At 39.8% G+C, this 104,895-nt stretch overlaps 4 protein-coding genes, 1 non-coding gene and 1 pseudogene across 5 annotated transcripts; 4 read left to right on the top strand and 2 right to left on the bottom strand.

Moving 5' to 3' along the window:
* Window positions 1-49,810: 49,810 nt before the first annotated feature.
* On the bottom strand, window positions 49,811-51,027 carry LOC144293424 (olfactory receptor 10V1-like). The gene has a single exon (XM_077864508.1). It carries the CDS (start codon window positions 51,025-51,027, stop codon window positions 50,089-50,091), a length of 939 nt encoding a protein of 312 aa, XP_077720634.1. The 3' UTR covers window positions 49,811-50,088.
* Window positions 51,028-59,994: 8,967 nt separating this feature from the next.
* Window positions 59,995-68,956, top strand: LOC144293423 (uncharacterized). The gene is made up of 3 exons (XM_077864507.1): window positions 59,995-60,105; window positions 61,608-61,864; window positions 68,110-68,956. The coding sequence occupies exons 1-3, from the start codon at window positions 60,006-60,008 to the stop codon at window positions 68,263-68,265; spliced, it is 513 nt and encodes a 170-aa protein (XP_077720633.1). The 5' UTR covers window positions 59,995-60,005; the 3' UTR covers window positions 68,266-68,956.
* On the bottom strand, window positions 65,022-66,455 carry LOC144293422 (olfactory receptor 10V1-like). The gene has a single exon (XM_077864506.1). It carries the CDS (start codon window positions 66,427-66,429, stop codon window positions 65,401-65,403), a length of 1,029 nt encoding a protein of 342 aa, XP_077720632.1. The 5' UTR covers window positions 66,430-66,455; the 3' UTR covers window positions 65,022-65,400.
* Window positions 68,957-78,739: 9,783 nt separating the features above from the next.
* LOC144293532 (U4 spliceosomal RNA) lies at window positions 78,740-78,809 on the top strand (annotated as a pseudogene).
* Window positions 78,810-84,603: 5,794 nt separating this feature from the next.
* On the top strand, window positions 84,604-85,597 carry LOC144293420 (olfactory receptor 10V1). The gene has a single exon (XM_077864505.1). It carries the CDS (start codon window positions 84,604-84,606, stop codon window positions 85,531-85,533), a length of 930 nt encoding a protein of 309 aa, XP_077720631.1. The 3' UTR covers window positions 85,534-85,597.
* Window positions 85,598-90,079: 4,482 nt separating this feature from the next.
* Window positions 90,080-90,182, top strand: LOC144293546 (U6 spliceosomal RNA). The gene has a single exon (XR_013360755.1). It is a non-coding gene; the product is annotated as a U6 spliceosomal RNA (small nuclear RNA).
* Window positions 90,183-104,895: the final 14,713 nt, after the last annotated feature.

The following is a 104,895-nucleotide window of genomic DNA, read 5'->3' as shown; positions in this document are numbered from 1 at the left end:
AGATGAGCAATATGAACAGTTTTAAATATTTTTAGGGATTTCATGAGAACCCTTATTAGGCCTTTGGGCAGATCTTTGAAGAGCAATACTGCTTAGGAGCCAGCAGAGGGAGAGCAGAACATTGTTTTGCCAATTTTTACCAAGTTCCTCATAGTTTTACCTTTTGCTCATTCTTTTTTGCACATATTTGATATATTCCTTGGTGGTGATAAGAAAAATACCACCTTTTCCTACTCTTGGGGGAGGGTATAGAATGCCTCTATCAATGAATTAGGGTTTTATTTAACTTACTGTTCAACAGGCTATCAAATGAGCTGGGTTTACAAAGTCCTTAAGCATATTAGGAATTTATTCGTGTGGCTTTCACATACTTTTCTTCATAATATTGGGTAACTTAAATGATTTTATTTATTTATTTTAAAGATTTTATTTATTAGAGAAAAAGCATGAGGCAGGGAGAGGGAGAAACAGCCTCCCTCTGAGCAGGGAGCTGATACAGTGCTCAGTCCCAGGACCCTGAAATCATGACCTGAGCTGAAGACAGCCTATTAACTGACTGAGCCATCCAGGCGCCCTTAAGTGATTTTAAATGTATGTAATCAAATATATAGGTTGTCTTTTAATAATTACTTCTAAGAGAAACTAACAATAACAAGATTCGGAATTCTCTAATTAGTCACTTCATTTTGCTCTGTAAGAGGATGAATGTAAACTGAATCCAGAGAAAATTCGAAATGATGACTTTTTATATCTAGAGTTTCATTTTATTTATTTATTTATTTATTTATTTATTTATTTATTTATTTATTTAAATATTTTATTTATTTATGAGAGACACAGAGAGAGAAGCAGACTCCCTGTGGGAAGCCTGATGTGGGATTTGCTCCCAGGACCCTGGGATCATGACCTGAGCCAAAGGCAGATGCTCAACCACTGAGCCACCCAGGCGCCCCTATATCTAGAGTTTTAGAAATAAAGTCCACATATCGGTAGAAGTAATCATCTACTCATTTTTCTGGAAATCTACTGTAAATTTACACTTTCATTATTGCTTTGTTTTTGTATCTTCAGAGTTTGGTATAAAACTGAATGTGATAATACTCGTTCTTATAGAGTTCATGAGAGATTGATACAGAAACATATCATTGAAAAATTTAATAGTATTAGACTGTACTGAGTGCATGGAATGTAAGCTAAGGGGATGTGGAGTGATTCCTGGAGGAGGGCCACCTGAGCTAAGTCATAAAAGATCAGTAGGACTGTATTCTATTCAATGTATTTTTTAATCTTCCCTCCCGTATCTACATGGTTATGTTGAAAGCAGCCATTCATTGAACTATTACACTGTATTCCTAGGCTAAAAAATTTTGGTTCACAAGTGGACACTGGAAACATGCTGGGCCAGTTGGTGTCTCTGCATAGGATTTTTCAACAGAAAACCCAGTGAAATTGGAAAATCATCAACTGTTTTGTTTTCTGCCTTTTAGAGGAAAACAACCATAATAACCTTGACATTACATTGACACACAGAGGTTGAGGCATACACAGCTCTGGAGAGAATGCATCCTCCCAGCATTCAAGCCTCTGGTTCTCTTGTTGCCACAGTATATGTGCAGCTACTTCCCTGTTCTGTTTCATGAGAAACTTTTTTCTTATACTAGTGTGAGTTGACTTTCTTTCCTTTGCAGCCACAAGAATTCTAGCTGGTATAAAGAGTTACCAAGGCAAAGAGGGAGAGTGAAGGACATTTTGGGGGCTGCAGGAGCAAAGACATAGAAACATTAAAAAGCATATGACCTGTATAAAGAAATATAAATAGTTCAGTATTGTTAAAACATATAATGAAAGAGAGAGTGCTAGCAGAAGAAGTGGGTAATCTGCCGTTTTAAGGAATTTAACTTTACCCTAAAGGCAATGAAGAGCCACAGAGTAGTTTGCACAATGACATAGTCAGCTCTGTGGTTTAGATGGCTTACTCTGCCAGGAGTTTCTTCAACATTTCTCTTCTCTCTGGGCGTATCAGGTGCTGTTCTCTCACGTAGGACCCTGCAGGAAGGGGATGGGACATGGAAAAATGTATTATGTCTGTAAGCAGAGCAAATCCTAGGGTTATGACTTTTTATTTAATTACTTTGTAATAGTCTGTCTTCCTCTCCATTCTGAAAGTACCACTAGAGCAGGGGCTATGTCTACTTTGTTCATCATGAATTCCCAAATTAATTAAATGAGGTAATTTCCATCTTAGTACCTGGAACACATGATTATACAATAAAATTTGCTAAGCCAATAAATGAGTGAGTAAATAAATAGTGATGATATAGAGAAAATAAGTTCATGATATATTTTGGAAATAGGGCTTGGTGAGTTTGGTAAAACTAGCTATATGTATTGAGCACTTATACATTAAGTGGGATGCTGAGGGTTTTGCATGTGTTACCTTTTTTTTTTAATTTTTATTTATTTTATGATAGTCACAGAGAGAGAGAGAGAGAGAGAGAGAGAGGCAGAGACACAGGCAGAGGGAGAAGCAGGCTCCATGCACCGGGAGCCCCATGTGGGACTCGATCCCGTCTCCAGGATCGCGCCCTGGGCCAAAGGCAGGCGCCAAATCGCTGCGCCACCCAGGGATCCCTGCATGTGTTACCTTATTTAATCTTCACAACAATTCTCTGTGCAATATGGATCACACTTTCCTCCATTTTACAGATGGAGGAAAAAAAGAACCCTAGAGTCCGAGAACAAGGCTGAACCATATGAAATTGCCATCTAATAACTTGCCAGTATAGGTAATCCTTTATAAGCAGAGACCTGTTTGGTACTAATCTCTAAATCAATCACCCTGCTATATACTATTCACAGATGGGATGACCACAAGACAATGTCCAGCTGCAAGTTAATGTCTGAGTTTTAAAAGTCTATTGCTGAAGATTGGGATTCGTGGTTCATTAAGTTTCAATTAAATAAAGATATTACATGATGTCTAACAAGGAAAGTATGCTGTTTAAGATGAGTACTGGATAGAGGCCAGCATTCTCTTGGGAAATACTACATAGGAGACACAGAAGTGACTAACAAAGACTAGAGAACCCTGAGAGTATGGTCGCTATGGGAGAAAAAGGAAATAGGGAAATTTAGTAAGAAGGAAATAGGAAGGAGGGAACAATCTACACTGTCATTTGCAGCAGAGAGTTCCTGTGAAATATATACTGAAAACTATCCATTGAGTTTGACAGCCAGGAGTTTATTGTTGCTCAAAAGAAACAATAAAATGATTGGGTAGAAGCCAGACTACATGTGGTTGAAAAATGATTGGAAAGTACATCCAAGAAGAATAAATAATACTTTCAAATGTTTACGGTGAGAAGAAAGAGGTCAGACATTAGTTAGATGAAGACTCTGAGAAAAAAGAGACTTTTTTATTTTCAGGAAGAGACAATTGATGTTTACCAGCTTTGGGAAAGAAGCCAGTGGAGGGGTTGAAGGTATCCAGGAAAGGATACTGGAGAAAAGGACTGACAAAGAAGGGAGGGAATTAGATAAAGCTTACAGATGGAGGAGTTCATCTCCAGGAATTGGAACATTGAACTTCTGAGCTTAAAAGAAAGAAAGTGGAAATATATGTGAATGTGTGAATGGAAGCAGAATTTTGAGAGACATCATGCTTGATGGGCTTGATTCTCTTGATTTAACAGAAAGCCTTGAGTAGGAGCTTTAGAAGAAAGTATGGGATAGTCATTATTCAATCTGGGATTTCAGACTGACTGAATATGAGTAAAGGATTGAAACTAAATGAGAGGTCAGCCAAGGTGAGAGATCATTTTTGATAAGGGTAACAATTAGTATGGTTTTGAGGTATTCTTCTCAGTCTAAAGCTTTCTAGTTGACTCAGGAGTAAAGACAGACCATCACGTTGATCCACTGTTAAAATTTTACTGTGTCAATTGCAGTTGAAGGACATTTGTACAAATGAATCAAGGATGCTGATGTAACACCACTTTAAAGGATATTACTTCAGAAATTTGGACTAAAATGTAAAGAGATAGCTATTAGATTTTTTAAAAAATGAAATGTGATACTAACCATATTCAGATTTTCAAAAGAAATAACCAAACATTAGTTTCATGGCTATTAATAAGAAAAGAAGAAACCCTCACTTACAAATATAAAAGGATCAAAATAAACTGGTGAGTATTAGGGAAGATATTTCTTAGGAGAATGCTGCTTCTCTGCTCCCTTATATTCAGAGTGGATGGCTGCATGATGCTTTGCACCAGAAACCTACATGGGTGAGAGAGCTCTCAAAGATTATTTAGAGAGCTTAATAAAGCAAATAATGAACTAATGCTTGACTCCGACCTTGAAAATCTAGAAGACATAAGAAAGCAGGAGAAACTGATAAGCTACTTTGGTGGTAGAGTGCTTACCATTCTATTCATCACTGTACTAGAGATTGTAACCAGTGCAATAAAGGAAGAAAATAAAAAGACATACAGATTGGAAAGAAAGAGGTAAAACTTTATTTTCAGACAATGTGTTTACCCATGTAGGAAATCCTACAGATTCTATAAAATCACTACAAAAATTAATGAGTTAAGCAAAGGCTCAAAAGATCAATATAGAAAGTTAATTATAGGGATCCCTGGGTGGCGCAGCGGTTTGGCGCCTGCCTTTGGCCCAGGGCGCGATCCTGGAGACCCGGGATCAAATCCCACATCGGGCTCCCGGCGCATGGAGCCTGCTTCTTCCTCTGCCTGTGTCTCTGCCTCTCTCTCTCTCTCTGTAACTATCATAAATAAATAAAAATTTAAAAAATAATAATAATAATAAAAAATAGAAAGTTAATTATATTTTTATACACTAGGAAAGAAATACTGGGAACCCCAAACAAAACAATATAATAAAGCCTAGCTATCAATGCACACTATAATGAGGTTCTCTTTCTTCCTTAGAAAATTTATTTAAAAATATAGATAAGATTGGAAATTTTGCATAAGTTAATGAAGTTTCTGGATCTGAGGTGACACAAGAGCAAGCTGACCTGAACAAATTCAGGAGTAGAGACAGAGAGAGGAGAAAGCATGCTGTAGAAATTATGCTGGTACTTCTGGGAGCCTAGTGGGCTGAGTCAAAGCAAATATTGAGTTATTTATTCCTAATAACCAAAAAGAAATTGTGGATTTTTAAAAGCCCCAAACTTATTTGTAAGATGATGTCACTTCAAGAAAATGAAGGGGTTCAAGAAAAGGAAAGTTAAAGCTAGAGCAATAAACTTACCACCTGATCCTCTGATATCTTGGGGGAGGGGAGCTGTTGACTGAATTATAGTACCTAGGACCTAAAGCCAAAGATTCCCTAGGGACAGAAGAAAAGGCTTTGGCTGCTGTGAGACAGAAAGTTAGAACTGAGGTCCCTGCATAAAAGCAGGACCTTGGAATGCTCTCTTTCAGTGAACAGGGAATTGGGAACAACTAAACACTAAAGCTAAAAACTAATAAGAATTTCCTTGATAAATCAAAGCTCCAAGGTTTTTCCATATACAGAGGTGAAGTCTCATTTGACATTCTCCTTGGATTTTATTATGAATGCTCATCTTTCACACCAGTGAAATCCTAGGATGTCCAGTAGCAGTAAACCTCTTTGTTGCAATACTTCCAAGAGTCCAGAGCAATAAGAGACTCTCAAAAAAAGAGTGACTAAAAGTTATAAATCATGGAAGAAAATAATTCACCATGAGAGAATAATTAGACATGGTGGAGGAGAAAATTAGATCTTTAAGGAAATATAACAATTTGCGGGATACTATACAGGAACTATGCTTCACAGTATTCAATTAACGAAAGGAGGAGTAAAAATCAAAAGTAAAGAATAGGATATTTGTATAAGAATATGTGAATTTGAAAAATAATTGACAACTCTAAGAAATGAAATTATTGAAATTAAAATTTTGATGGGAGGGTTAAATGATAGGTCATGGTAAAAATGAGAATTATTGAACTGGAAGAAAGAGTTGAGAAAACCAAAATGCAGCAAAGATAAATAAAATGAAAACTAGGGAAAACAAGGTTAAGACATAGAGGATAAACTTATGGGGTAAGCATATGTTTAACATAATGAGAGTTTTAGAGGAAAAGGAAGAAGAGTGGAGAGGAGAGGCAGTATTTAAAGAACTTCCTATAACTGAAAGTGTGATAGTTGTAAAGAGCATATTGTAATTTTTTTCTGTCTGACGATCTTTTTCTATTAAAGTATAAATTCTTTTTGTAATTAACATTACTGAACTATTTGGGTATATACTGACTATTCCACTCTGTTTGGCTCATTTGTTCTATGTTGCTTTTTTTCCTCCTTTGCTCAATTAATCAAATATTTTTATTACCATTCTTTTTAGCAGCATTAGAATTATGCAGTCTATGAGGGGTTAAGGTTGCACTGTTCAATAGAGTAGTCATTAGGAACCTATGGCTATTTAAATTTAAATGTGAATGTAAATTAGTGGCAATAAGATTTTAAAGCTTCAGTTTTTCAGGTCAGGTACCCAATAGCTGTATGTGCGCAGTATCGAACATAAAACGTTCTATGCAGTATCTTAGAACCTTAGAACACATAGAACATTTCCATCATTGCAGAAAGTTCTATTGGATAGCACTGATCTAGATAAATCCAAAGGTCTGTTTATATCATTTGATTTTTCTATTTGTGTCTTGGTATGTCTTGTCATATTTCATCAAATAAGTCCTCTTGGGAATCCCTGGGTGGCTTAGAGGTTTAGCGCCTGCCTTCAGCCCAGGCTGTGATCCTGGAGACCCGGGATCGAGTCCCACGTCAGGCTCCCTGCATGGAGCCTGCTTCTCCCACTGCCTGTGTCTCTGCCTCTCCCTCTCTCTGTGTCTCTCATGAATAAATAAATAAAATCTTAAAAACAGCAACAACAAACTGGAATTATTTAAAAAAAAAAAATCCTCTTGTGAAGTGCCTGGCTGGCTCAGTCATAGCGCATGCGACCCAGTCTCAGGGTGGTTAAGTTGAAGCCCCATGTTGGGTGTGGAGCCTAACACAAAAAAATTTTAAAACAAAAATGAGTTCTACTGTATATAAATATTTGGAGAGGTTCAAGACGCTTTTATCTCCCCTCAGAAAGGGTTCACTCTCTTCTCTATTAGGAATCTAGGGTGTTGGTCAGGTCATCTTAATTTGATCAACAACTGAGTTGTCATGAATCATCTGTGTTGTAATTTTTATTAAGATTAATATACAACTGGTTTGTCACCACTCTTGGGGATATAGTCCTCCAAGGATTTTAACTGAGGGGCTGGGGTGTTCATGAGGACCCCTCATTTTCCTGGGTTGTGTACTCTTAATTTTGTCTCTCTGGCAGTGTCAGACAATTGAAAACACCATACTTTCAAGTGGCATTCTACTTAGGTTCTAAGCCTTTTGCCTTATGTATCTTAAAAATTTTGACTGTGACTCAGGCTTGCCTTCTGCCTCCCCCCGTTCTTGCTATGGTGGTGACCCTGGACTCTGTTTTTGTCTTTTCTGTCCTATGAGATTACTAAAAACTCTTTCAGCTACTTTGCCTCTTAGCAACTACACCCTGACCAGATTCTTAACCTTTTGCCCAGAGCTAAGAATTTGGAACTTCCCCAGGAGAAACTTACTCATCCCTCTCTGCATCACCTTTCTTTAGGATCTTGGCCCCTTAAGTCCAGGTTGCCTCAGCAGTTTTTAAGGCTTTCAGATAATTTTTAAAACCTTTTTTTTCTTCTAGTTTTTCTTCATCTGAACATTCATTGGTTTGCTACAAGCTAGGCTACTATAGCTGGAAATAGAATTCCTTCCACTTCACTTACAGTTGATTCTGGTGCAAGCTTTACTAGTATTGATAGGAGAGTCACTTTATTATTACCATTATTTCCATATAGTTATATCTCTTTCTATGGTATCAAAATGACTGCTACTATGCTTGTATCTGTAAGCCCTTAATGAAATATTGGGGATGTAGTAGAAAAACTCATATGATTTAATGAGGATTTAGTTTTTTGGCAAGCTTCTGAGAGGTATAATAACAAGTGCCGTTTATCAATCACCTATCAAATACCTTGTGTGTTAGATATATATTTCTTCTAATTATTAATAACAATTCTGCAACATATATATTATTGTTACAACTTTCCTGATGAGAGAACCAGGACTCAGAATGGTTAAATAACTTCCCCTTGGAAAATCCGGATCTGCCTTTAAAGTCCTCAACATCATTTCCTACTTATTCTTGAGAATGTAGCATAAGCCTAGGAAGACTCTGTTCTTCACACCCCCTCACACTTAGTTGCAGTCACTTGCTATAATTCAATCCAGCCTTGCTAGGTGATATCCCAAAGATATAAAAATAGAAATAGTGACAATAAGTCATGCTTATTGTACTGAGAGGCTCCAAAATCATTTTTAATGAGCTAAACCTACAAGGATTAGTAACAGTCTAATAGCTATCAGCATGTTCTCTGCTTTAGACAAAGTTTAGTTGGCTGGACATGGATGGGAAAATCATAGAGGACTCTTTATTTAAATAAATTAGCAATGCCATGACATTTATTATCTCATTGTAGCTATTTTAAGCTGGGAGTACCATGCAGAGCCAAGTAGAAGATGCTGGGTGTTAACTTTTGTTTTACCTGCTGGTTTTGGAAGATGGTTCTATGACCCTGAAAATAGGACCTGAAAACTCTTCTCCTCATCCTTGCTATATGCAGATTCCAGACTACCCACCACTGGTCTTCTTACTCCCTAGCCTCCTTCTACAGTCTCTTATTAATCTTATTCTTTGTTTTGTTCTAATCTGAAATAGAATGATTGGAAATTAAATTACAGTTGTGGGTACCCTGTAGTTCTGAAGTCAGGTGTTAGCAAAGTGATAGCTGAGGAATGATTCTAATTTATTGGGAACCAGATGGTTTATTTCATATTATAACTCTTCAAACACTTGGAAATGGGAATCTAGATATTACAAAAAAGAAACTGATCTTACGAATGGTTATTATAAATATATTCATAGTTCAGAGAATACTGTAAAACATTTCTTTTTTTAATGATTTTATTAATTTATTCATGAGAGACATGTAGAAAGAGGCAGAGATATAGGCAGAAGGAGAAGCAGGCTCCTTGCAGGGAACCCAATGCAGGACTCAATCCCGGGACCTGGGGATCACACCATGAGCCAAAGGCAGATGCTCAACCACTGAGCCACCCAGGCATCCCTGTAAAACATTTCTTTACTATTGCCTTTGGGTCCCCTTTCAGTCCAAACAGAATACTCATCATATAAGCACCAAGAAATATCTTCTTTTTCAGTATCTTGACCTCTGTCCTTTCATTGCTTCTGTCCTCTCCCTTCTCCTTCACTCTCTGCTGTATTTTGGTAAATTTTACTGCCCCGGGGAAACCTATTTCAGACTCCATATTTGAATAGCAATGGTGAAACTTTATTTCCTTAACCACCTATAAGGCAAAAGAAAGATTTTTTTTGAATCATAAGTCAGTCCTAGAACATTAACATTGCTGCATTTTTATGAGAGCAGGTCATCCTCTGTGCATTAGAAATGAGAATGGAAAGTGCTGGGGTAAAGGTCACAGAGGCCCCTCCCTTCCAGGGCTATTAATAGAGTAGGCATGGCATGGCAAAATGGGAGAAGATTTTAAGAAATGAACAAAGATGGATTGCTGTATAACTCTTAAGGAAACCACACATCCATGTATTGTGTTTATTAATTGTGTACTCTGTATCAGGCATTAGGTTAGGGGGGAAAAGAGGTATGTATTTGATAAATAAAATATAAGCAGTCCCTGCCTTGCTTAATGTACAACCTCATTGGGAAGATAGAGAGCAAACATGTTAAAACAAACAATGAGAAATGCAATGAAGAAAAAGTAGAAGATATGGTTATAGGAAATACGTGCAGTGTGAGTGTGTGCATTCACTGGCTGGATACAAAAATAGAAGATGTCAGCACATGGAGGACATTTAAAGCTGTAGGAATCTATGAGATCAACAAGGGAAGGAGGGTGCAGAGATGAGAAAGACTCTTAGACTACACCCTGGTAGATTTACTTTTTTAGGGAGGTGGGGATCAAAATGAGGCTACATCTGATTTCATCTACTAAGATTGCTTCAAAGTTCATTATCAGGCATTTTATTTCACAGATTTCCTCCCCTCACTTGACTTTTACAAGAACCCTGGGGACTAAGAAGGTCCTTAAAGGCCAACACAACAGACTGTTGAAGGTTAATTGCTCCAGTGTGTGCTTCGTTTCCACTGCGCCATGTTTAACCAGAGAGACTCCCAGGAGTGTAGTGCTTCTTACTTAATCAGAACCTTCTATATAGCCCTTTCACTACACAGGCGTTTTAGACAGGTCAATCCTGACACCTATGGCAAATTTGCAACCCTAGAGAATCAACAGCTATCAGCCTGCCAGATAACACTCCTTAAAACCTATTCTGCACTCCTTTCCAAAGTGGTTTCATTTTCAAAATGGACAACATGCACATGAGAAAATGCTCTGCATCACTTGTCATCAGGGAAATACAAATCAAAACCACAATAAGATACCACCTCACACCAGTGAGAATGGGGAAAATTAACAAGACAGGAAACCACAAATGTTGGAGAGGATGTGGAGAAAGGGGAACACTCTTGCACTGTTGGTGGGAATGTGAACTGGTGCAGCCACTCTGGAAAACTGTGTGGAGGATCCTCAAAGAGTTAAAAATAGACCTGCCCTACGACCCAGCAATTGCGCTGTTGGGGATTTACCCCAAAGATACAAATGCAATGAAACGCCGGGACACCTGTACCCCGATGTTTCTAGCAGCAATGGCCACAATAGCCAAACTGTGGAAGGAGCCTCGGTGTCCATCGAAAGATGAATGGATAAAGAAGCTGTGGTCTATGTATACAATGGAATATTCCTCAGCCATTAGAAATGACAAATACCCACCATTTGCTTCGACGTGGATGGAACTGGAGGGTATTATGCTGAGTGAAGTAAGTCAATCGGAGAAGGACAAACATTATATGTTCTCATTCATTTGGGGAATATAAATAATAGTGAAAGGGAATATAAGGGAAGGGAGAAGAAATGTGTGGGAAATATCGGAAAGGGAGACAGAACATAAAGACTCCTAACTCTGGGAAATGAACTAGGGGTGGTGGAAGGGGAGGAGGGCAGGGGGTGGGGGTGAATGGGTGATGGGCACTGAGGGGGGCACTTGACGGGATGAGCACTGGGTGTTATTCTATATGTTGGCAAATTGAACACCAATAAAAAATAAATTTATTATTTAAAAAATAAAAATAAAAGTGGGGCAAAGATTTGTTAAAAAAAAAAAAAAAGATTAAAAAAATGGATCCAGACCTTTGAAGCATAAAGCCCTTTCTAGGGGCTAACTTCTTGGTAGGGGATTCCTGCCTGGCAACTCCTCCTTCAGGCTCTGTCACACAATATGATTGTTTATTCTAACTTAGATCTGGCCCAGGCCTGAGAAATCAAGACCTGATCTCCCTAGGTGGTGGAGATGACATTCTCCCTTTCTTCCTTATGAGTGTAGCTGTAGAATAGTCAGAAACAAAACAAAATTATTATTTCAATAGATTATTCTGCTGCTTTATATGATAGAATGCATTTTAAATAAGTTTAAGTTCAAAATACACAATTCATTGCGGGTTGGAATAGGAACTGGTGCAGTATTTCTGGACATTAAATTAATAGTATGACTGTACCCTCAGAACCAGCAATCTCACTCTGGGTACATATCACCCAGAATGTGTATCTAAGGATATTCATCATCATGGTCATTCAGAGGCTGCCGAGGTGGTCATCATTAAAGAAAGGAATGAGTAAAAGTGTGAGATTTTCTATTTACATGATAGTGTCATCTGCAACTAACAACTATATATTTCTTTTCTTGCAGTTATTTTCTTGTCTAATTGTACTGGCTAGATCATTTGTTATAATGTTGTATAGAAGGTGATTTAGTTTTCTCCTCATTTTAGTGGCAGGATGTTTATTTATTTTCTATTAAGAATTACATAACAGTAGGGTTTTGTTTTGGTTTGGTTTGGGGTTTTTTTTTTTGTAAATGTTCTTTATCAGGATGTGTTTCTATTTCTAACTACTGGGAGCTTTATTTTAATAAAGATTTTAAAATTTTCATTTATTTGACAGAAAGAGTGCAAGTGCAAACAAAGGGAACAGCAGAGGGAGAGAGAGAAGCAGACTCCCCACTGAGCAGGGAGCCTGAAGCAGGGGTTCAATTCCAAGACCCTGGGATCATGACCTGAGCCAAAGGTAGATACTTAACCGACTGAGCCACCTAAGCACCCTTCTGGGAATTTTTACTATGAATGGATGTTAGTTTTTGTTCCATTCATTTAATGCATTTATTCAGATGATATGACTATTCTCTTTAATTATGTTATTGTGGTGAATTATACTGACTGATTTTTTTCTATTTTATTTATTTATTTATTTTGTTCTTTCTGGTGATTTTATTTTATTTTTTTTAAATAATAAATTTATTTTTTATTGGTGTTCAATTTGCCAACATACAGAATAACACCCAGTGCTCATCCCATCAAGTGCCCCCCTCAGTGCCCGTCACCCATTCACCCCCACCTCCCGTCCTCCTCCCCTTCCACCACCTCTAGTTCGTTTCCCAGAGTTAGGAGTCTGACTGATTTTAAAATGTTACACCAAACTTTCCATTCCTGGGGTAAACCTCAACTTAGCTATAGTAATTCTTTTTAGGTAGGTTATTCTTTTCCTGCATTGATGTTTTCAATTTGTTATATTTTGTTAATAACTTTTGCATCTGTATTTTTGAGAGTTATTGGTCTATACTTTTCTTCTTGTTAGAATGTCTAGAAGGTTTTGGTTTTAGGGTTATATTGGCCTCATGAGATCACTTGGGAAATGTTCCGTCTTTTTCTGTTTCCTAGGAGAGTATGTGAAAGATTGGTGTTGTATCTTTCTTAAATGTTTGATGGAGTTCTCCATTTGAATGAAGCAAATAATGGACCACCATTTTTTTTTGTAGGAATATTTCTAATTACTTTGGAAATTTTATTAATTGTTATGTCTATTTCAGATTTCCTTTCTCTGTTGGTTTTGGAATTTGTTGCCTTTCAAGGAACTTATTCATGTTATCTAAGGGTGTATAAAACAATGTTGATGCTGAAGAAGACTGTTTATTTTTCTGGGATGAAAAGCTAAAACACGTCCTACAGTAATTCAGTTGGAAGGCCATTAAGGGCAGCTAAGAAAAATAGACTAAGGTGTGGATTTTCTGGTGTCTCTATTGAATATCTCAGGTCTTTATGAAGTTTGTACTGTGACTGGTCATAATTTAGATGTTCTCAGTAGATAGCTTATGGCAAGCTGATATTTGCTCTTTTTGTTGTAGTTGCTTTTTGACCAGCTGTGTGATATCTTAGAATCAGCCAAGACTTGAGATCCTGACATATTTTATCTGCTTAGTTCTGTTCCCTTTTCTCTGGTTCTCTGCCTCACAATTTCAGCTGCTCAGACTCTAAAACTCTGGTTTCTGTCTCCCAGTTCTGTAGATTAGCCTTCTCTGCATGGCTTACACCTTCCTGCTTTGTAGTCTGGACAGTTCCTTTGGACAGAAATTGGGGAATAAATGTAAGAGATCACAGTCCTGAACTACCTGTTGTCTAAAGTCTGAAAACTGTTTTTTCATAAATTTCATCTAATTTTCCATGTTTTTATGGCGAGATGTCTAGTTTAGCATCAGTTATTCCATCAATACCAGAAGAGGATAGCCATTCTTTCCCAGAAGTCTATAGCCATCTGTCCTAGGCCAGAATTAGTTAGATTTTCATATTTGTTCCCAAACCAATCAGTTGCAAGGAGTATGCAGTTACCATCTTTGATGCAATCTAATGAGAGTCCACTTGTGGAGTTGAGGATGGCAAACATTTTTAAGAGCACATTTGAAAGAAAGTGCATATCAAAGAGATAAGAGGGAACTTTTCTGAATGTGTTCAATGTTCTATATCTTGATGATAGTGCTAGTTACACAACTTTTATACCTTTAAAACTCTTTCAATTATAAACTTAAAATTGGTGAATTTTATAGTAAATTGACCTCAGTTGAGCCAATTAAAAAATTATTGCTGCCTGCTTTTGCTGCAATTTATAGAAAACTATATTTTTAAAAGTACAAATATCAACAGAAAAAAAGAGCCTGAGCCCCAGTCTTTCAGCTTCCCAGGGAACATTATGCAACATAATGTTTTAACTATAGAATCACTAGCAGCCAAAGAGAAACAGAATATCTTTCTAGGCCAGAAGCCTTAAGAACTTCTTTTCTTGTGTTTTTTTCTCTTGTTGGTTTGTTTTTTTGTTTTTTGTTTTTTGTTTTGTTTTGTTTTGTTTTGTTTTGTTTCATTTTTTCCTGGTTAGTGTCATCTCTCAAGTAGCCAGGTTCTTTCTCTCTCAAACCCCACTTGAGGAGAAAGTGCTTTCCTCTCTTTAATGGAATGACCTCTTTTTCCTTATAGGATCCCATCCTCCTTAGCCTCCCTTAATAGCCTGCAGACTAAAACAATGCAATGTCTCAGTTTATCTTCCAAGAGAAATAATCGTTTCCTTGGTATCAGAAGTATCTTATCCTTATTTTATTTGGGGCCATTGGTAAAGGAAGCCATTATAGCTTTGAATTTGCTGCCCTTTAGCAGACACTAATGTTTGTCTATAGAGCATCTATTCTTCTTTCTTCAACTTAGTACACTCTGAATCTGTCCCAGTATCCACTAACAATCTCATGCTGCCTGTGAGACTGAGGGGCAACTGACTTCATCTTCTTTCCATATAGTATGAGCTCAATAACTCTTTGTTGAATGAATTGCATTTGTTAAACTTTATGTTAACTTCTTTTTTTTTAAGATTTTTAAAAATTTATTCATTCATGAGAGACAGAGAGAGAGAGAGAGAGAGAGAGACAAAGACACAGGCAGAGGGAGAAGCAGGCTCCATGCAGGGAGCCCAATGTGGGACTTGATCCTGGGACTCCAGGATCATGCCCCGGGGCCAAAGGCAGGCACTAAACCACTGAGCCACCCAGGCTGCCCACTTTATGTTAACTTGTCATTTGATCCAGTTTCCCCTACTAGACTTAGACTTATTTCCTTTATTAGGTAGCGTTGGTATAGTGTCTAAGGCCTGAAGGCAGGGCCTCTGAAAATATAAAAGACCTTTTTTTTTTTTTTTAAAAAAAAAAAAAAGGGATTTTGTACTAGTCAGCATTGGTTATATTGTGCATCAGTAACAATTATTTTCCAAGTCTTAGTGTATTAATGCACAAGACTTTATTTCTAGCTTATGTTACGTGTTCATTGCTGGTTAAGGATGAGAGAAAGGTCATTCTGGGCTACACAAAGTTCTTCAAAAACCCAGGCTGATAGCACTGTATCATATAGAATACATAGCCTGTCTGATTGCCAAGGTAGAACAAGAGAAAGTTTGAACTCAGAACAAGCTTTTCTCTGCCTTGTCATTCACCTTTCATTTGGGCAGTACTAATTAATCACATGGCTTTGCTCAACTGTAGGGACTGAGAGTACAGCTTTCCATTTGCCCAGAGGCAAGGAGGGCCAAATATTGGTGAATATTATTATTATGTCTACCCAAAATTCCAGAATGTGAAAATAAAACTGAAAAATCCAAATTTAGAAATGCAAATTAATAAATCCAAAATTAAAAAATAAAATCAAAATTAAGAAAAAATTAAATGTTGACTTTATTATTAAGTTTGGTATTCATAAACATTTCATTGCATTTGAAAAGTCTGTTTCTTAATTTCAAAGTCCTCAATAAGCATAATTGCTATAAAACCATAATGATTTATGAGTTACACGTCCTATTTGTGTTCAATAATATCAAACACAAATTTGTAAGACTACTTTCATAACTTTTACTAATACACTTAAAAATGATATGATGTGTGATATGGACTTCCAAATTAAGAAATCCCAAGAAAGTCTTTTAATGAACCGTATCAGGCAACAAATTCCATGAGGGCATGGTCTTTCTTGCTTGTCATTTTATCCCTGGGGTTCTAGCATAATCCCTGAAATAGTGGAGGAACTTGTAAATACTTGTTAAACTACTGAACAAATAGAATAATTAAGTCCTCACTTTTTAAAAAGATTATATTTATTTATTCATGAGAGACACACAGAGAGAGGCAGAGACACAGGCGGAGGGAGAAGCAGGCTCCAGGTGGGAAGCCAGATGCAGAACTCGATCCCAGGATCCCAGGACCACCACCTGATCTAACGGCTGATGGTCAACCATTGAGCCACCCAGGCACCCCAAGTCTTCACTTTCAAGGCAAGTATAATCTTTGTTTAAAAAAAAACTGACAAGTAAAAAATTTCAATACATTTTTGTAAATGTTGTTGATCAGAATCCCAGTAGGAAAAAGTTGGAATGCACAAAAATTGAATAATTTTGGGAAAATGTAATGAAGATGTGGGCAGATCTGAAAGGAAAGAGGAAGAAGCATTTTCTAGAAAGAGGGCCACTTACAGCAAAGGTGACTTTAGGTCAAGAGACTCAGCTAGCCTACAGGGACTGTTTCAAATAGAGAAAGTTGGGATCCCTGGGTGGCTCAGCGGTTGAGCACCTGCCTTCAGTTCAGGGCATGATCCTGGAGTCCCGGGATCGAGTCCCACATCAGGCTCCCTGCATCGAGCCTGCTTCTCCCTCTGCCTATGTCTCTGCCTCTTTCTCTCTCTCTCTCTGTCTCATGAATAAATAAATAAAATCTTAAAAAAAAAAAAAACAAATAGAGAAAGTAAGATGGGAAACTATGCCAAGCTGGGGATCCCTGGGTGGCTCAGCGGTTTAGCGCCTGTCTTTGGCCCAGGGTGTGATCCTGGAGACCCGGGATTGAGTCCCACGTCGGGTTCCCTGCATGGAGCCTGTTTCTCCCTCTGCCTCGGTCTCTGTCTCTGTCTGTGTGTGTGTGTGTGTGTGTGTGTCTCATGAATAAATAAATAAAATCTTTAAAAAAAAAAAGAAAAAAGTATGCAGGCAGAGTAAATAGTATTTAACAAGGCAGGGAAGTGTGAAAAGGCCTAATATGTTAAAGCAATGGTAAGAAGTGCAGCATGTCAGGAGTAGGTAGGACAGGAAGATTCTGGAGTGGAGGTTAATGAAGCTAGAGAAGCAGATAGGAGTCATACTGTGAAGGATCTATAGAAATGTGATATTCCCTTGTTGGCATGCCCCACTAACTGATTAGGAAAACAAACCCTCCAGAACATTCCTGAAAATTATAAACTTCTCCCTAGTGAAAACAGAAATATAACCACAGGGGCTGATGCCAGAGAGGCTTTACAGGTTAGTTTTTGCCTTTGCCTTCAAAATATAATCAGAAATATTTTTTTTTCAGCCCAGTTTCAAAAATTCCCTTCATATAAGTTGAGAGATTAAGCCAAGAACATATCAGAACATGGCCCCTGCTTTGTGATGGCCAGAGAATATGTGAAAGGAGTGTAGGTGATGAGGGATCTGGCCAGAGAAGAAAGCAGAGGAGGAGGAGGAGAAGGAATTCTGAGACCTAGATCTTGAGTCCCCAGACCCAACATTACAGACCCAGAGCCACAGTTTCTCACACGATCCACCTGTTACAAGAGTTGCCTTGGTATGAGGTGCTCTGGCTTGGTTTAAGGCTTTGACTCAGCTACATTTTGTCAGGATGTGCTTCCCAGAAATTGCTGCTGATTCGCTATGGCCTCCATTCCAGCCAGGTGCAGACAATTGTGAGTTCCACCAGCGGGTGCAAGAAGCAGCAGTAGAGAGTTTAAGAGTTTGCTTCACAGGATCCATCCAAAGGCCAGGAAGCAGAGCGCAGACACCCTAGATGTGAGTGGGGGATGGGAGGGTAGCTGTGTAGGTGAGCTTACTCACAGTTTCTCCTTTTAGTGCCTGCAGACTTTAGCTCCTGACCTTTAGTCTTTCATTCCTGGGCTGTCCACACGCCCACATATCTCTTTCAGGGCCATTTTAGTTCTCCTACATTCCTGTCCGTCTGCTTCATGGCTGATTTCCAGCCTGTTTTACTCTTCAGCTCTGGGTGTGATTACCACTTGGAAGTCTTAGGTTCAACTAAACTACCATAGGCCAGACCTAAAATAAGCTTCATTGGTCAAGGAAAATAAGATGCCAGTAAAGCAGTCAAATATCTCCAATATGACCTGTATAGTCATCCAGGAACCAGTCTTATTTACATCCCCACCCACGTTTTAGCTCAGGTCTGAGGAAGGGAGGTTTAACTGGGTAAGTTCAATATCCACGCTGGCTTAGAAGCCTTGTGTTCCACATATGACTTGGTATCTCATGTTACAGTCTCAGGAATGGGAACATGTTCCTTTTAGGGGTATGCCTACTTATAAGAGTTAACCCTTTCACAGACATCCAAAGCTATAGATTCCAAATAGGAGTTTATAGTTCATATACATAACTTTCATTCCCGATGCTACTTACCAATCAGGAGTTGTTTTTTTATACTACAAACATAGTTGCTTAGTATACTGCACAGCTATTCTTACACCTTTATGAGATTTCAAGGGAACAGTGGGAAAACGTTAACCCAAGGTCAGGTTTGTAGAAAAGAGAAAGGGTATTATTTCACTGAGAAGATATCATTTGAGCAAAGACTTGAAGAAGAGAGAGTTAGCCATGTGGTTGTCTGGTGAAAAGTTCTCCAGGCAGAGGTACAAAATACGCAAGTTGGAGGTGTGTCTGGAATGAGTGAGGAATCTCAGTGATGTTAGTGTATCTAGAATAGGGTGAATGAGGATAAAGGTAGTAGGAACTAGCTAGAGGTGAATAATGGGGGATGAGTGTTAATGCTTCTTAGGATGTGTCAGGACTCTGAAAATTTCTCTGACTAAAATAGGGAGATGTAGGGGAGTTTTGAAAAGAAGAGTGATGGGATGCCTGGGTGGCTTCAGTGGTTGAACATCTGCCTTTGGCTCAGGTCCTGATCCTGGGGCCCTGAGATCGAGTCTCACATCAGGCTCCCTGTGGGGAGCCTGCTTCTCCCTCTGCCTGTGTCTCTGCCTCTCTCTGTGTGTCTCTCATGAATAAATAAATAAAATCTTTTAAAAATTTTTAAAAAGAACATTCATTTTGGGAGTGCCTGGGTGGCTCAGTTGGTCAAGCATCTGACTCTTGATTTTGACTCAGGTCGTGAGACTGAGCCCTGTGTTGGACTCCATGCCTAGTGTGGAGTCTGCTTGGGATTCTCTCTCTCCTTCTCCTTCTGCTCCTCTTCCCACTCATGCCTTTCATGTTTCTAAAGTAAATAAATAAAATCTTTTTTTTTTTTTTTTAAAGAAAGTTCATTCTGGCCATTGTCTTGGGAACAGACTGTAGGAAAGGATGAAAGTGTTGTGTCTTGGGAGGCTGCTACAGTAATTCAGTATGGACAGTAATTTGGGCTCCTGTAGTAGTAGCAGTTGAAATGAAGGATGCTAATTACATTGTTGATATAGACAGAGTGTGCAGTTCCATGTTTAGGTTTGCATTTTCTATAATATACAACTTATTAAGGTTATTCAAATATCTATATAAATGAATATAGAACATAAAGAGCTACAGCCAGGTTTGCTGAGGAATTTGAATATGATCAGTAAATGTTCAGTCTTGGAGAATGAAGCAAGCAAACAAGAAAAAGAAAGGAGGGAAAGAAAGGAGGAAGGGAGGGAGGGAGGGAGAGAAGGAGGGAAGGAAGGAAGGAAGGAAGGAAGGAAGGAAGGAAGGAAGGAAGGAAGGAAGGAAAGGAAAGGAAGAGGGATCCCTGGGTGGCTCAACAGTTTAGCGCCGCCTTCAGCCCAGGGCGTGATCCTGGAGTCCAGGATCGAGTCCCACATCGGGCTCCCTGCATGGAGCCTGCTTCTCTCTCTGCCTGTGTCTCTGCCTCTCTCTCTCTCTCTGTGTGTGTGTGTGTGTGTATGCGTGTCTCATGAATAAATAAATAAAATCTTAAAAAAAAAAAGAAAAGGAAGAAAAGACCTATATTGTCCAGACTGAAGTATGAATATCTTTGGAGGCTGCATTGCAGTATGAGAGGCCAATGCTAGTGTTTCTAACTGTATGGGAAATTCATTATCCTTCTGTTTTGTAAATTATCAGGCATTTACCTTCCCTCTCATCTTTACTCAAGTGCCACATTATTGGCCACCCCCTTCTTTGCTACCATCTTTAAAACTGAAAACTACTTTCTCTTGACTCCTCATCCCCAATACCACTTCCCTACTTTATTTTTCTCAGTAGCATGATCACTTTTTGATATATAATGTATTTACTTATTTATTTATCATCTGTTTCCCCACTAGAATGTTAAGTTCCTTTATGGGCAAGTCTGTTTTGTTCACTCTTATTTCCAGTGCTTGACAAATACTAGGCACACATATATTTTTTTAAATGAATAAATGGTATACTTAATACAAACCAGTTTGATTTCAACTAACCCGTGTATTCTTTTCTCCTGATGTACTGTTGTTTTGGTTGTTTGCTTTTGATGTCAGCCTGTTTTTTGCCCCCATGCATGTCTTCTCAATTAGGGAAAATTGCAAACACATCAAAGTAAAGAAAATGGTATTAAGCCCCAAATAGCCATCACCTATCTTTGATGATTATCAACTTAAAATATTTATCATTTCCCCATCCTTATCATCACCCTGGTCCACAAATTATTTTCAAGCAAATCCAAGGCGTATCATTTTAGTATATCTTTTTAAGAAATCAGGACTCTTAAGATATATAGTTACAATACTATTATCATACTGTAAAAGAGTGAGTTACAACTCAAGAATGTCAGCATGGGAGGGAAAAAAAAGGGAGTATTTCATAATGTTAGCAAATACCTAGTCACTATTTGAGGTTTCTCAGTTGGCTCACATTTATTTTAAGTTTGTTCACATCAAAACTTAAGGATCTCTATATTGCAATTTGGTGGATGCATCATTTATCTATTACTTCTGTAATGCTTTATAACAAAACCCACCATACTTATGAGGTAAAAACAAATAAGAAGTTATTGCTAATTGTTTAAAAAATGCAACTGAGCAAATGTAAAGATCTAATTGGATTTATTTGATCCATGAATCAAGCAGCATCTCATGTAGCAAAGAAAAGATCTGACTGTACAAAATGGAAGGTTTTTTTTATAGGTAGAAGGAGAGTGGACCAAGGAAATTAGAAAAGTGGATTGTTTCTTTTTTAAAAAAGATTTATTTATTTATTTATTTATTTATTTATTTATTTATTTATTCATGAGAGACACATACACAGAGAGAGAGAGAGAGAGGCAGAGACACAGGCAGAGACACAGGCTCCATGCAGGAAGCCTGACAGGGGCCTCAACTCTGCGTCTCCAGGATCTCCAGGATCACGCCCTGGGGGGAAGGCAGGCACTCAACAGCTGAGCCACCCAGGGATCCCCCAAATTGGATTATTTCAGATCTGATTACTTTCCCTTAGGGGAAGGTGGAGGAATATTATCATGCATATTACCTCATTAGTTCTGATTAAGAAATTCTAAACTGGGGCACCTGGGTGGCTCAGTGGTTGAGCATCTGCCTTTGGCTCAGGTCATGATCCTGGGGTCCTGAGATCAAGTCCCACATCAGGCTCCCCATGGGGAGCTTGCTTCTCCTTCTGCCTACGTCACTGCCTCTCTCTCTGTCTCTCATGAATAAATAAAATCTGGAAGGAAAGAAGGAAGGAAGGAAGGAAGGAAGGAAGGAAGGAAGGAAGGAAGGAAGGAAGGAAAAGAGAAAGACAGAAAGAGAAATTAATTCATTCCAAACTGATTGGTTTAAAATTCCACTACTGGGGGAGACTGAAATTGCAGTTAAGTCAGGTATTAAGTCTTGATGGGGCTTAGCAAAAGTGACTCCATTTTGGGTCTGTTTCTTTTTAACACAATGTGTCAAAAAAATAACACAATGTGTCTAGGTCAGTTTAGCAACTCTGTTGATCTTGTCTGGGCTCATTTGCATATCTGGATTTGGCTGGCTGTTGGCTATATGGACAGAATAGGCCCTACCTGGGGTGATATGGATTGATTTGGCCCTAATCCATATACCTGTCACCATCCAGTAAGCTATCCGTGGCATGTTCTCAGAGCAATGACAAAGGAGTGAGACAAACAGTAGCGTGCAAGTCTCTTGAAGTTTGGGCTTAGGTATGTCATATTATCACTTCTATCTCATTCTTTGGCCAAAGCAAGTAGCATTCCAAGTCACAATGTCAGATTGGACAGCACTACAAAGTTAAGTTGCATAGGGTGGGGTGAAGAAGGGAACAATTTTTTCTTAGTCTATTGCAGTGGATTTATCAGGTAAGTTTCTTTTAATCTATTGGTTCCCCCTCCAATGTTATTTTCCTTGTTGTAATTCATATGTTAAAGAAAATGCCATTTTCATTACTTTCTTTTTCGCTCCACTCAGACTTCAGAGGCTTACTGTTCACTCTTGCTATCATATCAGGCCACTCTCTCAGCCTAAGCATAACTCATACAACTGCCTCTATGCAGAGATATTTCTGGACGATAGTCCTTAGATTTCAGTGGAATTTTTTTATTAAGGAAATTCTGTGGGCAAACTCATAGCTATATGATTATATTTTCAGATATCTTAATTAAAGGGGGGTATGTGTTACCAGTTTCCTTATTAACAAAAACAAAAAATCCCATCTGTGTTCCTTTTTTCCTCATGGTCAGCTGAAATAGGAACTGGAACATGCAGTCACATGTGTGACTAGATGGAGGTTTCTTAGCCTTATCCTGCTAAGTGGATGATTTATGGAATTCCAAATAACTGACATAATATCTTAATGTTAAATAACATTGTTTATTTTTAAAGATATGATAAAATATATTTTAAGAAATTGCTCATAATGCTATGACATAAAAATGAAGTTTGACCTGCTTACAGTAAGCCTAGATTTTCATCCTTCCTTCCAGAAAAAAAGTTATGCAGTTACCAGCATATAGAAATTTTTCTATTTTTTATTCACAAAGGGACCATGCTTTATAAGTTATTCTGCACTTGCTTTTGTAACTCAACAATATGGCTTAGCAATTTTCCATTGTCGGCTAATATAGATCTCCATTCTTGTGTTATGGGCTGCATTGTATTTCATAGTCTGGGTAGGTCATATTTTATTTAGTAAGAACTATAATTCTAAAACATGTGTTTCCATTTTCAACTACAGTAAACACTTTATACATTCATCTTGGTTGACTTTTGCAAGCGTGGCTGTAGATAAATTCCAATGGCTCACTAGATCAAAGAGTACGTATACTTTAAATTTTACGCTGTCAAATGGTCTGTAAAATGTTACACTTCTGGGCAGCCGGGGTGGCTCAGTGATTTAGCGCCACCTTCAGCCCAGGGTGTGATCCTGGAGACCTCGGTTCGAGTCCCACGTTGGGCTCCCTGCATGGAGCCTGCTTCTCCTCTGCCTGTGTCTCTGCCTCTCTCTCTCTCTCTCTGTCTCTCAGGAATAAATAAATTAAATCTTAAAAAAAAAAAGAAAAGAAAAGAAAATGTTACACTTCTACCAACAGTGTCAGTGTTGGTCATGGTTAAATTTAAAAAATTTTTGCTCATCTTATGGGTGGAAATAATATCTTGTTTTGGTTTGCATTTCTTGAATTTAAAAATTAAAAATATATGTTCATATCCTTTGCTTATTTTTATTTTATTATTTTATTTATTATTATTTTATTAGATTGTGTCTTAATCTTGATTCATATAACTACTATGTTAAAGAAATTATTCCTTTCACATATGTATCATAAGTATTTCCCCCAGTCTTGAGTATTATTATTATTTTTATTTTTTTAGTATTATTTTTTAGTGAATAATTTTTTGGTGTAGTTGTATAACTTCTAAATTGTATCTTGCTTAGAAAGACCTTTTCCAGTCTAAGACTTTGAATACATTTATTAATTCTTTCTTCTAGAACACTCAGGAGTTTATTTATATTTATTTATATTTTTTATTTGAATTCCAGTATAGTTAACATTAGTTTTAGGTGCATAATATAATCTTGATTACATCAAGATAAGTGTGCTCTTTATCCCCTTCACCTATGTCACCCATCCTCCCCACCAACCCCGTCTCTGGTAACCATCTGTTTTCTATTGTTAAGAGTCTGGTTTTTTGGTTTGTATCTTTTTGTTTATTTTCCTGTTTTGTTTTTAAATTCCACGTATAAGCGAAACCATGGTGTTTGTCTTTCTCCGGCTTCTCTTAGCATTATACTCACTAGATCTATCCATGTTGTTGCAAATGGCAAGACACCAACACTTGTTGTTTCTTGTGTTTTTGGTTTTTGCTTTTCTGACAGATGTGAGATAATATCTCAGTGCAGTTTTGATTGCATTCCCCTGATGATGACTGATGTTCAGCATTTTTTTCATGTATCTTTGATCAACTGAAGGTCTTTGAAGAAATGTCTGTGTTTTCTCCCCATCTTTTAGTTGGGTCCCTTGTTTATTTGGTGTGGAGTTGTACCAGTTCTTTATATAGTTTGGATACTAACCCTTTATCAGATGTCATTTGCAGATATCCTGTTCAGTAGATTGTCTTTTATTTTGTTGGTTGTTTCCTTTGCTGTATAGAAGCTTTCCATTTTGAAAAAGCTGTACTTTGGAAGACCTGTACTCTGAAAACTATAAAACATTGATAACGGGTGCCTGGGTGATTCAGTTGGTTAAACATCTGACTCGATTTCAGCTCAGATCATGATCTCAAGATTGTGAGATTGAGCTCTGTGTTGGGCTCCATGCTGGTCACAGAGCCTGCTAGAGATTCTCTTTCTCTCTTTCTCTCTTTCCCTCTGCCCCTCCCCTTACTTGTCCTCTTTGTCTAAATAAATGAATAAAATCTTAAAAATAAAAAACCAACATTGGGATCCCTGGGTGGCTTAGTGGTCAAGTGTCTTTCTTTGGCTCAGGGCATGATCTCGGGGTCCTGGGATCAAGTTTTGCATCAAGCTCTCTTCAGGCAGCCTGCTTTTCCTTATGCCCCAAGTCTCGGCCTCTCTCTCTCTCTCTCGTAAATAAATAAAATCTTTTAAAAAGAAAAACAACATTAATGAAAGAAACTGAAGATGGTACAAACACATGGAAAGATATTCCATGATCGGGGATTGGAATAACAAATATTATTAAAATATCTGTACTACCTGAAGCAATCTATAGATTTAGTCATGCAACCCCTGTCAAAATACCAACATCAGTTTTTACAGAACTAGAACGAATAATCCTAAAATTTGTATGGAACTGCAAAAGACCCTGAATAGCCAAAGCAATATTGAAAAAGAAAGACAAAGCTGGAAGTATTATAATTCCAGACTTAAGTTCTATTACAAAGCTGTAGTAATCTAAACAGTATAGGACCAGCACAAAAATAAACACATAGATCAACAGAGTAGAATAGGGAGCCCAGAAATAAAACCACAATTATATGGTCAATTGATCTTTGACAGAGCAGGGAAAAATATGCAATTGGAAAAAGACCGTCTCTTCAACAAATGGTGTTGGGAAAACTGGACGGCTCTATGCAAAAGAATGAAACTAACTACTTTCTTACCCCATAAATAAAAATAAGCTCAAAATGGATTAAGTACCTAAATGTGAGACTTGAAACCATAAAAATCTTAGAAGAGAGCACCCACAGTAATTTCTCTGACATCTGCCATACCAACATTTTCCAAGATATATCTCCACAGGCAAGGGGAACCAAAGCAATAATAAACTATTGAGACCACATGGATTTTTTTTAAGTGTTTAAATCTTAGATCTTTCTGGAAATTATTTAGTTGCTACAAATTATGTAGGGATCTGGCTTTATTTTCTTAATTGGTTATCTGGTTGCCTCAACATGATTTATTGAATAATCTGTTCTTTTTTACCATTTATTCGAAATACTCATTTATCAAATGGATTTACATCCAATTTTGTAGTCTCTCTTCCATTCTCTTGATGTTCATGCTTTTTCTTCAGTCATGAACTAATTTAGCTTTTTACTGTGTCTAATTATCATGGTGAGCTTATCCTTTCTCATTTTCTTTTTCAGAATATTTCTGGCTTTTGGTATATGTGCCTTTTTCCAGTTGAACTTTAATTCATGTACACAGAGAGGAGTCTAAAGAAATCTTTTCTTGTCCTCACTTGTGTTTTTTTACACATGAACATAACAACTATATATGTGTGTATTTCAACTGGGTTCTAGATCATTGAGAATATAATGGATTTGTATACTTAGAAAGACAAGTGATGGAAATTGGACAATTCGTTTTCCATATACATGCCTCAAATAAGAAATCGCAAAATCCTCCATGTAGAATTCTGGAAGCTTGGATGTTTGTGTGTAGGTTGTCAAAACCTTGTGATTCTTGTTTCTACAGTGATAAAACCTACCAATAAATATGAATAATAAGGAATATAGTAAAAATATTTGAGAATAGTCTCTGATTTACTGACTGGGCATTTTCCTGCCTTCTTTCCCAACTCTCAAAGTACACTTGGTGTAATCAAGTGTCATTTTAAATTTTGTATGTTTTTTTTTTTTGACATTTTCCCAACCTTTTTTGGACTCTTTCTGTGTTGGCACTAAACTTAGAACAATCTTCTTGGGAATCTGATGCCCTTTCAGTTCACTTCCTTCATCTTATATATTGACAACCATTAGTTAAACCCTAAAATCCTATCTCTCCCCATGGATTTTATACTAGATTTGATTTCTTTTCTTATTTGTACTTCCCTTGATAGAGGAAATAACAGCTAGCATGTTGCCCTAAATGTTTATACCTCACCCCCTTTTTAAATATAAGTTGATATTTCAGCAGCTGGCTGCTCAGCCCAGGGAGATTTCAGAATCAATCAACATTTTTTGGAATTTTATTAGAACTCTTAATCTTAGTAATGCTCTAAGGTATATATCATTATTCCCATTAAGCAGAAGAGTAGATAAGCTAAAATAAGCTGAAGGGTAAGGAAAACAATAGTTATATTTATTGTGAACATATGGCTAAGAGTTGTTGGGCTTTAGTCCATGAGGGCTGTGATCGGGTTTGTTTTATTGACCAGTCCATCCACAGCATCTAGCATGCTGCCTGGGACATAATGCCTACTAAGTATTATTTGTTGAAAGCTCGAGTGAACATTCATTCTGCAAGGCTGGATAAAAATGGCTGGTGAATAGGGTGGTGTTCTCCCTGTGTTGATGAGTGTATATGCGGTGTATCCCTCTCTGTTTGTATACCTGTAAAAGAAAAATCTTTAATAAGACTGGATTACTTTGATCTGTTTTTATCAAACCCATCTATCCTCAGTGACTTTTGGAAACTCCAGCAGAAATTTTCCAACAGTTTTCACCTTTACAGTTTTTAATCCTTCTATGTTAAGGCTAGGGAATATACACATCAGGGCAGTACATAGAAAACTATGCTTATTCTTGAAGCAAGGTATCTGGAATGTATTTTCCATTGTCAAATGTTGTTACTCTAACTTCTTTAACATTAGAAACATTATTCTTTTGAAGACAATGTTTGGATTAAATTTTAGATCCATCCCCACAGGTAATGTTTCCATGGGAGAAAAATGTGTTTCACATCTTAAAACTTGAACTTATATTTTTGGGATAAACTCAGTCTGGTTGTCATTTGGCATTTAATGATGTTTGTGTTATCTACAACACTTCTTTCCATTAGCAGAATTAATCAGAGTTGATTACACCTCCTCCACAAAGCAACTCTGGTTTTCAGTGTTTCCATTTTCATCGCTTCATATGACAGAGCTCATGATTAATCACTCACTTTAAATATTTTGAACAACAGGAGTGCTGTCTTTCTCAACCCTGGAAAGCCTGGGGAAGGCTACCATCACTTATAGCACCCATGAAGGGGTACGTCACAATGGCCTCAGGGTCTCCTACATTCAGGAGTAATTGTTCACAGAAATATATTTTAAAATTCAAGAGCAGTTGTATGCCTTTTCTTCTAAATTGCTGAGTGATTTAATGTCTTTTTAATGTGAGAACCTATTTACATTGTCCTGAAATGTTTCAGCTTTTAAACCAATCACAAAATTGTACAAGGCTCCATTTACTCCCAGATTTCAAGTGCTATAGTAACAGTGAAGGAAAAATCATACTCATTTCTCAAACATTGTTGGCTGTTTCTGTGCTACTAATGCAAAGGTTTGGTTTTTAATTTGTTGGTTTCTTCAAAGCACAAATCATATTATCGGTTTTAAATGATGATAGATGCTATTATTTTAGGTATGTAAAAAACAAAACAAGATTGTGGTGTGAAAATTCAATTTTAAATTGCTTGATTAATTTATTTTAGTAGCATATAGCAAAGACTATTATTTATTATGCTGGAATAAGCCAATTTACTGTAAATCAGTCTAACAAATGAAATGCCTGGAGGTACTTTATAAATTGCAGTACTGTTTTTGTTGTAGTGAATATAAATGAATCAAATGCAAATTCCTGAGACAGTTTGAAAATGTTTCTAGCAACATATGTATATAAATCATTAACCCAACTTCCATAGTTGATGATATTCACCTAAGATTCTATTTCTTTATATCTTCTCAATTCTGACAGATATCAAATTGCCAGCCCATTTTAAATTATAGATGTCCTTTTATTTGGTTAGTAAGGAAGTTTCTCCATGGTTCTTTCTCACTGGCCATGCTATAGAGTGAATATTTGTGACCCTCAAACCTGATCACCAATATGATGGTATTTGGGGTGGAGTCTTTGGAAAGTGATTAGGTCAAGTGGGCAAAGCCATCATGAATGGATTAGTGTTTTGATAAAAGAGACTCCAGAGAAACCCTTCCCTCCCCTTTCACCATGAGAAGACAGCAAAAAAGACTGTTATCAATGAAATAGGAAGGGGCTTTCACCAGGAAAAAAGAAAAAAAGGTACTGGCGCCTTGATCTTAGACTTGATAGCCCCCAGAATTGTGAGAAATAAATTTCTGTGGTTTATAAGCCACTCAGGCTATGGTATTCTTTTATAGCAGCCCGAACTAAGACACGCCAGAAAATTGCTTAAATGAGAGGATGGTGGGGGATTCCTGGGTGGCGCAGCGGTTTGGCGCCTGCCTTTGGCCTAGGGCGCGATCCTGGAGACCCAGGATCGATTCCCACGTCGGGCTCCCGGTGCATGGAGCCTGCTTCTCTCTGCCTGTGTCTCTGCCTCTCTTTCTCTCTCTGTGACTATCATAAATAAATAAAAATTTTAAAAAAATATATTAAAAAAATGAGAGGATGGTGAAGCTTTCCTAAAAATCTAAGTGTACAGTGGATTATTATGCAGCCAATGCAACATGAATTAATATAGGGGGCTTTCCATAGATTCCACTGAGGGATAAAACCAAGATATAGAGAAGAGGATTGTTGTGTGTATATATATGGGTATGTCCTATGTGTGTATACTTATATATCTCCATATTTAGAGAGAGAGAGATAGCTATAGATGCAAACATATTGGTTGTTTTTTTTTTAATTTTATTTATTTATTCATGAGAGATACAGAGAGAGAGAGAGGCAGAGACACAGGCAGAGAGAGGAGCAGGCTCCATGCAGGAAGCCCGATGTGGGACCCGATCCTATGACTCAAGGACCATGCCCCTGGGCCGAAGGCAGGCACCAAACCGCTGAGCCATCCAGGGATCCCAACATATTGGTTGTTAACATGGGTTTCCCAGGCAGTGATATAAGAGGGAATTGAACAAATTTAAAAGAAAGTAAATACTCAGGTAGCCCTGGTGGCTCAGTGGTTTAGTGCCATCTTCAGCCCGGTGTGTGATCCTGGAGACTCAGGATCGAGTCCCACATCAGGCTCCTTCCATGGAACCTGCTTCTCCCTCTGCCTGTGTCTCTGCCTCTCTCTTTGTGTCTCTCATGAATAAATAAATAAAATCTTAAAAAAAAAAAAAAAGTAAATACTCACCTAAAATGCAGGTATTGTGTTTATTAAAATGGGCATGTTCCTACCGGTTGGTTTTGGTTTTCAGAGGGGTTAGCTTGTCTTCATTTACAGACTGGTAAGTATCCTAGGCTTCTCTATACTTACATAACTTAAATATTGAAGATTACATAAGGAAAACTGGAAATCTGCCTGAGTTGTTTAAAAATGAAATAAAATTTTTGTGACATAACATAATCAACCACCTTTAATTATTGGTAAGCAAAAGCCCTAAGGTGGATGAGTAGTCATTACAATGCTTTATCTCTCCATTAGTAAACAAGCCATTATTTAGTGCCCAATAATGAGCCACATAGAAGTAAGACAGGGCAAACTTCAAGGAATCTAGAGTATAGCTGGGGAGTCCAACGAGCAATTAATTTGAAATGTTTGCCCAGTAGAAAAGGGAAAGAAGAGAAGACTTTCCAGGCAGAGATAACAGTATATCCAAAGCCCCAGATTTGAGAATGAGCATGGCATTGCAGAAGCCGTGGAAGGAATGTGCTTAAGCAATGTAGGGGAGGAAAGCTAGTTGGGAAGAGAAGGGTTGGGAAATATCAGGAGACAAAACTAAGGTGAATTTGGATGAGATTGTGTAGTAGCTTAATGGGCATGCTATGAAGAGCTCAGGTGCCCTACCACAAGTAACGAGGGGCTCTAGAAAGTATTAGTGTGGAAGTGACATAATTAAATTTATATTTTTATAAAAGAAACGCTAGCAGCGAGTCAGAAGATATACTTGAGAAGTAAGAGATTTGAGGCAGTGAAACCATTTAGGAAACTTTTGGGAGACAAATGGGAGAAAATAAGGGTAGACAGAAGAGGAAGGAGATATTGCAGGGGATAAAATAAAGGTAGAATTAATAGCATATAGTGATTATTTTGAAAGGTTGGCCAAGAAAGTCAGGAATTAAATATGCCTCCAAAATTTCTGCGAATAAAATCAGTGTAATAACTAATTCACCCTCATCAATTTGATGAGAAGGGGAAGAGCTTATATTAGAATATGCTTATAAAAGACCCTCTAGTAAACACAAAATTAATTTTTACTGTGTTTATTATGTATCAGGGTAATCATATTACATGCACTATTTCTTCACCAATATTCATTAAATAAATGTATATTGAGTGCCAAGCCAAATACGTGCCTGATAATGTTTTAGATATAATATTTATTTACTATAAAATTATTATTTTCATTTTATAAATGAGGAAACTGCAACTTGGACATGTTAAGGAACCTGGCCATGATATCAGCTAATACGTGGTAGAGTCAGAACTAGAGTCAGGTTTGTTCAACTCTCAAATATACCTTTCAAAATTGTGCTATGTTGCCTTTTTGACATTATGTGGACTTAGGCTTAGTATTTTCCAGCAAAACAAGATATACAACCTATCTGGTTGCACATTTATTCCAGTATCTCTAAGTAACATGGTTTCATTCCAAGCTATTGATTTTTCTCTTTGAAAAACAAGAATATAATATAATCCTTTCCTCTCTTTGTCCCACTAACCACATATGACCTTTTTATCTCTCATACTCTCAATGCAGTGATGATCTAATTTTGGCTTAATATACTCACTATTCTTATGTTAAAACTGTATTCCCTAATCACAGCTGAGCTTTGTATAGACATAACATTACCTTTCCTTTACTATGCAATTTTAATATTTGTCCCTTTTTTATTTGCTTGATTTTTTAAAAATGGGGTATCTTTTTTTAATCGATTTTATTTATTTATTCATGAGAGACACACACACAGAGAGAGAGAGAGGCAGAGACACAGGCAGAGGGAGAAGCAGGCTCTGTGCAGGGAGCCTGACGTAGGAATCGATCCCAGGACTCCAGGATAATGCCCTGGGCCAAAGGCAGGCACTAAACCGCTGCGCCACCCAGTGATCCCCTATATGCTTAATTTTTAATGTACCTATTATTAATCTAGTCTCAGACTCTTGACAGCTGTCTAGAATGCCTCTGAATACATTTATTCACATTAAGATTTCTGTTTTGTCTTCCTGAAGAAGTCTCTCTTACACTGTTCCTAAATGTACCTGTCTGAATTGACTCCTTCTCTGCATGGTGTATGTTTAATCACTTTCTTGGGACCTTCTTTCACGATCATCGTGAGATGCCCTTTTCTTCTTCTTTCTGTTTTGTAGGCTGTTTCTGATTTTTCTTGTCTTTCCTATTTAATTCTTGGAGAAAGTAATTAAAAATATTTTTTTCATGTTTGAAAATATATTTTTTCTTTTATTATTAAATGGTAATTCGGCTTGGTAATGAAGTCTAGGTTGAAAATAGTGTTCCTTCAGAATTTTAAAAGGATTCACTATTGTCAACTAGCTTATAGTATTAAGGTTAAGCCACTTTGAATCCCATTTTTCCTTTCTGGTAGATTGCGAGATATATTCTCTTTGTCCCCAGTGATTGAAAATTGCCTGATAGTTTTTGTTTTGTTTTGGTCAGGATTGGGATGATTCTTCCTCCACATAGTCTCTCTCTTTTGTTCCTTCCTTTCCCTTTTATTCCCAACCTCCTACATCTCTAGTTTTAAAAGTGTGGTGTAAGAAATATATTTGGTCTTTTTCCTGGTTTCGGGCACAAAGCTCGTCAAACCTTTGGAATTTCCTAAGTGATGGAGTGTCATTGATTGTTCATAAAGAGCCCCTTGTAGGCACATCTGAGCTTTAATGAGGTGACTTAGGATGGTGCCCCTAGTCAGTATCACGATGGGTTCATTGGTCACCAGAAAGACCAAAGTAATTAGAAGGTTGGACCTCTCAGCCCCACCAACTAACCTCTAGAGCCGAAGGTCAAGGAAGGCTACAGATTAAACGCTATAAAACCTTTTGAACAATAAGATTTGATGAGCTTCGAGGTTGGTGAACTAATCCATGTACTGGGAGGGTGGTACACCCCAGTTCCATGGAGATAGAAAATTCTTGCTCTAGGGACTCCTCTGGACTTCACCCTATGTACTTCTTTGTCTGGCTTTTCATCTATATCCTTTATCCTTGTGCTCGCTTGTTAAGAAGCTGGTAAACATTAGCAAACGTTTGATTTCTCTGAGCAGATTTTGCAAACTAATTGAATCTAAGGAGGGAGCTGTGGGAGTCTCTGATTTATAGCCAGTGGGTCAGAAGCATAGGTGATGACTTATGCTTGGAGTCTTAAGTAGACAGGGGAGCAGTCTTCTAGAAGTGAGTCCTTAATCTGGAGGATCTGATGTTATCTCCAGGTATATAGTGTCAAAACTGAGTTAAATTGTGCAACACCCAGTCAGCATTTCCTGAGAATTGGAGAATTGCTGGATGATGTTAGGAAAAAACACCCATTGGAAGAAGCTTTCCTTTTTTTTTTTTTGGAAGAAGCTTTCCTTACATGTGTGTTGTTCTGTGGCTTTCAGCTTAGATTTAAGAGGAAACTAAAAAGCTAATTGAAAAATATGAAAACATGAGTATGGCTTGTCGACTGTGCTCCTTTGCAGGTTGCTCTGAGTAGACGTTTTGCATGGAGAAATTGATGTGTTTATCTTCCAGGGCTGGTGAGCTTCTTCAGAGAAGAGTCTTTAGTCCCCTTCCTGGAGGGTGAAGGCTGGCTGACAGCATCATGTGAGCCCAGTGGGGTAGAGATCTCTATTTTTAATTATGTGTCCCTTGAGGTCAGCTGTTCTCAGTGACTTCAGCCCAAAAGGGAGGTCCCTCTATGTTATTTTTTTTTAACCTCTACCTTCTATTCTTTAAAGACAAAAACTCCAATCTTTTGTTGGAATAGAGCATTGCTAGTTTCCTGACTATTCACAGGGGGTTGGGGATTTGAGAACTACAAGACTTTCAGATAATTTCCCCTTTTTTTCTTTTTTCTTTATTTTTTTTGAGAGAGAGAGCTTCTGCATATGCATGAGGGAGGGGCAGGGGGAGAGAGAAAATCTATGGCCAGTGCTGAGCCAGAAGTGGGGCTGGATCTCACAATCCTGAGATCATGACCTGAGCTGAAATCAAGAGTCCCAGGTTTAACTAACTTAGCCATCCAGGCACAAAATTTAATTTTTAAAGCTCTTATTCCTTTACCCACATTTTCAGAGATATCCGATACTGACAATTTTTGAATCTTTTATCACCAGCTGAGGATTGTTTTCTTATGTCTGCTAAGACATTTCTTTCTTTTCCTTTTGTTTATATTGTCTCAAAATTTGTCTTTGTTTCATCTCATGTTATCCATGTTTTTGTGGATTTGCATTTTTAAAAAAATCCCTTTACTATTTTAGTGGATTTTTGATAGGTAGTGGAATTTGGTATGTATATTCAGTATTCCAACTTTGCTCAGAAGTCAAAAAGTCATGATGTTGTGCTTCTGATTTATTTTATTTATTTATTTATTTATTTATTTATTTATTTATTTATTTATTTAATTTAGTATTGGAGTTCAATTTGCCAACATATAGCATAACACCCAGTGCTCATCGTATCAAGTGCCCCCCTCAGTGCCCGTCACCCAGTCACCCCCACCCCCTGCCCACCTCCCTTTCCACCACCCCTTGTTCATTTCCCAGAGTTAGGAGTCTCATGTTCTGTCTCCCTCTCTGATATTTCCCACTCATTTTTTCTTCTTTCCCCTTTATTCCCTTTCACTATATTTTATATTCCCCAAATGAATGAGACCATATAATGTTTGTCCTTCTCTGATTGAGTTATTTCACTCAGCATAATACCCTCCAGTTTCATCCACGTCGAAGCAAATGGTGGGTATTTGTCATTTCTTTCTTTCTTTCTTTCTTTTTTTTTTTTGTATTTGTCATTTCTAATGGCTGAGTCATATCCCATTGTATACATAGACCACAGCTTCTTTATCCATTCATCTTTCGATGGACACCGAGGCTCCTTCCACAGTTTGGCTGTTGTGGACATTGCTGCTATAAACATCGGGGTACAGGTGTCCCGGCGTTTCACTGCATCTGTATCTTTGGGGTAAATCCCCAGCAGTGCAATTGCTGGGTCATAGGGCAGGTCTATTTTTAACTCTTTGAGGAACCTCCACACAGTTTTCCAGAGTGGCTGCACTAGTTCACATTCCCACCAACAGTGCCAGAGGGTTCCCCTTTCTCCACATCCTCTCCAACATTTGTGGTTTCCTGTCTTGTTCATTTTCCCCATTCTCATTGGTGTGAGGTGGTATCTTATGGTGGTTTTGATTTGTATTTTCCTGATGGCAAGTGATGCGGAGCATTTTCTCACATGCTTGTTGGCCATGTCTATGTCTTCCTCTGTGAGATTTCTGTTTATGTCTTTTGCCCATTTCATGATTGGATCCAGATTTCAGGTTGTACCACAAAGCTGTGGTCATCAAGACAGTGTGGTACTGGCACAAAAACAGACACATAGATCAATGGAACAGAATAGAGACTCCAGAAGTGGAGTCTCAACTTTATGGTCAACTAATATTTGGCAAAGGAGGAAAGACTATGCACTGGAAAAAAAGACAGTCTCTTCAGTAAATGGTGCTTAGAAAATTGGACATCCACATGCAGAAGAATGAAACTGGACCATTCTCTTACACCATACACAAAGATAAACTCAAAATGGATGAAAGATCTAAATGTGAGACAAGATTCCATCAAAATCCTAGAGGAGAACACAGGCAACATCCTTTTTGAACTTGGCCACAGTAACTTCTTGCAAGATAAGTCCATGCAAGTTATTGAAGGCAAAAGAAACAAAAGCAAAAATGAACTATTGGGACTTCATCAAGATAAGAATCTTCTGCACAGCAAAAGAAACAGTCAACAAAACTAAAAGACAACCTACAGAATGGGACAAGATATTTGCAAATGACGTATCAGATAAAGGACTAGAATCCAAGATCTATAAAAAAACTTATTTTATTTATTAAAACCAGTTTCTGGGATGCCTGGGTGGCTCAGCGGTTGGGCGTGTCTGCCTTTGGCTCAGAGTGTGATCCTGGAGTACCAAGACTCAGTCCCCATGGAGCCTGCTTCTCCCTCGGCCTATGTCTCTGCCTCTCTCTTTCTGTGTGTCTCATAAAGAAATACATAAAATCTTTTAAAAAAAGAAAAAAAAAAACCAGTTTCCCTTGTGGCATCCTTTATGGAGATGAAGAACAACTAGCCAAAATACTCTTACCAAATGAACTGGAACAGCCACGTTTTGTTGTTGTCTGCTTTGGGTTTTTTTGTTTGTTTGTTTGTTTGGTTGGTTGGTTGGTTGGTTGGTTGGTTGGTTGGTTGGTTTTATCTCTGTCATCAACTGGCTTTGTGATTTGAGTCAAATTCCTTAAATTCTGCTCCTTAGTCTACTCTAAAAGAGAAACAAGACCCCGCATTCACAGGTTATTTCGAAAATAACAGGAGATAATCTGGCAGGGTTTGTGAAAGGGTTTTAATGTGTTCCATTTGTGCAAACTAATCTACATGTGAAGACATCTTAGTGTTTTTTATAATATTAACAATGTCAGTTCATAAACCCTTTTCCCCCATGGATTCTTTTTTGTTTTGTGTTATATGGCATGATTATTTTTGTTGCTTTTCCCTGAAACTTCTCTCCCATTTCTGAGAGCAGCCAGTTGCTCTACTCTATGCCAAGAGGAGAGAAATGATTATATTCCACTCTTTTATGTCAAACTTCTGCCAATACCTTCCATGGCATTTCTTCACTAAGACAGGAACAATGAAGGAATGCATTCATCTTCATCTTCATCTTCATCTTCAGTTCATTATATCTTCTTTGTTTCTACTGCCTTTGAGTATTCCATCTGGTTACTCTAGATGAGGGATTTTTCCCTTGTGCCATCACCAAAGTTGCAGATTAAATGACAGTAACTGTGAGCAACTTATCCCACTGGCAAACTGTGGAATATACTGCTCCGCTAGCTGAGGAAAAAGTTCTGACAAAAAAGGGCCTGGATTCAGTGACCTAAGCCAAAAATAGTTACAGGCAGGAAAAAAAAAAATCATTTGTGATTCCCCGCTGGTAGCAAAGAACTCCAAAATAGCTGCTCTTCACCTGAACTTTCTCTGAAAGATTAATCGTCTCATGATTGTATAGCATCAGTTCCTGAAATTCATGTGCTAGAGATACAATTCTGTACACCTTTTGTAAGAATTTCTTTTGAGGCTGTTGATGGTTGGAAGCTCTACTTTTTGTAGCATAAAAAGAAAATGAGATGGCCTTTGACGTCTGTACTTGATGGAGAAGTTGGGACCAGCGGAGCCCTCTACATTTAAATAACTAGAAAACTGGACAAAATTGTATGGAATAACATTTTTTAAAAACACTGGATAATAACCACCCCAGAACTCTGATCCCTGAGAAGGGAAACAAGGTGAGTCCTAAAATCACTTGGTTTCCTGCCAGAGGAACAGGGATGGGAATCCCAGGATGAGCAGAATGATCTCTCCAATTTCAGGAGACAGAGATCACAGGGTGGAGAAGAGAGGAGATAGCTGAAATTTGCAGGACAGAGTACAGGAGAGGAGAAAGCTATGCAGAGAAAGAGTTCCAGAAATCTGCATATGAGTCCGTTGGGTCTGATGCTGAATACAAATCCAGAGATTTATAGGTAGAAACCAGTGAGGCCAGGAAAAGATCATTGGGCAGTTATTAGTTGAGAATTCCCATAGTTCACAGAGGGCTGGGAGATGTTAAAATTCTGACCAGCTAGAGTAGAGAGGACCTAGGACATTTCCATAGAAACCTCAGAAAGGGGATCCCTGGGTGGCGCAGCGGTTTAGCGCCTGCCTTTGGCCCAGGGCGCAATCCTGGAGACCCGGGATCGAATCCCACGTCGGGCTCCTGGTGCATGGAGCCTGCTTCTCCCTCTGCCTGTGTCTCAGCCTCTCTCTCTCTCACTGTGTGCCTATCATAAATAAAAATTAAAAAAAAAAAACTAAAAAAAAAGAAACCTCAGAAAGGTCGTAGTATAGAAGTATGGCAAAACCAGCCCTGACATAAGCTAGACTTTTCATAACAAAGCTGAAAAAGAAATTTTGAAAAGATTAATGTTATTGTAAGTAAATTAACTGTCTGGCATAACAATATCCAACACTATTTAAACACTGAAACAAATCTAGTGTTCAGGAACATAAAATTAACAATGACCAACATCCAGTAAGAGGTACTAAAGCAGTAAAGAACTTTAAGACAGCTTTTATGGAAACATGAAAATAAGAAAATCATAAACTGTAAAAAAAGAACCAAATGGAACTTCTGGAGCAGAGTAATGCAACACCTAAATACATTTGCTGGATGAGATTAATAGATTAGATACTGTAAAATAAAAACATCAGTGAACTTTAGTATATATAAAATCATGTTGGTTCAACCTGAAACTCAGAGGAAAAAAAGGCTGAAAAAAATTAACAGAGCTTCAGTAATCTGTGGAAAATATCAATTTATTTGGAGTCCCAGAAAAGATTAGAGCTCAAGAAAATACTAGAAGAAATAGTGGCTGGAAAATACTCAAACTTGATGAAAATTATAAAGACCTAGTCCCAAGAAGTTCAGTGAACCCCAAGTAGGTTAGACTCAAAACTGTATGGAGGTTGTCCACCCAGAAAGAATTCACTGAAAATTTAAGCAAACAGGCATTTATTTAGGCAATTAGAGTAGCAATTTGGGAGACACAGATTCAGGTAGAAACCTGACTGTGTTCTAAGGAAGACAATGAGGGGGCAGACAAAAAGATAAAAGTTTGAGAATATAGTTCTTTTTTAGTGCCTTCATGCAAGACAGGGATTAAAACTAGGTTAACTGGGACTGGTTGGGTTAACATGCAAATGATAGATTAAATTTGTTAAACTGCATTGACTTCTGTGGAAATGAAGAATGCCAGTGATTCAGGAGTCATGGTGAGGAGAAAATTAAGTCCAGGCCAAGGATTTGTGGCTGGCAAAAGGTTCACATTTCCTCCTATGAGGACACGCATAAATTTCTCCTTCCTTGTGGCCTCCCAGCACTATTTTAAAAGAGACTGTCTTAGCTAAACTTGCTTGCTCCATTTCAAAATCTCCTTTTCAAGGGACATCATAATCAAATTGCTAAAATTAAGGTTCACTTAGGTAGGGAAAGACTTTCACCAGTCGGTTCAGTTTGGGGTACTAGATGTGTCATCTGTGAGTCCATGGACAGGAGGGGCTTGCTATTAGGGTCTCTACTTAAGTGAGGCCACTGCCTGTGTTTTGAGGTGGGTGGGTGAGGGGCTGAGCTGCTGGCTGGGCTCTGTAGTTGGTTGAGCTGCTGGCTGGGTTCCACACTCAAGCAGATCACTAGGTGGGCTCCCTATCTGGGCAGGTGTAGGCTGAGCTCCGTGGATGAATGACAGGTGTAGGCTGAGCTCCATGGCTGAATGGAGCTGTAGAATTCCTCCCCATAGGCCATGTCTTCCTTCCACCCCTGCAGGCCACTCCCTGGGTGGTTTCCCCACTTTGGTAAAGGCTTCTGCACCCCCTGGTGGTCACAAATGGAAAAAGGTAAGTCAGACAACATCCCCCACCTTCCCCTTAACAAGTTTGTTAGCATAATATGCTGAGTGAAATAAGTCAATCAGAAAAGGACAAACATTGTATGGTTTCATTCATTTGGGGAACATAAAAATTAGTGAAATGGAATAAAGGGAAAGGAGAGAAAATGAGTGAAAATGTTAGTGAGGGTGACAAAACATGAGAGACACCTAACTCTGGGAAATGAACAAGGAGTAGTGGAAGGGGAGGTGGACAGGGGGTTGGGGTGACTGGGTGACGGGCACTGATATATATATATATATCAAATCATTATGCTGTACACCTTAAACTAATACCAGGTCATATGTTAATTATGACAATAAAACTAGGAAATCAAAAAGAAATTTTATTTTCTATGAGACGTTTCCATGAAGAAAAAATATAATAATATTATATAATAATAATAATATAATAATATTAGTATAATAATCTTTTGGTTAGCCTTATGGAGCCTAGCAGAAATGACTGTATGATTTCTCTTAAACTTTTTAAATATTGAAAATACTGTACAGAGCCCTCTTAAGTGCAGCTGGGGTCCAGGAACCCAAGAGGGGCCTCATCGGCAGACCTCTTTGATTACAGCATTCTATGCGAAGGGAGTTACAGACTTCAGGCCTTCTTTAAAACTCTTGTTAGGCATGAACCCTATTTTGTGCAGTTTCTGTTAGCATATTAATATTTGCTCTTCCCTGACAGGCAGAAGTATGGCTTCCACCTGCTAGATTTGTACAAGGAACTGGACAAAGTCAAGTTAACTGGACCTGGGCAGGGGGAGTCCAGGGGATGGTGAAAAAGACTGACATTGAGCCCAAGGGGACTCCTGGGTCTCCACATAGGTGGACAGGAACTTCAGGTTCCAGGCTCGGTAGGAGCCCCTTTTCTCTGATGTAGTTTTATTTTCCTGCCCCACAGTGGAACTTGGTTTCCCATCCACACCGTCTTGATGCGGCAGTTTCCCCATTAAACGAACGTCATCCAGGTCAAGCATGCATTTTGGCTCTGTATAAATCAGCCAACACTCTGGTTGGCAAATAAACCAGAGAGGATCCTGGCATTTGGGGCTCTACTTCCCTCTCTCCTGTCCCTGTGACCCTACTTCTTTCCCCATTGGAGAAAAGGATGGAGCCTTACCCCATCTGGCCCCAGCTGCGGAACAGGTGAGACCACTTTCTGGCTGGTGCCCCCTGAGGCATGGTGTTGAGTAGAAAGAGGTAAGGGGAACTAGAGAATTTAAGAAGTTCCTTTCTGTTCCCCAGAGCAACTCGTCCCCACCGCAGAGGGATGGATGGTAAACCTACTGACTGTGGTCTTCTCCCCCTGTCGTTTGAACCCGTTACCTACTGCCGCATAGCACGCTGCCCTTGAGCTAGGCCTGGGCGGCCTTGAGCTGTGCCCTAGCTGACACAGCAGACCTTTATTATCCTCTGGCCTCTGTGATTCTGGAATCCCCCAAGCAGCTGAGCTGGGTGCCTCTGTCTCAGGATCTCTCAGAGACTGCCGAGAAGGTGTTGGCTGGGGAGACCTTCTCATCCCAGGGCTTGACTAGGGAGGATGTGCTTCCCGGGTCCCTGCGTGGTTGGCAGGATTCGCTTCCTCGAGGGCTGTTGGCCGGAGGCTTCCTCAGTTCCTTTGCCCTGTAGGCGTCTCCACAGGGCAGCTCACAACACGGCAGCTGGTTTCCATCAGAGCAGGAAGGTGAGAGGGACAGAGGGAGAGACTGATGGAAGCCAAGGTGTATTTCAGGGGTTGTTTTATTTATTTGAAAGGTGGGGGGAGGGAGCATGAGCGAGGATGGAGAGTGGGGCCAGAAGGAGAGGGAGAAGCAGGCTCCCCACTGAGCAGGGAGCCCAATGCAGGGCTCATGCCAGGACCCTGAGACCATGACCTGAGCCGAAGGCAGACACGTCACCAACTGAGCCCCCCAGGAGCCCCTACCAAGGTGTACTTGTGACCTAATCTCAGCTGTGACATCACTTTTGCTGTATTCCGTTCACTAGAAGCTACTCACTGGGTGCAGCCCACCCTCACGTTAAGGGGATTCCACAGGATAACGAAGCCAAGGAGCCATCTCTTTGCGGCCTAGTACATAGTTCAAACCTCCAAATTAAGGCCAGAGTCAGGGCTGTTCACCTTCATATCTGTCCTGGACAACTCTTGATATATTCTCCAGGCCTCAAAGTAAATGTTTCACCCTCCAGGGTTGACTTAAGTGTCCCTCAAACATGCACCTGTGACCCCTGGGCTTCCTCAAAGCCCCCACCACACTACGAATTGCCTGGCCACTGGTCTGCCTCACACACCTCCTGTAAACTCTGTGGGGGACAGCAGCCTTGTCTCTTCACTGGTGTGGACCGAGACGCAGGCATAGGGCCAAAGATGTAGTAGGCACTCAGTTCGTGTTTACCAAATTTAAGAAATGAATCTTCTCATAATGTGGCTCCATTCTGTCTTTCTTCTGATTGAAGCTCCTCAGTGGCTTCTCATCACAAAGAGTAGGGAATCTATAGTCTTCTCAGGATGGCATGCAGACCCTTGCCCCACCTGGCCCTGGCCCCTTGCACTGTCACTCCACGACACACATGACCCCATCATCAGCCTCACCGAACACCCACCTCTCCTGAGTCAGATGTGCCCAGGGTCTCCCACCCACCTCTGTCTGATAGACCTTTCCTCCATTTCGTTGACTGGCAGATTTCTGCTCCTCCTTCTAGACCAAATCCTCCGGTCCACTCAGGCGGCCTCTTGGCCCCTCTGCCTGCCTCTCGCCCAGAGAACTTGTTCAGACCTCTTTTTAAGGCTCACCCTTGCTTACCCACCTGCCTCCCTGGCTAGACCATGAACTGCTTAAGAGCAACAAACCCATATAATTCACCTTCCAGGGCTACTGTGAAGTAAGTGGAATGCAAATATTTGGAGAATAAACCAAAGAATGGTTGGCTACTAACACACATGCATGTACATAGGCTCCCTGGGGAAAAAAAGAAAATCTTTCCTAAATTTTGTGTCTTATATTCCACATGTAAGTGAGATCATATGATAATTGTCTTTCTCTGATTGACTTATTTCACTTAGCATCATACCCTCTAGTTACATCCATGTCACTGCAAATGGCAAGATTTCATATTTTTGATGACTGGGTAATACTCCATTGTGTCTATATACCACATCTTCTTTATCCATTCCTTTGTTGATGGACGTCTGGGCTCTCTCCATAGTCTGGCTATTGTGGACATTGCTGCTATAAACATTGGGGTGCAGGTGCCCCCTTCAGATCAATACATCTGTATCTTTGCGGTAAATACCCAGTAGTGCAATTGCTGGGTCATAGGGCAGCTCGAATTTCAACTTTTTGAGGAACCACCACACTGTTTTCCAAAGTGGCTGCACCAGCTTGCATTCCCACCAATAGTGTAAGACGGTTCCCCTCTCTCTGCATCCTCACCCACATCTGTCATTTCCTGACTTGTTAATTTTAGTCATTCTAACTGGCATGAGGTGGCATCTCATTGTGGTTTTGATTTGTATTTCCCTGATGCTGAGTGATGTGGAGCATTTTCTCATGTGTCTGTTGGCCATGTGTAGGTCTTCTTTGGAGACAATGTTCATGTCTTCTGCCCATTTCTTGACTGAATTGTTTGTTCTTTAGGTGTTGAGTTTGATCACTTCTTTGTACATCTTGGATACTAGTCCTTTTTCTGATACGTCATTTGCAAATATCTTCTCCCACTCTGTAGGTTGTCTTTTGGTTTTGTCGACTGTTTCCTTTGCTGTGCAAATGCTTTTTATCTTAATGAAGTCTCAATAATTCATTTTTGCCCTTATTTCCCTTCCCTTTGGAGGCGTGTCTAGCAAGAAGTTGCTGCAGCCAAGGTCAAAGAGGTTGCTACCTATGTTCTCCTTTAGGATTTTGATGGTTTCCTGTCTCACATTTAGGTCTTTATCCATTTTGAGTTTATTCTTCTGTATGGCATGAGGAAATAGTCCAGTTTCTACATGTGGCTGTCCAATTTTCCCAGCACTATTTGTTGAAGAGTGTCTTTTTTTCTACTGAATATTCTTTCTTGCTTTGTCAAAGAGTAGTTGGCCATGAAGTTGAGGATCCATTTCTGGGTTCTCTTTTCTGTTCCATTGATCAGTATGTCTGTTTTTGTGCCAGTATCATGCTGTCTTGATGATTGCAACTCTGTAATAGAGCTCGAAGTCCAGAATTGTGATGCCACCAGTTTTGATTATCTTTTTCAACAATCCTTTGGCTATTTGGGGTCTTTTCTGTTTCCAAACAAATTTTAGGATTATTTGTTCCAACTCTGTGAAATAAGTTGATGGTATTTTGATAGGGATTGCACTGAATGTATACATTGCTCTAGGTAGCATTGACATTTTTTTTTTTTTAGCATTGACATTTTAACAATATTTGTTCTTCCAGTCCATGAGCATGAAATGCTTTTCCATCTCTTTGTGTTTTCCTCAATTTCTTTCATGAGTGTTCTATAGTTTTCTGAGTACAGATCTTTTGCCTCTTTGGTTAGGTTTACTCCTAGGTATCTTACGGTTTTCGATGCAATTGTAAATGAGATTAACTCCTTAATTTCTGTTTCTTCTGCCTCTTAGTTTGTGTATAGAAATGCCACTGATTTCTATGCATTGATTTTATGTCCTGCCACTTTGTTGAATTGCTGTATGAGTTCTAGCAATTTTGGGATCGAGTCTTTTGGGTTTTCCATGTAGAGTATCATTTCATCAGCAAAGGGTGAGAGTTTGGCTTCTTTGCCAATTTGGATGCCTTTTATTTCTTTTTGTTGTCCAATTGCTGAGGCTAGGACTTCTAGTTCTACATTGAATAGCAGTACTGATAGTGGACATCCCTGCCATGATCCTGACCTTTGGGGAAAAGCTCTGTTTTTCCCCATTGAGAATGATATTTGCTGTGGCCTTTTCTTATATGGCTTTTATGATATTGAGGTATGTTCCCTCTATCCCTACACTGTGAAGGGTTTTAATCAAGAAAGGATGCTGTACTATGTCAAATGTTTTTTCTGCATCTAATGAGAGGATCATATGGTTCTAGTCCTTTCTTTTATTAATGTAGCATATCACATCGATTGATTTGCAGATGTTGAATCACCCTTGCAGCCCAGAAATAAATCCCACTTGGTCATGGCAAAAAAATCCTTTCAGTGTACTTTTGGATCCTATTGGCTAGTATTTTGGTGAGAATATTCGCACCCATGTTCACTGGGGATATTGGTCTGTAATTCTCCTTTCTGGTGGGGTCTTTGTCTGATTTGGGGATCAAGGTAATGAGGCCAGGAAAGAGTTTGGAAGTTTTCCTTCCATTTCTGTTTTTTGAAACAGCTTCAAAAGAATAGATGTGGAATCTTTAAATGTTTGGTAGAATTCCCTTGGGGAGTCATCTGGCCCTGGACTCTGGTTTGTTGGAAGAGTTTTGATGACTGTTTCAATTTCATTGCTGGTAATGGGTCTGTTCAGATTTTCTGTTTTTTCCTATTTCACTTTTAGTAGTTTATACATCTCTAGAGATGCACCTATTTCTTCCATATTGCCTAATTTGTTGGCATATCTTTGCTTATAATATATTTATTATATACATATAATATATTTGCTTATAATTGTCTGTATTTCTTTGGTGTTGGTTGTGATCTCTACTCTTTCATTCATGATTTTATTTATTTGCATTCTTTCTCTTTTCTTTTTTGATAAAGTCTGGCCAGGGGTTTATAATCTTATTTAATTCTTTCAAAGAATCAGCTATTAGTTTTGTTGATCTGTTCTACCATTCTTTTGGTTTCTATTTTATTCATTTTTGTTCTAATCTTTATTATTTCTCTTCTCCTCTGGGTTTAGGCTTTATTTGTTGTTCTTTCTTCAGCTCCTTTAGGTGTAAAATTAGCAGGAGCCCAACATGGGGTTTGAACTCATGACCCAAGAAATAAGCCCATATATCTATGGTCAACTGGTATTTATTTATTTACTTATTTATTCATTCATTCATTCATTCATTCACTCATTCATTCATTCATTCATTCATTCATTCATTCTTTTGCAGTAGGCTCCTGGCCCAGCATGGACCCCATTCCAGGACTTAACTCACAACCCTGAGATCAAGACCAAGGCTGAGGGATGCCTGGGTGGCTCAGCTGTTAAGCATATGCCTTCAGCTCAGGGCATGATCCTGGAGTCCCGGGATCGAGTCCCACGTCAGTCTCCCTGCATGGAGCCTGCTTTTCCTTCTGCCTATGTCTCTGCCTCTCTCTCTCTCTCTCTGTGTCTATCATGAATAAATAAATAAGATTTTTAAAAAAGACCTGAGCTGAGATTAAGAGTCAGATGCTTGAGAAACTGAATCACCCAGGCACCCAGGCATCATTTACAAAGAGGTCTTCTATCATGTTGTTCAGATGTTTTCCTAGCATGACTTCCATATGCCATATGCCTTTGATTTGACAGTATAATTTGAACCTTATAAATTTGTTTTTATGTTTATATAAACTCAATCCCTGGACCTTAAAGCACAAAGTGCTACTCTGAGGAGCCTGGTTAAAGAAGCCTCACCCAGAGGAGGCTGCAGTTACTTTGAGCTGCAGGAGACATGTTTGTTTCTTAGAAAACCTTTGAAACACCTGTCATGAGTAACAGATAAACATAGTAGAGCATAGGTGAAAAGCAATTAAATAACTATGGCTTAAAAATGTTTATAACTGGGATGCCTGGGTGGCTAAGGAGTTGAGCATCTGCCTTTGGCTCAGGGTGTGATCCTGGGCCTGGGATCGAGTCCCACATTGGGCTCCCTGCGAGAAGCCTGCTTCTCCTTCTGTCTCTCTGCCTCTCTCTGTGTGTCTCTCATGAATAAATAAATAAATAAATAAATAAATAAATAAATAAATAAATAAAATATTTTTAAAAATAAAATATTTATAACTAAAAAGATAAGCTATCTTGTATATATCTCCATTTAGATTTTTTTAAAAGTAGTTTCCACACCCAACATTGAGCTTGAACACACAACCCTGTGATCAAGAGTTGCATGCTCTACCAACTGAGCCAATGCAGGCACCCCTCCATTTTATATTAAACTAACCATGCTGAATCTTTTCTTGTACTCTTACAGTTTTTCTGTGCTCCCCCCAAGATGTCACAATAATTTGAGGAAATAGAGTAGATATTATTGCTCCAATTTTATTATGAAATTTACAGAAAAATCAAGGGATCTCCACAAGCTCTCATAGAACAGTGATAGGCTTGCTGGGAGAGGTAGTAGTTTTGTTCCCCAGGCTTTGAAACCACACCATCCACGTCAAATCCCATGTTCTGCTTGTCCTGGCTGCGTGAACTTGAACACATTACTTAAATTCCCTGTGTCTCAGTTTGCTTATCTGTAAGCAGGGGTAACAACAGCACCTGTCTGATGGGTTTTTGTGATGATAAATGGACAATAATTAATTCCCTTATGCAATCACTTAAGAAGAAACCTACTAAGCCATGATAACTACAATTGTTTTTCTCAAGGAACATAGGGAATTGAAAAGCGCCTGGAATATCTCAATCACTAGTGAAACCGCCCTCTTGGTAGTCAGTCAGCCTCAGCAGGTTCAATGGGGTAAGGAATAGAAGAGTTTCGTGGTGACAATTCTGAAAACATGAGAGAAATGCATCCCTCTTCCTAGAGTGTGACCTCACATTTGCACATTACAGGCACCAGGTGAACCTGCAGGAAACCACTGGTTGGAGTTTGATCGGCACAATATTCTTCACACTTGTTTGATCATATAAAATTTATTTCTCCCAAACACCAATTATTCACCAAGACTTGTGTCCTGCAGATAACACTAACTTAGTGCAATATTGCGATAGAACACAGGAGGGGCAGCAAAGAACCAAGGTGGATTGTTTCTGGTTGTTTTTCAAAGGAAGACAGGAACATTTCAGTTCCATGTAATATGAATTCTGGTCATGGTTTCTGCTTTCTAAGTCTGTGATACATTTTCAGAAAAAAAGAGAAAAGGAAAATAAATGTCGCAGACATTTTATGATTTTCCAGATAAGGAAACAGAGGCACAAAAAGCTCATTGTTTATTCTTATGCCCTTTCAATTCTCTCCTTTAGAAATGCCTTTCCTGGGCACCTGGATGGCTCAGTTGGTTAAGAGTCATGAGAAGAAATGCCCTTCCTGCTCCTGTTTGCACACAGAGAGACCTGGACACCTGCATGCTGCAGCTCAAATGCCACGTCCCCCATCAAACTTGCCTTAATTCCTTTCGCTGTCCCTCCTCCAGAAGTTCATAGCTTTGCATCACTTGCCCTTGGGCTATCACAATTTGTGTTCTTAGACTGCTCGGCCATCCTGACTTCAATTTGTGTTCTTAAACACTACCCAGACTTAACTTCCTCCAAGGCAGGAGCTGCCTCTTATCTTTCCACTTCTTGTTCCACCTACCACAAGTGGGTACATAGCACATAGCAGAGTTCAATAAAAAGTTGTTTACTGTCTTCTTAAACTTATTGAATGAATAAATTACTCATAATTTAAAAAAAAATTTTTTTTTCAGTAGGCTTCATACCCAACTTTGGGCTTGAACTCACAACCCTGAGATTAAGAGGTATACACTTCACCAAATGAGCCAGGCAAGCACTCCAATAAGTCACTAATCAATGCGTAGAGGAATAAATGAGCTTCCCCCACCCTACAAAAAGACAGGAAACTATCTATATTCTGATGTCATTACCCTGAGACAGTGATCACCCTAAAATGATTATCCTTTTGCTCACAGCCACATTAGGGTCCTTTCTCCCCATTGTGTCCAGGCGGTGTCTATCTTCACAGAACTAGTTTTGCTCAACCTGAATCCAGATTTGAACCAGCGTTATCCCTCCCCTACCCAAAGAGGCTCAATTAAAAAAACAATCTTTCCATATTGTGTATTCTTAGTATCTTCATCCATCTGGGCTACTATAACTGAGTGAAGTAAGTCAGTCGGAGAAGGACAAACATTATATGTTCTCATTCATTTGGGGAATATAAATAATAGTGAAAGGGAAAATAAGGGAAGGGAGAAGAAATGTGTGGGAAATATCAGAAAGGGAGACAGAACGTAAAGACTGCTAACTCTGGGAAACGAACTAGGGGTGGTGGAAGGGGAGGAGGGCGGGGGGTGGGAGTGAATGGGTGACGGGCACTGGGTGTTATTCTGTATGTTAGTAAATTGAACACCAATTAAAAAAAAAAAAACACAAAAACAAAAAAACAAAGTACCATAGACTGAGTGGCTTTATAAACAACAGAAATTGAGACACTTGGGTGGCTTAGTTGGTTAAGCATCTGCCTTTGGCTCAGGTCATGACCCCAGGGTCCTGGGATCCAGCCTTGTGTCAGGCTCCCTGCTTGGCAGGGAGAAGTCTGCTACTTCCTCTCCCTCTGCCTGGCGCTCCACCTCGCTCTCTCTGTTTCTCTCAAATAAATAAATAAAATCTTAAAAAAAAAAAACCAAAAAAACAGGAATTTATTTCTCACAGTTCTGGAGGCTAGAAGTCTGAGGTCAGGGCTGAGTGAGGAACATCTTCCAGGTCACAGACTTCTTGTATCCTCACATGGCACAAGGGGCCAAGGAGTTCTGTGGGGTCTCTTTTATGAAAGCACAAATCCCATTCATGAGGGCTCCAACCTCGTGACCTCATATTTCCCAAAGGCCCCACCTCCCTATGCCATTCCACTGGGGACTAGGATTTCAATAGATGAACCTGAGGTAGGGGACACAAATATTCAGACCAGCTAGAGCCGGATAGGAATGTGAGGCACATGAATGCGTGTGTGCTGTGTATCTGAGACAGAGGGACACGACGGGGAGGAGACCCAGCGGGCACGGGGAGAGTGAGTTAGATGCAGACTAATAACACATACAGAGTCAGAGATTGAGATGGAGACTGGTTAGCTCCGAGTAAGAAAAAAGAACCACAACTTTTAAACTCTAGCACTTTCCCCATCACTTTTCCCTGGAAGAAGAATTTAGGATGAAGGAGAATTCAAAAATGTGTAAGCTCAGCATTTGCACCACGGGCATCAGTGGAGAGTGGTTGGATGGTCCCGGTTTGATATGCATCTTTTTCTCGGGTCCACGTGTGAGCCCACTAAGACCTGAGAACTGGACACACACTCTACATGTCATGATGAGAATATGTAATGACCACATTCACGGCTGTATCTCCCTTTAAAAAGTCACAGTATTTTCACTTTGGGTCCCCCAAACTAGCCCAGATTTAAGTCTGGTGGGCCTTTTAATCCCCATGTTGGAGATGAAGAATCTGAGGCTGAGAAAAAGAAAAATGAGTTTTCAAATATAATATATCGAGGAAGAAGTAACAGTATAAAACCAATGACCTCTGAGCCCCCACCTCATCTTTTAGAAAGCACACTCCTCTGTTTCTTCCCAGCAGTGTTGGAAAGGAGCACCCAGAGTGCTCCCGGTGCTTAGGACAACAGGAACCTGATCATGGTTCTCCTCAAAGCATCCTTAAGCTCCCTGTTTCTCATGCTGTAGATCAAGGGGTTCAGCACAGGCGTGATGAATGTGTAAACCACAGACACCACCTGGCCCCTCTCTGGAGAGTAACTGGAGCTGGGGCACAGGTAGATGAGGCTCCCACATCCATACTGCAGCAGGACCACAGTCAGGTGAGAGGAGCAAGTGGAGAAGGCCTTGTGCCTCCCCTCTGCTGAGCGAATCTTCAGGATGGCGGCCACGATGAAGACGTAGGAGAGAGTGATCAGCAGGAAGGGGATAGTGAGGACGGTGATGCTGACCACAAAGAGGGTGGCCTCATGGACCCAGGTGTCTGCACAGGCCAGTCTCATGACAGGGAGGACATCACAGTAGAACAGACTGATTTCTTTACTGCTGCAGAAGGGGAGTTGGAAGATGAGCACAGTCAACTGCATGGCCAAGATGAACCCCAGCACCAGAGACCCCATGGCCAGTTGCACACACAACCGCCAACTCATCATGAGGGTGTAACGCAAAGGGTGACAGATGGCCACAAACCTGTCATAGGCCATGACAGCTAGTAGAATACAGTCAGCACTGCCCAGGAAGATGAAGAAGAACATCTGGGTACCACAGCCAGGCAGGGAGATGAGGGCTCTCTCTGTGGACAGGACGCTGGCCAGGGTCAGAGGGGCGATGGTGGAAGAGTAGCAGATCTCCAGAGCTGCCAAGTTGGCCAGGAAGAAGTACATGGGGGTGTGCAGAGAACGGTTGAGCCAGATGATGAGAGAAATGGAGACATTGCCGCTGATGCTGACCAGGTACATGATCAAGAAGGCCACAAAAATCAACATCTGCACCTCAGGGAGTTTGGAGAAGGGGCGGAAGTGGAAGCGAACCATCCCAGTTTGATTAGCACCCTCCATGTATTCAGTGCATGCGGCCTGTTGACGGCACCGTGCTCCCCCTGAGGATAGATTAAGGTCAGGATACAGAGCTCCTGCCAGGTGGCCCATTCAACTCTTGGCCTCTCCCTTTCTTGATCTCCCCAACCCCAACCACCTTTACCTCCAGGCTAAACTCCGCAACGGGGGCGCCTGGGTGGCCCACGCAGTCAGTTAAGCATCTGACTCTTGGTGTCAGCTCAGGTCATGGTCTCATGGTCCTCAGAGAGGCCTGTGTCAGCCTCCACGCTCGGCGCAGTCTGCTCGAGATTCTCCGTCTCCCCCTCCCGCTTGTGCGCTCTTTCTCTCTCTCAAATAAATAAATAAACAACAAAATCTGCAACTCACTTTTAAATCAGACTTCTTGTTGTAATCACCCAGAAGTAGTTCACCACAGAAATCCTTTTTTGAAATTGTGGCAGAGTGTATTTTGCATAGTATTTTTGAGCTCAGCCCTGTGTCAGTGTACAATTCAAGGCATCAAGTACGTCCACAGTGCCATGTAACCATCACCTCTATCCATAACCAAAACTTTTTTATCATCCCCAACCAAGATTCTGTACCCACTAAACAATAGCTCCCCACATAGTCTCCTCCCAGCCTCTAGTTACCTCTATCCTGATTGCTGTCCCCGTGAGTTTGCCTATCCTAGGTAACTCATACAAGTGGAATCACACAATATTTGTCTTTCTGTGCCTGGCTTATTTCACTAAGCATAATGTTTTCAAGGTCCACCCACGCGGTAGCATATACCAAATTTCCTTTATGTTTTATGGCTGAATGCTGTTCCACTGTGTGTACGGACCACATTTCGTTTATCCATTCATCTGTTCATGGACACTTGGATTGATTCATTGATTGATTGATTGGTTTTTTGACACTTGGATTGTTTCCACCTTTTGTCTGTTGTGAGTAATGCTGCCGTGAACATAGGTGTATACGTATCTGTTCGCATCAGCTCTGAAATCTTAAATCACAGGATGCCATACCCGGACCACAAATCTCTCTACTCCCTAATCCTTTACCTGGTTCTCGAGCACAGCCTCTGGGATCAGACCAGGTTCTAATCCCTGATGTGCCATTGACCAAGAGTATGGCCCAGAGCGACTCGTTGAAGCTTCTGCTTCAATTTCTCTACCTATAAAAATGACAATAGGACAAAACTCTTAAGACTGTTGGGAGAAGTAAAAGTATCTGGAGAAGTAAAAGTATCCCTAAACCCTCCATGAGTGTTAGCAATAATCATTAATACTTCTCGTCTTCCACCTCTTCGAAACTGCCTTGATCCTCTACTTCCCCCAAATAAGACTCCTTTGGGCTTTACTCCCTTCCCTACCCAACCAAACCTATATAGTTCATCTTTTCCATTAGCCTTTTGCCAATACTGTCACTATTCTTGGCTCCTTGACCTTTTCTCAATCCTGTCACCTTCTGTAATACTCAACATACCTATTCCAGGCTGAACAGGACTAGACATGGCAAGATCCTGCCTAATGAGGCCACAACAAAGGGTCATTATAAACCCCAGCACTATCCCCAGTCCCCTAGAGAGCTCCTCCTTCTGGTTCCCACCAAGACAAGTGTAAGTTTCCCCAGTGTCTTCAAGTCTTCCCTTCTGCCTTCTTCTTCACTAACAGAGGACCCTACCTCCAACCTTATGGAAAGAAATAACAAAAGCTACCTGGAGGCAGTTCATCATCATCATCCTCATTAGCACTGGACCTCTGATATAGGACCTATAACATATCCATAACACATTTCTCCAATCTTACATCACCAGAGGGGAATGCCTCCCTATCTCCTTCCTGTTATGACCATTCCCTACTCCTCCCTAAGCACAAGCCATCCAGTTTCCATCTTACTCCTTGAAAATACCCTAATAAAGGTCACCAATGACTTCCAAATCATTGAATCTGGCAGCTACTTTTGACCTGATCTGAATGGTATTTGCAGCTATTGGCTACTCCCTACTCCTTGAAATTCCTCACCCGTGGCCTCTGTAATATTGTTCTACCCAGACTCTCTTCGTACCTCTCTTGAGAACATTCTTACATAATTATATTTTCAAATGTTGTGACACATCTTCAGACATTAGCATAGAAAAATTAGCAAAAATACATTCTTTGGGGTGTCCCTAAACCAGTCAGGGTCACCTTGTTTAGCTTAACTCAGGGTGCAAAGGGGTTCCCCCACCTTCTTACTGCAGCTTTATGAATTCTCTACTTCAGCCTTTCCCGTTTCCCACTTTTCCATTTCTGTCACTTTCAGAGACAGCTCTTCCTCTTAGTGATTTGCAAAAGGAAAGTTTTGTTGGTTATTCTGGGTCTGTTCCCCAGATCCACACTCTCCAGCCTGCTCTGCCCCATGGGAGGCTCGTCACTAAGGACTGTATTAGCCAGTCTCCCTCACCGCGTAGTTTCTGGTTGAGGTTGGCCAATGAGACGTACTGGCAGAAGAAAGAAGAGTAGCATAAAGAGCAGTAGGGTATTTATCCTCCCCCAACACACACACACACACACACACACACACACACACACATACACACCATACCACATCTCCTGCAGAAACAAAAACTGACACTTTTTCTTCCAATGATGAAGCAATTCACAATGCCACAGTAAGAAGGCAGGGGAACCACTTTGCATCCTGAATTAAACCAAAATAAAATGACCCTGACTGGTTTATGGACACTCCAAAGAATGTATTTTTGTTCATTTTTCTATGCTAATGACTGAAGATGTGTCATGACCTTTGAAAATAATAATCATGTAAGAATATTGCTTTCCACCATAAACAGAATAATACAACCTTAGTTTTCTTGCTGATTTGCAGTTTTAGCCTTTGAATGTTTGTTGGGCTTTTGTGTCTGACAAACCAGTCTTTTTAAAGTCTGATACCGGGATCCCTGGGTGGCGCAGCGGTTTAGCGCCTGCCTTCAGCCCAGGGCGCGATCCTGGAGACCCGGGATCGAATCCCACGTCGGGCTCCCGGTGCATGGAGCCTGCTTCTCCCTCTGCCTGTGTCTCTGCCTCTCTCTCTCTCTGTGTGACTATCATAAATAAATAAAAATTTAAAAAAAATAATAAAGTCTGATACCCTCCATGCTTTGCAAGTAAAGTGTTTTCCTTCCCTACGTGCATCTTTCCCTGCACAGCCATCTGGCACAGCCTTATGCCTTACCTTAAGCCTTATGCCTTATGTAAGGTAAGAGGCCTAGAAGATGGCTGGAATCATGGTAGGAAAATTTCATCTGAAAGTTTCTGGGAGTATTGTCCCTTCCAATTTTTAATTCCTTTTCTGGGAGCAACATTAAGAGCACAGACCTGCCTGCCTCTCTCTATGCAGAGTAAGTGAAGATGGTCAGCACACCCTCTGCTCCAAGTATTTTATCTCTAAATTAAACACTAAGGAGGCAAACAGTTGTAAGAAAAAGAACTATTATCTATAGCCAAGGATTTCATCATTCCTGAACGATACGTTTGCCTCCGTGTTCACTTGTGTATTTTTGTTCCCTCCATAGTTTCTAAACTCTTTGAGGGCTGGGACGATTGGGTCCCATTCTTCACTAATGGCCAGGACACTAGCAACAGTGCCAGGCATGATGTAATTCTGTATTGACATGAACACTGGAAATTATTGAGGTCCTATCGATGCCAGTGACTGATACTTAGTACTTCTGAGATGAAGTAATCTTCATTTTAGCACTCTGATACTAAAAAGGCATATCCTTTCTGGAGAGATAACCAGCTGTTAGGTTTTGTTTTGCTTTGTTTTTAAGATTCTATTTATTTATTTTAGAGAGAGTGGGGGGTGAGGAGCAGAGGGAGAGGAGGAGAGAATCCTCAAGCAGACTCCCCACTGATCACAGAGCCTAACGAGGGGCTCTATCCCAGGACTCTGAGATCATGACCTGAGTCAAAATCAAGAGCTGGTCGCTCAATGGAGTGAGTCACTCAGGCATCCCGAAGATAATCAGCTGTTTTCAAGAAGTGATTTAAGATGTCACATGCATTGGGGAGCCTGGGTGGCTCAATTGGTTACATGTCTGACTCTTGATTTCTTTCTTTCTATCTTTCTTTCTTTCTTTCTTTTTTTTTTTTTTTTTACTCTTAATTTCAACTCTGGTCATGATCTCAGGGTTGTGAGAGGCTTTGCACCGGGCCTGGAGTCTGCTGAAAATTCTCTCTCGCCTCTCCCTCTCCCCCTACCCATCCCTTTAAAAAAAAGGGAGGGGGGATGTCATCTGCATTGAATAAGTGCTCTCAACATTTAAGGATCTACCCTAAGGAAATAGCCTGGAATATGGAGCCAAATGCACAAAGGTGTGTACTGTATGCCTTAATAATTTTTCATAAAGAAATAAAACAAATGCTTGACAAAAAGTAACATTTCAGTCACTTGGGGTATATTCATATGAGGAACTATTATATTGCCATTAAATTACTATAGGTAAGAGGTTTAATAAAGTGAGAAGGTGATTATCACGTTAAATGAAGAAACAAAGAGGCAAAACTGCATGCATAGCATGAACCAGTTATATTACCAACATAAAGGGCAACAATAAACTCTTAATGGTGTTTTTGAGAGAAATGGGTGATTACTGTTTTCTCCACTTTTCAGATTTTTCAAAAATCGTTTCCAAAAGTGTGTGTTTATTTTTTTAGTCATAAAAATTTTATTGATTTTTTAGAATTCTCATTTGAGAGGCAAGGAAATTGAAGTTACATAACACACACCCCTAGTTATAAAACCAGTCATTGTTGGAACTAGGATTAATATCTAGATACGGCCACAAATCTGCATACTTGCCTTGCTAGATCTAGGTATTTATTTATATGTTTGTTAATTTCCAGACATAACACACTCTGGATTTGGTCTGAGTTTATTGTCGTATCCCTTCCTTCCTTCTTTTTCCTCTCTTCCTTCTTTCCTTCTCCTTTTCTTCATCCTTGTCTCTTTTCTTTTTTAAAAAAATATTTAATTTATTTATTCTAGAGAGAGAGAGAGAGAGATAGGATCTCCAGCAGACTCCCCACTGAGCAGGACATGGGGCTCCATCCCACAACTCCCACAACTCGGAGACCACCACTCAAGCTGAAACTAAGAGCCGAACTCAACTGACTGAGCCACCCAGGGGCCCCATCCTCATCTCTTCTTAAAGCCAATCCTTCAGATTTAGCCCATCAAGATCTTACAGAGAGTTGCAATTCTTTGCCCCAACGAGTAATTGATTTCTCTCCCATTGTCATCTACAAATTTAATGAACAGCTATTAGACCAGATGTGGAAGCCACATGCCTCAAGCGTTTTACCCCCCAAAATCTCTCAACATTTTCTCCAGAACATCAATAAGTTTTCAAAGAAGTTTTTAAAAAAGGTTCTATGTGTGGAGTGTCTTAAAAACTACAATGAATTCCACCACAATACACAATCACATTGATTACAAAGAGATATTCAACATACCTTAGGTAAGGAATTCTAATTCCCATTGCTTGGACTCACCTGAATTCATAACACTTTCCTCATGCCCTTGCCCACCCCCCCCACACACACACATACACACATTTCTCTCTAATGAACACATTTATGTCATCCTACTTAACTATTAATTCATGTTTCCCTTTTTGCCTTAGCTGCAAGGAAGCCCAAAACTAAGTTTTATATTCAACTGCTTTTCATTCAGTAACTATTTCTGTTTCACTCTTGCTTTTTATACTGTGGAAGTGGATTTTAATCTTACCGTAGCTAGTTTTATTGCAAGGCGCTCTAGTTTTAGGAGCATTCAAAGCATAATAAATATACAAGTAAAACATTATTCTTGCCTTTTGTGTCTTCATCCAAGGTATTGCAAGCAAATGAGAAATCTCTCCACTCTTCACTCTCCACTCCCAAGTTTGCTCCTCGCCGGGGTATTCTCAAGTGTATAAAATTGACAATCCCGTGAGCTTGGTTGTAGTTAAATATTCTCTTTCATTATCTTTCTTCTGCTTTTGTTGATGCATAATTCCTTGCTATGTGAAGGTAGGATCAGGGAATTCCAGCTCTCTTCTCACCCAGGAAATATAAAGCCTCAATAATATTGCATCTTTTTGGTGAGTCTCTTTTGTGGTACCAGTACTGCTTCCAAAGACTTGGTGAATATTCACAGAGAGCCCTTCCTCTTCCATAAAGACCTTGGCATATTCCTCTACCTTCTTCCCTCACAAGGTGACTGTACATTTACTCATTTGACAAGTATTTATTGAGCATCCACTATCAAGTAGGCATTGAATGTGTAACCTGGAAACTGAGCAGATTACATTATATTTTCTGAGTGTCCCAATGAAGCATGTACCCCTCCTGCAAGGAGGGTGGATAACGGTCACCACTATCAGGCAACCTAGGAAATTAGTCACATTTTGAGGGGGAGGCAGATTTATTTTCTCACCCTTAGCAGGGGAATGTCTGTTTTGAAGACCTGTTTGTTGTCAAAATATCTGGCATAAACAGTGTCACTGTATTTGCTCCAGGAAATGGCATGAATGTTCCAACTCATTTGTAACTCCACCCCAGGAAGCCCCTCACAGGATTGGGGGATCCCAAGGTCAGTCAGGTTCATTGGTCCATTTCCCAGGGTCTAGACCACACAACAGCTCAATCAGCCTGGTCTTCCCTGTATCCTTACCTTCTACCTAGAGAGGCTGGTGACCACATTCTTCCCTGAGACTGAGTGAAGCCCACAATGGAAGCCTCTTCTCAATGATCTGGGGAATTGTGTAGATAAATCAGGAGATAACCCTCACTCAGCACTGAGGGGAGCACACATCTGGACACTGTTCACCCTTCCCTGCTGCCTCTTCTCAGGGAAAATCATGGGACTTTGGATCTTGTAGAGACAGAATTCTGGCTTCTCTCTCAGCTCTCAGTTCTTCTCATCTTATTTCTGGGGAATTCCCTTCCAGCTTTGATTCAATAAACCCCAAGAGGCTAACTTAGTTTTTAACTTGACCATCCCCTGTGGTCGATGTTGGAACACAAATAGGAATTGTTTGGAGACATGATATTCTAAACTGGTCTAATTACTACTAGACTTTGCTATATTCTAATTATTGCTTAATTTTTACTCTCCAAATTTGAGAGAGCTTAAAAGATATACAGCTTTAATTTTTTTAAAAGATTATTTATTTATCTATTCATGAGAGACACAGAAGGAGAGAGAGGCAGAGACACAGGCAGAGGGAGAAGCAGGCTCCATGCAGGGAGCCCGACATGGGACTTGATCCCAGGTCTCCAGGATCAGGTCCTGGCTGAAGGCTGCGCTAAACCGCTAAGCCGCCAGGGCTGCCCTACAGTTTTAATTTATCCAAGTAGAGATTAATTTTGTGCACCCAGACAAATGCTAGGAATCCTTCAGAATTCAGCCAAGTGTCACCTGTTAAATGAAGCCATATTCTGATATATACACCTTCCCATACTCTCCTCCAAAAAACGAAAAATCCCTCCCTGCTCCATGCTCTGTGGTGGCTTTGTCCCCACCCCAAATTATAGCATTTACCACTCTGTATTGTGTTTATTATATTACTTGTTACTCCACCCCTACCACATAGGTCCTCAATGGGAGCAACTAATTCAACAAGGTATTGATTGCATTGTGTGATGTATTGTGGTGCTAACAACCCCACAGATTCCTGCTATTCATTGATTGCAGAATGTTACAGCACTGTTCCTTTATTTATTCACCAAATACTGTTCAAGACCCTACCACACACGCTATAAATTAAGTGTTGTTATTGTTGTTTCAAGATTCTATTTATTTATTTTGAGAGAGTGAGGCTCCACGGTGAGCAAAGAGCCTGATGCAGGGCTCAATCTCAGGACACTGAGATCATGACCTGAGCCAAAACCAAGAGTCAGACACTAAGTCAAATGAGCCACTCAGGTGCCCGTAAATTGTTTTATGCCAGCAGTTGATAGTGATTCTAGCGAAGGCTATTATAAAATGTAGGAAAAACATTTCCCATACTTCAAGCATTAATGAACATTCTTCATGATTTATGTTTTATCTGACTTACTGGTATGAATTACTTAATATTTTCCTTGACTCAACTTAAATTCAACCCACACAGTTTTTGTTACGTATCAATATGTACCATACTGGTTCTACTTTGTAATCTCTCTTTTTTAAGTAAATACAAACAAATGTTTACATACTCGTTCATGTGTCACCTAAAACTTTCCTTTACAAGAACCAGTAACTCTGAAAACTCTGAACATTGTTAAAATGAAGGCCTGCAGGGGTGTGTGTATGTGTGTGAGAGAGAGAACTTGGCAGGAGGTTGTCAAAGCAGTCATGAAAGACAACCACACAACAATTCCTGAAACACAATCACCAGCCGTTTGAAAGTCTAACAGTGTGTATACTGAATGGGAACATGTGTCAGAGAGGAAAAGTGGTCAAGTCTCCACTCAGAGAACTCAGAGAAGGGCCAACGGGACCATTCTGTTGCTCTAGAGCAGAAGGCTCCAGCTGCAGGCCCACAAGCTACCAAGAGGCAGTGGGTGGCCTTCAGGTGGCTACAGTCACAGTTTCGTTGCCCTGCCCGATGCCCCAGAATGCAACACAGCAGAGCAGCTGCCATGCTTGAGTTGGGACTCCGTTTCTTTGGAGTCCAGCCCCCTTTCCACTATAGCGAGAGCCACAGATGTCTTTGAGTGATGTGGGGACATAGTGGCAGTAGTTTATTCATGATTTCTCCCAATTCTATTCCTTTCTCTCTTTCCATTTCTTTCACCCATTTCTCTCCCTTTTTTCCCCCTACACCCCAACAATGGTTCTCTCTCTGCCGAATTTAATGTGCCTATGCCTTATGGGTGTTAAATAAATATCATTTTTAAGAAGCTATGGGGAGAAAAACCCACTGACTCCTTAGCAATGGCACTAGCCTTGAGTCATCTTCTGTCTTTCTTCTAGAATCAGACTCCATGGAGTTTGGAAAAGAGAATGACTGCTTCCAAGGAATCTATGAAGCGATGTCTATGACTGATGCACCTCTTTCCCCCGATGATTTCTCCACATTCCCCAGTGAGTCACTGAGTGCATCTAGCTGATCCGAAAATTCAGTGTGGTTCCCCCACAGGCTACCACGAACCACATCAGGCATAGTTGGCAAATGTGTCTCTGGGATGAGAAGGGTCAGTGAATCTTGCAGTGAACTTGCTGTTGATAGAAGAGGCCTTGACCTTCATCTTGACCTATATTCTCGCCTCTTCAAGAAGACCAAATCAGAGAGATGCTACAGCAAACACTGCATGGCCCCAAAGATCATTAGCAAAGGCCAGGAAGGGTTCTAAATTTCACTACAAACAAATCATTAAGTCATTTGATTGCTACTTTGTACTTGGAAGTTTTTAATTTCTAGGTCAAACTTACCTGAGTAACAAACAAATCTTAAATATACACACACGGATTTGTGTTCAGTAACATCCACAAGTGAACAGGTTGCATTTTTCAATTTGCTCCTATGTTTTACTCTACAGCCTGGCTTCTGTTACAACAGACCCCTTTCATTCAGATCTGAGGCACCATTCTATCTGGTACCACTCTCCTGAATATCTGCTGTTGGTCATTTATACAACCATTTCCCTAAGAGTGTTCCCAGAAGATTATCTTGATCAGGTTATGCTACGAAAGAAAGAAAGAAAGAAAGAAAGAAAGAAAGAAAGAAAGAAAGAAAGAAAGAAAGAAAGAAGAAAGGAGAAGGAGGTGAGGGAGGAAGGAAAGGAAGGAGAGAGAGAGGGAAGAAGGAAAAGTGATTAGTGTTTTGGGAAACCCCAGCCCTACAAAGACTGCTCCACGATAAAAGGTCCCAGGTAATGTGTTTGTTAATCTTCAAGAGGAAAGTAAAATATGCACTTTCCCACCCTTAATTACCCAGGGATTTTTTTTTTTTTTTTTTTTTTTTTTTTTGTGCCATCAGAGGGATGTGAGCCTTTGAAAGTAGGCCACCATTTTGAGAAATGCTGGCTTGTTCTAGAAGAGAAGAGGATATAATTTCTCATGGCAACTTTTCCTCTCAGCAACACTTGAGAATTCTAAGATCTTTGTGCTGTTGGAATCTGGCGTACTTGCTCTCTTAGCATAGAATAAATTTTAGGAAATAATGCAAATAAATTTTGGGAAAACCAAGAAAAGCATTTTGTTTCTAAGGAGCAATAGAATCCAAATGAGACTCATATTGTCTGCTGCAGTACACAAAGTACTTTTATATCCATAACCTCACTGATGATCCTTTCAACAGACCTCCCAAGCGGGATGACTTTGCAGGGGGAGACACTGGTTTCACTGCCAGAACATGGGCATATAGTAACAAAGGAAGAGCGATTGAATTTAAAACAGTTCCTGAAATGTAAGCGTCTTCCCCCTTGGCTTCTAGTCTTCTATAAGGTTCATCCCATTTTTTTTTTCATGTAGGAAAAACCGTTTATCAATAATATCCAGAAAAAGTCAATGTACTCTGAACAGCATGAACCTCGTAGTATCTTTTCTTAAAAGCATCCTTAAACAACTTGTTTCTCATGCTATAGATCAAGGGGTTCAGCACCTGGGTGAGGAATGTGTAAACCACAGACACTCCCTGGGCCCTCTCTGGAGAGTAACTGGGGTTGGAACATCCCTACTGCAGCAGGACCACAGTCAGGTGAAGGGAGCAGGTGGAGAAGGCCTAGGGCCTCCCCTCGGCCAAGCGAATCTTCAGGTTGGCGGCCACGATGAAGACAGAGGAGGGAATGATAAACAGGAAGGGGATGGCCAGGACGGTGATGCTGACCATATAATTTGTGGGGTAAGTTTAATTTACATTTCATTTTAATCTCATAACACCTTACTGGATCTGTTGATCAATGTTTAGTGCTTCAACTCCACAGCTGAGGAAGCCACAATCCCCATAGGTGGGTTGACTTGTCCAAGTTTGCACAGCTGGCCAGTGGCTGATCTGAAATTTTAAACCACGACTTCTGATGTCCTATCTCACCCTCTTCTGTCTATTTGTGTGAACAAGAAGAGGATTTGAGGGGCCACACAGTGGCCATCTAAAGCTGAGTTACAGCCTGCCTGATATTTTTAGTTAAAAAAGGGAATACTTTTTAAAATAACTATTTTCTATAAACTAGGCAGTAGGGCTATTGCTTGCTTAGTTCAGGCTGTTAGAACAAAGCGCCACATACTGGGTGGCTTCTAAACAACAGAAACTTATTTCTCACGATTCTGGAGGCTGGAATTCTGAGATCAGAGTGCCACATGGTTGGGTGAGGGCCCTCTTCCACACTCTCAATTATATCCTCATACAGTAGAAGGAGCTAGGGAGCTTTGTATGATTTCTGTTATAAGAGCGCTAATACCATTCATGAGGACTCCACTCTCATCACCTAATTACCTCCAAGAAAGTACCACCTCCAATTCCATCACATCAGGGATTAGATTCAATATATGAATTTTGAGGGACCACTAACAACATTCGGCTCATACTAGGCCACTTCCTTTCCATAGCTAATGCCACTAGGCGTCATTCCAGTAGGCTCAGACCAATGAGTAAATAAAATCAAATTAGAATATGATGACATTATTTTATGCTGTTCAAATTTGATTCCACTGGAATACCATTATGAAACTGGAGCACGTTGATGGATGTGTAATGCAAGAAAAGAAAACCAATCATGTCCAAATCCTGTACGGCAAGTACAAGACTGGCTTGTTATTAATGCAGGATATATGTATTCCAACTCTTGGATAAAAATGATAACCAGAAACTTTCTCTTCTCCAATTCCTACCCAGACCCTGGTTAAGTAAAATAGTGTTTATGGAGGATTTCCTGAAAGACATGCTGGCCAGTCAGGCTCTAACAGTTTAGGTTTATTCCCTAAAATCAAGTTAGAAAATTTGAGAAATTCTAGAACATCCTTTTATTGACCATAGCCATCCCTTCCAGAACTGCTTTTAAGGGACTTAAACATCAATGTCACACCATCAGCTTACACTGGGAATGAGCCCTAGAAAATTCATCTCATATTTACTATATGTTATCGTGGTTAAGGTTACAGGCTTTGAAGTTAGATGATGACAGCACTTACTAGCTGTGCAATCTTGGGAAAATTACTTAGTCTTTCTAAGCCTCAGTTCTTTACATATAAAATACAGATAATAATGGTAATTATCTTATAAGATATTGTGGGAATCAAATGAGTTAAAATGTACTAAGCACCTAAACAATGTCTCGTATATCCTTCAGTGCTCAATAAATGATCGCTAGTGTTATTATTATAATTGCTCGTATGTTGTTTAGTATGAAATATCCTCCTTTGAAAAATTATGGGAAAAGATTCTTTTATATCTGAGATTTAACAAAAAAACGCATTAATATTTCTCCATATTTCTACTATCTATTATTATATGAGCTCTGAATTGTCCAACAGGATTGAATTTTATTCTTATCCTTGGCTAGTAGAAATCTCAGATACCTGTAGGTGACCGAGGTATAGACTGCAGAGAGCACGTGGTTTGCATTTCTGCACAGCAATTTTACTGCTATATTCTCTATAATCCTGTCTAAATTTTTCCTTTACCCCAATATTCTTGCCTGTGTGTTTTTAACATTTGTATCGGATATATTTTTAAGCTGCTTCACATTTTTTTGTGGAAGCAGAATGGAAACAGAATAAATTAAAAATAGAGAAGTAATGTATTAATTTCAACAAACACCATTGCTATCAATAAAATATCTGTTGAATCTCCGCACAAACACAACTAAAAATACTTGGATGAAAATGAATAAATAAATAAATAATCAAACAAAAATAAATAAAAATAAAAATACTTGGATTCCCCAGGAATTCTTGCTATCAGGACTCCATATTACCCCTCCTTCTCACGTGTAACATAATCAGATATGGAATAGGCTAGTTTTTATCATCAATTGCACTTGCAACATCAAGAAGAGAATGGGATTCTCTTCTTTTTGTCTTACTAAGGAAGGGATCTTGAAAATGCCTCTCCCTACTCTCACTTCTTCTTCTGGTCCCCGCCACCAATCTCCCTAACAGCCCTGCTCATTGCCCATTTGGGTTCTCCTGTGAGAGTCACAAGAGCCATCTGGTGCCATGAGAAGCACCTGATTCTACTGCTTTGGGAAGGGCGGATGGGACCAGCAAGAAGGCGGGACTTGAAAAACTTGGTAAAAGCCGTTTGTTCAAGCGCCAATTGACAGAGGATTTAAATAAATAAATAAACAAATATTGATCGTGGTTTCTTCTGTACTTTCCTATCACATCTTTACACATTCATTATCTCACTGGACTGTCAACCCAACCCCCTTGAGGTAGGAAGGCTGCTGTTATCACCATCTTCTCTCTTTCATGAAGGAAAGGTTAGGACTCAAGTTTGTGGTTGGACCTTAAGGCTAGGTCCCCAGCACTTACCAGAAAATACAAAGAAAGAATAAGCCATTTCTTCCACCCTGAGGAGCCTTATAGACTTATTTTTTTAATTTAAATTCAATTAGCCAACATATCATACATCATTAGTTTCAGAGGTAGTGTTCAATAATTCATCAGCTGTGTAGAACACCCAGTGCTCATCACATCACGTGCCCTCCTTAACACCCATCACCCACTTACAGACTTACTACAGAGGCAATGCCAAAACACATGAAACCTGGTTGTATAAAAAGAAGTATGGGGGATCCCTGGGTGGTGCAGCGGTTTAGCGCCTGCCTTTGGCCCAGGGCGCGATCCTGGAGACCCGGGATTGAATCCCACGTCGGGCTCCCGGTGCATGGAGCCTGCTTCTCTCTCTGCCTCTCTCTCTGCCTCTCTCTCTCTCTCTCTCTCTTTCTGTGTGTGTGTGTGTGTGTGTGACTATCATAAATAAATAAAAATTAAAAAAAAAGAAGTATGATTTAGTGAAAAGAGGAAGATCGCCGTCAAAGGAGTGGCCAGATGGACTTTATTAAGGCGGTGGGACTTGAGCAGGCAAAGAGAGGGGTCAAAAGATATTTGAATACGTGACTCCATTGGGCCTGCATCTGTCAGGGAGGTAGGCTCTTCAAACAGGTAACTGGCCAGCATCCATTATATCAACTTCAACTGTGTCCCTGTGTGTCCAGTCATTCATCCTTTTCTTCACTGACACTCCTGTCCAGTCCTTATTCTAAGTCATATGAGGGACGAGGCTGGCTAAGTGGGCAGGGTCAATCCAGGGCTTCCTCACTGGACGCCACTAAAAAGCAGAGGAACTCACACTGAAGAGCATTTTGCAGGCTGAGAGAGCCATGGAGACAGTTATTTCTCCACCCCTTCCTTTTAGCTTTGGAGTTTTCCTGTCCTTTACATCATGCCCTTATTCCTGGTTTGGGGAATATTTTTTCTAGGAAGAAATATTTCTGGTCTCCTGACCCAGCACATTCTTGCCATAAGTCTCCTTATTGCATCAGTCACCTCTTGATTCTTTATGCTATAGATCAAGGGGTTTAGCACTGGGGAGAAAAAGGTGTAGACAACGGACACTGCCCGGCCCTCTTCTGGGGAGTAGCTGGAGCTGGGGCGAAGGTAGATGAGGCTGCAACACCCATATTGCAGGAGAACCACGATAAGGTGGGAGGAACAGGTGGAGAAAGCCCGGCGCTTTCCCTCAGCTGAATTCATCCTCAGGATGGTGGCCACGATGCAGCCATAGGAGAGGCAGATGAGGAGGAAGGGGACAGCCACAGCCACCACGCTGAGGGCATAGAGAGTTGCTTCATGCAGGCGGGTGTCTGTGCAGGCCAGGCGCATGACTGCAGGCATGTCACAGAAAAAGTGGTGGATCTCATTGTGGCCACAGAATGGAAGGTGGCAGATCAGAATGGTCAAGGGCAGTGACAACAGGAATCCCAGCCCCAACGAGCCCAAAGTCATCTGCCCACAGAGCTCCCAACTCATGATGAGGTTGTAGTGCAACGGATGACAGATTGCCACGTACCTGTCGTAGGCCATGACAGCAAGCAGGACACAGTCAGACCCGCCAAGAAGGATGAACAAGAACATCTGGGCCCCACAGCCAGGGAGAGAGATAAGCATCCGCCCCATGGAAAGGATGCCAGCCAGAGTCAGGGGAGCAATGTTGGTAGAGTAGCCGATCTCCAGCACGGCCAGAACAAAAAGGAAGAAGTACATCGGGGTATGGAGGGAGTGATCTCTCCAGACCGTCAGCCCAATGGTCATGTTTCCAACAAGACTTCCTAAGTACAACAGCAAGAAGGCCACAAATAGGAGGGGAACCACCGCTGGGTCTGTGGAGAAGGGGTGGAAGTGGAACTGGACCACTCCTGTCTGGTTTTCCTCTTCCATGAGACCTGGTATGAGGAAAGAAGTCATGGGAAAAGTGACTCTCCTGTCCTTGAACCTGGAACAGGCCCAGCCGTGTAAAAAACACAGTCTGCAATCCCTGAGTATTTACCCTCACTGCTTCCTTTGGAGTTCAGCTACTGTTATCTCGCCCGGCCACTGCTTACTCCACTAGCTGTGTGACCTTGGAGAAGTTGAAGTTACAGACTCCAGCGCTCTCCTTTTAATCACGGGGAGAGTGTAACACCCACCTCCAGGGCGTGGTGAAAATTAAATGGGCTCCCATGTCTGAAAGTGCCGAGCCTGACACACTCAGTAGGTTCTTTGCTTTTTTAATTTTAATTTTATTTTTTTAAATTTTATTTAAATTCAATTAGCCAACATACAGTACATCATTAGTTTCAGATGTAGAGGTCAGTGATTCATTAGTTGCATAGAACACCGAGTGCTCATTCACATCACGTGTCCTCCTTCATGCTCATCACCTAGTTACCGCATCCCCCATCCACCTCCCCTCCAGCAACCTTCAGTTTCCCATGGTTAAGAGTCTCTCATGGTTTTTCTCCCTCTCTGATGACTTCCCATTCAGGTTTCTCTCTCTTCCCTTATGACCCTCTGTGCTGTTTCTTATATTCCACATACGGGTGAAAACATAGGTTCTCAATGGGGTTTCCTATTTTCATTCTTTCCTTGATCTTCATTCCTTTTTTTTTAATAAGCAAACATTCCTGATCATTCACATGCCTCTTTAGTACTCTGAGTATCCCTTTACCACACCAGCACCTTAAAAATACAAATTTATACAAAGAACATACAATTCTTATATAGATCCCAGAAGGCAGGCCCTAAGGTGCTGCCTTTAGCCGATAAAAACGTGGCCCTGGAAGCCCAGATGAGTTAAATAGCTCACATGGCTATCTTCCCCAAAGTCAGGATTTTGTAATCGTATTTTTTTCCTTCAACGTTCAACTATCAGATTGTTTTGTTTTGTTTTGTTTGCCAAACATGAACCCTACTCTCATTTTGCCCTCTTTCGTATGTCCACCTGTGTTTCTATGGTGTCTACCCTGGATAGAGTTTCACGCCCTCATACGTGGCTCACCCACCCGCCAATCCAACTTATACTTTTAGATCCAACCCTCTTCAACACATTTTAAATCATATTACTCCACACTGACTTTAAGCTTAAAGAGCAAAAGAACCTCAATTTTGTCAATTATACTTCAATAAAACTGGTGAAGAAAAAGTAAAGAAACCTCTATTCTTGTATTACACACCAATTATTACAGGTTGAGTCACAACATATTTTTATAAGTAAAATTAGCATGATTCACGGAGTGAGGTGGGAGTTCAGGAAACCACTCCCTGAACATACCCCACTGCCCCATTTCACCACCCATATCTTTATTCTAAGTCACTAGGTCATTATGCACATGACCCTTAAATTGTATCAAGTTTGAATTTGCTGCAAGGTAGATTTGCATATGCATGAAGTATTTTTCGATGTTTATAGAATTTTCAGTTACATTTGAATGGCCACAGATACAGAGGGCTCTTTGCACTGATCTTCTCAGGGGATACTTAGGCCAGGCCAAAAACACTGTTCTGCTAAATTACAGGGGTGGGACCAAAACGCAAATTAATTATTTTTGTTGTTTAACAACTGAGCCAAGTTTTAATATTATGTTTTCTTTGGATTTGGATTTTAAGGATGATCCTCGGTGCTGCCAAAGTTGTGGAGAAAAGAGCACCGCCAGGCTCGCTGGTGAAGCGGTAAAAGGTTTGACATTTGGGGAAAATATTTTTCAAATGCTCATATTTTGTCAAAATACGGACAATTTTCCAAGCTGGGTAATACAGACCTAAGCATTCATTATACTGTCCTCTTAATTCGTGTAGGTTTGAAATTTTCTAAATAAAAAATAAGCATTTGAATTTAAGTTGAGTTATTCCGCTTCAGGACTTTAAAGTCAGAAATTAGTCTAAAATACAACAACCATAACAACCACCAAAAGCCTTATACACAAGGCAAAAATCACAGCATAATTGTAATAGAAAATCATGAAACCTAATACAGAATGCTAGATTCAGTTAATGAAAACCTATGCAGTTGTTTAAAATTACATTCATAAAGACAATGTAATAACGTGAAAACATTTGTGATATAATACTACACAGAAAATGAAACTCAGAAAGTTATGGTCTCTACACCACACAGAAAATTCAGTCTTTGAGTGATGAGCCTGAAAGATATGTTTCCTGTTTTATATTCTCTAATGTCTCATAATAAACGTCAAACTCTTATAATTTTCATCACAAGCTTATAACATGATAAAATGAGAGACAAACAGTGTTGTCCTCAAATTGCAGAGCACAATATTTTGCAAATTTTTAGAGCAAAGTAAACAATTTATACAGAATCTTTCTTTAAGTATTTGTCTCATCACAATTGACCACCACATTTTCATTAAGAAAAGTATTGTTGGGGGCACCTGGGTGGCTCAGTGGTTGAGCGTCTGTCTACCTTTGGCTCAGGTCATGATCATGGGGTCCTGGGATGGAGTCCTGCATTGGGGTCCCTACATGGTATCTGCTTCTCCCTCTGTCTATGTCTCTGCCTCTCTCTGTGCGTCTCTCATGAATAAATAAAGAAAATCTTTAAAAAGAAGAAAAAAAGAAAAGTGTCATTGTGTGAATGCACTTAGTCCTTCATCCAGATAGCTTGTGGTCAATCAGCTCCAGAAGGGAAGTAAAGGAAGGTTGCTTTTCCAGCCAGCCTGCCTTCCTTAAAGACCGAATGGAACAGCCTCTGTGCATCAACTATTCCAGGGAAACAGCCCCACCGGGCCCCACGGAGCACCATGCACTGCCTAGGAAGTTCTGATGTGGAAACTTGAACCTGGCCCTTCATACTCGGTACGGAGACAACACCCCCTCTTCACTCTACATTGTCCACTCTTGAGTTACTTGTGTACATGTCTGTCCCCCTGGCAACGCAACACACTTGGAGCTTCTTTGAGGGCAGCTTCTATATTTGCCTGTATACACACACTCACACACCAGCTGCCAATGACCAATGCAACTCAACTTTCAAACAATAGTTAAGCCAGCCTGACTAAAGCCAAAAATCCTGAATCACAGCAGGGAAAACTAGAAAAAAAAGAATAAGGTTAAAATACTAGCCAACATGTATGGGGTTCCTGCTGATGTGTCCTGCGTTACAAATAATAATAACGGGAGTGGCTGGGTGGCCTTGTTGGTTAAGTGTCTGCCTTTGGCTCAGGTCATGATCCCACCGTTATGGGATCAAGCCCCGTGTCAGGCTCCCTGCTCAGTGTGGAACATGCTTCTCCCTCTGCCTCTGCCCCTGTTGTGCTCTCTCTTTCTCTCTCAAATATAAATAAACTCTTTTTAAATTTTATCTATTCACGAGAGACACAGAGAGAGAGAGAGGCAGAGAGACACAGGCAGAGAGAGAAGCAGGCTCCCTATGGGGAACCTGATGAGAGACTTGATCCCAAGACCCCGGGATCACGAGGTGAACCAAAGGTAGACACTCAGCCACTGAGCCACCCAGGTGTCCCTATAAATAAAATCTTAGAAAAAAATAGCTAACCTTTATTGGGTGTCAGGAACTATTCTAAGCCCTTTATGCCAATTAACTCATTTACTCTTATAATAAACTTATGAGGTAGGTGCCAGTATTTCTTTTTTTTGAGGTAGGTGCTATTATTGACCTTATTTTACAGATGAGGAAATCAAAGCACAGATTCTAACTCTGGCCAAAAGGCTGAAGATTGCATACGCTTAAATAACCACAAGTCCCAGTTCCATGGGACTTGTCGTGGGTACGTTCCCACAGTTGTCACCTTTGTGTGGTGAAGCTTTACACATGTGCCCTTGTGGCAGGAAAATGATTTGCTGTATTCCATTTCTGGGAGACAGTGCATCATCTGTTAGTTGGGAACCTTTAGAAAAGAAAAAATCTCCTACTGCTGGGAATTAATTCCAAAGAAGAAAGTCAAAGGAACAAGAAAGTATTCGCATAAAGCTATTTCTAGCAGTATTGTTCCTGTATCTAAAAGAAAGAAGCAAATCACACCGCCCATAAGGGACTAAAACGTCCAATGGTTAAAGAGTAATTAAATGATATGCCATATGAACTCAGTGAATTAGAAGGTCTTTGCTAAGAAAAGAGTAGACAGTGTTGAAAAAACAGGAAGTGTAAATAGAGGGCTGTCAGTTTAAATATAAACATACTAGGTCAAGTACCCTACCGACCATGATCACAGCACAGTGAAATTTTATAACCGGACAAAAGCCATGAGAGACCATAGACAGTTAGAAATATGTGTTGTTAACAGAAATGAGTATGTTTGCATGTTTTTTGCAAATTTTTTGTACTAATCACCTACATTTTTTAAAGTATCTTTTTAAAGATTTTATTTATTTATTTGAGAGAGAGAGAGCATGAGCAAAGGGAGGGAGAGAGGGAGGAGTAGACCCCCCCATGAGCAGGGAGGGGGGGCCCCCACCCCATGAGAAAGGAGCCTGAAATGGGCCCGGATCCCAGGACCCCAGGATCATGACTTGAGCCAGAGGCAGATGCTTAACCACCTGAGCCACCCAGGCACCCCTAAAGTATTTTTTTTAATAAAAAAAAGGGAACCCATCATCAGAGAGGCTTTTTCTAAAGAGAAGCCTAAACCTACCTCAGGCTGGTTGAATGTCACTGGGAGAAGACGTTAGCAGAGGACTCCTTAAGCATTTATTTTCTTCAGAGCTTGGAAACATTCCATACCATTCGGGAGCTAGGGAGGCTGCGCTGCGGAGGCTCCTGAAACTTCTCCTGAGGGATGCCAGAGCCTGAGCTTAACCAAGTCCCGGCTCTCCCTCACAAGAGCCTCACTGAGCCCATGTATCTGACACTTATTTATTGAGCACTTACTCTGTTCCCTGACACTGATGTGGAAAGTGGAGAGAGAGCTGTGAATGGGAGAGAAAAAGCCCTTGGCCTGATGAAGTTTACATCTTCGCAAGGAAGAACAGACACGAAATAAGAAAAAAAATCATATAATTTTAGGTAATGACAAGTGCGTATGGAAGATAAAGCAGAGGAATGGGGGTGGGTGTAGGCAACTTCAGCTGAAGGAGTCAAAGGAGACCCCCCTTGGGAAAGTGACTTGAAGGAAGGCCTGAAAGTGTAAGCATAAAGAGCAGGTGCAAGATGACTACATCCTAGAAATCTACCGTACATCATGCCTATAGTTAACAACACTGTATTATGCACTAAACAGATAAAGGGGATTTGAGGTACAAACCTGCAGTTATAAAATAAGTAAGTCACAGGGATTAAATACAGCATAAGGATTGTATCCAATAGTAACAACTTTGCATGGTGACAGACGGTAACTATGCTTATGGCAAGCATTTCACAATGTGTATAATTGTCGAATCACTATGTGGTACACCTGCAATTTATATGATATGTCAACTTCAACCAAAAATTTAAAAAATCAAAACAGATGAACATAGGGGAAGGGAAGGAAAAATAAGATAAAAACAGAGAGAGAGACAAACCATAAGAGACTCTTGATCATAGGAAACAAACTGAAGGTTGCTGGAGGGGGTTGGGTGGGGTAACTGCATGATGGGCATTAAGGAAGGCACGTGATGTGATGAGCACTGGGTGTGTTGTATGCAACTGATGAATCACTAAATTCTACCCCTGAAACTAATAATACACTATATGTTAACTAACTTGGATTTAAATTAAATATTTTTACATATTTTTTGGTTTTCTTTATTTATTCATGAGAGACACAGAGAGAGAGGCAGAGACACAGGCAGAGGAAGAAGCAGGCTCCATGCAGGGAGCCCCATATAGGACTCCATCCCAAGACCCCACGATCACAGCCTGAGCCGAAGGCAGACCTCAAACATTGAGCCACCCAGGTGCCCCTAAATTTAAAAATGTTTAAATAATAAAGTCACAAAAAAATTAATAGGGTAGATTTCATGTTAAGTATTCTTATCGCAATAAAAAGTAAAATAGGGGATCCCTGCGTGGTTCAGCGGTTTAGCACCTGCCTTCGGCTCAGGGAGTGATCCTGGAGACCCGGGATCGAGTCCCACATCAGGCTCCCTGCATGGAGCCTGCTTCTCTCTCTGCCTGTGTCTCGGCCTCTCTCTCTCTCTCTGTGTCTTTCATAAATAAATAACATCTTTAAATAAATAAGTAAAATAAAATAATTTTTACAAGGTTGCTGGAATGTATAAAAATAAATGCTAGGGAAAGAGCATTCAGGGAGAAGCATTAGCACATGGAAGGATCCCAAGCAGTTATTTGACTGGTTCAGTGAACCACAGGAACAGCATTGTGGATGGGCAGATGCAGAGGACTCAGCAATGGGGAAAAAGGAAAGAGGAAACCAGAGGAAGGTAACTGCAAATCTTGCAGAGACGTGAGGGCCACAGTCACAAGTCTGGATTTCATTGTACGTATTATGGGAAACCACGAGGGTTTTAAGGAGAGGGGTCTGCTGACCCTTGTGTTGTAACAAGGTCACTTAACTATGATGCAGAGAACATACTAGAAGGGAAGAGAAGGCAGAGAGATGACTGGGGGGCTCAGGTGCCATGAGATGACTGATGGCCCCAGAACTGAACCCACCCAACTCCTTCTACCTCTCCTTCTGTATGATCAACTGTATGGAGAGCTGGCTAGATGTGAGAAGATACCTGGTTCTCCTTTCCAACAGATCATCTGACTGGCTTTATAAAAAATAAGTAGTTTGGATATTTCCTACTGCCCTCCGCATCCCCTCGGGTTGTCACAGTAGAAATCCAAAGGAAATCTGACCCCCCAAAGATATTAATAGAGCTGACAGTTATTGGATACTTACTATGGGCAGATTTTCTGCTAAGCATGTCATGCGCATTATTACTCATGATTACCTCATTTTTACAGATGATAAAACTGGGACTCTCAGAGTAAATACTTTGACCAAAATTAAGTATCCTTAAAAGGGGGAGAGCTAGGAAAGGAATTCAATTGGAAGGACTTCAAAGCTACACTCTGGACCATATGTTTGCAATGAATACATTGGTATTCAAAATATGATTCAGGAATCAGCAGAATCAGTGCCAGCTGGGAGCTTGGTCCTGGGGCAGCCTCTGAGGCCTGGCCCCAGACCACTTAACATAGAGAAGTTTTCGATCAGGGGCGCCTCAGTGGCTCAGACAGTTCAGCATCTGCCTTCAGCTGAGGTCATAATCCTGGGGTCCCAGGATCAAGCCCTGCAACAGGTTCAGCAGAGGAGAGCCTGCTTCTCCCCCTCCCCACTGCTCATACTCTCTCTCTTTTAAATAAATAAATATCCTTTTAAAAGAAGTTTTAAATTAAAATCCCTTACATTTTATAGGTATAAAATCATATCATCTGAGACCAATTATTTTATCTTCTTGTCTGACTGCATTATTTAGAACCTCCAAAAAGTGCTGATTAGTCATGGTGATAGTGGGTGTCCTGTCTAGCACCCGAGGTTTTATGAACGTGGCTTACTTATGCCACATTTTAATGATGCCCGCTGTGAGATTTTAATATAGTGGTTTTCATATGAAGTATCAGGATCTACAAGAGTCAGCAAATTTTTCTGTTAAGTCCCAGAAAGTATATGTTTTAGGCTTTGAGGGCCATGTAGCCTCCGTCACCACTGTTCAACTTTGCTGCTAACCCCGCGAAAGTGGTCAGAGACACCAGGGAAATGAATAAGCAGGGCTGCATTCCAATAAAACATTATTTACAAAAACAAACAGCCCACAGATGTAACATGCAGGCCGTAGATGGCTTATTCCTGCTTTAGGGACAGCATAGGTTTGAATTTTTGGTGCTGTCACTTGCTAGTTACATAATCTTGGCTAAGTTACTCAACATCTTGGTCCTCAGTCTCCTTATCTGAAAAATGAGGGTAATAGCACCTTCTTCATAATATAATTATGCAGAGTAAGTGATACACATGATGTACTTAGAAGAGCTGCCTATGTCAGAAGCAGCCTTCAATGATGTAGGCGCAAAAAGAGAATTCTTTCCTGATTTATTTTCCATTGTACTCTCTCTTTTTTTTTTTTAATTTATTTTTTTATTGGTGTTCAATTTACTAACATACAGAATAACACCCAGCCATTGTACTCTCAGTTCCTGGCACACAGTAAGCACTCAATAAATGTTTACAGAAGAGCTAAAAGTTAACTATAATATATCCAAATAGTTTATTTCTATTCCTATTTTATTCAGAGCTTTTTTATAAAGAATCTCTGCTGAAGTCCCTCAAATAACTGTTCAGCAGCTCTGAACATAAGTGTATTATTTGCCACTTCTATTGAACATAACACTGGGAGTCCTAGCTAAAGTATTTAGGCAAGAAAAATAAGGAAATGCTGCCATTGTGACAACATGGATGAACCTGGAGATTTTGTTAAGTGAAATAAGCCAGACACAGAAACACAAATAATAAGTCACATCACTGATATGTGGACTCTTTAAAAAGTTGAACTCATGAGCGCGTGGGTGGCTCAGTGGTTGAGCATCTGCCTTTGGCTCAGGTCATGATCCTAGGGTTCTGGGATTGAGTCCCACATCGGGCTCCCCTGCATGGAGCCTGCTTCTCCCTCTGCCTATGTTTCTGCTTCTCTCTGTGTCTCTCATGAATAAATAAAATCTTTTTAAAAAATTGAACTCGTAAAAACACAAAGTAGAGGGTAGTTACCCAGGGTTAGGGAGTAGCTGGATGATGTTAGTCAAAGGGTACAAACTTCCAGTTTTAAGATGAATGGGTTCTGGATTCCTACTGTACAACATGGTGACTACAGTTAATAATAATGTATACTTGAAATTTTCTTTTTTTAAGATTGTTTAAGAGAGAGAGCAGGATGGGATTCCTGGGTGGCGCAGCAGTTTAGCGCCTGCCTTTGGCCCAGGGCGCAATCCTAGAGACCAGGATTGAATCCCACGTCGGGCTCCCGGTGCATGGAGCCTGCTTCTCTCTCTGCCTCTCTCTCTCTCTCTCTCTCTCTCTGTGACTTTCATAAATAAATAAAAAATTTTAAAAAGAGAGAGAGAGAGAGAGCAGGAGTGTGAGTGAGAGAGAGAGAGCACAAGCAGGGAGTGGCAGAGGGAGGGGGAGAAGCAGAACCCGCACTGAGCAAGGTGCCTGACGTGGAGCTCGAGCCCAGGACCCCAAGATCATGACCTGAGCTGAAGGCAGATGCTTAACTGACTGAGCCACCCAGGTGCCCCATATACTTAAAATTTTCTAAGTGAAGAGATATTAAGTATTCTCACCACACACAAAAAGTAACTATATGAGGTGGATATATTAATTAGCTTGATTGTAGTAGTCATTTCACAATGCATACATATATAAAACATCAGATTATATACCTCAAATACATACAATTTTTATTTGTTGATTTTAGCCAGAGCATAAAATATTGGGGATGAATATCTGGAAGTAAGGATGAATAAAATCAGTAGCTCTCAACATTCTCTACACCACACTAACTTTATGGTGTTTTCACTATGAACCCCACAGTCAAAATTTTAAAGCTAAGGAAGAGTTAGATAACATGCTAAATACTGCACCATCTCATTCAATTATCTCATTTAATCTCCATAGCTACTCTAAGAGAGAGGAGCGGTACTATCATTCCCACTTTGCAGGTAAGGTAAGTAAGGCTTAGAAGGTTAAATGAACTCAAAGGCACACTCTGCCAGTGGCTAAGCCAAGGTTTAAGTCCAAGGCTGTCGAATTCAGACCTACTCTTTTAGCCATTCTTAAATATATTGCCCCCAAACCCCATGTTTTGAAAATTACTACCTACCTAACTCTTACCTTTTATTTTAAGCAGACTCATGGCCAGCATTGAGCCCAATGAGGGGCTCAGACTCACAACTCACATTCTAAGAATATAAAATCATCCCAGGAAATGTATGACATATGTTAGAGCTTTTGAAATATTAAAATTACCTTGGAAACTCCATTAGTAATCCCAAAGGGACTTTGAGATATGGGGATGGGAGATGGTAACAGTTAGATGACCTCTAACATCCCTTCTCATTTCATAATTTGGTGAATGACCTTTTAAAAAAAAAAAGAAAGAAAGAAAGTTCTAAATGGTTCCTCATTTCTCCAGAGAACACTGAAAGAAAACCATGTCTTTGGACAAAATTGAATGAAGCATCAGTATTTAGTAATATCAACAAATATTATTGAGAGACTACTGTCAGGATTTGAATGGTTCAATACACAACACCCAAGTAGATGGTGAGTGGAGTCCAATGTTGGATATATGAAAGAGAAGATCTTATTAGTGATCTAATAGAGATGTCAATAGACAGTAAATATACAATTCTGAAGATCAGGGATGAGGTTAGCTGGAAATAACACATTTGAGAATGATCAGCCTGTTGTTTTTATTTATTTTTTATTTTTATTTTTGTTGTTTTTATTTAAAGCCAAACAACTAAATTGAATCATCTGAAAAAAAAAAAATAAGCGAAAAGAAGACCTAGGACCGAGACCCAGCTTGAATGGAAGTTAGGGAAAGAGAAGAAGCCAGCAAGAAGACCAAGAAGAAATATCAGAGCTATAAAGTAAAATTAAGAAGAATTAATTTTCCAGAAGCAAAGAGAGCAGAGGCTAGAGCAGAATATGTCCTCCCCCATGGAAAAAATAATAATAATAATGCTGCATATAGAAATGATCTTTTTAAAAACATGACTTCAAGGTAAATCAGTGAAAATAATTTTTCTTTCCCCCAACTGACCTCATCACTGAACTTATCTACAAGTTACTGAAAGATAACCCCCAGGGAAGATGTACCAATGGAATAATCCTGATGCAATTTTAATTCTTAAGGAACACTGGGTTTGACCTTGTTGCTTTATGCTTCCCAGGTAGACCTCAGTCATCTCGGGGGACCAAGGATGTCCCTTTAGCCAGATTAGTTATGAACTCTTTATTCAATGATAATTTCAAGTCAGAATGTCCGGAGAACTTCGAAGGTAAGTTTTAGGGATGTAGTTAGTAAAGCCCAGATATTACTTTAAATAAAGAAAAAAAAGGCAGGCGGGAACACACCTTTTGTCTGATAAGATAGAAATCCAGTTGAGTTTGAGAAGTGTTTTAACATAGTGCCCTGAATCAGTGAGATCTATGCATCTAGAAGTGCTCAGCATACCTGCCCAGGGATCCTCTGAGGACAGAAGGAAGGACCTAAAGGCAGACTCCTGGGGTCCTCAGTGTTTAGCAAAGGTCTAAGTAAATGTGCAATAGCTTGCAGTCCACATGAGCCCAGTATAAGGTAAGAATCTCCTCCCAGCCTCCAGATTTGAGAAGATTAGGAAAATCCCTAGCTTGTAACTGGGCCAAGCCTTGTGGTAGGCATTAGCCAGGGAAGAGAAGCTAAGGATGGGGTTTTCACGGAAAAGAGTCAAAGTCCAGCTCCTACTCAGAACCAATGTTTTATACCAGTTTAAGGCAAACTCAAGAATGCATACTGTAAAATCCATGCTCTTCAAGTTGATGGATGACAAGGAGGAGATTCTCTCCAAAATGGTCAAGGAATCATATTCTAGATCAGATTAAGAGTTCCATGGTAACTAGCACTGAAACATACAGATGTCATACGATGTCAGTACTTTTAAGACTTTCTCCAGTTTAAAAAAAAAAATCCATCATTCCAAACTTCAAATTTATAGAAGCTGAAAAATTAGGAAACATCTACTTCTATTATAAAAGGAATGACTAGGAGCGCCTGGGTGGCTCAGCCTATTAAACATCTGCCTTCAGGGCAGGTCATGATCTCAAAGTCCTGGGACTGAGCCCCTCATCAGGCTCCCTGCTCAACGGAGAGTCCACTTCTCCCTCTCCCAATGCCCCTCTTCTCTGCTTGTATTCTCTCTCTCTCTCTCGAATAAAAAAAATCTTTTTTTTAAAAAAAGGAATGACTAGAAGTTTCCTTCACATCAAGAATCCCTCTTATGCATTCAAAAATAATTCTAATTACATGCAGTTTTTCAAAAAACATTGTCGCAACAAGAGACATGCCTGTGCTCCCCTGGCATATTGTCCTTTTATGAGAGTATTTAAATGAATTTGACTTTTACTATTTTTATTGCTCTTAATTCAAACTCTTTGAACATTGACTTCTTTCATTCCCTACACTTTTCCTTCTTCTCCTGGATTCTTGAGCTATGCCTTGCATACAGTAGAGCCTTAACAAATATTTTTTAAACAATTTATTAAAATAAATATTGTTAATTAAATGGGTAGTCAGTGGCTTTGCACAGCGGCAGTGTCGTAGCCAATGAGATTTATCTGAGGTGCGATTATTGCTAATTGAAAATGGGTAGACAGTGAGGAAGTAGAAAAGGAGCAAAAAGGAGAGAGATCACAAATTAGGGGACTGAGCATTGACTTTATAATAAACTAAGAAATGCTTGTGGCACATGATTTTCCAATGAAATAGTTTTGTTGATAAGGGAAAATTAAATTTTTAAAATGTTTCTCTCTGGGACACCTATCATTCAGCCTCACACATAATGCATTGCTCAGTGATGATACAGTTTATTTGAATGGTAGGAGCTTACACTTGCTTCCAAACTGCCCTAGGAATTAAGTGCTACTTCGCCATTTAACAGCTGGGCAAGTTAGTTAAACCCAGGAGCCTGAATTTCTTCACTTGAAAAACATGCACAATGAAAGTACCCGTTTAATATTGACTGTAGGACCACTTGCATGAAATGATGCCTGCACAATGATTGGCACAGTGTACAAGTGCCCAATAAATGTTACCCATGGGTGTGCAGTAGGAAAATAATTTTTGTTGAATGCCTGAATATTTCATTTGACACCTTCAAATTATGTTTGTAAAAGTATTATGTTGAACCATGTGAAATTGCCTGTGTGCTACCATTATTAGCTTTCAGAAACAAATTCCATACGGTTCAACATGTTAGCTCTAAAGGGATATCACTTTGGAGCTCCTTCTTTCCAGATGCTGCTGCCAGAAAATTCTCACAGAAGTCTCTTCCGGAAAGTAAAGAATCTGTTCAGACATCTAATCTCTTCAGACGTATAGATGTAAAGGAAATTTGAATTTCATTTATGCATGATATTTAAATTCATATATGAAACTCATATATATTCACACTTATAGAAAATCCAAGAATGCCTTATAAGGACAAATGTATCTTTTGTCTGAGTACATCTGATGTTGGAACATTTTCTTTGAATAGGTACAAATAGACCTTACAGCTGGTATGAGTATCTCCAAAAGCCACAAATACCTGTGCTCCAAGCAGGGCTTTCGCCCTGTGAGTGATGGTTAGAGCATTGTCCTTCCTCCTCTGTTCATCCCACAATCAACATTCCCAAGTTAAGATTTTATCTTCCTCTTCAGGTGAGTCCTACTTTGTGCTCATAGATATGCCATGTAGGTCAGTTAGACCAGAAAAACCTAGAGTCAAGACATTTTATATAAACTTTCTTTTAACTGTAACAGCTACCTTTTGAGGCAATGGTCATTCATTCTCCATTCTATTTAAAGAGAGATTCTGCAATATAAGGTGACAAAGGAAACTAGAAGTGGAACCAGATGCGACATAAAATCTTGCCCAGAAAATATCAGACCGATCTGCCAGGTATCCTATCCACCCAACAATTTAAATCTTTTTCAGTCTCAAGTTAGATAATGGAAGGAATCAATGAATCAACATATTTTATGGAGCAGTTAATTCGTGCCAGGCATTCCAATAAGTTCTTTCATGGGCATTGTTTCATTTTCATCTCACAACAGCCTTTGTAAACAAGTGAAGTGTTATTCGGAACAAACAGGGACTTAGGGCAAGTGACTTAGCAAGATCCCCAAACTAGTAAGTAGCAAAGCTGGGATTCGATCACACATCACTCGCAATCATACATCATTCAATTCCAAGACAGCCTACTTTCTACCATCTTTCTCTCCCCAATTATATACGTTTTTTACATACACGTTGTCCCAAGATCTGGTTGTATAACGGAAGAGGCAGTTTACTGACTAGTTAAAAGGCTACTTTTGAACCACCTTTTCTCCCCTTGTAAATGTTGTCTACAATTTAAATAGAGTGAAACTGACAAGGGGGTGAGGGGGGGAATGCAACTATTTTAAACAGAACAAGAATAAGGGAAAATCTGGCCAACAGCCTTGTTCCTGTGACTCCAGTGTAGATGGCATCTCAATCATCTTTGCATCTCCTAGAGTACCTTGTATATTTAAGTGATGAATTTTTAAAATGACCCATTTGTGCAAACTTGGACAAGTCAGATAAACTCTTTGGAAGAGATGGACCACATAACATGTCAGAGCTCTGATTCTGTGAGCATCCGTGACCTTCTGGGATGCTAGTCAACTTGGGCAGGAAATAAATGAAGGACAAAGAACCATGTTCTTCATTGCATGATGGCAAACAGTCTCAGGTGATGATAAACAATCTTTCCAAAAACTAACTGTCCTCTGGGAGTTTTCTCTGAGCCATACTTATCTTAGAAAGTGTTGACTACCATTTCGGTTGTTTTCTTTGGAATAATAAGGGAGGGGCTGTTCCAAATCAAAATTGTATATTTGGGAAGTCTGGAAAATTATTTTTCTCTGGGGAATAGCCAATCTATAGTCTAAACCAGTACATCTAAAACTTTTCTACTTAAGTATTAATTAATTAGCATGAGAGATGATTTATATTCCTAAGGACTTGGTGAGCAACCACAAGTAAGAAATCTCTTGGAAATCTTATGTTTTTATCTCTCAAAATTCATGTAGATCTTCCTTCAATGTATATTATCTCCACTTTTTTATATGAAATAATTTTCCAAAAATTTTCAAGTTAAAATTGACCTTTTAAGAAACCTGCACCATGCTGATCCTGGAACTTCATTTTGTCCTGGACAGAGCTTTGTGTGCCCTGTAGAATATACACATTCTGGTTTAGGAGGCATGCATCAATCCAAACAACCACCACCATCACCCCAGATTAATATAAAGAATAATTAGTGAAACATTCAGTTATCTGCTTGCATCGTGCTCAACATTTGCTTCAAAATTTTGGCATCATATAGAAGGAATAGCTGAAAGTTCCAGGCCATCTTGTGAAATGTGTCTAGCTGGATTCTTCTTTGTAATGACAAAGGCACTTCACATAACTTAACGTTGGTGTAGCTTCCAGATGGAACCTAACTTACATCTTTATCTTGTCACAATGAAGAGACCACAATGAGTGAGGAACTTTTGCATAAAGAAATGAAGAGAGGGCCAGCTGGGTGGCTTGGTCAGTTAAGCATCTGCCTTCGGCCCAGGTCCTGGTCCCGGGGTCCTGGGATCGAGCCCCACAGTGGTATCCCTGCTCAGAGGGGAGTCTGCTCCTCCCTCTCCTTTTGCCCCTCCCGCCCCCGCTCCTGTTCTCTCTTTCTCTCAAGTAAATAAATAAGACCTTAAAAAAAAAAAGAAGAGAATATTTTAGATAGTATACTGGATAATGTGGTACTTGGATTTCTTATTCAGAATGGTGGATTTCATAGTATTTCTCTACATTTAATTTCCTCTTCCCTTTCCTAGACCTTGTAATAAAATGAAGCCAATGCAGCCTATGCATTGCAGTTAGACAAAATGCTTTGAGATTATAGGTAGATTTGTGCCCAAGAGGTTGGATGGACTTCCTAAGCTCAAGAGGTGGTAACTGAGGGGAAAAAATGAGCAGAAGTCACCACTGGGACTTTTCATCTCTAGTTCCTTATGAAATGAGTTATTCATTTGTATCACCTACATAGGTTTGCTTCAAAGCTATTGTGTGAGTTTGAAGACTATATTCTTTTTTTTTTAAGATTTATTTATTTATTTATTCGTGGTAGACATAGAGAGAAAGAGAGGCAGAGACACAGGAGGAGGGAGAAGCAGGCTCCATGCCAGGAGCCTGACGTGGGACTCGATCCTGGGACTCCAGGATCACGCCCTGGGCCAAAGGCAGGCGCTAGACTGCTGAGCCACCCAGGGATCCCCGAGGACTAGATTCTTAGCCACCAGAAGTCAGGAAACTGAAACTGCAGGTTCCTATGAAAACCCTTTGGGCATCACTCAGGATCCTGGGTGCTGTGTCATGGAGGACCTTTTCTTTGTTCCTTCATTCAGGAAGGCTGCTTTGAGACACTCTCCCTCCATCTTCACCCAAATATCATAGTTTTTAACCAACCCCTTTCTCCCTGCTCCTTATATATATATATATATATATATATATATATATATATATATATATAAAAAGGGAGGAGTGCCTATGTGGTGCAATCAAAGCATCCGACTCTTGGTTTTGGCTCAGGTCGTGATCTCAGGGTCATGAGATCAAGCACTGTATCAGGACTTGAGCTCAGTGCCGAGTCTGCTTAAGACTCTTTCTCCCTCTCCCTCTGCCCCTCCCACTCATGCCCTCTCTCTGTCTCTCTAAAATAAATAAATAAATCTTAAAAAGAAAAGAAACAAGAGAAACTCTTTTTGTTGCATTGTTGGGGGAAGCATTTACTAGATAAAACAATAGTCTAGACTGTAATTATGCCTCTCAAGTCTGAAAATACTGTAATCTAACATTTTTGGCCTCAGATCTTAGATGCTCTTTTTATGATAGACCATCTGGAGTTCTACCAATAGCTGAAATATAATCAAATAACAAAGCCACGTAGGAAATATGAAGTACTATTGAGGGAGATGGTGTAGTATGAACCAAGATTAAATAAAGTCTGTGGTCAAGTAAACTATTCAAATCCTGGCTCTCCCACTTTCTACTGTGCGACTTCAAAAATTTCCTAACCTCTTTAAGCCTATGTCTTCATCTGTAAAATGGGGTGATAATAGTATAGGCCTCCTAAGTAGTTTGTGGAATAAGGGAACTAATGCATATAAGTCATTTTTCACCATGCCTAGCACTTAACATGGAATAAATGACAATTTGTCATAAGATACCCTGTCTTCAGGGAACCTGGAATATACGTTGGGACAGAACATGTAGATAAAGTAAAAGACAGTGGATTAGCACTAAAATCATAACACTCTAAGCAACACAGAATTTCAGAGACAAGAGAGAAAGATTTAAACTGGAGTGGTCTAGGAGGACATCACAGAAGAATAACATGACCTAGAATTTGGAAGTTGGACAGCATCTGGATTAGGCAAAAGGGAGAAGATAAGATTTCTAACTGGAAGGAGAACAGGATATGAAACAGGAAGAAGAATGATGGAGAAGAGGCCAATGAGTAGACCACATGGTACATGACAGGGATAATTGGGGCTATAGTACAATTAGCATAAATCAGGTCCAAGAGACACTGGAATAATCAGCAGAGAGGCACGAAGTTTGTCATGTAAGCAACAGGAGGCATTAAAGCAGATGGATAATGTGATCATGGTGAACAGAATGGATGATGAAGGGAAGAGGAAGAAAAATGGGAGTAGAGATAGGAGGCTATCCCAAGAACCCAAATGTAAGATAACAATGGGTAGAACTGACTGGGACAGTGGGAAAGGACCAAGGCAATAGATACAAGAAATTTTTGAAGGACAAACTATCAGTATTTAGGAATAAACTGGATTAAGGAGGGGAAGCAGGATGAATCAATAACATCTCTTGGTGTTAAGCTAAATTGAAGTTTGTGCTGTAATATCAATGTAGCAGTACCACGGTTCTCTTTAAATCAATCAATTTTAATCAATTAAACTTTCCTAAAACGTGTTTGTTTCAGGTTTCACATAATTAACTAATACCCTATTTTATCCATTTTGTAACTTTGAACCTCATTAATTCATTCAGCAAACACTCCCTGGAAAACTTTCTATATCGGGCACTGTGCTAGGCACCAGCATCAAAGCAAAGAGCATCCGAATCCCCATCACTGAGGATTTCTCAGGCTTTGGTACTTGAGGGTAGAGGAGGAAAGGCGAGGGGTGGCAAGCATGTGAATTAGAATATTCCAGGATCTGCGCTAACTTGAAAGTGTGCACACAATCACTGAGGTACCTCAGAAAGTGCTCTAACACCAACCAGGGGAGTTGCAAACGCATCATATTGCATGGGATGTGCCTAGAGACGCATGTCATCTTTCCTTTTTCAGACCAAATACACTACCCATGGAAGAAATAAATAAAACTGCAAAGATACAGTTCTTCTTTCGCCCATTCTCAGCTGACCCCAAGATCCAGGTGGGGATTTTTGTGGCCTTCCTGGTGATGTACCTGACCAGCCTCGGTGGAAACACCACAATTGCAGTCCTTGTCCAGATCAACCCCTCCCTCCACATCCCCATGTACTTCTTCCTGGCTAACCTGGCAGTCCTGGAAATCTTCTATACCTCTGCCATTGCCCCACTGGCTTTGGCAAACCTCCTTTCAATGGGCAAAACTCCTGTTTCTATCCCCGGATGTGGGGCCCAGATGTTCTTCTTCGTCTTCTTGGGTGGAGCTGACTGTGTCCTGCTAGCCGTCATGGCTTACGACCGGTTTGTGGCAATCTGTTACCCTCTGAGATACACCCGCATCATGAGCTGGCCCTTGTGTGTGGAGCTGATGGTCGGGTCCCTGGTGCTGGGGTTCCTGCTGTCGCTGCCGCTGACTATTTTAATCTTCCATCTCCCATTCTGTGGCCACAACGAGATCCACCACTTCTACTGTGACATGCCTGCAGTCATGCGCCTGGCCTGCGCAGACACACACACTCACCAGACTGCCCTGTACATCATCAGCTTCATCGTCCTGAGCGTCCCCCTGTCCTTAATCTCCACCTCCTACATCTTCATCATGGCAGCCATTTTACGGATCCGGTCAGCAGAAGGGCGCCACCGAGCCTTCTCTACCTGTTCCTCCCACATCTTAGTGGTCCTCCTGCAGTATGGCTGCACCAGCTTTATCTACTTGTCCCCCCGGTCCAGCTACTCTCCTGAGATGGGCCGGGTGGTGTCTGTGGTCTACACTTTCATCACTCCCATTTTAAACCCCTTGATCTACAGTATGAGGAACAGGGAACTGAAAGATGCCCTAAGGAGGGCACTGAGGAAGTTCTAGAGAGGATGATCCCTTGACTTGTCCAAGTCGGATGCTTGAGAGTAAATGGGGATACTATTAATAACTATGCTGGGACAACATGCCTGAGCTGGGAATGTCCTCAGCAAACTGGAACACGGCCCACCCTTCTAGGATCACCAGAGATGAATGCTGCTGTGTCATTGAAACAAAGCTGTGTCATGGAGGGCAGTGTGATGTCCTGGGCATGGATGGGGGAGCACCAACACTTATTGGACACCTGCTGTATACTAGGCACTTTATATGGGTTATCTCACTTAGCCCATAGTAAGAACCACTGCCTTCATGCTTTAGAAAAGGAAACTAAAATGGCTTTAAAAAAAAAAAAAAAGGTGTAACCAAGATGAAAACACAAGTATTTAAAAATCTAGGGGCACCTGGGAGGCTCAGTTGGTTTAAGTGTCCAAATCTTGATTTTGGCTCAAGTCATGATCTCAGGGTCGCGAGACTGAGCCCACAATGTAAAGCTTAAGATTCTCTCTCTCCCCCTCTTCCTCTACCCCTCCTGTCCTCTTCTCTCCTTCTCTAAAAAAGAATTTTTTAAAATTATAAATAAATAAATAAATAAATAAATAAATAAATAAATAAATATCTAAAGCGTAAGCTATCTTCACACAATAATATTGGGCAAAGAAAGAGGGATGTTTTTCTTTCCTTTTTTTTTAGGTGTTTTTTGTGTTGTTAACCAAAATGAAAAGTCATGATTCTATTCGTAACTTTTAAAGAGCACCCCAGCAATAAAAAGGGTAATAATGATGGAAGAAAATGTTATTTAATTCAGTAAGTGAAGATATGGGGAAAGAAGGAAATGGGCCTCATTGAATCTTGACTCCTCAAGAACCCCTCCTACATCAGCTCAGTGTTCCAGACTCTGCTTGAGCTTTCAAGAAGAGAGATCATTAACTCCTAAGACATCACATTCCTTGTTGAACTACTCAGGTTGTTAAAGTACCACATACTTGTTTGAAATCCATCTATAAGCAACTTCCTCCCACTGATCCTATTTTGGCCCTCTAGAGCTTTCTTCTCCCTGACAGGTCTCCCAAGTATTAGGACAGATTTTGTATCTTCTTTAAGTCTTTAGTCTTCTTTTCTCTAGAGCAAATACTCCATCTAGAGTTTTCTCTCCAGGAGATCATATTTAAATGTACACACCAGTCACCTTCTAGATTTCCCCAAGCTCCATATCCTTCTACAGGTTTTTACCCAGAAATAAATACAATGCACTGGGAATATTTTGTTCTGAGGAACTGTTACTTTTCATGACCTGTGAACCACATTTCTATCAATTCACCTTAATCATTTGGTCTCTCATAAATTTGGTATCAAATAAAATCTCCATATCACTTCATATGACTTTCAATTCTGTCTGACCACAATTTTTTTTTCTAACATACATGTAGGACCTTTTCTTTTTAAGAGAAAGAGAGCAAGTGAGTGAGGGTATGAGTGGAGGGGCAGAGGGAGAGTGAGAGAGAGAGAGAATCTTAAGCAGGCTGCATGCCCAGCATAGAGCCCAATGCGGGACTCAATTTCACAACCCTGAGATCATGATCTGAGCTGAAATCAAGAGTCCGACACTTAAATAACTGAGCTACTCTGGTGCCCCTATAGAATTTTTCACTTAACACTGATATATTTGTTTTGTTTTGTTTTGTTTTTTATTGGTTTGGGCCAAGTGGTCTGAACTGCTAAATTCATCTTCAGGATTTATATATTATTCCTCATAGTTTTGTGGCATGGTCAAAATTACAATCATATTTCCATTTCCTTTGCCCAAATCATTAACCAATATTCAGAATAAAATACAATAAATGAGCATCTATAGTAGTCCTCCTATTTGGGAATTGTTGTCCAACTAGCTAGACATGGGCTCAGTTAATACCACTGGTGGTACAGTGTCACAATTATGACCTTCTCAGTGGATCCATGCCTCTGGATGGCTCCCCTCCCCCATGGCTATGTGACTTCCTTTGGCCAATGGGACATTAGCAAATATGTTGGACATATAGGCTTACACTTACCTTTGGTGTCTGTCTTCTCTTCTGCCTTGAGACTGCCACATGAAGAAGTTGGGGCTAGGATGACACCTAGAGATAAGCCATCAAGGAGGTTCCGTTGACCAGCCAGTAGATCTACCAGATAATTACAGTCACATTAGTGACTCCAGCAAAAGAACCAGCCAGCCGAACAAGCCTAAAATGTTGACCCACAGAAACATGGGAAAATAAATTGTTTGATATTGTAAGTCATTTAGTTTGAAGTGGTGATTTTTGCATCAAAAATTAACCAACTCACTATCCAATCCATAATAAACATCTTTCCAAGAGGGATATCATGGGAAGCCTATCAAATCTTTTCAGACAATCAAAATACACTACAGTACTGATATAAAGCTAACCATTTAAAAGCCTTATTTGAAAAGTGAAGTGTATTTGGCATGATTTATCTTGGGTCACTTCTGTGGGCTCTCAGTAATCATCAGGCTTTTAAAAATGTCTATAAATTACCTATTCAATCATGCATTTCCAGAATTGTATTAGGGATTCGCATTGCAATGGCTATCTTATTGTTTTGAAAACCATTGTTTATAATTTTTTTATATCTTCATCTGAATGGGAAAAGAAATATTTCAATAGTTGTGAGTCCCTTGGGAATGGAGAATATGCCATTTATCCTTGAATTCCCAGCATCTAGTGCAGTGGCTAGCATTTGTGAGATTCAGCTGATTTACTATGAAGAGATAAATTATATCTAAGAAGGGTGTCTTGCTGCTCATAAAAATTTTATGTTCTTTATACAAAGGGATTGTGTTCTACCCTTTTTCTACCACTTGTATCCTTCACTGCTTCCAAGTACCACTTGTACTTCATAAATATTTGTGGAATTGAACAGGACTTCCTTCAGAGATTATTCTTTTCTGGTTTTCAGATTTTTTTAATATTACTGATAAATATATATTCTTATTAAAAACTTTTTTGAAACATTTATTGCTACTACTAATTTTTTAGTGTTTTATTTGATTCTATATCTGTAAGTCCTGTGTTCCCTAACACTTACAGATAATAAGAAATATAAATGGGAACTATAAAATATCTGTCTGAAGGAAGTGGGTAGCTATTATTACAGCATATTAAAAGAAGATCATACACTTTGCCATATTTAACCTAATTTTAGCAAGGATATTTTTAAACTGCCATCATTCAAAGAAAAATTTTGAGAATTTATAACTTTCACTTGCTGCACAGTGGATGCTATTGATGCTGTTCTTTTTTTTTTTAAGATTTTATTTATTTATTCATGACAGACACAGAGAGAGAGGCAGAGACACAGGCAGAGGGAGAAGCAGGCTCCTCACAGGGAGCCTGACATGGGACTCTATCTCTGGATCTCAGGACATGCCCTGAACCAAAGACAAATGCCCAACCACTAAGCCACCCAGGTGTCCCAATGCTGCTCCTCTTTATTCCAAAAATAAAGAGCCAAAGGGACAGGCATACTCCACAATTATTCCTAGAAGAAAATCCCAAACAAACTTAAAAGGATGTTTCTTTCATCCTTTTATAGTATTGCAGTGTTTAGAAGAGGAAAGAGGATAATGAAGAAAAAGTGAGTCTGAAGACATTAGAAAAATAAATTATGAGGATTAAGGATGCGGGGATGTCCTCAACTGAGGATGGGAGGATATCCCACGAGGACATGAGGATAGGACTGACAGAGGAAAGCAGGACAGAAACCTGGAGGACTGTGAAAGATGAGAAGAGTTGTGAATTATTGGAATGGGCATCAGGGAATAGATGTGGCATCAAAGCAACTACACCATGCTTCTCTGAAAGGAGTATCATGAGACTGAAGACATGAAGACATGGAGACATGGTTTCTAGAAGCTGTAACCTAGGAAAGTCATTTTCCTCCTTCAAGCCTTCATCCCAGTATCTACAAAATAAGAGGATTAAACTTGTTAAAATCTAAGATATCCACAAGCACTGACTTTGATTCATTAATTCCCCCACTTTCTATTCACTTCTGTCTATGCTTGGGCCATTTCTCTTCACCTTGGACAGGCTTCTGTGGCGCTTTCTTACCCCCATGGTAATAGATTTTTAGCTGCTACCCAATCAGCAAGTGAAAATGAACAATGTGGGCATGACCAAATGGGATAGCAGGTGCCTTGTGTCCTCCCAAGTAGGAGAGAAAGTCCGAGTGCTGGGGTTCTGTGGGCCTCTGACTTGGGAGTCACATCCTCCCAAAGGTGGTTTCATTCTGAGGTCTTTTGAAAGCCAGATGTTGGGCAGCCCCGGTGATGCAGCGGTTTAGCGCTGCCTGCAGCCTAGGGCATGATCCTGGAGACCCTGGATCGAGTTCCACGTCAGGCTCTGCATGGTGCCTGCTTCTCCTCTGCCTGTGTCTCTGCCTCTCTCTCTCTCTCTCTCTCTGTGTGTCTCTACGAATAAATAAATAAGTAAATAATCTTAAAAAAAAAGTCATATGTTGCTGTGTGACTTTCTCATTCTTTGAAAAGAAAGGAGTGCTTACTTTACAGCACATGGACTAAAACTGGAATGAGACTGAGATTAGCATGGTGCCTGCATAAGGATGACATGCAAATTCATGAGGAGTTCCATCTTTTTAAAAACAAAAGATGGAACTCACAGAGAACATATTCGTGGTTGCCAGAGGTAGGGGATGGGTAGTGGGCAAAATGGGTGAAGGGGGTCAAAAGGTACAAACTTCCGGTTATGAAATAAATAAGTCCTGGGGGTGTAGTGTGCAACATGGTGACTGTAGTTGTACATTTGATAGTCGCTAAGAGAGAAGATCTTAAAAGTTCTCATCACAAGAAAAAAAACTGTAACTGTGGTGACAGATGTTAACTAGACTTGTGATGATCATTTCGCAATATATACAAATATCAAATCATTATTTCATATCAAATCATATTCATGAAATTAATATAATGTTATAGGTCAACTATAACTCAATAAAAAATAAATACATAAAAAAAAACATGAGCACAATAACAGTGGGGACAGCAGATAACTGGCTATGGGTTTGTGTGTGTGTTAATTATAATTTACAATCTTGAATCTTCTCCATGTGTTTGACTGGTGTGGGACAACTTGCTGATCTTTAATTTGCCAGTCCAATTGGACAGCCCTCCAACCCAGGGTACAGTACTAGGCCTTTGCCATTTGAGGTCAGTGTGCAGCCCTAGAAACTTTGGCAATGTGGTGTGCACACAATCTGTTTCAACCACCAGCTGGTGAGTCTTCATATACTTCACGACCTAAAAAAACTACAAACTCCCAGACTCCCTAGCAATTTAGGATGTATTTAATTTCCACCGATCAGATGCACTCCCTCAAGACCTGAATTAAAACTGAGTAACCCACAGAAAGAGGTGCCCGAAGTGTGAGGCATCCATCTACTGCTGGGAATCTAGCAGATGAGGTATGGTTCAGAAGCCAAAAATCCCATCAGTGGGGACTCCTTGATTCCCCAGACAATCTTGGATGAATATGGTGGTTCTTCTCATGACTGGTTCTGTGCTGTGAGTCTTCCTAGAGTCCCAGCCTAGGCCTGATTCTCCATCCTTTCCATGAGTTGAAAAGCATCTATTTCACTGAATACAATTCTTCCTGTTTAAAATCAGGAGGTTGAGGCAGCCCGGGTGGCTCAGCGGTTTAGCGCCGCCTTCAGTCCAGGGCCTGATCCTGGCGACCTGGGATCGAGTCCCACGTTGGACTCCTTGCATGGAGCCTGTTTCTCCCTCTGCCTGTGTCTCTACCTCTCTCTCTGTGTCTCTATGAATAAATAAATACAATCTTTTATTTATTTATTTATTTATTTTAATAAATAAAATCTTTAAAAAAATAAAAATAAATAAAATCAGGAAGATGGTTAAAACCCGAGTAATATACCACCTTTCTTCTCTGTTACCTATGTTTTAAAGAGATATATTTTTTATTGACCACACCTCTCCCATGTTCCCTCTGTATCTTGTGTATAACTCCGTCACAGCATCTATAACATCTGTAGTGTGCTTACTTATCTCCATTAAGTTCACTGTGACCTCTTTGGAGAGAGAAACTATCTCTGTTATCCTGATGCCTAGATATCTCAAAAATATTGAGATAATTTATTAATCACTAATTTATAGCCATCCATTCCGGGCCAGTTCAGTTTCTGCCTCCACTGTAAAGCGTTGTGCTATTTTTCTTGTCCCTCCCTCCTTTATGATAACATCCCTTTCAAGAGTTAATCTTGCATTGGACCGAAGTCACATTTCATGCCTTTGTGTTTTATCTCCCAAGTCAGATGCTGACCTCATTGACAGTAGACACCATGACTAATATATCTTTGAATATGTCACAAAACTTGCCACAGTAAATAGATGGCAGTCAAAAAAAAAATCATCAGGAGAACTACAGGTTAAATAACCTAATGGAAGAAATGTAACACACCAGTCAAAGCACAGAAATACTTCAAAGACTAGCACAGAACACGTAAAGTACCATCCTTCTTAACATGTCCACCACTGCTCCTCATGAAACATGTAGGATATCACACTATGCCCAGGGTCTACCATTCAACTATTCTTTTGTGACTTTCAGGTTTCCCAGCTTCTATGTCATATCCTTGCTCTCAGGGATCCCAGGAGTCAGGAGGCTCCCAGCTGTGGACAGAGACCCTCTTTACCCTTAGTAGCTAGGCGCTTCTGCTTCAATGACATCTCAATAGCAAAAATCTGAGTTTCCTATGGTATACATCCATGATAATATGTGTTTCTTCCAGGTGACTCAGTTAAGAGATGAAGAGAAGAAAAAACTTCTCAGCAAGAACAAATGCATGTTAGCACCTTTAGTTATACACCATCCAAGAAGAAACCCCAGGCTACCTTCACAGGATGCTTGGGGAAATTATTGTTTTTATTATAGAAGGAGAGAAAGAAAGAAAAGAAAAAGGAAAGAAAGAAAGGTGGAGGGAGGGAGGGAAGAAAGAAGGAAATTAGGGAGGGAGGGGAGAAAGGAAACAAGGAAGAAAAGAAGTAGAGAGAGGGAGAAATGGAGCCTAGATCAAGGTACTTTCCCTCCCTTTAGAAAAAAGCATGAAGTACAGTTTATTTATAACATGAAATAATGAGTTAGTTCTGCTTCAGTTGCAATGATCCTTCAAGTCATGGTAACAACTCTCAATAATTCCTTCCTTCATTCACTCAACAGCTATATATTGAACATCTACTATGTGTAGCAACCTTCAACATAGTGGGAATGCAGCAGATTGAACAGAGAAGATCTTTGCCCTTGCAAAGTTTACAATCTAATGGGAGAGGCAGATGGTAAACAAAAAAAAAAAAGATCAGGACACCTGGATGGCTCAGCAATTAAGCTGAGTCAGTGTCTGCCTTGGGCTCAGGGAGTGATCCTGGAGTTCCGGGATTGAGTCCCACATCAGGTTCCCTGCATGGAGCCTGCTTCTCCCTCTGCCTATGTCTCTGCTTCTCTCTTTCTGTGTCTCTCATGAATAAATAAATAAAATCTTTTAAAAATTAAAAAAAAACAACAAATAAAAAAGATCATGATAGACTATGATAGTTGCTCTGAAGGCAGTGACCATGGTGACGTAATAGGAAGTAACCAAGTGGAGAATATCTACTTTAGGTAAGACTCAGAGTGTGCACACTGCACTCAATGACCCTCATTGTTCACATGACTATAGTACATTCATCCTGACCAATTCACCAACATTGACATGTCATCACTAACTAAAGCTCATAAAGCTCATACTTTATTCATATTACCTTATTTTTTTATTTTAATTTTTATTTATTTTTTATTTTTTTACCAAATGTCCTTTTTCTGTTCAAGGATCCCATCAAAGATACCACACTACATTCACTGGTCACATCTCTTTAGGTCCTTCTTGGCTGTGAGTTTTTTTAGACTTTCCTTATTTTTGATAATCGTAGCAGTTTGAGAAGTCCTAGTTAGGTATTTTGTAGAAGGTCCTGCAAATTGAACTTGCTGCTTAGACAAGGAGTTACAGGTTTTTGGAAGAAAGACACAGAGGTAACGTGTCATTCTCATCACATTATATCAAGGGTACATACTATAAACATGACTTCTCTATTGATGTTTACTTCAGTCACTTGGCAAAGGCAATATTTCTCAGGTTTTTCCAGTGTAAACCTACTCTCTTTCTCCCTTTCCACATCATATTCTTTGGGAGGAAGTCATCATATTCAACCCGTACATAGAGAGTAGGGAGTCATGTTCCTCCAACTGAGAATAGAAGATCTACATAAATTATTTGGAATTGTGTGGTATGGGAGACTTGCCTATGCTCCCTCATTTAAATTTTTATTCAGTTACATATTTATACCAGCATATAATCATGAATAGGTTATAATTCATTGCTTTACTTTTTTTTAATTTTTATTTATTTATGATAGTCACAGAGAGAGAGAGAGAGGCAGAGACATAGGCAGAGGGAGAAGCAGGCTCCATGCACCGGGAGCCCGACGTGGGATTCAATCCCGGGTCTCCAGGATCGCGCCCTGGGCCAAAGGCAGGCGCTAAACTGCTGCGCCACCCAGGGATCCCTGCTTTACTTTTTAGACTGTGAATATTTTTATCTATTAGAGAGAAGAAGAAAAATGAAAGAAACGAAGGTGCAATGGAGGAGACAGAAAGCAAGCAAAAAAATGAATGATCATCACAAGACTTTTCTTGGCTTGGTCTTTTTTTTTAAGATTTTATTTATTCATTTGAGACAGAGACAGCATGAACAGAAGGGAGAGGTAGAGAGAGAAGGAGAAGCAGACTTCTCATTGAGCCAGGAGTCCAATGTCCATCCCAGGACCCAGAGATCATGACCTGAGCCAAAGGCAGACGCTTAACCAACTGAGCCACCCAGAAACCCATTGGCTCGGTCTTTTAAACATATATCCAATTCAGAGAAGAGATGTGGGTCAAAAAATCAAGAATTCAGGGGTGCCTGGGGGGTCACTCAATTAAGCCACTGCCTTCCACCCAGGTGATGATCCCAGGGTCCTGGGATGGAGCCCTGCTTAGAGCCCTGCATAGGCCTCCTTGCTAAGCAGGCAGCCTGCTTCTCCCTCTTCCTCTGCCTGCCACTCCCCCTGTTCATGCTCTCTCTCTGCCACATAATAATACCTTAAAAAAAAAAAAAAGAATTCAGGCACCGAGTGCCTCCAATATCTAACTTTACTCCATACTTAACATCAGATATTATATGAGATCCTGAGACCTAAAGATGGAAAAGATATGCTCTTCTAAGTAACTCACAGTCTAGAGGGGGTAACAAACATGGTAACAAACCATCATGATTTGGTGCAATAAAGGCCAAGAGTGAAATATGAAAAAAGTCCTGTGAGAGGCATGGGGTAGGGGGGAAGTGGATTGCAGCCTGGAATAACCGACCAAGCCTTCGCAGTTGTTGCACTGGAGCACATGAAGAGATGAGCTAGAGTTTCCTAGGATAAGAATTGGAGAGGAGCACCAGAGAGAGAGCGAGGTTGACATTTGGACTGCCATGAGGAGCTAATAGCACTGTTTATTTTAGGAAAATGTTTATTTTAGGAAATAAACATTTAAAAAGACAGTATAGTTCCTTTTTTCAAGGTATCAAGAATCTGAGAAATAAAATAATCAAGATACAATAATCAATCATGGCTCTCTAAGACATGAGAAGGAGGAAAAAGAATATAAAATTGTGCAGTCTTAAAAATGTATTGTGCCAATACATGAAACAAGAAAATCTCTCTCAAGTATTGGCCCCAGTATTTGGGAACAGGTATCCTTCATTTGGATGTGCGTTGAGTCTTTATTTCCAGTTATTATCCGAGTTCTCTTTGCTACAGGTAATTTTAAACAAATACAACTTTATTCTTGAGGCTGATGATTATGCCTTCAGGTCACACAGTGTCATTTGAGAATTATTATATCATGCCCACATATATATCCCTAAAGGTCCTAACTTCATTTAATAAGCCCCAGGGTAATGAATCTGGGGAGCAGATAATTATTGAGCTGAAGCCCTGGTCTCCTGACAAATCTCTAGCTCCAATGTCAACATTCAAAACTCCAACTTCCATTGCTAGTTCTTGTCCAGGTTTTGAAACTAATTATTTCTTTTGTTCCCTTCTTCTTTAAATACCCATGGGCTTTGATTATTCCCTTTACCAGCTTCCTTCATTAAGATGAGTGAACACAGACAATGTTATATTTCCAGATGACTTCCCCTTCAAATGTCAGAGACTTTGCTATCTACAGAACTTTTTCATATATAAAGCTATTCCAAGAATAAAGGATAAAAATGATAATTTTATCATTTATTTTATTCATTCATCAATAGAATCCCTATTAAACTGACATTATAACATCCATTTGTTAGATTGAGAAATGGAGCATCGAGATAGTGAAGACATTTGCCCAAGGTCACCTAGTGAGTGGGAGACAGAAGCAAACTTCAACTTAAATGTTCTGGTTAAGTCCAGCTCACACTGAAGGCAGCATAAAAGTTCCCAAAATGATCTGTTTGGATGTATTGCATAGCTCTAAATATAAAAGTCCATAATTTACTCTGTCGTCTGCTTTATGAAAACTTGGCTTCCACATTATAATTGGTCCATTTCTTCTCACCAAATATCAACCTAGAGAGACAGTAAACAAATCAACCTAATGACTGTAAGCAAATGCTGGCATTATGCGTTCTGTGAAAAATTACTTTTCAGTTCCAGAATTTTGCATTAGTCATTTTGCCACCAATGATATGTGTTATATGGAGGGCCCTTAGAGATTACCTAACATGGCTTCCTAATTTTTGCAACAACAACAAAAAAGTCAGAAGAACTCTCAGAAAGTAACCAGGTCAGTAAGTGGTGACACCAGATCGAGACCTCAGGCCAACTGGGTTATTAGCCCAGTGCTCTTTCCAACTAACTGACTCATAAGAAGCAGAAGAATATGACAGTTTCCCATAGTTGGCTGTCTGGAACATGATATTATGGCTTTCAACCCTAGGTTCTAGCTAAGAATTTGGTCTCAGAAATAATAGTAATATTTTTCAATTGCATAGCAAATTTCCATTTACAGAATGTCCTCACATGCATTTGATCCTCAAGATCAAAATGTTCCAAGTTTGTCATTTTGTCATATTAATTATATTATATTAAATTATAGAGTACACCAGAGTGTGAGTGATTTACCCCAGCTCTTCTAATGGCAAGTATGTGACTCTTTCTAATTTTTTGTGCTTCCTTTGCTGTAAACTAATAGGACTATCAGGGAAGGTTGAATATCCAAGTAAGTAACCTAACTTGCCCAGCAACTTAAGCTCATGTTTAAATTTAAATTTGACATTATTGTCAAGGCATCTGGGTGGCTCAGTGGTTGAGTGTCTGTCTTTAGCCTTTGGCTCAGGTTGTGATCCCAGGGTCCTGGGATCAAGTACTGCATCAGGCTCACCATGGGGAGCCTGCTTCTCCCCTTGCCTATATCTCTCCCTCCCTCTCTCTGTCTCTCATGAATAAATAAATAAAATCTCTATTAAAAAATAAAAAAATTTAATAATTGACATTATTTTCATTATAAAAACAATCCATGATTATTAAAGAAAGTGTTTAAATGAATAAAAATAAAATGTTCTTTAAAAATCCACTTTATTTCCAGCACTAAAAAACAACTGCTTTTAACATTTTGTTAAATTTCCATTTGCTCTCTTGAACAGCATATTTTTAACATACTTGTAATTAAGTATACATGATCTTTGTTTCACTAGAAATTATATTCACTTCCTATGTCATTACAAACCTTTTATAGATACAGTTTTTGATAACTATCATGTTCTTTTTTTTATTTAAGAAACTTTTTGGTCTTTTTTTTCCTTGTTCACTTACTTTGTTTCTTAAATTCCACATGAGTGAAATCATATGGTATTTTCCTTTCTCTGACTGATTCATTTCTACTCAGCATTAGACCCTCTAGATCCATCCACGTTGTTGCAACAGGAAGATTTCATTCTTTTTTATGGCTGAGTAGTATTCCATGGTATACACACCACTTCTTCTTTATCCATTTATCTTTTTTATTAAGATTTTATTCATTTATTCATGAGAAACAGAGAGAGAGAGAGAGAGGCAAAGACACAGGCAGAGGGAGAAGCAGGCTCCATGCAGGGAGCCCAACATGGGACTCGATCTCGGGTTTCCAGGATCATACCCTGGGCTGAAGGCAGCGCTACACCGCTGAGCACCCGGGCTGCCCTCCATTCATCTACTGAAGGACACTTGGGCTGCTTCCATAATTTGGCTTTTGTAAATAATGCTGCAAAAAACATAAGGGTGCATATATCTTTTTGAATTAGTGTTTTCACATTCTTTGAGTAAATATCTGGTAGAAGAATTCTATTTTTAATTTTTTGAGGAGCCTCCATATGCTAATTCTATTTTTAACTTTTTGAGGAGCCTCCATACTGTCTTCCACAGTGGCTGCTCCAGTTTGCATTCCCACCAACCCTGCACAAGGGTTCCTTTTTCTCCACATCCTTACCAACACTCATTTCTTTTGTTTTTGATTTTAGCTATTCTGACAGGCATGAGATGTCTCATTGTGGTTTTGGTTTGCATTTCCCTGATGATAATTGATGTTGAGCATCTTTTTGTGTGTCTGTTGGCCATCTGTATGTCTTCTTTGGGGAAATGTCTTCTGTCAATTTTTAACTGGATTTCTGCTTTTGGTGTTGAGTTGTATACAAGTTCTTCAAACATTTTGGATACCAATTCCTTATGGGATAAATTGTTTGCAAATATCTTCTCCCATTCAGTAGGATGTCTTTCTGTTTTGTTGTTTTCTTTTCTGTGTAGAAGTTTTTTTTTTTTTAATTTTGATGTAGTCCAATAGTATATTTTTGCTTTTGTTTTCCTTGTCTTAGGAGACATATCTAGAAAAATGTTGCTACAGCCAATGTCAGAGAAATTATTACTTGTGCTCTCTTACAGGATTTTATTTCTAGCATGTTCCTCAGAAATTATGTTAAAGGGATTGTGGCTATGCTTTTTCTAAAAAATTATCTCAGGGGTCCCTGGGTGTCTCAGTTAGTTAAGCATCTGCCTTCAGCTCAGGTCATGATCTCAGGGTCCTGGGATCGAGCCCTGACTGGGCTCCCTGCTCAGAGAGGAGTCTGCTTCTCCCCCTCTTTCTCTGCCTCCTCCTCCACTCATGCTCTCTTTCTAATAAATAAATAAAATCATTAAAAAATTTTTAATATCTCAGAGATATATCCTAAAGTGCATGAGATTTAGGTGATCAAATAATCCAATCAAGGAAGTGAATGGAAATATAAACGAAAGAAAGGTAGCCAAGAGTTGATAACTAGTAAAATGGATAAATGGATGATAAATGGATACATGGGGGTTCATTACGCTCTTCTAGCTTTTTTGACATTTTGACACTATCCACAATAACAAAGTTTTTAACAAAGCAAGCATCTCATCATGTGATTGGAAAAGTGTAGATTTAGGTTGTTGTTTTCAATTCTTTCCTCTCTCCCTCTGCCATGTAAACCAGTGGCAGAGTAAATTGGCTGATTCCATTGACATTGGTCACGTGACTTACTGACCAATGGAATCCTAATGGACATGTTGGCACACAAGTTTCAGACATGCTTGCTTAGTTTGACTAATCCCCTCGCCTTCCTGTATCACAATGAGAAAAGCATGTCCCAGGAAGCAGCTGACTCATGATTCCAAAACAAGATATGTGCAGCAGACCTGAACATAATCTAAAGCCTGGATCCAAGTTTAGCCAACCTGGAACCTGAAGCAGAGCCACCCCAGCTGACATAAAATCACCTGTATAAACAAGTAAAAATATAAGAAAATAAATAAGTACTTACAAGTCACTAGGTTTGGGATTTGTTTGTTATATGACATTTTTTTGCAGCAATAGCCAATTAATACAAAGAATCAAACTATGCCCCAAAACCAAACATTTTAGATATTTCCAGTTTTGCAATATGACATAATGAACTTTTTTTTTTTTTGTACATAAAGTTTCTCTACTACTTTGGTCATTAAATTCAGGCACAGTGTTATGATGCTGTTTATGTAGGTAGGCTGAACAGTTTTATTGGTGGATATTTTTCTAAAAAGGAAAATTGGGAAAAGAAAACAAATTCTTTGTTTCTCAATTTCAGAAAGACTGAATATAGTTTTTGTTTTCTTTCTTGACATTCAAAAGGATTATTTCCTATTTTTTGTAGGGCTTGGTAAAACTAGTTTCTGTTATCTTTCTCAAGTTCTCTCTCTTTCTGCCCAAATCTCAAAGACCAAAAAAGTACAGAAGGAGCATCCAGTGTTGAGGTGGTGGGCTTCATTGCAAATACAAGGACTTTTTAGTCTGATTTTCTAGAGATTGATCTCTTTATGTACATACCATGTATATTCAGTTTACAAAAATTGTAAATGAGCCATTGAATCCCATCCATAGATTCATTTTTTCACCTGGAAAACTCGGGAATAGGTGGCCAGCTACTAAATGAGCCAAAAGGCATTACGGTATCTATGAGCAATGGAATCCACTGTCCCGTGTTGCAACAACTTGTGAATAATTACTGGAGGAAAAACTCTGGGGCTTCTTCTGAGTCATCAGTCTGATGAGAATTCTCATTGTTCTGTTGAAAATTCCAACTATGTTTTATTACTGTATCCAAAACAAGCAAGAAGGGAGGTAAAGCAGAGAGAGAGGGAGGAGAAGAAAGGGGAAGAGGAAGAGGGTGGGAAGCAAATAAGGAGAAAGAATTCTTGTTGCCCCTGGGGGTCAGAAAAATCACATATTTCATATTTCTTTTTCAATAGCTAGCAAAGTAGTTGCTTGAGAAGAAGAAAAAGGAATGAGGAGGGAGGATGAGAGGGTAGAGGGGGAGGAAATGAATAAAAGGAAGAGGGAAGTAGAAGTAGCTGTTTCTGGAAGTTAAGAGTTGGGGTTGGAGCCAAGGTGTGTGCATGCACGTGTGTGTATGTGTTCAATATCTAACCCACAACTGCTAGACAAAAATGTTAAGTCACAGAGGCTCCTGGCTAGCTTCTCAATTATTCCAATTAATGATATGCGCTTGAAACCACGTTGGTTCCTCTACCATGCTATTTGACAACAGTGACCCTCAAAGTGCAGGTCCCACGACAGAAGCATCCATATCATCTGTGAATCTGTTGCAAATGTAAATTCTCAGGCCCCAACCCAGATCTATTCAATCAGAAGTAGGAGAAGGTAGGACCCAGTGATCTGAGTTTTCATGAGCCTTCCATGCGATTCTGATCCACTGCTCTAGAAAGTAGTCCATTTGGGAAGGAATCAACATTTGATGGCAATCCCCGAATCTTTACCACCTGTTCCCCATCCTCATTCTCTTCCAGGGACTAGAGCTCGCAGGGTTGCTTTCAACACTAGTCTCAGTAATTTTCTCTGGTTATTAGATTCAAGAGGTTGGAAATTCTTTTTACCACCATCACCCCCTTCCCTTTTGTTGTGATTTCAATGTTAGTTCCATTTTCAAAGCCTTTAATGTGATATTCAGATATGTTCCACATGGGTTCTACCCAGTGATCAGTCTGGCACACGGAAAGTGGTTTCTCTCTTAGTTGTGTCTAAGTTCTCGAAGTCTCTAGTATGCTGTTTGGAATCCTTTCCACCCATTTGTGACCTAGGAATTCATAAAAAACTGTATCGGATCACTTTCCCTAGCTCCTCCGTCTGTAAAATCTCCCTGGTACTTTCCACTTCCCTGGGTTCTCCCTGCTTGGTCAGAAGGCTGAGGCTTTATTTACCTACTCTGAAGGGAGTTTCCCTTGACTGCATGCAGGTCTGAGTCCAAATAACAGGAAGACAGGACAGAAAAAAAAATCCACAGGGGTTCACCTTCTAGAGACAACAAGCTCTTTGGAGAAAAAGGTACCTTCCCCTTGAGTTTCTGGTGCCTGTGGGCCCCACTGTTGTCATCGTCACCAGTAGAGGATCCTGTTCTCAGTTCTCAAGTCTGAACTAGATGGTTCCTCTGGGAGCCCGGTCTATCCATGCCAATGCCCACTTCTGGGTTTCAGGCTGCCTTGAGTTCAGCCAGAGGACGTAAGAGAGGCAACAGAAGGGGGCAAACCAACCACCAGTTCAGCTGTACTGCTAAGTCTGGCCTTCTTTCCTGAACTACCTGTCACTATTTGCTTTTCAGAGTCCTCAAATGGCTGCTCCTTTTTCTCTGCCCAAGTTTTATAGCTGTATTCATTGGCAGACACAGGGTAGATTACACTTACTTCATTTTACCCAGAACCAATAACAATATTCCTTTTCTATAGAACTAAAGGCTATCTTTCTATAATTTCTTCTTATTGGTTTTTGTTTCACATTCTGGGATTTCACAAAATAAAGCTTATTTTTTTTTGTCCCTCTGAAAGTCGTTATGTCTTCCAGTTTCCTGTTCTCAAAGCTAAAATTAAAAGAGTAGATGTTTTATAGAGTTCATGTGTCTTATTTTCTGGTAAATAAACTCAAACCACGGATTGACTTGGTAGATATGACTTGTGGAATATCCAAGTACAGTTGTTTTTTTTAGTCTCCATATGAAGTTGAAAAGCAGATATTGCACAAGTTTCTTTTCTATCATGAGATTTATCAGGATTGGTGGGACTCTGACATTTGGAGCTAATCTTAGTCACCCCTCTACCAAAATGCTTCTTTTATTTTGCCTTAGAGATGAACCACATGATCATGGTCTCAGCCTTCCTCCACTTAAGTTCTACAACAGCTCTGGTCCATGGTTCCTGGTCTCCTGGAGAAGAACATAGTTTGAATTCTTTATTGCTTTGGGTAATTCTCTATTAACCTATCAAGTGTTGAGTTAATAGGTTGATAATGTTGAGTTGATAGTTGATAATGCTGTATGCATTAAGTGGACATCAGCTTTTTTTTTTTTTTTTGTCCACCAAAAAGAGCTTAATTAAGATACAAATAATTTGAGTGGATGAGACATATGACAGTGGTACAGCTTTTTTTTTTTTTTTTGTCCACCAAAAAGAGCTTAATTAAGATACAAATAATTTGAGTGGATGAGACATATGACAGTGGTACAGATTTTTTTAAAGATTTTATTTATTTATTCATGAGAGGCACAGACAGAGAGAGAGGCAGACACACAGGCAGGGGGAGAGGCAGGCTTGATGCAGGGAGCCTGATGCCGGACTTGATCCCGGGACTCCAGGATGACTCCCTGAGCCGAAGGCAGGTGCCAAACCACTGAGCCACCCAGGGATTCCCAGTGGTACAGATTTGTACAGAAATCTACTGAAAGCTTCAATGGCTCTGGGTTCCAATTCTTTTTATTTATTTTTTAATTTATTCATGAAAGACACACACACACAGAGAGAGAGGCAGAGACACAGGTAGAGGGAAAAGTAGGTTCCCTGGGGCAAGCCTAATGCGGGACTTGATCCCAGGACCCCAGGATCATGACCTGAGCCAAAGGTAGATGCTCAACCACTGACACACTCAGGTGTCCCCAGGAAGTCCAGTTCTTAACTCTGATTTATTCAATTTGCCTAAAACATATTTTCTATCTGATTTTTTAAGTTGTCCTAATCTTAACTGCAATATGACATGTTTGTCTTTGGCTCTTCTACAGGATCTCCACCTGGTCTCCTAAGACTTTTCTACTATCTCTCAAGCTCTCGTTAACTGATGCCATTTTCTCATGATGTTTCTTTTAAAATCTCTTGTCTCACCAAGACTAGTGTGAATTGTTTCAAAGTTCTGCATCTTTGGAGGACAGTGCCTGTAGGTTCCTGTTCACTATCTCCTCCTCTCGGGTCAACTGCAAACTTAAATGCTAAGACATCTTCTGGCACCAAGACAACACTTAAAATAAATATTTGTTGAACAAAAAATTTACTGTTAAGTCCCATGAATGTGCACAGCTTTCCAGTCGAAAGTAGTTCTTCTCATATTGCCAAGTTGTCGTTGATGTCTCATCCTTTATGTGACCAAGAAGATTGATTTAAGTTAATAAATATCTATGGAGTAACTACATGTGTGCAGACTTTTTAAAAAATAAATTCACCATTGTATTTGGCCTCAATCGGATATGTAGTCTAATAATTTTTTAAGTACACAATTACCTATACAACAATGTCATAACCAAGGTTAATATAAAGAACTATGACAGTTTAAAGAGCCTATTTCTAAATACACAATTAGGAGAGACTTTATGGAGAAAATATCTTTTTAAGTAAGAATTTTAGGGTAGGCTGGAGTTTGACAGCAAGAGACCCTAGGATATGTCTATACAATGACATAAGATGAGCAAAAGCATGGAGGTGGGAAAGTATAGAATCTATTCAGATTAGAATACAGAGTAAAATGGAGATTCTACTGGAAAATCTCGTGGAATTTAAGAGGAAAAAAAATTACACAGAGAGGGTCTTCAATGGCAAGTAGGATTTTTGTTTTTAAACAATAGTGTAGGGATCCCTGGGTGGCTCAGCAGTTTGGAGCCTGCCTTTGGTCCAGGGCGCGATCCTGGAGTCCCAGGATCGAGTCCCGTGTTGGGCTCCCGGCATGGAGCCTGCTTCTCCCTCTGTCTGTGTCTCTGCCTCTCTCTCTCTCTCTCTCTCTCTCTCGTTCTGTCTATCATGAATAAATAAATAAAATCTTTAGAAAAAAAACAATAGTGTAACAGGAGGCCACAGAACAGAAAAATAACATGAACAATTTTTAATATACAGTAAATCACAATATGGAGAGATTTCATATTTGGACAATTTATTTTTAAAGGTTTTACTTATTCATTATTCATTTGAGAAAGACAGCACAAGCAGAGGAGAGAGGCAGAGGAAGCGGGAGAAGCAGATTCCCCACTCAGCAGGGAGCCTGATGGGAGGCTCAATCCCAGAACCCTGAGATCATGACCCCAGCAGAAGGTAGACACTTAACCATCTGAGCTACCCAGGAGCCCCATATTTGGACAAATAGAGATACTATTTTTTGAGGACCTACCATATAATAGACATTGTGCTGTATGCATTAAGTGGACATTAGTTTTTTGTTTTTGTCTACCAAAAAGAGCTTAATCCAGATATAAATAATTTGAGTGGATGAGACATATGACAGTGGTACAGATTTGTACAGAATAAGTAACAGATTGAAACATAAGATCCTCTTAAACACTCTAGACCATTGTGAACAAAGTAGCAAAATTCACTTTTGATGCCAGTCAACTTTTATATCATCCAAGAGATATACAATTATTTTTCAATTCCAATAAAATCCTAGAACAAAT

The sequence above is a fragment of the Canis aureus genome, chromosome 21, assembly GCF_053574225.1.
Source record: "Canis aureus isolate CA01 chromosome 21, VMU_Caureus_v.1.0, whole genome shotgun sequence".
Lineage (NCBI taxonomy): Eukaryota > Metazoa > Chordata > Mammalia > Carnivora > Canidae > Canis > Canis aureus.
This window is presented reverse-complemented; position numbering and strand designations above follow the sequence as displayed.

Coding starts and splice junctions, on each gene's coding strand:
- LOC144293423 (XM_077864507.1), top strand. CDS start 60,006: ATGGAGTTTGGAAAAGAGAATGACTGCTTCCAAGGAATCTATGAAGCG. Junction 60,106..61,607: donor TGATTTCTCCACATTCCCCA/GTGAGTCACTGA, acceptor CTCATGCTATAG/ATCAAGGGGTTCAGCACCTG. Junction 61,865..68,109: donor CTGACCATATAATTTGTGGG/GTAAGTTTAATT, acceptor TTGGATTTTAAG/GATGATCCTCGGTGCTGCCA.
- LOC144293422 (XM_077864506.1), bottom strand. CDS start 66,429: ATGACTTCTTTCCTCATACCAGGTCTCATGGAAGAGGAAAACCAGACA.
- LOC144293424 (XM_077864508.1), bottom strand. CDS start 51,027: ATGGAGGGTGCTAATCAAACTGGGATGGTTCGCTTCCACTTCCGCCCC.
- LOC144293420 (XM_077864505.1), top strand. CDS start 84,604: ATGGAAGAAATAAATAAAACTGCAAAGATACAGTTCTTCTTTCGCCCA.